The sequence below is a fragment of the Bos javanicus genome, chromosome 11 (assembly GCF_032452875.1).
Source record: "Bos javanicus breed banteng chromosome 11, ARS-OSU_banteng_1.0, whole genome shotgun sequence".
In the NCBI taxonomy this organism is placed as follows: Eukaryota; Metazoa; Chordata; class Mammalia; order Artiodactyla; family Bovidae; genus Bos; species Bos javanicus.
In genome coordinates, this window is record NC_083878.1 from 41,324,800 (window position 1) to 41,468,978 (window position 144,179).

The following is a 144,179-nucleotide window of genomic DNA, read 5'->3' on the forward strand; positions in this document are numbered from 1 at the left end:
GTAATATTACACGAGTGTATTACTTTTCAGTAATTATTCAATGGAGTTAATATGGCAGACTTCTTGAAGAAAAATTAGAACCGTGGCGTCTCATTTCTCTAAATCCCCAGCACTGTTCAGTAGGGTAACAATAATAATTATGTATAAATAAATAAATTTCCTTTATCAATGTTCACTTGGGCTGGAAAGAACGGGCAGCCTCATCCCCAATCAGAACACTAACGGTTGTACTTTTTAATTAGCACTGTTCCGAGGGGCAGAAATGATTTTACGTGCAGTTTCGTTATGCTGCAGTTTGAGACAGAGTGACACAGTGATTTGCTGTAACAAGGATCTTTGCCGTTTAATCATCGTGTGAAATTATGTGTGCTGTTTTGTCTTCTCTTTCCCCTGCACCTTTGGGTTTGAGCCACTCCAAAAGGGGAGAAGCGGCCAGGTTCGTGGTGGTCTCCTTTCCGAAAGCAATTTTGTCTCCTCGAGGTCTGATTTCACATAAGCATCATTTTAAACTCCGGCAAGATGTGGTTCTATTTAACTAGCCTTTGCTTACAGAGGTCCCATGCCTACTATTATATTTCCTTACCATGATACATACTTTGCAGTGCATTTTTCTCACTAATCATGGTTTAGCAAACAAGGAAGGAGAGGGCCCGTTTTATGAAACTTTCTGATGAGTGATGTTCAGTTTATTTCAGTCTTTAGTCTACCAGAATGTACAATTGCTCTGAAGATAAATAAAAGATTCAGCCGGGTGCCGCTGGAGAGCAGAGCAGCATGTCTTTGGCATTGCTTGAGACTTATCTGATTTGGATTTGTATACCTCATGGGGAATGGCAAAATATTGGAACAGACGGCTTGATATTTCCGAAGAATATAGTGGGCTTTATTAGCACCAGTTTCGCTCCCTGACTGACGGCTTTCTCAAATTTTTTATCTTATTAATCCGTGCTACTGTATGTAAATGTTATTCCTCTCTGCATAAGGGAGGCAACCAGCGATTTGTAATAAATGCTTATGAGTGCCTGAGGCTGCACTTAAACTTTAAAACATCTATTATTAAGTTGCAAAAAAACACTGTAATGGCCAATAGTGACCTCATAGGAATTTTAAACTGTGGTCTGCTCTTCTGCATTAAAAACAACAAAAAAAAATTTGCCTCAAGTTAGAATTATGAGCAATGCTATTTTAACAGCTGCATTTTGATTATTAAAGTGTGTTTTACAACTGAATTACAATGCTTTTATGGACTCTAGGTATAAGATTTAAAAAGGTCATTAAACACAGTCGGGTTTTGTCACAGTAGGTGTCATTGTATACAATGGACATAACGCAATCTAGTTTATGTCACCCCACTTAGGATTTAAAATGGCATGAAGGGGCGTGTAAGTTTGCTTAGCCACGAAGATGGCTATAGATCTCTCAAGGATTTCTGACAGTTTGCAGTCTGAGATGACCACTTTCATTATTATTTTATTAATTTGACAAGAAGCCCTACAGATTTTCTGTGTATCACAGATCCATTTGTCCCAGAAATAATTAAAAATGCCAGCCTGGAGCAACAGACAACAGATACACTTCTGGCAAATCAATGTTCAAAAATGCATGGCTTGTACTGTAGCCAACTCCTGAGTCCTGAAATGTTTTTACATTTTCTCAATCAGATCGTATATGGACTCATTGACTATAGGTATTGACCCTTGCCGTAGGTTTTCCAAATGCAGGACCTTTAAATTGATTTATCCATCATGTCATATGCTGAATACTATATGTAATGTTTACATCTCTTACTACACAAATCCAGGGTAAAGTTGCTTTTCCCAAGGCTTCTGCCATGCACAGCTCATCAAGGCGGTAAATGTGAACTTGAATTTGCCTCGCCCGTGCCCTGCCTGTTAGCCACTTCTGTGTAAATCTTTAATTTTCTTTTCATTAATTTGGCACGATGCTGTGTGTGTGACTAGCTCAAGTCCGTGCCATCCGTGGAACTGATTCCTGGGTGCCTGATTGTTGATGAGGACATGGGGATGGAGGTGTGATAAGGAGTATAGAATCCTCAAAATATTTGACAAAATGTCACAAAGGATTGTATTTGCATGTAGTACCGTGGGTAGGACATAATGATTAGTGTGCAGTGCGTGGCTGGCACTGCGTATCCCAGCTCCTGCAGATAACATGTCTGCTGTACAGCTTTGAATATTGTATATGTACTTTGAACATATCTGTGACTAGCAAAGCTGTCATTCTGTTGAAAAATGTAGCTGCACGAATGACAATACTGGTTTAATTTTTTTTTTAAAAAGAGGACACCTTCTAAATAATTATTATCATGCTAATAACATTTGTATTCTTTTGTGTATAATTAAGATCTGCCTGTCTAAGCATGAAATAGGGTTGAAATCGTGAATAAGTATGCTATCCTTAACCTATTTAGTAAATCAGTTTTAATTTGGCTTTCTTTAGGTTAAATCATAACAATAGCGTCCTGTATACAAAAACCCACAATTCCTGGCTGTAAACAATCTTGGAAAGATTTTACACTTAGCAAAGCTTCCCACAGAATTAGAGAAGCCCCTTTTATGAATGTTTAAAGTACCGAATCAAAAATAATGATTTCACAATTAAAGAAGTCATATATTTTTAAAAGTTAACTCTTTATCTCTCAGAGTGATAAATACCCAGGCAATTTTATATTTTGATTTCTTTGACTTTGGCTTGTGATTTCTTTTCTCATGTGATAAAGAATTTAATGAAAGATTCATATTCCACCTACTTCTGGGAGAACTCAAGGCAGCAAACAGGATAAAAAAACAATGAAAAATAAGCCATTTAGGGATAAAACATAACAGGTTATGTAATTTGATGATCACAAACTGTTTTGGAAGACATCATGCCTTTTTGTTCTCTTAAAATAGGAATATCTGTTGTTGGTGTTTGGGTTTTTTTTTTTTTTTTTTTTGCTTTTTCTTCTTCTGTAATTTCATGGCTAATACCTAGCCAGGCAATTATGCTAAAAGAAATTATGTTTGTCATTTTGCAAGGGTTATTCTTTATTTTCAAGGTACTTATGGCTTCTGTAACCCAGCAGAGTCCCTCTTCCCTATCCCGACTGTAACCATTTGCATGCTGTGATTTATAAGGTTATTGGAAAACACCTCCATTTATCAATTATGAGAGAGTGCAGACTGCTCAGGAGCAGTTGAAGCAGCATCCCTGGAAAGTGAAACGTTGAAAGGAGTGGGAGGGGAAAAGAAGGAAAAGAAAAGAAATTGGCAACAGGCAGAAAGGGGGAGTGCAGAGAACGGGTGGTCAGCTATGCTTCTGCTTTTGTTTCCCTGCTGAGGGCCGTTGCTCTACTTCCCACAACTTTCTGGCTTTATGCACACAGGCCCCTGCCCTTTGATTTCTCCATCCTTAGTTTTGGTCCTTACACTGTTTGTCTATTTACAGTCGTCAGCAAAATTGTTCTGAGTGTCTGTGTGTGCTGTGCATGAGGGCCTGGGGTGTGCAAAACCCCATGAGGAATAAGAAGGATGTGATGGTGGGACCTTCTGTGGACCACTCTCATAGGTCAAACAGGATTGGTCCAAAGTGCCAAATGAAGAGAAATAAAAGAGAACATGAAATGAATGCTAAGTGAATGAAATCGTATTTGTCAAATGTTTTCCATCATAGAGTCTGACACATTATAATTGCTTCATAAATGATAGCCAGTAATAATACTAATATCTCAGTGACGATTTTTATGATAACACTGGTGCCAATAAGGACTTTAGGAATTGTCACAGGGAAAGAGATTAGAGCAAGTGTTTCCACCACTTTCAAAACCCTCAGCATTTGAATGAGCTAGTCTACGCTGCTTTGATGTGACCGTCCCTACTCTAACGCGTGCTTCCTGCCTCTCAGCCCCCCATCACCCCTAGTCATTTTTCTCTCTTTGTAGCAATTACTATGGTCTGATCTAGTACCTAACTGGCTGCTTACTGTTTTTTTGTCTGTCTCCCCACACTTGAACGCAGGCTCCAGGAGGACAGGGATCTTTGTCCGTTGTCTTTGTTGCTGGGTCCCAAGCTCTGTAAGTGTGTTTGGCACAGGATAGGCTCCTAATAAACATTTCCTGAATGTCTGATTCATGACTGGTGGCACTCTAACTAGGCTGCTTCTGCTGTTTCCTGATCTCTTGAGTTAACCCATCTTGTCTATCCTAGAATAGCGCTCTTAGGGGCCATTGTGGTGGCTTTTGGTAGTGAGACCTTGGTGGGGAAGAAGAGAGGTGGAGGATTCCAGTGCTGGCTCTGTGACTCATGACAACTGTATGCCACCAGTGAGCTTCTGGGAATGTCTGGAAAATACAGTTATGGCCTACTGGTCTGTTTGCCCTCGAAAGCAGCTTCTCCAGACAGACTTTTCCCTGAGATACTGCCCTGAACGATTCTCTCAAGCAAACACAGCGGTTAGGAGGCTGTGGAGTCAGGCAGACCTGGGTTGATCCTTTCTCTCCACCTCCTAACCCCAGGCTCATTCTTAGCCTCCCTAAGCGCCACTTTCTCTTTTTATGGAACTGAGCTGCCTGCCTCCTAGGTATTTATGAGGAATTAAATAACATGCTATGTGAGCTTTGCACAAGGCTGGACAAGCCAGAGCTCAATAAATGGTAGCCAATGAAATCCTGTCATGACTAATTATTATTACTTTAGGATTATTGCTGTTGTTGTTTATTTGGACACTAATCCATTATGTTGCATTAAAGTGTATCTAATATATTGCAATCTGCATTTCACACAATTCTCTTGCTTTTTTTCTACTCACTTCTCCTTTTTAAAAAAAAAATATATATATATATTTTTTTTTGGGCCAAACCACTCAGCATATGGGATCTTAGTTCCCCGACCAAGGAACCAACCTGTACCCTCTGCAGTGGAAACATAGAGTCATAACCACTGGACCACCAGGGAAGTCCCTTAGTTCTCCTATAAGTTATTTTTTCTCCTATGTTTTTTTCAGGGATTTAAAATATAAGAGGGATTTATTAAAAAAAAAAACTTAATTAGTTTAGGTGAGTATGCTGAGATTTAAAATTGTACTTGCTTAGAATTAAGAAAGCATTATTTTTTCCCACAAGTCATGATTATTAATAGAAAGAGGAGTAAAGTTATGGGATTTGACTGAAGGTCAATGGAGAAAGGAAAGTAGAGGGAGAAGTAGTTCTAAACCATTCACCACCTTGATTGTATTTTTAATTTCCATACACATGAATCATTAAACATAACTGTGTGTGGGTTTTTAATGGAACCTCATTTTTTCATCTTACCTGTATTTTCTTGGAAGTAATTATTATTTGTTACATGATGAATTAATTAAAAAATATTGCCTGTGTTTATATCTATAGCTATAATATAGAGGATAAATATCTCAAAACTAGAAATTATTTTTCAGACAAAAAAACTTAAACATAAAAAGTTAATTTTGAAAAAGTGATATAGAGAAGTTGCACTGAACACATTATAAAACTGCAATAATTAAAATGAAAAAATAATTTAGAACTCTACTTCACACAATATATGAACATACATCTAGGATCAATTAAAAAGTTGAATGTAAAAAATAAATCCAGGAGAAACATCTAGCTGCAATATATGTTACCAGTTTATAATCTCAATGTAGAGAAAGTCATTTTAGCATGAAAACAAAGGAAAGAGATATAGATGATGATTAAATAGGTCTAATGACATGAAACGGAGAAGGCAATGGCACCCCACTCCAGTACTCTTGCTTGGAAAATCCTATGGATGGAGGAGCCTGTAGGCTACAGTCCATGGGGTCACTAAGAGTCTTACACGACTGAGCGACTTCACTTTCACTTTTCACTTTCATGCATTGGAGAAGGAAATGGCAACCCACTCCAGTGTTCTTGCCTGGAGAATCCCAGGGACGGGGGTGCCTGGTGGGCTGCCGTCTATGGGGTTGCACAGAGTCGGACACGACTGAAGCGACTTAGCAATGATATGAAAATTAAAATTTTATTTATGCAAAAAACTGGAAAGACTGAAAAATTTGGAGAGTTTATAAAAGACATCAGTACTCTTACATGAAAAAGAGTTCTTAAAAATCAGTAAGAGAAAAATTTTGCTAGAAATATGCCTGTGAACTCAACTTTCTTCCTTTGTCTTCTTAGAAACCTTGCAAAAAAAGTAACATGGAGAAAGGAAAGCAAAAAAATAGCTGGTATTTTCAGATGAACTGGAATACAAGCTCTAGAATGTGTGCAAGGCTGGCTGATAGGAAATGTGTTTGCAAGGAACTGTCAGGAGAAATGGAGGAGAGAGAACCAACAGTACCAGGCACCATAATTCTCCAATACAAATATACATCCTGTATTCATGGACACACCCTGAGGGACCGTGGCTAGAATCCTGTCTACAAAGATGGTTCGAAGATGGTATTGGTGGGATTGAATGGGGAGGGGACAGTCTTCCTCCCCCAAAGCTAAAGATGCCTGAGGATGCAGGGGCTCCATGAGTTATACCCAAAAGCTACATTGGCAGCAATTTGCCCGGCTTTATCCAAAAGGAGATTCTGTGAAAACTAGCAAGCCTGGGGTATACCTGATTTCTTCACATGTGCAACAACTTTTTACCAACAGCTCTTCCAGAAAACCCTTATTTGTACAATAGCTGCTACTGCCATGTCAGCCATGTCCGACTCTTTGCAACCCTGTGGACTATAGCCTGCCAGGCTCTTCTGTCCATGGCATTTTCCAGGCAAGAATACTGGAGTGGGTTGCTGTTTCTTCCCCCCAGGGGATCTTCCTAAACCAAGGGGAACCCTTATTTCTAGCACTGACAGGCAGATTCCTTACCACCAAGCTACCTGGGAAGCCTGTAACTCATATAATACACAGATACAAATGTAAGAACACAAAATGGATACAGCATCTATGAAAAGTAAAATTTTAAAAGGAAGAAAAGAACATCATCCTTTAGTGACCAAAAAAGAAAAAAAATAATAACTCAGAAAAAAAATTCACTAGAGCAATGTTACTGGGATAGATGAAAATAGTGAATAAATGTGATGCCATTCATTAGAAAAACAAAGTCATCCCTTTAGAGAACAATCACAATGCAGAACTGCAAGAATTCAGGAAAGAAATGGTGAGGTGGTAGGAAGAATAAAAAGTGAGCTGGAAGAGCTCAAGGAAGAAGTAAAAGAAAAATAATGAAATAGAGACAAGAAGGTGAGAAGGGAAGCCTCATAAAGCCAGGAGACACTGTGGCAGCCGTGATAGGACAGAGAGGGTAGAAATAAGGCAAGCAAATGAACTGGATATAAAGAAAGAGACAAAAATGGTCGGAAGGAGGACGGTAGTAATATGAGACATGAAAAGGACACCTACCCTATATTTATTTGGATTCCATATGAAAGAAAACAGAGTGCTAATGAAATGTAACAATTGTTTAGAGATACAATTTGAGAAAATTTTCCTAAAAGGATGACTTTACCTATTGAACCAGGACCAGGAAAATTGACCCGTTTCAGTCCACAAAACAATGAGCAGCCAGGCAAAAAAACCCCAAACAAAGCAAACACAAACAAACAGACAAAAAAACTGTTATTTTTAAGGGATTAAAAATCTGGCTGGCCTCAAATTTCTATGCAGCAGTCATCAATCCCCTAAGATAATATAATTAATTCTACAAGATACTTAAAGAAAGAAAATATAGGTGAGATGTTTTATAGCTTGTCACATTCTCCTCCTAGTATATAGACTATAAATCAACTCTTGAAAATTCAAGAAGTCTAAGTATATTCTTACAATGAACTCTTCTAGAGGAAATTACTAGAAAATGAACTTTAAGATAGCAGGAGATAATGTGGAGAGCACATCCAAAGGAATGGCAGTGAATATCCCACATATTTAATAGAACTAAGACTAAAACTGGCATGGAGAGTAGAGTGACAGCCAGAATGTAAATTTTTTAGGTTAGTGATTGTCAGACTTTAAGGTACATAAATATCACCTAGGAATAGGGTTAAAATACAAATTCTGAAAAATTAGGTCTGGATAAGGGCTGAGATTTTATCTTTCTAATTCCCCTCAACTGATTGATGCTGCTGGTCCCTGGACCATACTTTGAGTAGCAACTATGTCACAGTAAAAATAATACAGCGACTAAAATTAGAAGGGGAAAGCAGGTTGAAAATAAAATGTGTGATTATTTGTTCATCTGTAGTAGCTGTGAATTAGTGAATATCATCTACCACTGATAAATCAACTTGTAGAAATAATAATCGCTTACTAGTACAAAGGTAAAAATTAAATATAATACCATTGACCAAAATCAAATTCGGGAAGAAAAGGATGAGATTCCGAGGAAGAGAAAACATGATACTTTTTCATTGCTCATATTTGTTTTGTATTTGATTTGTATTTGATACATTGCTTTGTATTTGATACAGCCTCCTGAGTATAAAGATATAACTATAAAGGTAATCATTAAAAAAATTAAAAACCATATTCTTAAATATTAAAAGAACTACAAACATGTAAAAGAGAATAAACCACATGGTGAAAGATTTAAAGCAAACCAGTAACGACATAGAAACATAAAGTAATATGACAGAATCAAGACCAAATGTATTTATCATAGCAATAATGTAAGTCATCTAAAATCAACTATTTAAAGACTAATTATTGTCATTTGGATCACAGACCTAAATCATTTGTTCTGCCTATCAGTGTTTCTCAGCCTGATAACTGTTGACACTTTAAGCTGGGTAATTCTCTGGATGGGTGTGTAGGTGGAGGGCTGGCTTGTGCGCTGTAAGATGTAGAGCAACTCTGCTGGATTATGCCTGTTGGATGCCTGTAGTACCTCACCCCCACCTTCAGTTATAACAGCCAAAAATGTCCCTAGACATTGCCAAATAACCACGTGGGGGAGCAAAATCACCCCTGACTGGGGACCACAGATTGTATATAGCCCAGCGTCATGCTCTCTGAGAAGACATTAGAGGCATTCCTGCTTCTGTTAGAAATAAGAAAAGGATTCATATATCCAAATGATTTAGAAAAATTGAAAAGATGGGCAAAGACATGCCTTGCAAATATAAACAGGAAAGTTAGATGATAACATGGTATTAATATTTAACAAGAAAAAATTCAGGCCAAAGGCATTATATGAATAGGATGAGGTAAGGTCCTATGTAAGGATGAAATTACAATGAAGATATAATTGTTATAATTTTCTATACACCATAGCATCAATATATAAAAATATAGGACAACCAAAGAAAAATAGAAATACAATAATAGTTCACCTCTTCTAGTCTACGATTAGATGAAGTGAAAAAAATAGGTATACAGAAGACTGAAATAATAATGTAGATGTATTGTATATTAAGTTCTCTTCCATAAAAATATAAAATGTGTTTTTCCAATATTCATGGACCCCTACCCTGATCATGTCCTGTACAACCAAAGAAACCACAGTTTTCTCCAGATGTATAAATAGCAAAGCAAACATTTTCTGATAACAAAGCGACAACATTAAAATTGTGAACAAAATAAGAAAATAAAATTCTCTGCCTCCTGGAGGAAAATGTCTCAATTCTGGTGTCAGTGTGGAAATGAAAACAAATTTCAGAATACATAACAAGCTGATCACTACAGTACCTATGACCGCTGATAGGATATAACTAAAGCAATGTTCAAAGAAAATTCATAACCTTAAGTTCATATAAGTAAATAATAAAAGCTACAAAAATTATTTATCTGATGTAAAAAGGGACAATGAAATGAATGTAAGAGATAAGAAGGAACCATAGAAATTAAGTTAAAAAATTGAGAGACAAGGGACACAAAAAATAAGTAAGCTAGTAGCTGATTATTAAAGATAAAAGCCTATAAAATGATTTACAGATAAAAAGATAATCACAAAGTTGAGGAAAAGAAAATAGACTAAATGACTACTCAAATTATGCAAATAAATTATAAATTTAGGTGCAATAATTTAGTTAAATTGACTCTAAAAGAATTATAAAGCATAACACAAATATTTTTCCATAAAGAAATAGTTATCTAACCCTCCTCCTCCACCTCCCCTGCAAAAATACCCCAACCAACCAAGGTCTGATGATTTTTAACAGGAGGATTACCACAAGATAGTTCCAATGCTGTTTAAATTTTTCAGATCATAGGTTAAAAAAAAAAATTTAAGAAGCAAATGTAATACTGATTTTAACATAGCAACAATAACAACATTTGAATTTATACAAAAAGGGAATATATAACAATGTTTACAGACTTAGTTATAATACATTATCTTCCCAGGATACCCAGGCTGCCCCTTCATAGAGTCTGATGTAATTGGTTGGTGAGTGGTGGGAGTGGATCAGTATTGGTTTGCTAATGTTTTTGAAGCTCCCTATTTATTGTAGTATGTAGTCAGATTAAGTAATCACTGTTCTAGATCAGTGCCTCTCTAAAATATCAATACAGAAATTCTAAATAAATATTAGTATTTGGAAGACAGTGACACATTAAAAGAATTATACCATATGATCAGGATATTTAATATTAGGTTATCTAATAATATATTAAGAGATGAAAAATTTTACCATCATTTTCACAGACATTAAAAGTTACATTACAAAATTTAATGTTATATCTAAATTTTTAAAACTCAATTAAAAAATATGTCCATCTCAAACCAAAGCTCATCATCATGTTTTCAGAGAACATAAGAAGCTTTCCTACTTTTGTTAGAAATTAGGAAGGAATCTCCACCATCCATGTTTGTTATTGTACTTGATGAGCTGGGCAAATACAAACAGATGAGACAGAAATAAAAAGAATAAGAATTGAAAATGAGAAGGTAAAAGTATTATTAAGGGAATGATATAATTAAATGCTTTGAAACCAAGAAAATCAACCAAGATTACTACAACAATAAAATCATTCAGGTGTCAGGATACAAATTAATATACTAATGCCCATGGTTATCACATTAATAAGAAATTAGAAGGTACAATGGGAAAAGTCTCTTTTACAATAATAATAAAAATAAAGTTCATAGCATGAGCTTAACAAGAAATTCAAGACTTATATGAAGAAAATGTTAAAATAAGTTTGAAGGGCACAAAAGATTGCATGAACAAATGGAAAGGCATGTTCTTGGATAGAAAAACGGAACATCATTAAGATGCTAATCCTTCTTGAGTTTACTTATAAATTTAACATGATCCTGATAAAAATACCAGATCTTTTTTTCCCCCAAACTAGACAAGTTGATTGTATAATTCATATGAAAATCAACAAGAATATCCAGGAAATTTCTGAAAAAGAAAACCAATGAGAAGGAATTAGGCAGACATAAAAAATGTGTACAGTATGATATGATTTGTACAGAAGGTAAAGAAAAAGTATATGTATGTACAAAGACACACACACGTGCACACACATATGTGTGTGTTTGGCAGGCATGTCCATACTGTTGTCCCCAGGTTTCCCACATGGCTCGGATGGTAAAGAACCCTCCTACTAATGCCAGAGATGCGATGTAAGAGACACGAGTTTTATCCCTGGATTGGGAAGATCCCCTGGAGGAGGACATGGCAACCCACTCCAGTATTCTTGCCTGGAGAATCCCATGGACATAGGAACCTGGCGGGCTACAATCCATAGGGTCCCAAAGAGTTGGACACGACTGAAATGACTTATCATGCTCACACTGTTGTCCTCTGACAATATAAATACGGAATAAAGAAGGGTGATACCCTAATTGGGGATATAGTAACTCATCCAATTCTGGATAGAGATAGGAAGGAATTCCTTCACTGGGTACATTTTTTATAAATTTTGATGTGCAAATCATGTAATTGTATTTATGTATTTCAAAATAGGTAAATAAATAAGCAAATAGAAAATAGGCTAGTTAAAAGTTAAAACAAAGTTAAAACAAAGAAGTTTCAATATTACTGATCAAGAAATACAAATGAAAGCCTGACAATAGTGAAACTTCACTGATGCAATACATTAGCTACCGTGACAAGTATTTTACATGCAGTAATCCTCAAACATAATCTTGTAACATAGTACATGTATGATATAAGGAAATCTTTATTTTTTCTGTTCCTTTTCATTTCCTAATGTGTTAAAATCACCATTTTTCTCTTGTATTTTCAGTGGAGAAGTAATAAATATTTATAAAGAGATCTACTGTTCTTAACCACCTTGTCACTGAGTTGTACTACATTATTTGCCTGAATACTTCTGAATTTATCTATCGAGTCCCTTCATGTTGTGTGGTTTAAAAAGATTTAATGATTTTTTTTATCAGTTCATTATGTGTGTTGTCAAATGAATTCAGAAACATTATTTGCATGTACCAGACTTCATTATTTCAAAACCAGCATTAGAGCCATCCAGTATTTTTGGACTCATCCACTATATGCAAGACAATCTTCAAGGAGTAGAGGGTGGTGGATTCAAGGGGGTGACTAAAAATACAGATCTGGCTGCCGTCACGGGCAGGTGCATTGGTGGCTTGCTAAACTCATGACGTATACACTTTTAGAAATCCACCCAACTTAGCAAGAGTGATAGTTAAGATGATAATAGTGAGGATTGCTTACCTGGGAGAGTGATTATAAGTGGTGACACATTAGAAGCAGAAAAATCGTAAAGGACATGAGACTTACTTAACTCTATGTAACCACTTATTAGCTGGATGACTCAGAGAAAGTTAACTAATCAAACTAACTAGTCCATACTTCAGTGGCTTCATTGATATAGTGAGATAACCATGCACCTAACTCATAGTCTTATGGTGCAAATTAGTACGTATAAGCTCTTGGGATACTGCTGAGCTCATGGTAAGAGCTCAGTAAGTGAGAGCTATTACATTTTTTGTTAAATTAAAATCCAAGCTCTCCCTATAATTTTTGGAACAGCAGTGACTCGAAGCGCTTCCCTGGTGATTCAGTGGGTGATAAAGAACCTGCTTGCCAATGCAGGAGACACGGGTTCAAGCCCTGGGTCAGAGATCCCCTGGAGAAAGGAATGGCAACCTACTCCAGTATTCTTGCCTGGGAAGTCCCATGGACAGAGGAGCCTGGCAGGCCACGCTCCATGGGATCACAAAAGAATTGGACATGGCTTAGCAACTAAACCATAACAACAGTGACTCCAAAAATACTCCATGTAAGGAGAGAGGTGTTTACAGAAGGTCACCCATTTCCCAAAACAATTGACAAATGTGGTGCAGATAAAGGTAGATAGTAGAAAGGATAGAGGAAGAGAAGGGAGAATAGGATAAAAGCATGAAAATGTAATGGCTATCAGCAGTTGTTATTAAAGTCAACCATGAGTCAACCATGAGTCAACCATGAGCATAATACGGAGAAGGCAATGGCACCCCACTCCAGTACTCTTGCCTGGAAAATCCCATGGACGGAGGGGCCTGGTAGGCTGCAGTCCATGGGGTAGCTAAGAGTCGGATACGACTGAGCGACTTCACTTTCACTTTTCACTTTCACACATTGGCGAAGGAAATGGCAACCCGCTCCAGTGTTCTTGCCTGGAGAATCCCAGGGACGGGGGAGCCTGGTGGGCTTCCGTCTATGGGGTCGCACAGAGTCAGACACGACTGAAGTGACTTAGCAGTAGCAGTATGAGCATAATAACACAGAAGTTATGCAGGGAAGAAGATACCAAAGACGAGAACTTTGCTATACTATTGGGGTAAGCAGAATCTATCCACAGGAAACTGCAGAAGAAAGCACAGTGCATCTCTGGTGTGCATGTTTGTGCAAAGCCTGCTAAACAACCCTTTACACTTTTATACTATGCTTTTTCAAGGCAAGATGTCATTCACTATGTTATATTAAGCAGTAATATTTCCAACTGCTAATTTGTATAAAAATATATCATATCTGTGTCTATATCATAAGCCATTACATATTCCAGATTCCTGTTTTCCTCTCGTGAAAAGCAAAAGACTTAAGGAATATTAAAAGGTGTGCAAAGCGTAAAAGATAAAATGAGTATCTTCATATGACTTGAAAGGACTAACCCAGGCAAAATTTGATGAGACTCCCTTGACTCCTCTTGCTGCCTTCCAGCTTAGACACAGAAGGTCATGGTTAAAAGGCAAGATGGCATTTTGGGCTATTTTAAAAAGTGAGTTCCAGGATGACTGCTGTGATCAATAGCCATTCAAACTCCATTCCTATAGCATAAATAGGTACCTCTCCAACAGCATCTGTAGTCCTTCCAGTAACTAATGTCACTGAGATACACAGGCTTGACTCATGGTTTGTGGACAGCAAGTGGTTAGTATTATTATTCGTTAGCTCAAACATGTACTACAAAAATTGTATTATCTCTTTTACAGAGATGAATAAATTGAGCGTGACTAAATTTAAGCAAATCATCCAAAATCACATAGCTAGTAACTTAGGATTGGACTGCAGGCATATTTGACAACAAATCCCTTCTTTTTCACATATTGGTGCCCAGAAACTTTAGTGCATGAATTTGTAAAATCCATTTTGATTATCAGAGTCCTATATGTTGTTATCTAACATTTTTTACTGTGTTCCAGCTCTTTGAGCTTTCCAAAAACATAAGATGCTAATGTCTTTATAAATATAGATGTTTGCTACATATTGAGAGATTTTATAAATACACACACATACACACACATTTTTGTCTCAACCAAACTGAGTCCCATCAGCATTTCAGTATGCTCATCTCTCCCATCTTATATACACACAGAAACCAAACCAAAATACCCTCCTTTCATCCCATGTCTCCTTCAGCTTCTTCTCAATGTATCTACTACCTTCAGAACAAAAATTTTAAAGCCAGTTGTCTCTCACTGATCCAAGTATTTCCTTAACTATCACTTGCTCCTCAACCTACTCCAGTTTTTTTTTTTTTTAACCACCGCTAAAAATGATCTTGTCATGGCCACGTGTTCACTTCATTTTTATAACTCTAAAGGCCATTATAACCCCAGTGCTCTTTGCCTTCTCACAGTGATTTGATAGTTAGCTATTTCCTCTTTCTTAAAAGGCTCTCTTTACTCTTGAAATCTATGCCAACTTAGTTGTGACTTTTCTTTTCCGCTGTTTCTTCTCAGCTTCTTTGGTGGGCCCCTCTGCTTTGTGTCTGTCTTCCTGGCTCCCTTTCCGGCCCTTTCTTTTCTTTCTCTGCACACTTCCTGGCCTCATCTCAAACATTCCTGTGACTTTGCTACTGTCTGTGGCTCTGGTCCATACTCCTCTCCTGATTTCCAGGCCAACCTTTTCCAGCGGCATGATTTTCTGGCCCTCAGTCTCAGATTGCCAAAATTGAATTCGACATTTTTCCTACCCCCATCCTCTCAACCTGCACTTTTGCATTCCTCTTTGTGAGGGTGAAGTATATGGAGAACATAACTCAGGAAAGTTTTTTGAATGAATTCAAGAAACATTGAAGGGAGAGAATTCACCTTTATTTTCTTCGTAGTTCAGTAACGTATAGTATACATGCTTCCCTGGTGGCTCAGAAGGTAAAGAATCTGCCTGCAACATGGGAGACCTGGGTTTGATCCCTGGGTTGGAAAGATCCCCTGGAGGAGGACATGGCAACCCACTCCAGTTTCTTTCCTGGAGAATTCCCATGGAGGAGGAGCCTGGCGGGCTACAGTTCATGGGGTCACAAAGAGTCGGACATGACTGAGTGACTAAGCACAGCACACAGCACAATGTATACATAAGAATGATTGAAGAAATGGTTTTTAAAATAACATATAATAATTCTTTCTATAGTCTGTGTGGAGGCCCATTAGGAAAATCTCTAGATAAAAGTCCACATCTTGAGCTTGATTCATAATCCTCCGTACCCCCGGGTGACATTCATGGGTAGATGATCAGCCCTGTGAGCTCTGAGGTCTCTCTCTACAATGCTAGATCTCTCTCTACAATACTAACAGTTTGTTACTGGGCCTGAAATTCAGCAATCCCAAAGTGTCCTATCAATTTATAAAGTAGTTCATCAAAATATTTCTACTAAGAATTCAGTTCAGTTCAGTCACTCGGTGGTGTCCGACTCTTTGAGACCCTGTGAATCCTAGCACGCCAGGCCTTCCTGTCCATCACAACTCCCAGAGTTCACTCAAACTCATGTTCATCGAGTTGGTGATGCCATCCAGCCATCTCATCCTCTATTGTCCCCTTCTCCTCCTGCCCCCAATCCCTCCCAGCATCAGGGTCTTTTCCAATGAGTCAACTCTTCGCATGAGGTGGCCAAAATATTGGAGTTTCAGCTTCAGCATCAGTCCTTCCAATGAACACCCAGGACTGATCTCCTTTAGGATGGACTGGTTGGATCTCCTTGCAGTCCAAGGGACTCTCAAGAGTCTTCTCCAACACCACAGTTCAAAAGGATCAATTCTTTGGCACTCAGCTTTCTTCACAGTCCAACTCTCACATCCATACATGACCACTGGAAAAACCATAGCCTTGACTATACAGATCTTTGTTGGCAAAGTAATGTCTCTGATTTTTAATATGCTATCTAGATTGGTCATAACTTTCCTTCCAAGGAGTAAGCGTCTTTTAATTTCATGGCTGCAGTCACCATCTGCAGTGATTTTGGAGCCCCCAAAATAAAGTCTGACACTGTTTCCACTGTTTCCCCATCTATTTCCCATGAAGTGATGGGACCAGATGCCATGATCTTCGTTTTCTGGATGTTGAGCTTTAAGCCAACTTTTTCACTCTCCACTTTCACTTTCATCAAGAGGCTTTTTAGTTCCTCTTCACTTTCTGCCATAAGAGTAGTGTCATCTGCATATCTGAGCTGATTGATATTTCTCTCGGCAATCTTGATTCCAGCTTGTGCTTCTTCCAGCCCAGTGTTTCTCATGATGTACTCTGCATAGAAGTTAAGTAAGCAGGGTGAGAATATACAGCCTTGATGTATTCCTTTTCCTATTTGGAACAGTCTGTTGTTCCATGTCCAGTTCTAACTGTTGCTTCCTGACCTGCATACAGATTTCTCAAGAGGCAGGTCAGGTGTTCTGGTATTCCTGCCTTTTTCAGAATTTTCCACAATTTATTGTGATCCACATTGCCAAAGGCTTTGGCATAGTCAATAAAGCAGAAATAGATGTTTTTCTGGAACTCTCTTCCTTTTTCCATGATCCAGAGGATGTTGGCAATTTGATCTCTGGTTCCTCTGCCTTTTCTAAAACCAGCTTGAACATCTGGAAGTACACGGTTCTCATATTGCTGAAGCCTGGCTTGGAGAATTTTGAGCATTACTTTACTAGCGTGTGAGATGAGTACAATTGTGCGGTAGTTTGAGCATTCTTTGGCATTGCCTTTCTTTGGGATTGGAATGAAAACTGACCTTTTCCAGTCCTGTGGCCACTGCTGAGTTTTCCAAATTTGCTAGCATATTGAGTGCAGCACTTTCACAGCACCATCTTTCAGGATTTGAAATAGCTCAACTGGAATTCCATCACCTCCACTAGCTTTGTTCATAGTGATGCTTTCTAAGGCCCACTTGACTTCACATTCCAGGATGTCTGGCTCTAGGTGAGTGATCACACCATCGTGATTATCTTGGTTATGAAGATCAAGCAAAAAGATCCCATCTGGTACGTTAATGAATTGATGAATGAATAGAAAAACAAATGACTCTAATAAAGAGCAAAATGGAGAGTGGGGATATGCCTTTATAATATTGAATATTTTAGGGAAAATATAGTTTTTATTGAGGATTTATTTTGCACCAGAAAATGTGCAATGAATTTGGTATATAAATTGATCCACTTGATGTTCCCAACGTTATGAGATGATTATTCTCATTTTAGAGATTGGGAATCCAGTAAAAGAGGGCTGGGGCAACATCCAGGGTCATGCATTGTGACTGATAAAGCTTAGCAAACATGTTACAGATCAGGTCAGTAAAGAAGGCTTGATCCAATCAAATTATGAATGGGAAAGAGATGTAGGGCCATAAACCACAAAGAGGAAACACATTAGAAAGTAAGTGTGTATAACATTGTACATTCTTCTTAGTAAAAACAAATACCATACAAGAAAGCAACACTTTTGCTTCTCTTAAATTAGAAAAAGAAAGGAAGAATGGGAGAGAGAGAGCGCTAAAGATATCAGGCTCCCTGATTTAAAACTATGCTAACTAAAGCTATAGTAACCAAAACAGTAAGGTACTGGCACAAAAATAGACACACAGATAAATGGAATGGAATAGAGAGACCAGAATTGAAGCTACACTTATATGGACAGTTAGTCTATGACAAAGGAAGTAGAAACATGCAACAGGGGGAAAGCCTACCACTTAATAAATGTTGGAAAAACTATACAGCTACATGTGAAAAAATCAAACTGGGCTTCAAAATGGATTAAAGACTTAAATGTATGACCTGAAACCATAAAATTTCTGGAAGAAATGTAGGCCGTGCACTCTTTGAGATCAGTCTTAACAATATTTTCTTTTGGATATGTCTCCTCAGGCAAGGGAAACAAAAGCAAAAATAAACAACTGAGCCTCCTTAAACTAATAAGCTTTTGCATAATGAAGGAAACTATTAACAAAATGAAAAGACCACCTGCTGGGAGAAGATATTTGCAAACCATGTAACTAATAAGGGGTTAATATCAAAAATATGCAAAGAAGCCATACAACTCAACATCAAAAAACAAACAACTTAATTAAAAAATGGGTCAAGGAACTGAGTAGACATTTTCCCAAAGAGGCCAATGGGCACAGGAAAAGATGCTCAACATCACTAATCACTAATCATCAGGGAAATGCAAATAAAAACTAGAATCAAAATCACCTGTTACCTGTCAGAATGGCTATTATCAAAAAGACAACAAATAACAAGTGCTGACCAGGGTGAAGAAAAAAGGGAATCTTTGTGCAATGTTGGTGGGAATATAAATTGATACAGCTACTGTGCAAAACAGTATGGAGGTTCCTCAAAAACCAAAACTAGAACTATCATATAATCTAGCATTCCACTCCTGGGAATATGTCTGAAAAAAAAAAAACACTAGTTTGAAAAGATATATGCACCCCAGTATTCATAGCAATACTATTTATAATAGGAAAGATGTGAAATCTATATAAGCGTTCATCAACAGACAGATGGTACACACACACACACACACGCACATAGACACATACACACACAATGAAATATTATGTAACCATGAAAAAGAATGAACTTTTGCTATTTATGACACCATAAGTGGACTTAGATGGTATTATGCTAATTAATACAAGTCAGGTAGAGAAAAACTAATACCACATGGTTTCACTTATTCAGTAAATCTTCTACATACAAACCTTGAAGTTGCAAACTTTCAAAGATGTGAATGTGCCCAGACAAAGGATGAAGAGAGACAAGAGAAAGAAGTAACTGAAGAACCTAAGAGATTTATGACACAGGAAACATCAAGGAGATTTCCTTTGTTTGAGGAGGCACTATTAGTTTTGAGGCTCGGGACCCAAACAAAACAGTACACAAGGTCACAGCAACTGTTCAGAATGTAATCCAAGGCTACCATGTCATCTATGATGAGAAAACAAAGAACTACTACCCAGGCATCACTGCATAGTTTTTTCAGGAGAATAGATAGAATTGAATCCAGCAAGGAACCAGAACCTGTGCCATCAGTGTTAAGCATGAGTGAAATTGCTGACAGTCCTTCAGCTCTGCTGTCTCCCACCTTTTCTCCCTCCTACAGTCAGTAACTCTTCTTGCCAATGCCCTCGATGCCAGCCCCTGTATGTCACCTGTTTGTACAGTGCTAGTACTTGTCAAGGTGCTGTATTATAAGATTAAAAAATGTTTTTTGTGTGTTTGTTTTTTTTATGTATTGTGTGAAAATTATTATAAACCACTTATTGTTTGTGAAATCTAAAACAAAAAGCAAATGAACAAACATAACTAAACAGAAACAGACTCATCGATTCAAGGAACAAATAGCTGGTTGCCTAAGAGGGTGGGGGAAGGAGAAGAATAGGTGTGAGGGATTAAGAGGTACAAATTTTCAGTTACAGAATAAATGCCCCAGGGGTATGAAATGATATTGCAGATAATCAAAATGCCTAATGATAGGACAACCTTATAATTCATGAAATCTATAGATTATCCAAGCATTAAAATAGCTATTTTGAAGATATTATAGAAATACGGAGGGTGTATATGATGTAATATCAAGAAATCTGAATATAAACTTTATCTTTATGCTGTATATAGTTTATTTTATACTTATGATAAGAAAGAACATAGAAAAATAAAGAAAACAGTTACCCTGTTAATTTTGATATTGTGAGTTTCTTTATTAAATAGCATTCTTTTCTTTGTTGTTGTTATAGCATTGTTCATGCCATATGTGAAATTCAGAAGTAAACCAGTTAACTATATGTGATACAGGAAGCTTTGTAAATGCTCTGTAGCTTTAGTTTGAAATAAGCAAAAAAGTATCATTATATAGTGGGAAAAGCCTAGGGCTTTGAATACAAACAAACTTGGTTTCTGAATTCTGGAGGTAGCATGTGGTTTTAGATCAATCACAGCTGACTTGACCCTTAAGTTTTTCATTTGAAAAAAAAACCTAGATGCTTAGATTCAGTTCAGTTCAGTCGCTCAGTCGTGTCCGACTCTTTGCGACCCCATGAATCGCAGCACGGCAGGCCTCCCAGTCCATCACCAACTCCCGGAGTTCACCCAGACTCACGTCCATCGAGTCAGTGATGCCATCCAGCCATCTCATCCTCTGTCGTTCTCTTCTCCTCCCGCCCCCAATCCCTCCCAGCATCAGAGTCTTTTCCAATGAGTCAACTCTTCGCCTGAGGTGGCCAAAGTACTGGACTTTCAGCTTTAGCATCATTCCTTCCAAAGAAATCCCAGGGCTGATCTTCAGAATGGACTGGTTGGATCTCCTTGGAGTCCAAGGGGCTCTCAAGAGTCTTCTCCAACACCACAGTTCAAAAGCATCAATTCTTTGGTGCTCGGCCTTCTTCACAGTCCAACTCTCACATCCATACATGACCACAGGAAAAACCATAGCCTTGACTAAATGGACATTTGTTGGCAAAGTAATGTCTCTGCTTTTGAATATGCTATCTAGGTTGGTCATAACTTTCCTTCCAAGGAGTAAGCGTCTAGTCAGTAATATTTAGTTGTGTTTGAGGTGCTCCTGTCTGATTTTCAAGATGCAAAAAGCAAATAAAAACCAAACAAACCCCAAACCCCACAGCCTGTCAATTCTATCAGTTGAAAAAGACTTCATTTGGTAGATTATTCTTCAGATATCAGCATCAGTATCTTCTTTTTTGGTTTTTGAAGCACTAGAAATTATATCCTTTGGTGGAGTGGAACTTTTCCTTTATCCAAGTATTGAAAATAGACTCATTTCTGTTCAGCATAATGGTGATCACATCTATGTTTGTGACTGTCAGGATGAGCTATATGGAAGATGTAAGAACAGGATGAACATTCTTTCTGAAGACCTCTCTCCTCATTTGCTGATTTTTTTGAATTAGAACCTTTTGTTAGAAAGAGTCATCCGATAAGGCAAGGATTTGAAAATGGAAAGACTAATGTATTATTTGAGAATAGGGAGTGTTTCTCTTTGTTATGCTCTTTCCTCTGCAAGTAGAAAAGTGTGATATTCGTACCACTGATGGTACTCAACTTGATTGTGGGTAGTATATAGCTTTTAAAATTTTAATAGTTATGGTTTATTTTAATATATATTAGGAAAAAATTGCCACCAACATTTGACACATATACTCTAGGAATTATGCAAGATGATCTACTTTGGTACAAAATGAAAATATTTGAACTTCTATTTATATTCCTTTCTTAACTTATCCTTGACATTTTTCTGTTTGTCATAATGTGAATAATATATTTGTATAGTGATACAGGTACATTGTTATAAATAGAACAATACTGAATGGCTGAATGTCGAGGCTCAACATTTCTACTTATGGGATATGTAAACTAAAAAATTTAGAGACCCTCTATTAGAGACATATTGGTTTTCCATTTTTAATATAATATAGAGTTTTATTTAAGAGTTAAATCTTTAGGAAGAGCTAACATAGAGTAAATAATAGTATAGGAACACAGATATGTCACAAGCCAGGATAGTGAGACAAGAATTACTTAAGTTCAGACACTTCAGCAGAGAATATTGGATGACAGAAGGAGTATGGCAGCATTCAAATAAAAACACATCCATGTACTAGACTTGCCTGAGCTCATAGTTTTCTGGGAAAGCTGGTCTTCCTGGAATGGCAAAAGATCATAACCCTGATCAGAAAAAGAGCAAAGTAGACTCTGAGAGCTCTTGGTGGAGCAGAATCAAAAGACTAGCGCCAGGTCATGAGGTGGTCATTGCTTCAGGGCTTAAGCATCTTCTATGTAGTCTCTGTCTACTAGCTTCAGACCTTGCCTTATGTTTAAAGCTCTGTTTCATGGCTGATACGGAGTGGAGAAGAGGCTTGAAATTCCTACAACATAAGGAAAAGATGAGAATAATTCAGTCAAATACTCTACAGACATCTTTTTTTTTTTTTTGCAACCACTTACCCTTAGAAAAGTAAAGAGGCAGCAAGAAACTAAAACTGGAGTTGCTTACCAGGGCAAATTGTAAATAAATCCTAAATAATATAATTTTGACACGTTAAAGATGAAATAATGTATCCTTTCAAATGTCAATTTGAAATGTCAATTTCAATGTCAATTTATATGTTTGTATCTGCTTTGATTTTTTAAAGGAAATTTATTTTTTTAAGAGAACAAGCAGTGTATCTCCCTTAATACATTTGAAGACTAAAATACTATAAAAATGTCTTCAGATTTTGATCAAATAGTCTAGTTCTGAATTTATGTAATCTATCAGAGAAAAAAGTAGCCACTGCAATGTGAGAATCATTTTTTCTAAGCCACTTGAATTATGTGAGATTGAGGGAAAATAGGTTGTTGGTTGTTTTTGCCAAATAATTAGCTATTATTAACATGGGAACTATATGTCAACAAATGGACTGGAAGAACACCACAGTACTTAGGCCAAAGTAAGAAATTGTTGATTTCTGGTTTTTAAGCTCAGGAACATTTTTAAAAACAACAAGTGACAAAAGCCAGCCCATCTGCATGATTATGATTTTGGATCCAGTTTCACTTTTAGTTATCAAATTTGTAAGGAAGTCACTGACTCTGCGTTTGTACCTGCCTCCACTGACTTCCCTTGCAGTGCTATATAACTAAGTGTGTTTAGACATTTAACCACATTTTTTACCTAGAATTTACCTAAAACTGTCCCTGATGGGTATAAATACAGGATAAAAAGAAGGAGGACAAGGGTGATGTCTAGGAAACTCGAGGTGAACTTTTTCCTTCTTGAGCCCTAGAGAGTTTCTAACTACTTAGTAAGTATGACTTACTAAGGACTGACCTTTGATAAATATGCCTGGTCAGACACATTCTTTCACTTAGAGAAAAGAGGTCTGAAATGGATTTTGAGCTATCATAAAGCTCACCTATACTCATTTTGTTCAGGCTTAACCTCAGAAATGTTGGCCTAAACATGCTATTCTTATTCCAGTGGCTGACAACATTCATGCTGAACCTTCCCTCTGCTATGACTTATTTATTCTTATCTGTGTTTTTAGGATCAAAAACTACTATAGGCCTTTGAGGAATAATTTTTGTATATAGGGGAAAATATCTTGGGGCAGATCAGATCAGATCAGATCAGTCACTCAGTCGTGTCCGATTCTTTGCGACCCCATGAATCGCAGCACGCCAGGCCTCCCTGTCCATCACCAACTCCCGGAGTTCACTCAGACTCATGTCCATCGAGTAAGTGATGTCATCCAGCCATCTCATCCTCTGTCGTCCTCTTCTCCTCCTGCCCCCAATCCCTCCCAGCATCAGAGTCTTTTCCAATGAGTCAACTCTTCGCATGAGGTGGCCAAAGTACTGGAGTTTCAGCTTTAGCATCATTCCTTCCAAAGAAATCCCAGGGCTGATCTCCTTCAGAATGGACTGGTCAGATCTCCTTGCAGTCCAAGGGACTCTCAAGAGTCTTCTCCAACACCACAGTTCAAGAGCATCAATTCTTCGGCGCTCAGCCTTCTTCACAGTCCAACTCTCATATCCATACATGACCACAGGAAAAACCGTAGCCTTGACTAGACGGACCTTTGTTGGCAAAGTGATGTCTCTGCTTTTGAATATGCTATCTAGGTTGGTCATAACTTTCCTTCCAAGGAGTAAGCGTCTTTTAATTTCATGGCTGCAGTCACCATCTGTAGTGATTTTGGAGCCCAGAAAAATAAAGTCTGACACTGTTTCCCCATCTATTTCCCATGAAGTGATGGGACCGGGTGCCATGATCTTCGTTTTCTGAATGTTGAGCTTTAAGCCAACTTTTTCACTCTCCACTTTCACTTTTATCAAGAGGCTTTTTAGTTCCTCTTCACTTTCTGCCATAAGGGTGGTATCATCTGCATATCTAAGGTTATTGATATTTCTCCCAGCAATCTTGTTTCCAGCTTGTGTTTCTTCCAGTCCAGCATTTCTCATGATGTACTCTGCATAGAAGTTAAATAAACAGGGTGACAATATACAGCCTTGATGTACTCCTTTTCCTATTTGGAACCAGTCTGTTGTTCCATGTCCAGTTCTAACTGTTGCTTCCTGACCTGCATACAAATTTCTCAAGAGGCAAATCAGGTGTTCTGGTATTCCCATCTCTTTCAGAATTTTCCACAGTTTATTATGATCCACACAGTCAAAGGCTTTGGCATAGTCAATAAAGCAGAAATAGATGCTTTTCTGGAACTTTCTTGCTTTTTCCATGATCCAGCGGATGTTGGCAATTTGATCTCTGGTTCCTCTGCATTTTCTAAAAGGAGCTTGAACATCAGGAATTTCAGGGTTCACATATTGCTGAAGCCTGGCTTGGAGAATTTTGAGCATTACTTTACTAGCATGTGAGATGAGTGCAATTGTGCGGTAATTTGAGCATTCTTTGGCATTGCCTTTTTTGAGATTGGAATGAAAACTGACCTTTTCCAGTCCTGTGGCCACTGCTGAGTTTTCCAAATTTTCTGGCATATTGAGTGCAGCACTTTCACAGCATCATCTTTCAGGATTTGGAATAGCTCAACTGGAATTCCATCACCTCCACTAGCCTTGTTCGTAGTGATGCTTTCTAAGGCCCACTTGACTTCACATTCCAGGATGTCTGGCTCTAGGTCAGTGATCACACCATCGTGATTATCTGGGTCGTGAAGATCTTTTTTGCCTTCCTAATACTTGTATGTGTTAGCCTCTTAGTCATGTCTGATTCCTTGTGACCCCATGGACAGTAGCCTGCCAGGCTCCTCTGTTCATGGAATTCTCCAGGTAAGAATACTGGAGTGGGTAGCCATTCCCTTCTCCAGGGGATCTTCCCAACCCAGGGATTGAACCTGGGTCTCCTGCATTGCTGACAGATTCTTTACCATCTAAGCCACCAGGGGAGACCCCTTTACTAAGCACTCACTTAAAAATACCCTGATTTTTAAAATTCCATGGTGTTTGATTGTTAGACTTAAATGCCTTTTGTTCGGTTTGTTGTTGTTCAGTCACTAAATCATGTCTTACTCTTGCGACCCCATGGACTGTGGCATGCCAGGCTTCCCTGTCTTTCACTATGCCCTGGAGTTTTCTCAACCTCATGTCCATTGAATCATGGACATGAGTGATGCCATCCAACCATCTCATCCTCTGTCACCCCCTTCTCTTCCTTCTCTCAATCTTTCCTAGCTTCAGGGTCATTTCCAGTGAGTTGAGTCTTTGCATCAGGTGGCCAAAGTATTGGAGCTTCAGCATCAGTCCTTCCAATGAATATTCAGGGTTGATATCCTTTAGGATTGACCTGTTTGATCTTCTTACAGTCCAACAGACTCTCCAGAGTCTTCTCCAGCCCTGCAATTCAAAAGCGTCAGTCTTCAGCGCTCAGCCTTCTATATGTTCCAACTCTCATATCTGCAGGTGACTATACGGACCTTTGTTGGCAAAGTGATGTCTCTGCTTTTTAATACACTGTCCAAGGAGTAAATGTCTTTTAATTTCATGGCTGCAGTCACTGTCTGCAGTGATTTTGGAGCCCAAGAAAATAAAATCTTGTTTGGTTTACATTATGCCTTCAGTTTTTCTAATTGATCATCAATATCTTATAACCCAGTCCATCTTTTTCTTCTTTCTTCATTTCTATGTTAGAGAATCCTGTAGAAGCACACAAGCATAAAGATCCCTTTAAGCTGGGGATTTTTACAGATTTTTTTCCCCCTGAATCTCATATGAATTCAGCAAGTGAGATTGGAGGAAATAAACTGAACATAAGAAGAGTGAGCTGATGGGACAAGGACTTTATGGAATATTATTGTGTTTCTAATAGCTTCATGTGGGTTGAAGGCCATCTGGATGGCATTATGGGAAAAGGGCAGCCTGCTGGAATATTTGGAAGAGAATTAGGTTTATTAGATAATTTTTGCAATGAAATTCAGATTTTGGAACACCTGAAAGGAGCAGAGAAGTCAGAGAACTATAGAAAGTAATATTTGATTGTTCAATGGATTTTCCCGAAATAAATATGATATTACAGATAAGAAGAGTTGTTATTCTGGAGAGTAGAAAGGTACATTGTTAAAATGACTCCCCAAACCAGTATGGAGTTACTGAAAACAAAAAACATAGAATTAATGTTTATTTCAGGGAAAGTACAATGGCCTTCAAAACTGAAAGAAAAATATGCAGTTTACACCTCTTTTCAGAAACAGCATATTCATTTTCTTTCTAATATTCTTTTTACTTTTTTGAGTTTAGTTCATGTTAAGGATATATTCAGAGATGGCAATGGCAACCCACTCCAGTACTCTTGCCTGAAAAAATCCCATGGATGGAGAAGCCTGGAAGGCTGCAGTCCATGGGGTCGCTAGGAGTGGGACACGACTAAGCGACTTCCCTTTCACTTTTCACTTTCATGCATTGGAGAAGGAAATGACAACCCACTCCAGTGTTCTTGCCTGGAGAATCCCAGGGATGGGGGAGCCTGATGGGCTGCCGTCTATGAGGTCACACAGAGTCGGACATGACTGAAGCGACTTAGCAGCAAGGATATATTCTGGTTTGAGAATTCTTGAATCTTGTACATTGATTTAGGATAGAAACTTTTTATTTCTTAAAGATGGTCTTAAATATGGATTACCTAATAGGAATGCTATTAAGAAACCTGCTCAGGAATAAATACTAAATTTATATTATAGTTTTATTGTTTAGATGACATTAAGATATTACAGATCAGTGTTTATCCAACACAAGAATACAATTTCCAAGTTTAGTAGCATTAACTTTAGAAACTAAAGTAAAGGATATGATAGTAGCTTTCAAATCTGAATTTCTAGAAGTTTGGTTTATGTAACTGTTTAAAAGAATCCACATGAAAGTTTATGTGGCAATTGTCATTTTTACATTTAGAACATATTAAATTATGGGGCAGCAATTCATATTTACCAATAAAGTTGAAAGAATATGCTAAACCTTTAGGTAGTTACTTTTTCCCAATGGTATATAACAAAAACACAAATTCAGTGACTGTACTTAGCTACAAATGGTTATAGTAATAATAATAAATGGTATTTATCTGTAAACAACAGTCTATATTGTGTCACACACATCCGTTATCCTCTAGATGGTGGGTCTTTAAGAGGGCTTTTATAAATGTGGATTTTTCAAGAAGGGTCGATCAAGATGCCAGAGTAAGAGGTGGAGGTCACCTCCCCACATGAACATATTAAAATTATGTCTACATGTGGAACAATTCACACTGTAAACTAACTGGAAACTGGGAGAAAGAACATAAGAAACAGTCTTGGTCTTACAACCAAGGCTATAAGAAAGATACACATGTAATTGGATAGAAAGGGAAAAAAAATGGTGGGATAGAGACCTGTGCCCTTGAGAGGAAACTCAGAGGAAAAGGGCAAATACCCAGCTGGAAACCCACCCTGGGCAGTGAATGTTGAGAACCACAGATTGAGTTCCCTAGTTCTCTGGTTCTAGGTGGTGGAGATGAGCCTCCTTGGCTGGTTAGAGGACCAGGAGGGCTGTGAGAAGCATATATTTCTCTTGTGAGGAGCATTTGTTCATTGACCTGCGCCTGGTAGGATGGACAGAGGTCCACTTTAATAGTTTTTGGGTTTCATGCAACCTCCTCAGTGCACCCCAGCCCAAGCCAAGTGAATGCTCCAGCCCTGCTCATTCCACATCACAGTGTGGCACTGGACTTCTGGTGACTGAAACCAGGACGAGGACCCAGCCGTGGTCCATGGAGATGGCCCAGTCCTGGGCAGAGCCTCTGTGGCTGTCAGTGGTCATTGTTGGCACTTATTCAAGCAGCTCGTGAGAAGTAGTCCTGATCTCTGATGGTGGGAGGTCCACCACAGTTCACCTCCTGATACATGCTGAGAGTTTATGCAGGCCCCACCTATTCTGTAGTGTGACTCCTTAACAGTGGAAGAGGTGGCAGAGGCTGGGGGAAGTGATTGGTTCTGAGGGGCAAAGGGTACCTGAGGCAGTGTCTGGGCCAACTGAGGGAAACAATTGCAGGTACCTGAAGAGACAGCACATTGGAGACACTTTGGATCTCAGTCTCTAGCCCTCACGAGCTGAGATCCCCCACAGGAGAAACTGACAATAATACAATAATAATAGAGGACTTAAACCCATCACTTGCATCATGGGCAGATCATCCAGACAGAAAATCAATACAACAACAATAGTCTAAATGACACAATAGACCAGTTGAATACAATAAATATTTACAGGATATTACATCTAAAAATAACAGAATACATTTTCTTTTCAAGTGCACATGGAATGTTCTCCAGGATAGATCACAAGCTAGGCCACAAAATAAACCTCTACAAATTTAAGAGGATAGAGATTATATCTATATTATCTGTCTATCTCTCTATATATCTATTTCTCTCTCATATATATATATATATATATATATATATATATATATATATTTTTTTTTTTTTACCACAGTAGGGCTTCCAAGGTGGTAAAAATCCTGTCTGCCAATGCAGGAGACACAAGAGATGCAGGTTCAATCCCTGGATCAGGAAGATCCCCTGGAAGAGGAGATGGCAACCCACTCCAATATGCTTGCCTGGAAAAATTCATGGACAGAGGAGCCTGGATGACTGCAGTTCAGGGAAGAGTTGGACATGACTGGTCAACTGAGCATGGGAGCACCACAGTATGAAACTAGAAATCAAATGCAGAAAGAAAAGTGGAAAAAAACAACAACAAACAAACATGGAGACTAAATAAAAAAACAGGAAATAAAAAATCATGGGAGTAAAAAATCAGTGTGTCAATGAAAAAAAAAAATCATAGATTAAATCAGAAAATACCTTGAGACAAACGAAAGTGAAAACACAACTTTCCAAATCTATGGGATGCAGCAAAAGCAGTTCTAAGAAGGAAGTTTACAGGGATACTGACCTTCCTCAAGAAATGAGAAAAATCTCAAAAAACAACCTAACCTCTTGTTTAAAGAAATTAGAAAAAGAAGAACAAATAATGCTCAAAATCAGCAGAAGGAAGGAAATAATAAAGGTCAGAGAGAAAATACATAAAACAGAGATTGAAAAAAATAGAAAGATCAATGAAACCCAGAGCTAGTTTTTTTGAGACAATAAAAAAGTGATAAATTATTAGCCAGACTCATCAAGGATAGAGAGAGGAACCAAATAAACAGAAATGAAGAAGAAGAAATAACAACTGATATCACAGATATACCAAAAATCATAAGAGTATATTATGAACAGTTTAATTATATACCAACAGATTGGACAACCTAGTAGAAAATGGCCAAAGTCCTGGAAGAGTACAAACTGTCAGGACTTAACCAGGAAGAAATAGACAATTTGACAGATCAGTTTCTCTTTTGTAGTGAAGTTGATTTTGTGATTAAAAAGAATTCCCAGCAAAGAAAAGTCCAGCACTGGACAGTTTCACTGGGAGATTTTACCAAGCATATAAAGAAGTGCTAACACCTATCACTCTCAAAATACTCCCAAAAAATTAAAGAGGAAAGAACACCCCCAATATTGTTGATGAATATGCATGCAAAAATATCAACAGTGTATTAGCAAACTGAACCCAACAATGTATAATAAAAGATAACACACCATGATCCAGTGGAGTTTATTTCAGTGATGCAGGAATGGTTCAATATCAACAAGTCATTTAATATTGTACACAACATAACATAAAAAAAATCACATTGTCATCTCAGTAGATACAGAAAACGCATTTGCCAAAAATTGACATTCAGTCATGATAAAAACTCCCATCAAATTGTGTATAGAGGAATCACATCTTAATGTAACGAAGACCATTTCTGACCAACACACAGTTAATATCATACTCAACATTAAAAATCTGAAAGTTTTTCTTCTAAATTCAGGAACAAGACAAGGAGACCCAATCTCACCACTTTTTTTTACATAGTGTTGAATATCCTGGCCACAGTAATCGGAGAAGGAAAAGATACAAAAGTCTTCCAAAAATGGAAAGGAAGAAGTAAAACTGTCACTATTTGAAGATGACATGATGCTTTACATAAAAACCCCTAAAGTCTCCACCGGAAATATATTAGAAATAATAAATGAATTCAGCAAGCTTGCAGATGTAAGATTAGTATATACAGATATCTGTTGCTTTTTTACACAGTAATAATGAACTATTAGAATAGGAAATCAAAACAAAAGACCTCATTTAAAATTACACCAAAAAGAATAAAATAATTAGAAATAAACTTAACTAAGACTGTGAAAGACTTACAGTGTGAAAGCTTTGAAATACTGATGAAGGAAATTAAAGATGATACAAAGAAATTGAAAGACGCACCATGCTCTTGGAATGAAAAAAGCAATATTTTTAAATGGCCATACTACCCAAAGCAATCTATAGATTTCATATAATCTCTATCAAAATACCCATGACATTTTTCACAGAACTAGAACAAATAATCCTAAAATTCATGTAGAACCACAAGGGACCCTGGATTGCCAAAGCAGTCCTGAGGGAAAAAGACCAAAAGACTTCAGATTATGCATACTACAAGGTATAGTAATCAAAATAGCATGGTACCAGCACAAAAACAGATATACAGATCAATGGAAAAGAAGAGAGAGTACATGAATAAACGCATGTACCTATCGTCAATGAATCGATGACAAAAGAGGCGAGAATATACAATGAAGAAAAGTTGCTCTTCTCAATAAAAGGTGCTGGGAAAACTGTACAGCTACATATAGAAAAATGAGATTAGAACATTTCCTTACACCATATACAAAGATAAATTCAAAATGGATTAAATACCTAAATGTAAGACGTGAAACCATAAAACTCCTTGAAGAAAACATAGGCAGAACACTGTTTAACATAAACCACATTTTTTTTGGATTTATTCCCTAAGTCAGGGGTCCCCAACCTCTGGGATCTAATGATGTTGATTTGAGGTGGAGCTGATGTATTAATAATAGAAATAAAGTTCACAGTAAACCTAATGTGCCGGAATCATCCTGAAACCATCCCTCCCCAGCCCTGGTCTGTGGGAAAATCGTCTTCCACAAAACCAGTCCCTGGTGCCAAGAAGGCTGGGGACTGTTGCTAAGGCAAAAGACGTAAAAGCAAAAGAAACGAGTGGGATCTAATTAAACTTAAAAGTTGTTGCACAGCAAAGGAAACCATTGACAACATGAAAAGACAAGTTATGGAATGAGAGAAAATATTTGCAAATGATATGACTGAGAAGGGGTTAATATCCAAATATATAAACAGCTCATATCACTCAATATTAAATAAAGACCAAACAACCCAATAAAAAAATGGGCAGAAGATCTGAATAGACATTTTTCCAAAGACATACAGATGGCTAAAAAGTACAAGAAAAGATGTTCAGCATTGCTATTACAGAGATGCAAATCAAAACAACAGTGAGATAACACTTCACACTTGTCAGAATGGTTATCATCAAAAGAGAACAAATAACAAGTGTTGGGGAGGACGTGGAGAAAAGGGAACTTTTGTACACTGTTGATGGGAATATATAAGTTGGTGCAGTCACTATGGAATTCAGTATGGATGTTCCTCAAAATAAAAAAAATAAAGCTAAATATAGAACTGTCATTTAATCTAGCAATTCTACTCCTGGGTATGTATGTGAAAAAAATGGGAGCACTAATTTGAAAGGATATATGCACTTGATGCTTTTGAACTGTGGTATTGGAGAAGACTCTTGTGAGTCCCTTGGACTGCAAGGAGATCCAACCAGTCCATTCTAAAGGAGATCAGTCCTGGGTGTTCTTTGGAAGGACTGATGCTAAAGCTGAAACTCCAGTACTTTGGCCACCTCATGTGAAGAGTTGACTCCTTGGAAAAGACCCTGATGCTGGGAGGGATTGGGGGCAGGAGGAGAAGAGGACGACAGAGGATGAGATGGCTGGGTGGCATCACCAACTCGATGGACATGAGTTTGGGTGAACTCTGGGAGTTGGTGATGGACAGGGAGGCCTGGAGTGCTGCGATTCATGGGGTCACAAAGAGTCAGACACGACTGAGCGACTGAACTGAACTGAACTGATACACCTAGTATTTACAGCACTATTTACAATAGTCAATTATATGCACAACAAATATCTGTCAACACAAATGGATAAATTTGTGTTTTTCAGCAACAAAAATGTCCATCAACAGACAAATGGATAAAGATGTAGTACAATGGACTATTACTCAGCCATAAAAAGAATAATTTGTGATTTGCAGTACATGGATGGACCTCGAGATTATTATGTCTAATGAAATATATCAGATAGAGAAAAATAGTATATAATGTCACTTATATGTGGAATCTAAAGAAATGAAACAAAGAAGTTTTCATAAAGAAGTGAAACAAAGAAATGTATATAGCAAAACAGAAATAGACTCACAGATAAAGAAAAAAATACATAGTGGTTACCAGCGGTGAGAGGAAAGAGAGGAGGGGCAAGATAGGTGTAGGGGATTAGGAGATCCAAACTACTATTTATAAAATAAATAAGCAAAAAGTGACTAATGTATAGCACAGGGCATTATAGCCCATATCTTGTAATAACTTTTAGTGGAGTATAATTTGACAAAATACTAAATAAGTAGGGTATATATCTGAAACTGATAGAAAGTTGCAAATCCACTACACTTCAATAAAAAAATTTAATTAAAAATGAAAATATGGGATCTTATTTTATTATTTAAGCACTTAAATATATTTTTGTTTTGATATTGCATATAATTATATACATATCAAAATTATAAAAAAATTTTCACAAAAAATAATGTTACCATATGATGACAGATGCTAACTAGACTTATACTGGTGAACATTTCATAATATATCTAACCATTATGTTGTATAGCAGAAACATATAATGTTAATATGTCAAATGTATCTCAATAAATGTATATATGTAATTATATAATTAGAGCATATAATAATTAGTATAAAACATATTTTAAAAACTCTCCCCAAGACTTCTCTGACTGGAGAAGGCAATGGCACCCCACTCCAGTACTCTTGCCTGGAAAATCCCATGGATGGAGGAGCCTGGTAGGCTGCAGTCCATGGGGTCGCTAAGAGTTGGACATGACTGAGTGACTTCACTTTCACTTTTCACTTTCATGCATTGGAGAAGGAAATGGCAACCCACTCCAGTGTTCTTGCCTGGAGGATCCCAGGGATGGGGGAGCCTGGTGGGCTGCCATCTATGGGGTCGCACAGAGTCGAACACGACTGAGGCGACTTAGCACAGCATACATAATTGCTATTTTTTTAATCACAGTATTGGGAAGAAAATAGTATTAGGTTGATATGAATACAGATAAGAAATTGCATTATTTTTTATTTCTAAGATATCCTTTTTATTGGGCTACATTAATTAAAAGTAGATTTAATTTCCTTCCTTCCACTTTTCTTTGTCTTTCATTTTTTTGTCTTTCAAGTGCTATAATTCAAAATATTATGAAGGTGAGAAATCCTTTTCTCCAGTTGAAGAAAATATCTCATTTTATAGACTCATTTAAGATATGAATATTAGGAACTGCCAAACGAAGAGTGGATATTGCTATTTGGGGTGATGTGGAGTACAGTGGAAATGCTTTGGGGGTATCAAACCTGGAGCAGCAGCTTTGAAGGGAAATTAACCTTCTCTGTGATGTTCTGCTTCGTTTTATGCAATTTCATTCAACTTTTCACCCCTCACCAAGCTCTGCTTTACCCAATTGAACTGTATCATACATCAGCTTTTGGGGGCTTCGGTTTCCACCCACTCAAATGCCAGTCATCGGTGTCAGCCCATTGGTTTCCGTGTTACCTTTCACAGAACTCAGCTGCACATGTTCTTTCTATCAGAGGCTTTCTTTTTTCCCGAAGACAGAATTTCATGCTTAGTCAAAAGAGGTAATGAAAAATAAAATATCCATTTACCTTTCAGATATATTTCTGTGTTTGTACTCAAAATTGAATATTATTAAGGCATTGTATTTATTAGAGTAAAAATGATTTTTGACGCTCACACTCCTTCCTCTCTTGCTTCTTAACATGCTTATACATTGGAGTCTGTACAAAGGAGGCTGGCAGAGTGAGGGCATGACCGAGGTAAGGACATGAGCAAGAGAGAGAGGCCAAATCTGTCTTCATCACAAACTATCCTAGTATTTAGCAGATCACACAAGAAGGAGAGTGAATGCAGTTCTAGAAACAGAATGCATTGAACAGTTAATCCAATAAAGGTCGTGTGATGTGATAACCTTTTGTTTGAAAACTTTGAAATTGATTTAAATTAAATTTAAATTTAAAGTGTCTGCTATATAAATTTCAAAACTGTAAGCATTGACATTTAGAGATTTTATATATTTGTATGTGGTTCCTATACTTCAAGTTTTGAAGAAATAAAATAACAATTGCTACCTTTTACTGAACACTGAGCGTAGTAAAGCCAGCGCTTTACTAAAGCTCCCTAGATATCTAATTTTGTAGTTAGATAATGTCATCATTTTCATTCTATAGATGAAGACACCAAGTTTCAGATATGACAAGTGACTCTGCTGAGATTGCACCGCTGTTATATGGCAGAGCTGGGAAGTATCTGGGCTATGTAGCCATGATAGTCACTAAACCCCTCAACAGCTATGTAATGAAGCCACCCAAACATGGTCTCATGAAATCCATATCAGCCATAAAGGGCTCACTGATAGGACCCGTGGAAGCAGGACATATTTAAAAACCTTTGGGTTATACATTTTAGGGTCTGAATATATGGGAATATTATTATCCTAAAACCTAGAGAAATGTTACTGATCTTTTCTTATTCTGTTTCTTTCCTGTGCTAAGAATGCTTGCTTCTTTTTCCAGTTTTTAATGTTAAAAATATCCACCTTTCAAAGCCCAGTTTAAGGGGGCTCCTTGTATTAAGTTGTATGCGTGTATGCTAAATTGCTTCAGTCATGTCTGGCTCTTTGCCACCATAGGGACTGTAGCCCACGAGGCTCCTCTCTCCATGGAATTCTCCAGGCCAGAATGCTGGAGTGGGTTGGCGTGCTCTTCTCTAGGGAATGTTCCCAACTCAGGGATTGAACCCACGTCTCTTATGTCCCCTGCCTTGGCAGGCAGGTTCTTTACCACTAGTGCCACCTGGGAAGCCCATTTCAGTCAAAAGTGATTTATTCCCCCCGAGCTCTGGTCATTCAGTTACCATTGGGACTTTCATGTCTATATAGTGTTATGATGTCTGATTGCTCTTGTTAGAGATAATATCTATACAGTTATAGGTCTGTCTGATTAATCTTTATACTTTCTATTGCAAGTGGCTTGTTTCTAATGGAATATTACTACAAGCTTGTTGAATGAATGAATATATGAATGAATGAATAAAGGGAATGGAAAAGGAGATAGAAATTTCTGGAAGTTACTTAGCACTCTATAGATAATGATGAAGATGATGAATAAAACTCTATGGAAGCTGCTACATAATCACTTTTGTACCCTCACAAGAATCCTATTAAGAAGAGATTATTATCCCTACTTTACAGATAAGTAAATAGCCTCAAAGAATTAAAATAGTATGCCGAAATTCATAGAGCTAACAAGTATCAGGGAGAAGGCAATGGCACCCCACTCCAGGACTCTTGCCTGGAAAATCCCATGGACGGAGGAGCCTGGTAGACGGCAGTTCATGGGGTCACACAGAGTCGGACACGACTGAAGCGACTTAGCAGCAGCAGCAGCAACAAGTAGCAGAGTTAATACCATGTCCATCTATCTGACTTTTCAACTAAAGCCTCCATGCCATTAAAATGGATTTTTCCAACACCTCTGTTTGCTCCCAAACTTAAGGTTCTAGCAAAATTTCCTCACATAAATTCTTAGCCATCTAGAAGATGGTGTAGCAGAAGAGGTGAAAACCTAGGACCACTGAATGCCCTTGTACAGTATGTGCAGGTAGTACTCAGACCTACATGTGAATGGCACCCCATGGAGGTGTGCAGTGCAGTCTGTATAACATTCATGATAGCCTTGAAATCTGTGCCTTATTTGAAACAGTTTCCTTCTTCTCCAGTCTAAAGGAAGACAGTACGTTTCTCCTCTCCACCTTAGGGACTATTTTAGGCAAAAGATATATTCTGAGAGCTCTATGTCTTTCTTACCTTTAAATTCTGAAATAAGCACAAAAGGGAACATAACTTGTATATACTAAGAATCTCATTTACTAAAAAATATTAATAAGGAATCTCCATAAAAATATCTCAAGTAGTAATTATGTAATTATAATTCAAAAGAAATATTAAAAATATTGTGTGGCCTAAACCTTTAAATCACATTGGTGACCAGTATCTCTGGACATTTTACAATGTTATTCAGTAAGGATTCTCCTAAAGGTGATTTTGATTCATCATAGGGTAGGCACTGAAAAATAAATAACCTGGCAGATGTAATGCCACATGACAGATCTGAAAGCATGTTCACTTAATCTCTGCCTCACTGTTTCACTAATCTATCTTTTTAAATATTTCCAAAGGTCTCCTCAAAGTCTTAGCTTGAGTTAACACTCTAAGCTCTTGATATTCATTCCTTCATTTAGAAACCATTATCCAAGTCTTGAAAAGAGCCACTTAGCCATTCATCCTGGGAAAGTAAAGATTTATTCTGGTTAGCTTTCAAAAATCCTAACTTTCGTTTCATAATTCATTCACATATTGTCATAGTGGAACAAAATCAATAGCAATACACTTCCATTTTGTGGGCAAGTGTAGTTCTTATTTGCAAGACTGCATAGAGTATCTAGTGCTCACTCAGTAAGAGGTTTAGGTCATGGTCAAAATTAACCTAAGAATCTATCTTCACTATTTTTTTTTTATCAACAACTATTGCTGTTCTCCTGCCAAAGTAAAGTTCACCTTGACCAGCTGTTTCCAGTTGCCTGCCTCAGGTGCAGGCAATTTTTTTCCCTGCTTTTCTAATTTTTATACCCTTATTCTTTCAGCTTTCTTCTCACCCTCTGTCTCTCTGCTGCCATTTTCACTTCAGCCACGATGCCTTTTTGCAGTGTGGTACCTTGGTTTCCTAGCCTTTTGCTTGCATACTTTTTGATACCAGAATTGCCCTGCATAGCTGTTATCTTGCTGTTTCCCACTGCCGTCAATTCTTTTTTCTTGGTGTCTAAGTTTCTTGCCACCTACACAGTTCATTTTGTCAGTGCATTGCTCCTGCCTCTCCTGGAAATAACTCATCAGCCACTGAGCTACCACTTATAAGAAGATGCTCTTGATAAATTTAAGATATTGATGACCTTTGTAAAAGCTGATGAAGAGATCTTTATGTTGATTATGGCCAAGTCTTTATTCTAACCTTGAACTCTCCTCTAATTTTCAAAATAAAATAGCCAAATCATTTTGGTCAATAATTTCCTGCCAGGTGTCCCGTATTACACATGTGTAATATTGACTAGTCATCTCCCATAAGCCTTTTCTGTCTTCTCCATTCACTCTCTCCAGTGGTATAATCCTGGCTGGAAGTTTGATGATAATTCTTAACTTCTCCATTTCCCTTCATCTCTCCCCACATAAATAACTTGTGAAGTCCTGTTGTAAACAAAATCACGCTGTCCTCTATATTCTTCCTCTTATTGTGCTGGTTCAGGCCTTAGTGTCCATTTTTCAGCACAATTCATGTCATTTCTTTCAGGCTTGCCTTCTTCAGCATGGTTTTCTTGGTTTCCCCTCGTACTTGGGATAGAGCACATACTCCTGCAGTATTCTTGTTGTGAGAACCCTGTGAACACTATGAAAAAGAAAAGGTTATGACACCTAAAGTTGAACCCCTAGGTCAGTTGGTGTCCAACATGTTACTGGGGAAGAGCAGAGGGCAATTAATGATAGCTCTGGAAAGAATGAAGGAGCTGGACCAAGGCAGAAATGACTTTCAGTTGTGGATGTGTCTAGTGGTGAAAGTAAAGTCTGATCCTATAAAGAACAATATTGCATAGGAACTTTGAATGTTAGGTCCATGAATCAAGGTAAACTGGTCATGGTCAAGCAGGAGAACGCAAGATTGAACATTGACATCTTAGGAATCAGTGAACTAAAATGGACAGGAATGGCCATTATATCTATTACTACAGGTAAGAAACCCTTACAAGAAAGGAGTTGCCTTCTGAGTCAACAAAAGTGTCCAAAATGCAGTACTTATATGCAACCTCAGAAACAACAGAATGATCTCAATTCTTTTCCAAGGCAAAAAATTCAGTATCACAGTAATCCAAGTCAGTGCCCTAACCACTGATGCCAAAGAAGGTGAAGTTGACTGGTTCTATGAAGACCTACAACACCCTCTAGAACTAACACCAAAAAAAGCTATCCTTTTCATAGCACCATATTGAAATGAAAAAACAGGAAGTCAAGAGATAATCCAGCATAACAGGCAAGTTTGGCCTTGGAGTACAAAATGAAGCAGGGCAAAGGTTAACAGAGTTTTGTCAAAGAGAACAGACTGGGCATAGAAAACACCCTTTTCCAACAACCATGAGTTGACTCTACACATGGACATCAACAGATGGTCAATAGCGAAATCAGATTGATTTGTTTTCTTTGCAGCCAAAGATGGAGAAGCTCCATACACTCAGCAGAAACAAGACCTGGAGCTGAATGTGGCTCAGATCATCAGCTCCTTAGTGCAAAATTAGGGTTAAATTGAAGAAAGTAGGGAAAACCACTAGGTCACTCAGGCATGACCTAAATCAAATCCCTTATGATTATACAGTGAAGGTGACATAGATGCAAGGGATTACATCTGGTAGACAGGGTGCCTGAAGAACTATGGACAGAGCTGTATAGCATTGTACAGGAGGCAGTGACGAAAAACATCCCAAAGAAAAATAAATGCAAGAAAGCAAAATGACTGTCTGAGGAGGCCTTAAAACAAATAACTGAGAAAAGAAGAGAAGCAAAAGGCAAGGGAGAAAAGGAAAAATGTACCCAACTAAATACAGAGTTCCAGAGAATAACACAGAGAGATAAGAGGGCCTTCTTAAATGAACAATGCAAAGATATAGAGGAAAACAATAGGAAGTGAAAGACTAAAGATGTCTTCAAGAATATTGGTGATATCAAGGGAACATTTCATGCAAGAATGCGCAGGACAAAGGCGAGAAACAGTAAGGACCTAACAGAGGCCGAAGAGATTAAGAACAGATGGAAAGAATTCATGGAACTATACAAGAAAGGTGCCAATGACCCAGATAACCACAATGGTGTGGTCACTCACCTAGAGCCAGAAATTCTGGAGTGTGAAGGCAAGTGGGCCTTAGTTAGCCCGTTAGTTAGTTCAGTGGCTCAGTCATGTCTGACTCTGCAACCCCATGAACTGCAGCATGCCAGGCCTCCTTGTCCATCACTAATTCTAGAGCTTACCCAAACTCATACCACTGAGTCAGTGATACCATCTAACCATCTCATCCTCTGTCGTCCCATTCTCCTCCTGCCCCCAACCCCTCCCAGCATTAGAGTCTTTTCCAATGAGTCAACTCTTCGCATGAGGTGGCCAAAGAACTGGAGTTTCAGCTTCAGCATCATTCCTTCCAATGAACACCCAGGACTGATCTCCTTTAGAATGGACTGGTTGGATCTCCTTGCAGTCCAAGGGACTCTCAAGAGTCTTCTCCAACACCACAGTTCAAAAGCATCAATTCTTCGCTGCTCAGCTTTCTTTACAGTCTAACTCCCACATCCATACATGACCACTGGAAAAATCATAGCCTTGACTAGACGGACCTTTGTTGGCAAAGTAACGTCTCTGCTTTTTAATATGCTATCTAGATTGGTCATAACTTTCCTTCCAAGGAGTAAGCATCTTTTAATTTCATGGCTGCAATCACCATCTGCAGTGATTTTGGAGCCCAAAAAATAAAGTCAGGCACTGTTTCCACTGTTTCCCCATCTATTTCTCATGAAGTGATGGGACCAGATGCCATGATCTTCGTTTTCTGAATGTTGAGCTTTAAACCAACTTTTTCACACTTCTCTTTCACTTCCATCAACAGGCTTTTTAGTTCCTCTTCACTTTCTGCCATAAGGGTGGTGTCATCTATATATCTGAGGTTATTGATATTTCTCCTGGCGATCGATTCCAGCTTGTGCTTCTTCCAGCCCAGTGTTTCTCATGATGTACTCTGCATATAAGTTAAATAAGCAGGGTGACAATATATAGCCTTGACATACTCCTTTTCCTATTTGGAACCAGTCTGTTGTTCCATGTCCAGTTCTAACTGTTGCTTCCTGACCTACATACAGGTTTCTCAAGAGGCAGGTCAGGTGCTCTGGTATTCCCATCTTTTCAAAATTTTCCACAGTTTATTGTGATCCACACAGTCAAAGGCTTTGGCATAGTCAATAAAGCAGAAATAGATGTTTTTCTGGAACTCTCTTGCTTTATCGATAATCCAGTGAATGTTGGCAATATGATTTCTGGTGTCTCTGCCTTTTCTAAAACCAGCCTGGATATCTGGAAGTTCACGGTTCACATATTACTGAAGCCTGGCTTGGAGAATTTTGAGCATTACTTTACTAGCGTGTGAGATGAGTGCATTTGTGTGGTAGTTTGAGCATTCTTTGGCATTGCCTTTCTTTGGGATTGGAATGAAAACTGACCTTTTCCAGTCCTGTGGCCACTGCTGAGTTTTCTAAATTTGCTGACATACTGAGTGTAACACTTTCACAGCATCATCTTTCAGGATTTGAAATAGCTCAACTGGAATTACATCACCTGTACTAGCTTTGTTCATAGTGATACTTCCTAAGGCCCACTTAACTTCACATTCCAGTATGTCTGGCTCTAGGTGAGTGATCACACCATTGTGGTTATCTTGGTCATGAAGATCTTTTTTATATAGTTCTTCTGTGTATTCTTGCCACCTCTTCTTAATATCTTCTGCTTCTGTTAGGTCCCTACCATTTCTGTCCTTTATTGAGCCCATCTTTGCATGAAATGTTCCCATGGTAGCTCTAATTTTCTTGAAGAGATCTCTAGTCTTTCCTATTCTATTGCATTCCTATTCTATTATTTCTTTGCATTGATCGCTGAGGAAGGCTTTCTTATCTCTCCTTGCTATTGTTTGAAACTCTGCATTCAAATGGGTATATCTTTCCTTTTCTCCTTTGCTTTTTGCTTCTCTTCTTTTCACAGCTATTTGTAAGGCCTCCTCAAACAGCCATTTTGCTTTTTAGTGTTTCTTTTTCTTGGGGATGGTCTTGATCCCTGTCTCCTGTACAATGTCACAAACCTCTGTCCATAGTTTGTCAGGCATTCTGTCTATCAGATCTAATCCCTTAAATCTATTTCTCATTTCCACTGTATAATCATAAGGGATTTGATTTAGGTCATACCTAAATGGTCTAGTGGTTTTCCCCACTTTCTTCAATTTAAGTCTGAATTTGGAAATAAGGAGTTCATGCTCTGAGCCACAGTCAGCTCCCAGTCTTGCTTTTGCTGACTGTATAGAGCTTCTCCATCTTTGGCCGCAAAGAATATAATCAATCTGATTTCGGTGTTGACCATCTGGTGATATCCATGTGTAGAGTCTTCTCTTGTGTTGTTGAAAGAGGGTGTTTGCTATGACCAGTGCATTCTCTTGGCAAAACACTATTAGCCTTTGCCCTGCTTCATTCCATACTCCAAGGCCAAATTTGCCTGTTACTCCAGGTGTTTCTTGACTTCCTACTTTTACATTCAAGTCCCCTATATTGAAAAGGACATCTGTTTTGGATGTTAGTTCTAAAAGGTCTTGTAGGTCTTCCTAGAACCATTCAACTTTAGCTTCTTCAGTGTTACTGAACGGGGCATAGGCTTGGATTACCGTGATATTGAATGGTTTGCCTTGGAAATGAACAGAGATCATTCTTTCATTTTTGAGACTGCATCCAAGTACTGCATTTCGGACTCTTTTGTTCACCATGATGGCTACTCCATTTCTTCTAAGGGATTCCTGCCCACAGTAGTAGATATAATGGTCTGCTGTTGCTACAAAGTTGCTTCAGTCATGTCTGACTCTGTGCGACCCCATAGATGGCAACCTACCAGGCTCCTCCGTCCCTGGGATTCTCCAGGTAAGAACAGTGGAGTTGGTTGTCATTTCCTTCTCCAATGCATGAAAGTGAAAAGTGAAAGTGAAGTCACTCATTCATGTCTGACTCTTTGCGACCCCATGGACTACAGCCTACCAGGCACCTCTGTCCATTGTATTTTCCAGGCAAGAGTACTGGAGTGGGTTGCCATTGCCTTCTCCAGATATAATGGTCATCTGAGTTAAATTCACCCTTTCCAGTCCATCTTAGTTTGCTGATTCCTAGAATGTCGATGTTCACTCTTGCCATCTCCTGTTTGATCACTTCCAATTTGCCTTGATTCATGGACCTAATATTCCAGGTTCCTATGCAATATTGCTCTTTACAGCATTGGACCTTGCTTCTATCACCTGCTGCTGCTAAGTCTCTTCAGTCGTGTCCGACTCTGTGTGACCCCATAGATGGTAGCCCACCAGGCTCCCCCGTCCCTGGGATTCTCCAGGCAAGAACACTGGAGTGGGTTGCCATTTCCTTCTCCAATGCATGAAAGTGAAAAGTGAAAGTGAAGTCGCTGAGTCACGTCCAACCCTCAGCTACCCCATGGACTGCAGCCTACCAGGCTCCTCCATCCATGGGATTTTCCAGGCAAGAGTACTGGAGTGGGGTGCCATTGCCTTCTCCAGCTTCCATCACCAGTCGCATCCAAAAGTGGGCCTTAGGAAGTATTACTATGAACAAAGCTAGTGGAGGTGATGGCATTCCAGCTGAGCTATTTCAAATCCTAAAAAAATGATGCTGTTAAAGTGCTGCACTGAGTATCTCAGCAAACTTGGAAAACTCAGCAGCGGTCACAGGACTGGAAAAGGTCAATTTTCATTCTAATCCCAAAGAAGGGTAAACCTAGGAAGTATTACTATGAATAAAGCTAGTGGAGGTGATGGAATTACAGCTGAGCTATTTCAAATCCTAAAAAAATTATGCTGTTAAGGTGCTGCACTCAATATCTCAGCAAAGTTGGAAAACTCAGCAGTGGCCACAGGACTGGAAAAGGTCAATATTCATTCTAATCCCAAAGAAGGGTAATGCCAAAGAATGTTCAAACTACCATAAATTTGCACTCATTTCACATGCTAGCAAAACGATGCTCAAAATCCTTCAAGCTAGGCTTCAGCAGTATGTGAACCTAGAACTTCCAGGTGTACAAACTGGATTTAGAAAAGACAGAGACATCACTTTGCCAACAGAAGTCCATATAGTCAAAACTATGGTTTTTCCTTTAGTGATGTATAGATGTGAGAGTTGGATCATAAAAAAAGGCTGAGCAGTGAAGCATTGATGCTTTCAAATTGTGGTGCTGGAGAAGACTCTTGAGAGTCCCTTGGACCACAAGAAGATCAGACCAGTATATCCTAAAGGAATTGAATCCTGAATATTTATTGGAAGGACAGTGCCAGAGCTTCAATATTTTGGCCCCCTGATGCAAAATGTTGACTCACTGGAATTGACCCCAATGCTGGCAAATACTGAAAACAAAAGGAGAAGATTGCTAAAGAGGATGAGATGGGTAGCATCACTGACTCAATGGACATGAATTTGAACACACTCCAGGAGATAGTGGAGGACAGAGAAGCCTGTTGTGCTGCACTCTGTGGGGTCACAAGGAGTCGGACATGACTTAGTGACTGAACAACAACAGCAACTTGTGACTCTTCATTGATATGATCCCTGGCTCTGCTTTCATATTTTGTCAATCAACATCTTAATCTTTATGCTCCATGAGCACTAAAACCCTAAGTTTACCATATCATGCCAGCTCTCTCCTTGGTGACATTATGATGTTCCTCAGTACAGAATTAGTTTTCTACTCTTTTGCTTGGCACTTGTTATGTGCCTTCAGTTTGAGAAGATGGGATCTTTATTCAATTTGGGAAAATCCTCCGCTATCATCATTCCCATTACTGCTTGTCTGCCAGTCTCCCAATTCTTTTCTATTTGGATGCCCGTGACTCTGCAGTAAGGACCTCAACCGTCTATGCCTCAGAGCTGCCCTTTCCAATTTTTATCTTTTTGTGCTGCGTTACTGGTTGAGGCCTCAGTTGTATTTTCCATTTCACCGATTCTTTCTGCAGCTAGTATTTGTCTGGAGCTTATCAAATTTATTGTTTTTCATTTCTTTAAAATACTGTTTCACATTTCTAAAATTGTGATTAAATCTCTTTGCAAACAGATCCCTGGTGGCTCAGACGGTAAAGAATCTGCCTGCAATGCAGGAGACCTGGGTTCAGTCCCTGGGTCAGGAAGATCCCCTGGAGAGGGGAAGGGCTACCCACTCCAGTATTCTTGACTGGAGAATCCCAGGGACAGAGGAGCCTGGCAGGCTATAGTCCATGGGGTTGCAACGAGTTGAACACCACTGAAGTGACTGAGCACACCAAAAGATACCCATTTTCATTTCTATTCAATCCGTCTCTTTAAAATTTCCTATTCCCTGTTTCAGTTGTTATTTATATATTTTTTATTACTTTTGTGATATCACATATAATTTTAAACCTATTTACCAATTGTCCCATTATTTTCATTTTCTTCAGGGTGTGCTCTTCCAAATATTGACTTTATTGGTTTGTTCTTCTAGCTTTTCTCTCGTATGTTCTGGAACTGGAGTTTTGAGGCCGATCTTGAAATCAGATCGGTGGGGTTTTCTGTCCCTCTCTTCTCATCCCTCCTTAGTTAGGCCTTTGAGGTCGCCTCTGTCCAGTCACCCAGATTCTCCAGTCCATAACTAGGTGTTCAATGGGTGCTGTGGCACTTTAGTCTCCTGATGAAAATAAGGATGAAAACAGATGCTGCCACTGAGTCAGTGAGGGTTTAAGGCCGTGTTGGTCATTTCCAGCCTCTTAGGAACCAAATTTTATGCAAATGATAGCCCTAGATAGAGGACACCGTTGAGAAAAGAGGACTGTGACAGGGGATTCCACTCAAGTAATACTTCTGGCTGCTCTCCCATCCTGTCACTCACTCCTCCCCAGGAGAGGAGTGGCTTATTTGTTTAGAGAGTTTCTGTGACGGAATGAGTATCTGCACTGTATGTTCTCCTGGGCATTTGGGAGGACTGCCTGCACACAGGAGTGAGAGAATTTTCATCAGCCCTCTGTGCCAAGATACAATCTCTGCTCTGCCTTTGCAGAGGAGCCAGCAGTTTTGCATTACTCTCTGTTATTGGGTGGGTAAATCTATCGAATTTGGGGAACTGTTACCAAGTCCAATGGGCTCTACAGCTAACCTACATCACTTTAGCTTTATCTGTAAATAAGCATGCGTTTTGATCTGTCTTCCTAACTATTCTTCCTCTCTTTGTCTCTCAATTGGTTCTGAACTCGAAGAGGAAATGGGATGCTATCTGCTGAGCTTTCTTGCAGCCCAGCAGCTGGTTGTGGCCTTTTTCACTGGCAGGCCCCTGTTTCAAGGCTGGCTTTCATGATCAGTCTTGTATGAGTCATTCTTAATCTCTGTTTACTCACAGAAGTAGGAATTCCTAGACTCCTCTGCTGGCATCCACAGCCCATGAGCACCCAGACCCATAGCTTCTGGATGAGACCTGAAAGACTGATGTTGCTTGTTTGCTTTTAGGCCACAGAAATATCTGATTTGTATTTGAGAGCTGCTATGACCTTTGAACTTTGTCTATTCACATTTGTATTTTGTTATTTATTGCTATGGTTTAATAGTGGGGTAGCTGGCTAGTGGGTGGCCATGGGGTCTTACAATTCCACCTCAGCAGCTCATCCCTCCATGTGACATGCCTTTGCCTCCCCTGTCTCTTTGTGACCTAACTGTCTTTTGACACTCAGCTCTGGTGCCCACCCCCCTTTTCTGTTAGGAAACTTGCACTGCAAACTTCACTTACCACCTGGAAATGATCTTGTTATGTGTCTTCCTCATTAGACTGTAAGCTCCTCCAGAACTAACATGATATCCTATACATCCCATACATCCTATACATACATCCTTTTCTGACTTCAGCATGGGTCTGGTGCCTGGCACAAAACCATCTTTAAAAAATGCTTGTTGACTTATCACTGCAGTAAAGGTGCAATTGTGTGTTTGCACAGACAGATCATACATAGTATTCATGCGCTCATTTTTTCATTTTCACTGGACTGTTACTTTCATTCCATCCTCTCCATTCCCACCAATGCTGCCTTAATTCAAGGATTTATCCTATTTGAAAAGAAGCTTCATAAGATGGAAAAAACCCATGGATTTTGGAGCCAAATTGTGTGACTTTGTTCATTTTATTAACTTCTATGACTGTGTGGATCACAATAAACTGTGGAAAATTCTGAAAGAGATGGGAATACCAGAACACCTGACCTGCCTCTTGAGAAACCTATATGCAGGTCAGGAAGCAACAGTTAGAACTGGACATGGAACAACAGACTGGTTCCAAATAGGAAAAGGAGTGCGTCAAGGCTGTATATTGTCACCCTGCTTATTTAACGTCTATGCAGAGTACATCATTAGAAACGCTGGGCTGGAAGAAGCACAAGCTGGAATCAAGATTGCTGGGAGAAATATCAATAACTTCAGATATGCAGATGACACCACCCTTATGGCAGAAAGTGAAGAACAACTAAAAAGCGTCTTGATGAAAGTGAAAGAGGAGAGAAAAAGTTGGCTTAAAGCTCAACATTCAGAAAACAAAGATCATGGCATCTGGTCCCATCACTTCATGGGAAATAGATGGGGAAACAGTGTCAGACTTTATTTTTTTGGGCTCCAAAATCACTGCAGATGGTGATTGCAGCCATAAAATTAAAAGACGCTTACTCCTTGGAAGCAAAGTTATGACCAATCTAGATAACATATTGAAAAGCACAGACATTACTTTCCCAACAAAGGTCCATCTAGTCATGGCTATGGTTTTTCCTGTGGTCATGTATGGATGTGAGAGTTGGACTGTGAAGAAAGCTGAGCACTGAAGAATTGATGCTTTTGACCTGTGGTCTTGGAGAAGACTCTTGAGAGTCCCTTGGACTGCAAGGAGATCCAACCAGTCCATTCTGAAGGAGATCAGCCCTGGGATTTCTTTGGAAGGAATGATGCTAAAGCTGAAAGTCCAGTATTTTGGCCACCTCATGTGAAGAGTTGACTCATTGGGAAAGACTCTGATGCTGGGAGGGGTTGGGGGCAGGAGGAGAAGGGGACAACAGAGGATGAGATGGCTGGATGGCATCACTGACTTGATGGACATGAGTCTGAGTGAACTCCGGGAGTTGGTGATGGAAGGGAGGCCTGGCGTGCTGCGATTCATGGGGTCACAGAGTCGGACACAACTGAGTGAATGATCTGATCTGATGGTTTTTCCAGTGGTCATGTATGGATGTAAGAGTTGGACTGTGAAGAAAGCTGAGCACCGAAGAATTGATGCTTTTGAACTGTGGTGTTGGAGAAGAGTCTTGAGAGTCCCTTGGACTGCAAGGACATCCAACCAGTTCATTCTGAAGGAGATCAGCCCTGGGATTTCTTTGGAAGGAATGATGCTAAAGCTGAAGCTCCAGTACTTTGGCCACCTCAGTGTGAAGAGTTGACTCATTGGAAAAGATTCTGATGCTGGGAGGGATTGGGGGCAGGAGGAGAAGGAGACGACAGAGGATGAGATGGCTGGATGGCATCACTGACTCGATGGATGTGAGTCTGCGTGAACTCTGGGAGTTGGTGAGGGAGGCCTGGTGTGCTGCGATTTATGGGGTTGCAGAGTCAGACATGACTGAGCAACTGAACTGAACTGAACTGATGGATATCTATTTTCTTGTCTGCAAAATGGGGCTAACAGGATATATTTTGGGTGATTTGACAAGTTTTAATGGCTGAATCACAGAATAGGCAATGAACCTGTGCTTCTTGCTCCTGTGTCCCTCCCCAGTCTTCATGTATCGATTGATGTAATGATCTTCTAACAGAAGTACACTTTGTATGAGTTCAGAAATTCCCTATGATCTTGATCTTTCCCCATAAACATGATCAGAGGTGGCTGCTCTGAGTCTATCTTGTCATGTTGATTAGTCTCCATTAGGTGCTAGTGGTAAAGACAGTGCAGGAGACACAAGAGACGTGGGTTCAATCCCTGGGTCAGGAAGATCCCCTGAAGCAGGAGATGGCGACCCACTGCAGAATTTTTGCCTGGAGAATCCCATGGACAGAGGAGCCTGGCAGGCTACAGTCCATGGGGTCACAAAGATTTGGACACAAGTGAGCACACACGTTCACACACATGATGCGGGCTTTTTCCTAGTGAAAGATACAGCATACTTCCAACAGAATTCTAATATACAATGCATAGTGGAATCTTAAGACTTGGAAGCTTGAGAATATAACACTTTACCACTACTTCAAATAAGGAACCATGATAGAAGAATCCTTGTTATAGAGTTATTTCCATATGGGCAAGTCATGCTATAAGAAAAATAGGCAAGTTGTATGTACTTGAGGAAGGGCTGAAGTAAACTTTTTCAAATCCAGGAGCTGGATATCTTCCCCCAGTTTCCTGCTACGTAATAGACATGTCAGGGATGGTTTTATTTAATTCTTTAATCTTCTTCATGTCGTTGTTTGCTCTCTCTGAGTAGAAAGAGGGAATGAAATTCATTTGCTTAATTCTCATTAATGTGTTAGAGGAGTGGAATGGGATGAGGTTTGTTCATCCTCATTGCTTCCTTTTTCTGGGCTGGAGGCCATAAGGCACTTGGCTTCTAGAGCTCAAGCTGTTCTGTTCTTCAAATATCCCCTGACAATCAATTTATTGAGTGATCCTGATGTTGCTCCAGGGATGAGTTGACAATTACAGACCCACCAGGAAGCAAAAAGGTGGCAAGAACAGCAGTTACTCTACAATGGTGAGGAATCAGGGATTTGTCAGAATATGGGTGTGAGGCGAGAGTGAGAAAGAACAGGGTGTGTGTGTGTGTGTGTGTGTGTGTGTGTGTGTGTGTGTGTAGTTTCAGCAGTGAGGATAGGCTAACTTTGATGTTTAGATGTACTTAAAATATGATTCTTCTCCATAATAAGCATAGTTTTAGAAATTGGAGAAAGAGGGGAGAAAATGTACAAAGAAAGAAAGAACACTGGGACAATGGCCTTTGAATGAGGCCCCTTCTACTAAGGTTAAAAGCATGAGACACTCCTCTTTCTGCAGACACCACATGTGAGTGTGAATATCAGAGCGGACGAGACAGAACATATTTTACTTTGAACGCTGAGTTGAAGCCAAACTTACTTCAAGACTGGCTGAAGATTGTTCAGTTTTTAGAATTTCTGTTTCTCATGCAGTATGTATCTCCTTTGGATTCTCTAAGTGATGATAATTGGGAGGAGGTCAGGGAAGGGGGCCTTTAGTTTTGAAGTGATTTGACTTTCTGCTGTTTTCCATAACTGATTGGATCGGATTTGCACTAAACAGCAACTTTCAGGCAAATGATATTTTGCTAGTAGTTCTACAGGGCATTTAAGAATAGTAAGGGAAGAAAATATGGTTATGTTTCTCTCCTCAATTAACATATTAGTGAATCTTTTCTGTGTGTCCATCAAGAAAGCAATTTTAAAAACACATAAACAAGCATAGCAGGTGGATATGGGATGTAACCCATCTAAGCTTGAGCAGTTTGTTTATTTCTTATTTGTGATCCAATCATATCATATGTGATTTAAAAAATAAGGAGGAGCTATGACACCTCCAACATGTTGCTCAGCAAGAAACACTTCCCCAGATTCTTTGAGTTAAAACTAAAGGTAAAATAAGTATATTAGGATCCATCTTTTGGAGTGAAATTCCAATGAGTGGTTTGTTTCTTTCTGTATTTCATCTCCTCTTATTTGAGTAGGCCAAGGAAATTAGGTAGTTGTTATTTTTTTCTCTTTTAAGAAGACCACCTAATAACACACCATCAAGGTGATGTAGAGAAAGCTACTTAATGCTATTGTATGTGTTTTTAAACAGATTATTACATTTGAAAGTGGAATTTAAAATATACTCACACTTTCTTCTTTTGATTTCATTTTAATAATTGTGTTTTTCTGAGAACTAAGAACAATGTCTAATTTTATGAGAACATTTTGTTTAAAATCAGATCTACATCCCAGACATACTAATAGCAACTGCACACAGCCTTTTACATAGCTCCTGAGAATATTAAGGCATTCCACTCCAAATTTCTATGTTAAAGGCTTGTCAATAGGATTAAATTCAACTCAGAGCAAGGTGGCAAAAATATGTCATCTAGTAGTTATAAAACAGCATGAGTGCAAATGGACTCCGTCCAGTTCTGATGTAAATTATAAACAATTAAAAGTACATGAGTTACAATGCCCAGAGCTGAGAGCTGAGGACATTACTACACACTTGAGATAACTTTGGGAGCTGAAGAAGCAATTGTTTCACAGTATGACATGAAAATAACAGACAATATTTGAGTCTGCAGAGTCAAGTGCAATCTTGTGTGTGGCTTTATCATGTAGAGGATTTTTTTTTTCTTAGCAAGCTTCTAGGAACATGAATGATGCATAATGGCAGTGGTGAATAGTTTTTGGAATAGATTAGTAGGTGACGTCACAGATAAAGGACTATTTATCACCATAATTTAACACGAGATGCAACACAATGTCTTGATGGATGCATTTTATGGTTTTCAGCCAATCACAATAATGGGCCTATTGACTAAAGTTTTATGTGTCCTTTATACATCCTTCATATTTTAGAAAAAAAAAAAAAAACGGGGACCATGCTGGGGAAGGATGAGTGATAATTCAGAAAGGGCCAGCCCTTTGTGGAATATGTTTTTACCACCTCAAGCCTCAGCCTCTGAGGCTCTGTACTCAAACTGCCAAAGGCCAAGGGCAGAGCCAATGCTACATTAAAGAAAGCATCTGAGGTGAGAGAGAACGCTGCTCTCTCCCCAAATGAGGTCAATCAGCAGGGAGCAGAGTCATTTGGGGAGTTGAATCACTATCACTTCTCTGATATTTTTCCCTAAACAAGGGGAAGGGTGCAGGTTGGGGAGAACGATACCTCTTAGATCTTTCAGAGTGTATCTTAGCTAGTAGGGTCTCAAAAGATGACAAAGGAGGTCAGAAAATACACCTTTAGAGAAAACAGAAGTAGTCATGTCAAATCAGAGGATTTGCTTAAAGATGGGGAATATCTGTTTTCTTTGCCACCCACCCTGCCACAAAACACACTTAGAGATAGATTTTCTTACACTGATTTTCATGGACTTTTTGGCTATTGTAAGGGAGGGGTAATCTTTTTTTTATTATTTTTAAAATGATTCACTTGAGGGTAGCTGGAAAGCCACATACTCCAACATTCTTTCCTGTACAAAGAGGAACACAGGGAGTAGAGAGGTTGTGTATTATGTAATTAATGTTTAATCATTTCTTTCACAGAGAACCAGGGTAATTTGTTTTTTACTTAAATACAGCAAGCAAGCAACAGGATTACATGATGTGATGATGACAATTACCCTGACAATGGGTAGGGTCCTCAGTCTCAAAACATGTACCTATCTCTTGCTGCTTGTTTTCTCCCTTGTCTGCAAAGTGAGGGTGATAATATTATTACCACATAGGAAGGTTGAGAGGGTCAAAAAGGGTGAAATAGCATAAACAATGAATATATTTCACATACCTTTTATGTTGATTGTCCAAGTTTTACCACAGTTCCCAACAACTTCTATGCTGTAGTACATGGGTGGAGAGAGAAACAGATGGAACAGGGCAGCTGGGTACCAACCCTGGATCCCAATTATGAGATTTGAAATATCGGGCAAGGTTTAACCTCTGTCAATCTGAGTTTCCACTTTTGTAAAATGGAGTTGACATTAGTAATTGCCTCATTTGACTACTCTGGAAATTAAATATGTTAATGAATGTCAAGGAATTGGCTATAATAAGTAATAAATAAGTAGAAGGCATTATTACAATGACTCTTGCTCTTAGATTCTTTTAGGAGGTAGCTTCTTGGTTCAGATCTCCTAGTAAATATATTTTTTTCCAGCTTTATTGAGATAGGACTGACACATCACATTGTGTTAAGGATGTACAATGTGTTGGTTTGACTGACTTATTTACTGCAAAATGATTATCACCATAGCTAACACCACCATCATGTCATACAGTAACCAGTTTTTGTGGTAAGAACATTTAAGATCTACTCTTTTAGCAACTGGAGAAGGAAATGGCAACCCACTCCAGTACTCTTGCCTGGAAAATCCCATGGACGGAGGAGCCTCGTGGGCTGCAGTCCATGGGGTCACTAAGGGTCGGACGCAACTGAGTGACTTCACTTTCACTTTTCACTTTCATGCATTGGAGAAGGAAATGGCAACCCACTCCAGTGTTCTTGCCTGGAGAATCCCAGGGACGGGGGAGCCTGGTGGGCTACTGTCTATGGGGTCACACAGAGTCGGACACGACTGAAGTGACTTAGCAGCAGCAGCAGCATTATGCCATATGTTAGATCCTCAGAACTTACCATTATGAATATTTTTTAACAGTGTAAGTTATATATTTGTACATGTTATTTGTTTTTACTTTTCACTTGCACAGTCTGAACTGTGAGTGGAATAACATCTGTCTAAATGGACGTGAGTGAAGATGGAAACTTTTCTTTATGAGTAGTAGGCAGAGGAATAAATACCTTATTTTTCTATCTATCTATCCATTCGGAAGGAAAGTTATGACCAACCTAGATAGCATATTCAAAAGCAGAGACATTAATTACTTTGCCAACAAAGGTCCATCTAGTCAAGGCTATGGTTTTTCCAGTAGTCATGAATGAATGTGAGAGTTGGACTGTGAAGAAAGCTGAGTGCTGAAGAATTGATGCTTTTGAACCCTGGTGTTGAAGAAGACTCTTGAGAGTCCCTTGGACTGCAAGGAGATCCAACCAGTCCATCCTAAAGGAGATCAGTCCTGGGTGTTCTTTGGAAGGACTGATGCTGAAGCTGAAACTCCACTACTTTGGCCACCTGATGAGAAGAGTTGACTCATTGGAAAAGACCCTGATGCTGGGTGGGATTGGGGGCAGGAGGAGAAGGGGATGACAGAGGACGAGATGGCTGGATAGCTTCACCAACTCAATGGACATGAGTTTGGGTAAACTCTAGGAGTTGGTGATGGACAGGGAGGCCTGGCGTGCTGCGATTCATGGGGTCGCAAAGAATTGGACACAACTGAGTGACTGAACTGAAATGATCCATTCATTCCCCATCTAAACTTTTTTAAATCATTACATTATGTAGGGGACCAGATGGCTCAGGAAATTTGTAACCCTTATACTTTCATTGGTAAAGTGCTTTTAAATTAAAAATCTCAAGCATCTTACCAAAATTAGGTCATAGCTCATTGGAATTAACCTGAGATCCTTGGTTCAATTCAACACTCTGAGGCTAATTAGCAAAAGCACTCCTCACTCTTGTCCTTTTGGTGACTTGTAGAAATGGTTACCCTTTGTTTCCAAAGAGTTTGTGCATTTGCACCATAACCAGTTTGTGTTCTGGAGTAGGAAATGGCAACCCACTCCAGTATTCTTGCAAGGAAAATCCTGTTGACAGAGGAGCCTGGCCAGCTACAGTCCGGGGGTCACAAAATGTTGGACGTGACTGAGAGCCTGAGCATGCACTTTGTATCTGAACTTTTGTTTCACCAGGAAATGTAGAATAGAAGTAGAGAAAAGTTGAAAGGTAGAAAGAAAAAAGAAACATAAAATAGGTGTTCAATATGTTGAAGAAGAAAATTCCTGGGCAGGAAATGAGAAATAATGCATGTGTCATCATATAGATGCCAGGGTTTTATTGATTATATTGAGTGTGAAATAAAGTTTAAAGCAAATTTGAGATTTTAACCCAAGGAGGCATACGTAACTCCTCAGACTTAGTGGAATGAAATTTCATGGTACCAGTTCCTGGTAAGGGAAAGCAGTACCAGTTTTTGAAGAGAAATTGCATGAAAAAAGGGAGGCACAATGCCAAAAGATGTTCTAGGAAATCAGTGAAACTGTTTTATATTAAAAGTAAAAAAGGGAGAGAGAGAAATAAAAATAGTTCAACGGGAAAATGTAGATGCAGCATTCAGGTGCAGCATTCAGATGCGGCATTCAGCGACTGGATCAGAAACAAGTTGTTTTTGGTGATAGCGGAAGTTGACTCTTTCTCACTCAGTGCTCACTCATCTCCGAGTGGAACAGGTGAAACATTCTCGACTTACCCTACATTTCATTTCGCTGCTTGCGGTTACGTCTTGCTGAATGTGTGCTTAGTTGCTCAGTCATGTCCTACTCTTTGTGACCCCATAGACTGTAGCCCGTGAGGTTCCTCTGTCCATAGAATTCTCCAAGCAAGAATACTGGAGTGGGTTGCTATGCCCTCCTCCAGGGGATCTTCCCAACCCAGGGATCAAACCCAGGTTGCAGGTGGATTCCTTACCATCTGAACCACCAGGGAAGTCTGTTAAGTCTTGCTAGGCTAAACCATTTTCATTTTGGGATAGACCAGGGAAAGATCTGGTGAACCTGGGTTTCAGCAACACTTTTGGTAAAATCTATGGTTAGCTTTGTGAACCAAAGTGCTAAATGTGGGTAGGATAATAAATTAATATGTTTGTAACCATTTAATCACATGCCAAAGAGTGCTACCTAATGAAGCATGGTTTGTCTCCAGAGAATTAACTGGGTTTGTGCTTCTGCCAGTAATCTTATTTTGTTCCATATTTTGAATAATGGCTTTGGTGATGACATAGATGGCTTCTTGTTTGATTGGTAGATGACAGGAAAAAGGCAGGGAACTCATTTATTTGCTTATTGATCAGAAAGGTCTGGAACTGTTGCAACCATGGGTCAGATACAGTGAAGTAGAATCCAAAATAGATAAATATAAAGTTATACATATAGGACCTCCAGATCTCTCTGCTGTAGTACATAAGACACAAAATGAAGCCAGACCCTAGGGGTACACTTTTAAAGACTCAATACTCAACTGATTCTGAAAACCCACCATATGTCAATGCTGTGATGCAACTACTAGAAAAAACTGTGTGATTCATAGACATTTAAGAAGTATCAGTACCAGAGAGATGACAGATTCACAGTGCACTGTGATGGTCAGATCAGACTCAGAGAATTTTGAATGGTTCATTTTAGAACCCTTGGTTCATTTTAGAATCCATATTTTTAAAAGGCAATGACGAACTGATATATATCCAGAATTACTGTGTGTGACTCTAGGAGGAAGAATGTAAAGTGGGAGGTGACGTGTAGTATGATGGAGTTTTGTAGCAACATCAGGAAGATGCTGCTAAAGCTGGTTAGGGCTAGAAGAGTGGAGAGGGGCTGTACCTCTTGTTAGAAGCGCTGTGAAGAATTTATTATTATGAATCCATTTAGGTGCTAGACTAGCAACTTCTGATGTTCTCACAACTCCAAGATTCAGAAATCTCACAAAACACAGCATTGAATGAGTCATGGATTTGCAATTTGATATGAAGGTATGAAATATCTTAGGGCTTCCCTGGTGGCTCAGATGGTAAAGTATCTGCCTGCAATGCAGGAGACCCAGGTTTGATCTCTGGATCTGGAAGATCCCCTAGAGAAAGGAATGACTACATACTCCAGTATTCTTGCCTGGAGAATTCCATGGACAGAGAAGCCTGGCGGGCTACAGTCCATGGGATTTCAAAGAGTTGAAGATGACTGAGCGACTAACACACAGAGACCATTTGGCTTGCCAAAAATCCTTGAGTCCAAATCTCTGCCTCTCTGCCAAGTGTTTTACAGTGCTTTTCTACACATCCTGTTTCAAAGCTGTACAAGAAGAAAAAGGTTCTCAGATGGTAATTAGCTTCTGAAGTTTAGTTTGGAGTTTGAATGAGTTTCCTCACTGTCAGGAGGGGCTTTCAGGCTGATACCTGGTTCTATCCTGAATATTCCAAATCCTCTGGATGGTTTCAGAGATGACCCAACTCCCCACTTCATTTGGCTCTTACTGAGCCCATTCTGTTGACCAAGCTTTATTAGGTGCGAGGAATACAAACGCTGACCATGCAGACAGTGCGGTAGCTCACAGTTATATGCAATTTCTCTGTTGCTTTCAGCCATGAACAATCATTTTTTGTAAGCAAGAATCTTTTGGATTGAGATCGTCTTCATTCATGATATCTCTTTTTTCAAATTTAAATAATGTTGTTTTGTTTATTTTTTTCTAAAAGAAGCAATACTTCAGTATATTTTTCTATGTCTGGCTTTTGAATGAGTTGTCTAGCTTTTAGTTTGATTTCCACAATCAAGTGTTAGTATGTCAAAGGCCAGAACTGTTTTTGAATCCTCAGAGCTTGCCACAATATTGGCACAGCTTCGATACTTAATGAACGCTTGTTGGATTTAAATATTTATTGATGATCAGATCAAAGGACATTAAGGAAATATGGCAAATAAATACCACAAGTGATCCTGTATTGGATCCTGGGCCAATAACAGTGCATTAGAGGGACAGTTGGTGAAGTCTGAAGATGATCTGTCCATTAGATAGTGGTTTAGAATTTTAATATTAATTTCCTGATTTTAATAGTTAGACTTTGACTATTAGCATTTATTAATATTGTAAATCTATTTCTATTTGGAGGCTCTGGATGAAGGGTATAGGGGATCCTTTGTGTTGTTTTTGCAAATGGTTTGTACAATTGAAAAAATGAAATAATAAAAATAAAAGATAAAAATGTTTTTGATGATGTCTTAGTGGTCATTAACAATAGAACAGGGCAGTATAAGTTGTGATTTTTCTAAGGTCTGTGTATTTAGAGAATAGGAAGTGGTCCTGCATCATGCATAAAGCATGATCAGGTTCTAAGGTGCTGTTGGTGAGCATCACTTGAGATGAACAGTATCAGATCACAGGAAAGTGATGGCTGGGGAGAAGGCCATTTGTCCATCTGAACTTCAAAGCTCTACCAGCCAAACTGATGTGGGATGAATTCTCTGCTTAATTCTAGAGAAGGTAGCCTAAAAGATGACTTCAAGCTGACTAGGATTTAATTTTCAATGCTAACCTTCAATTAATTTGTAACTTTTTTGGCATTCAGTTTGCTGGAATGGCTGTAATTATGTTGTTTTCTGAACGGTGAATTCATTCAGGGCATACTCTTCAGACTGTTTATACAGCTGGAAAATAGCAATGGTAATAGATGAGGGGAAAGAAGTTAATAAGGAACTTACTTTAAAAATTCAGTTATCTGTGTGTGTATTTTTAAGTGTCTCATGAGCTATCATTGGTTAGCTTAAACTAAATTTTTCATGGTCGCCATTTTAAATGAGTTAGTAATAAAATTGCTAGATGTTTTAATATTTTAAATGCTATCTTGAGTTTGAATGCATACTTGACATGGCAAAGGAGGCAGCTTAATGCCTTTTTAATACTCAGTTCACCATTTGCTGAAGAAAGCCATGCTGTTTTTCCATTAAGGAAACCAAGCCTGTCATCTACAAATTTCTCTGTGACCAGAGCTGCTCTTAGTGTTTTCTGAAATTCTTTCCATGATCAATTCAAATCCAGAAAGGGTATTTTAGCTGATGAGTCACAAAAGTTGGCTATTGAATGAATGAGAAAACTTGCAGAGGATCTTTTGAATTTTGCAAGACATCTTCTCAGAGGAGCACTTTTTAACAGTGCAGATTTCCTTTTGATCATGAACGTGAACGGTGTGGTTTGAAACTTTGTCTTTGCCAAATTACCGACACCAGCGTCACCATTTAGAGTAAGGTTGATTCTTTCACTGCCAGTAAAATACAGACTGCTGGACCCGAGACCACGAGTATCTGATTCGGAAAGTCTGGGGTGGGGCTGAGAATTAGAATTTTAGTCAGTTCCTGAGTGATGCTATACTGATGCTGCTGGTCCCAGGACCACACTTCAAGAACCACTGCTCTAAGACAGAGATCAGCAAACTATGGCTCAAGCGCACCTGCCTTACAATGTAGTTTTGGAAGTAAGAGTTTTATGGGAACACAGCTATGCCCATTTGTACGTGGTGTCTGCGGTTGCTTTTGAGCTGCAATAGCAGAGTTGAGTGATTCTAACAGAGACCCGATGGTCTACAAAGCCTGAAAGCTTTATTACCCAGTGCTTGACAGGAGAACTTGGCTGAATCTCATCCTGTGGTATTTCTCCCAATTCTGTTATCAAATGTGACCCAGGTACGAGGTTATAGATCGGGCCAGCTCTGGACAATAGAACAGCTCCCATTCCCTCCCTGTCTCTCCCTTCCTGCCCCCTGCTTCCTCTTCACTTGCAAAGATGGCTCTCCCCAGTGACTATTAGCTTATTCACTTGTTTCCTCCCTAGAGGGTATTTGCATCTTTATGATTCTCTGTCATTACAGGATTAAAAAACCTTCTCCCCAGTGAAATACATTTGCCATATCACAAACAAAGGGTGAGTTCATCTTGCCCCGGGGAACAGGATTCAGAGCAGGGAGGTATGCCCTCTTGTCCGTCCCACTGTGAGGTGGGCCCCTTGCATGGGCACCTTCCTCTGCCAAAGCTCACTTAGAAGAGAAAGGAGAACGTCTCTTGTTTGTAGCAGCGATTTCTCACTGTGGCCTTCGCAGCTGGATCTGAGGCCTTTGCCTCAATGCATGAAATCTGTTTTTGACACTGGTACAGGTTTGAAGGTCTGTGTCACAGATGCCTAAATGTTTCTTCCTAACCAAACCAGTCATCAGTCCTCCCATAAACCCGAGGAAGCGTTTATTTCCTGAGGCTGACAACTGAACTGCAGGATGTCTTGACATCCAACATTTCTGTGTGTTTCTTGCTTTGTAGTCTACCCACCCAAAGGATTTGCACTGCGCAGATGTTTTATCTCTTGTGCTGTGCCTTTGTTCCTGAGTCTCTTTTGCCTCATTTGATTGTCTTCTATTCATGTGGTAATTTCTCTGCATCCTTCATTTAAGTGCTTGCTCCTCCAGGAAGCCTTCCCTGCTTCCCTTAGGAATGTCCATTTGACCTTATTTGTGTTCCCATGATTCCCCAGCCCCTCAGCATCATCAAACTTCCCCATTATTGTGGGTTTTTAAAAATTTTTACTGGAGTATAGTTGCTTTACAATGTTATGTTAGTTTCTACAGTACAGCAAAGTGAATCAGCCATATGTCTACAAATATCCCGGCGATTTTGCATTTCCCTTCCATAGGTCACCACAGAGCGTTGAGTAGCATTCACTATGCCATACAGTAGGTTCTCATGAGTTATCTACTTTACGTATAGTATCAGTAGTGATATATGTCAGTCCCAACCTCCCAATTCATCACCCACTACGCTCCCTCTAGGTATCCATACGTTTGTTCTCTGCATCTGTGTTGCTAGTTCTGCTTTGTAAATAAGATTGCTTATACCAATATTTCTCAGATTCCACATATGTACATGACTAGATGATATTTACTTTTCTCTTTCTGACTTACTTCACTCTGTATGACAGTCGCTAAGCCTATCCACATCTCTACAGTGACCCCATTGTTTTGTAATCTCTCATCTGTTTCTGTGAATACACTCATAGCTGGGTCATTACTTATTTCTTTATGCTTCATCCCTGGCACAATGCTAAATGTAGTAGATATTTGAAGTTTTGTGTTGAATGACTAAATAATTTAGAGACACATTCACATTATCCATGTACCCAGAGAAGTACCTTGATAATAAACATGCTGATATGATGCCCTCCAAATAGAATTAGCAATCTATTATAGTCCCTTCTTCTTCTTCTTTGCCTTGGGAAAACTTCACCTTTTTATCAACATTTAGGAATGTCCTATCTTTGCTGGTGATGAGTTTCCCCATCTGTCAGATGGGTCTAAGCCAACCTATTCTTTTATGGTCCCAAAAGATTAGTTAAGGATCCCATGAGAATTGTGAGAAGACTTAGAAAATCAGAAGCACTGTACAAACCTATGTCATGATTACACACACAGTGTAAATGGTGCCATTTAACATTTTCTTGACCTTAGGAATTTGTTCTTCAATCTTAAATTTCATAAACAAAGGTGAAGACTCATTCAATATCCTTTCTTTAGTCTTGGAGAGGAAACAGGGGGAATGATACATATTTGAATTCTTTGCTTCTTAGAATTGTTAGCAAGTGTGTCTGAAGAGAAGGCAGCTCTCAAGGCCCTGTATTTTAAACATCTGTTTTTAACGTAGCTTTCTACTTAGAAACACTCATTGCTTTGACATTTGCAGATTTGCTACAATGGAAGGTCAATAACTGTGCTGTGTTAGAAAGTACATCCCTCTCTGTGTGGTCCCTCTGGAGAGAGGTGATTCATACATCTTTTAAAGCTTGGGACTGTTGCATTATCCAGGTGGAAGGGTGACTTTTAGGGCCAGTGAGCATGGAATTTTCTCACTTCATCCCAATTACGGAAACACCAGCACTAAGTAGCACTTCGAAAATTACAGCACTAGGTCCTGTGTAGACATGTGGGTGTATATCCCTAAATGAGTAGTATCTGCTCTCATAAAGTTGTCATTTTCCCTCCCTTTCTAACTTTGGGGTCACCTGTACCTTAACCTCATTAGAAAATCCTAAAATTCCCTTTAGACCATAGGTTTCCTCCTTAGTCATTCATTTACTCATTCATGCAACCATAGTTTATTAAATTCTGCCATGTGCCAGGGACTGAACCACATACTGAGGATAAAGCTCTGGTCTCCCTCATGGATGAGGTTAAAGGTCTAACAGGAAGGAGATTGCGCCTATAAGCAAGATGATATATGATATAATTGAAATAAGCACAAAAAGAAATGGGACAAAATGGCAGAACCTGTTTTTAGCTAGGACCTATTATAAGGGAGGCATGCTTTTTGGAGAGAGGTGATTTTTGAACATCGACTTGAAGAATGAGTTCGCTGGTTGCATAAGAAAAAGAAGAGAGAGCATTTTATGTTGAGGATAGAGTGTATGGTCAAAAGGTAGACAGTGTATCTACTCAGGGAAGAAAAAGTTTGGGGAAGCAGAGTGGAAAGAATAAGATGCAGGAAAATTAAACAGAAGCTGGATTTTGGAGGACCTTGAATGCTAATGTTCAATGTTCTTTAGACAACAGGAAAACCACTGAGGAATTTTGAGCTTCATTACAAAACAAAAGTGGGTATTTCATGTGGGATTAGGACATCCAAATACCTCTGAATCCTTCTGATCATAGACTTGTTCTAGTAACTCCAGGAATTGGTCTCTTAATCTTTCCTCTTATTGCTAAATATCTCCAGATGAGTTTTATTGCTTAAAATCTATTTTTTCTGATGTTGGCATTGCCAATCATTCCTTAGGACATGAATACCTTAATGCTCTTGCGCTCTACCTGTTCACTTTAAATACATTTCCTTGTGAAACAAAATCAGAGGGTCTCTGGGGGTAAAGATTAATAGTGCTCACTACATTCAGTTACCCTCTTTGTCCTGGGCACTCAGGGAATTTTCCCACCTTCGCTTGGCACTAAATTTGATCCATATACTAGTTCTGGTCAATGGATTATGATGACAAGTGATTAAGTATAAATTTTAAGCTGGTATGTTTTCCATGTTTGTCCCCTTGCTGACACAACACTGTTAGACCCATGTTGACACAGTAGTGTCAAAAGATGGCAAGAGCCTTGACCGGCTAATCCTTGAGGAACAGAGGATCCGTTCCATATGGAACCATATGGAACGGCACTGCCTGCTTTCTTGTGGAAGCAGGAACCTCGAATAGACCTTTGTTGTGTTATACCACTGAAATTTTAAAATAAATTTACTCCACAACCAGTGGAGATGCAGGATTTGTGGGGTCTGAAACTTGTACAGTTTGAGGGGGTGGGTGTTTTCTTTACAAAAACAGAAAACAAAAATACCTTACTGTTGGAAATTCAACAAAAGTGATGAAAAGTCATTGTCAGGGTCCTCCCAGGACCTTGGGAGAGGTCTGGATAGCTGAGGGGCCCTGAAACTTAAGCCTCTTTAGCTTCACAGCAAATCACCTCTTCCCCACAGTCCAGCCTACCCTGGTATACTTTCCTAGAGACATTTCCATCTAGTCTTTATGTTACATCATAGAAAGAAAAGCTTTTTTCCTTGATGGGAAAATTTATTCATCTCTGTAAAGGATAAGGGAGGTTGTGGAGGAGTACTGATGAGTACTCCTGTTCCCCTGAAGTCATCTCTATGGTAGCATCAGTTCAGTTCAGTCTCTCAGTCGTGTCCGACTCTTTGCGACCCTATGAATCGCAGCGTGCCAGGCCTCCCTGTCCATCACCAACTCTCAGAGTCCACCTAGACTCACGTCCATCGAGTCAGTAAGGCCATCCAGCCATCTCATCCTCTGTCGTCCCCTTCTCCCGCCCCCAATCCCTCCCAGCATCAGAGTCTTTTCCAATGAGTCAACTCTTTGCCTGAGGTGGCCAAAGGACTGGAGTTTCAGCTTTAGCATCATTCCTTCCAAAGAACACCCAGGGCTGATCTCCTTCAGAATGGACTGGTCGGATCTCCTTGCAGTCCAAGGGACTCTCAAGAGTCTTCTCCAACACCACAGTTCAAAAGCATCAATTCTTCGGCACTCAGCCTTCTTCACAGCCCAACTCTCACATCCATACATGACCACTGGAAAAACCATAGCCTTGACTAGATGGACCTTTGTTGGCAAAGTAATATCTCTGCTTTTGAATATACTATTTAGGTTGGTCATAACTTTCCTTCCAAGGAGTAAACATCTTTTAATTTCATGGCTGCAGTCACCATCTGCAGTGATTTTGGAGCCCCCAAACATAAAATCTGACACTGTTTCCAATGTTTCCCCATCTATTTCCCATGAAGTGATGGGACCGGATCCCATGATCTTCATTTTCTAAATGTTGAGCTTTAAGCCAAATTTTTCACTCTCTACTTTCACTTTCATCAAGACGCTTTTTAGTTGTTCTTCACTTTCTGCCATAAGGGTGGTGTCATCTGCATATCTGAGGTTATTGGTATTTCTCCCAGCAATCTTGATTCCAGCTTGTGTTTCTTCCAGCCCAGTTTTTCTCATGATGTACTCTGCATAGAAGTTAAATAAGCAGGGTGACAATATACAGCCTTGACGTACTCCTTTTCCTATTTGGAACTAGTCTATTGTTCCATGTCCAGTTCTAACTGTTGCTTCCTGACCTGCATACAGATTTCTCAAGAGGCAGGTCAGGTAGTCTGGTATGCCCATCTCTTTCAGAATTTTCCACAGTTTATTGTGATCCACACAGTCAAAGGCTTTGGCATAGTCAGTAAAGCAGAAATAGATGCTTTTCTGGAACTCTCTTGCTTTTTCCATGATCCAGCGGATGTTGGCAATTTGATCTCTGGTTCCTCTGCCTTTTCTAAAAGCAGCTTGAACATCAAGAATTTCACGGTTCACCAATTGCTGAATCCTGGCTTACAGAATTTTGAGCATTACTTTACTAGCATGTGAGATGAGTGCAATTGTGCGGTGGTTTGAGCATTCTTTGGAATTGCCATTCTTTGGGATTGGAATGAAAACTGACCTTTGCCGGTCCTGTGGCCACTGCTGAGTTTTTCAAATTTGCTGGCATATTGAGTGTAGCACTTTCACAGCATCATCTTTCAGGATTTGAAATAGCTCAACTGGAATTCCATCACCTCCACTAGCCTTGTTCGTAGTGATGCTTTCTAAGGCCCACTTGACTTCACATTCAGGATGTCTGGCTCTAGGTCAGTGATCACACCATCGTGATTATCTGGGTCATGAAGATCTTTTTGTACAGTTCTTCTGTGTATTCTTGCCACCTCTTCTTAATATCTTCTGCTTCTGTTAGGTCCATTCCATTTCTGTCCTTTATCGAGCCCATCTTTGCATGAAATGTTCCCTTGGTATCTCTAATTTTCTTGAAGAGATCTCTTCTTTACCATTCTGTTGTTTTCCTCTATTTCTTTGCATTGATCGCTGAGGAAAGCTTTCTTATCTCTTCTTGCTATTCTTTGGAACTCTGCATTCAAATGGGTATATCTTTCCTTTTCTCCTTTGCTTTTCTCTTCTCTTCTTTTCACAGCTATTTGTAAGGCCTCCCCAGACAGCTTTTTGCTTTTATGCATTTCTTTTCCATGGGGATGGTCTTGATCCCTGTCTCCTGTACAATGTCACGAACCTCCGTCCATAGTTCATCAGGCACTCTATCTATCAGATCTAGGCCCTTAAATCTATTTCTCACTTCCACTGTATAATCATAAGCAATTTGATTTAGGTTATACCAGAATGGTCTAGTGGTTTTCCCTACTTTCTTCAACTTAAATCTGAATTTGGTAATAAGGAGTTCATGATCTGAGCCACAGTCAGCTCCCGGTCTTGTTTTTGCTGACTGTATAGAGCTTCTCCATCTTTGGCTGCAAAGAACATAATCAATCTGATTTCGGTATTGACCATCTGGAGATGTCCATGTGTAGAGTCTTCTCTTGTGTTGTTGTAAGAGGGTGTTTGCTATGACCAGTGCATTTTCTTGGCAAAACTCTATTAGTCTTTGCCCTGCTTCATTCTGTATTCCAAGGCCAAATTTGCCTGTTACTCCAGGTGTTTCTTGACTTCCTACTTTTGCATTCCAGTCCCCTAGAATGAAAAGGACATTTTTTTTGGGTGTTAGTTCTAAAAGGTCTTGTAGGTCTTCATAGAACCGTTCAACTTCAGCTTCTTCAGCATTACTGGTTGGGCCATAGACTTGGATTACTGTGATATCAAATGTTGCCTTGGAAATGAACAGAGATCATTCTGTCATTTTTGAGATTGCATCCAAGTACTGCATTACGGACTCCTTTGTTGACCATGATGGCTACTCCATTTCTTCTGAGGGATTTCTGCCTGCAGTAGTAGATATAATGGTCATCTGAGTTAAATTCACCCATTTCAGTCCATTTTAATTCGCTGATTCCTAGAATGTCGACATTCACTCTTGTCATCTCTTGTTTGATCACTTCCAATTTGCCTTGATTCGTGGACCTGACATTTCAGGTTCCTATGCAATATTGCTCTTTACAGCATTGGACCTTGCTTCTATCACAAGTCACATCCACAGCTGGGTATTGTTTTTGCTTTGGCTCCATCCCTTCATTCTTTCTGGAGTTATTTCTCCACTGATCTCCAGTAGCATATTGGGCACCTACTGACCTGGGGAGTTCCTCTTTCAGTATCCTATCATTTTGCCTTTTCATACTGTTCATGGGGTTCTCAAGGCAAGAATACTGAAGTGGTTTGCCATTCCCTTCTCCAGTGGACCACATTCTGTCAGATCTCTCCACCATGACCCAACCGTCTTGGGTTGCCCCACGGGCATGGCTTAGTTTCACTGAGTTAGACAAGGCTGTGGTCCTAGTGTGATTAGATTGACTAGTTTCCTGTGAGTATGGTTTCAGTGTGTCTGCCCTCTGATTCCCTCTTGCAACACCTACCGTCTTACTTGGGTTTCTGTTACCTTGGGCGTGGGTTATCTCTTCACGGCTGCTCCAGCGCAGTGCAGCCGCTGCTCCTTACCTTGGATGAGGGTTATCTCCTCACCGCCACCCTTCCTGACCTTCAACGTGGGATAGCTCCTCTAGGCCTCCTCTGGCCGCGCAGCCACCACTCCTTGGACATGGGGTTGGTCCTCCCGGCCGCCGCCCCTGGCCTCGGGTGTGGGGTAGTAGCATAGACGCATCCTTTCTATGCATCAGCCCAATAACATCCTTTGCCTCTTTTTAAAATGAACACATACACTTTACCAATTGGAGGGGTAGTCTACAAAACAGCCCAGCTTTACTTCTACTAGCTTCGAGAATTTGCAGACTTCTATCTGAAACTCTCTATGATTGACTGATCAGTTGATATATCAATTCAGTATTACTTTTTTAACAAATATTTCTTGCTTTTGATACTATGCTATTTGCTGGAGATATGAATAATATAAATACGTTATCATATATTTAATGATATATATTATTAAATATATTAACATATATTTATAATATTAAATATATAATATATTTACAAATATATGTGGTGACTGCACTCTTTGCAGTTAAAAAATCTGGCCAAATCTTTGATCCATTACTAACAGAATTTGTGGAGCCTTAGTTAATACTTTTTGGTTTGGGGGATAAGATTGTCTTAAGCCAAATGGGTTGAATGACCTTTGGCCCTGCCTTACCTCCCATTTGAGGCACACAGAGAGAGTAAATTAGGTCATTCACGAAAAATTGTTATAGCCTCAGGAAGAAAAGTGCTATTTAAATCCAAATCATTAGCACCAATAAATCTAATAATAGACATCTAAATTCATAATGCATTTGAATAACTCTAAAATAAATATGTGTGGTGATTAAGCGATGCCATAATTGGAACTCTGTAGGTGGAAGTGGGATGAGGGGGAAAAAAAAACATCACTTTTCTTCTTGTCTTTATTAACCGCCCAAATTTGGGAAGTGTTACTTGGAAGTGGAATTCTAAGAGTGTCTCTGATTGCAAAGGGCAGGCTAATGAGATTAGCTTCTGTTGGGACATTTTTCCAAGGTGTATGTGCCTATCCTTTGAATCTACTTCTCATTGTTACTATTATAATTTTTGTCAAATTGCCAAAATCTCATAACCATCAAGTAGCTTTATATGGAATAAAGTGCAGAGTTGGGGAGTTTCAGGTAAGCACTGAAATATGAATGGCGGTCATGGATTAGCATTCACTTTTTCTCAAATTTCACGCAGTTTGTAGGCTTCAGTGCTTCATTCTTATGGTGTGATACATAAATGCTTGATTCTAACAGATTTTTTGTTTTTAGTGCCAGCCTTTTTCTCCCCCACCCCAATAAGAGCTATCTTTATGACACCCACATATTTTAAATGAAAGAAAACATAAATACATGCAAAACTGTCATTGGCTTTCAAGGTATTATATAAGTGATTAAATTTTATTATGAGGAGACAACCAGCTAATGGTTTTAGTGGAACACATAAAACCTCATAAAATACAAAAGTTAAATTTTGTCATATAATGGGAATCGGTTAGAGAAACCAACAGTTTCCTTTTCCCCCTGAATAAATTCTAAACAGTCCTTAGAAAATGAATTACCAGACTGCAAATCAAGATGAACTATTTTACAGCCATAAAACTGAAGCTACTTTCAGACCACTTAGTTGGAGGGAGGGAAAAAAGGGAGAGTAACTTGTCAACTTGATTCTTGCGGTGTCATTGCCAATGGCATCGATGCTGGGCTCTGCCTCGATTTTAACAGCCTGACCTTGTTTAGAACAACTGAATCCAATCGACAGGCCTCCCTCACAATACCGACCCATAATAGAAGGTACAGCCCCTCCGAGAGGCTGTTCAGCTGGAGCGTTGCCAATTGAAGTAATTACGTGATGAAACTATTTAATTTTGACTAAAATACTCTCACCAGGTTCTTGCAAACGGTGTGTCTTATATCTTGTTGAAGCAATTTTATATCATGCCTTTAAAGTACAGTAATGGCCCCTTGCATTGACAGAATCCCCGTAAAGGGAGAAGACCAAGACCTGGCTCATGAAGTAGTATTGATTTTCTGAGTTCCTGCTCTAGTTGCCAAAGATACAGCACTGTTGTTAGGGAGAGGAGATGCCTGGGCCTTCAATATCACAGGAGGGTTCCTGGGTAAGCACAGGCATCAGGAGTCCCCGGTGATAAGTAATGTATTTGGGTGATAACTCCCTCTATTACTTGGTTAGTTTTAAAGTGACTCAGCGCTTATTCGTCCCAAATGCTCCTCCCTGTGGCCAGCGGCTCTGGCAGACTGTTCTATTTACAAACAGTGCCCCAACTCCAAGAGAGCGCCCCTTGAGGGTTCATTTACATGACTGATTTATTTGAGGCAGATTTTTCTAAATTTTAATCACTAAGGACAATGAACAGATTCAGTGTCTAGCTAGAGTGATGGCTTCAATTTGTTGCTTAAAGAGAGCTTAAACGTATCTGCAGATCCGTAACTATATCTAATACAGGCTAAGTTGGTTTTGAGTCGCTTCTAGTAAGTCCACGTGAAAAAGATTTATAACCTTGAGCAGAGCACTACAGATGTCATTACAGACAGCAGGAGAAGGAAGCTGAGCATCCTCATCAGGTGCTTGCAAGATACGCATTTCCACTGAACGCCCTCAATGCAGATGACTTCATCAGTGCTGTTTTTTCAATCGTACGTTGATATACTGCACAATGTCTAATGCTGAATAAAGATGGATCTTTGGTGATTTTCAAGGAAAATCGCAAGTTATGTTTTTTAATCTGTTGAGAATATGAATATCGATATTCAACATCTTTTTTTTTTTCTTTTTGGTAGTAGTGGTGGGAGGGAACGTGTTATAAAGATGGAAGTAAAAGGAATGTTGTTATATTGACCTGGGTTTTGATTGAAATATGTTTTGGAGGAAGCTGAAAATGATGATGAGCGGTTTGGAACAGTGGAGCCAGAATAAAGTCTCTTTAGCAGAAAACCATGCAGTATGCACCCTGATTCCAATCCCCAGAGGCCCCAACATGAATTACTTATGAGAGAGAGAAAGAGGGAGGGAGAAGCACATGTGGTCACTCCTCACTCAGAAAGCAGAGAAAACCAATCAGAAGAGTGGGGCAACCAATTTCAACCTTTCCCAGTTAATTAAGAAGACATCAACCCATTAGCTTCTCTTTCCACTTCATTCCAACAAACAGGAAGAGCTGGCAAGTTGGCCATGAGCAGATGTACATGTTGTACACTGTTCGTTTTTAGAGATGTCGCTACAGGAACAGGGCTCTTTGTGGGAATAACTGTGTTTACTAAAGGGGGTACTGTCTGCCTCATCTCTGTGAGCAGCACCACTGGACTAATGCAGTGTCAGCCAGCTGGGCAGAGTGCAGCGGCCTCAGAGAAGAGAAGCCATGTCGTGAGAAGATGGTCCTACCTCGACCTCCCCATCCTCACTTCAGATGTTACAGAGAACAGTCTGGGGAGAGAGCAACTTGAAATCCTGTTTGAGATGAATTCTTTAAATAGGAGTGAGTTTTAAATGAGACAGTTCTAACTACGAAAGGAGACTGGAGACTTATGAAAGAGCGAGATATTAATTATGAGAAGCAGGGGAAAGGAAGTTGAACATATTCAAGTTGGGGAGCAGCTGTAGAAAAAAATTAAACGGTTTTATGTTTACACTGCAATGACTTGCCATTCTTCGATAAACTCGGTACATATAAAATGAAAAGCTTACTGCTCTCCTTCCCTGCAGTCTTAGAATGTTTTCTTGCAGGTAAAAATACATATTGATTTTCTCAAGAGTCTAAAAAAAAGTTACTTGCCTAGAAATCAGTTTTAGTCAACTTTGTGCTCCGTTTCCAGTCAAGAGGCTTCTGCTAGTCCTAAGCCAGCTGTGTGCCCCGTTTCCAGGGATGGGCTCTCACCTTCTCTTGTGTCTGATATGCTTTTCTACAACTTAAGAACTGTACAACCATGACCCTAGTTTACCCTCAGTAATTGTCTTAGCATCCATCTCTTCCCTGAGTTTTATTTAATCTGATGCCAATAATTTAAGGGTTTGTTGAGGTTCATGTAGAAAGGCCCTCAATCTAATTGGCTTAGGGAATGTGCTGGTGCGGGACCACTGAGAGCATCATTGCTTGGTCAGCAGCAGCCCCCCCACCCACCCCAGGACACTGTGTACTCTTATTTCAAGAGGATGGAGCCTCTTTGAAAAGCCCACACCACCCAACCCTTACCAGTCAGTTACCTGAAAAGCCCACACCATTCAACCCTTACCAATCAGTTATGCTGTCGTTCGTGAGTACAATTCTGTTCTGGTTCTAAATGTTCTGTCATCTTAGATGGACGATCTAAGGATAGTTAAGGGTCCATTAGCCTGGGGCGGATGAGGAGGTGGTGCCCTCTGGAACTTGATGGAGGTCAGCTAAGGACAAATGAAAGATAACGCTAATTCACATAGTGGGTAATAAAATGAGGGACCTCATTATCCTAAAAGGTGATACTGGTAGGAAATATAAATGGATTTTAAAAGGGTTTGGACAAATTTATGAATGATAGATTTGTAAATGGTTCTAAAGAAAAGTGGGATGTAGTCAGTCTTTGAGGTGGATGTCAGAGAGGATATGCATGCCTTCTTGGGCCCTGCCCCTTAGAGCTTCTTTGGGCAATAGGACCCTGAGTTGACGGGGACAAAGGCATGGGTGGTCAGTTTATTCCCAGCTCAGAAACACACAGGCATAAGAATGGTCTGGGGGGAAGGTTGGAGCCACACCACTCTCCAACTAGTGGCCTTGGGAAAAGTATCTGAGAATATGGAATGCACTCAAAAATTACAAGTAATATTATTATAAGTAAATCAGTAGAAATTGAAATGATGCACTTTGCTACTTTCTGAGCACTGCCCTGGTGTTGGGCAAGTGGCTTCATTGCATCACTGGATATTTTTTTGAATATAGAGCTGCATAGTTGTAGAACATTACCCATGGAATCTGGATGAATAGACATTATTTTAAAGAGGTTAATTCTAAGAGCAGTCATAGGTATTGTGATTTCTTGATATAATTTAGGGACTATGAAAAGTTTTAGGTGCCTACACCCCAGCCTCATACCTCTTATCTTTTTAAAATATTTATTTTTATTTATGTATTTTATTTGGTTGCACTGGGTCTTAGTTGCAGCAGATAGGATCTTTGATCTTCATTGCAGCAGCATGCAAGGTCTTTCTTTAAAATTTATTTTTTAATTGGAGGAGAGTTGCTTTAAAATGTTGTCTTGGTTTCCACCATACAACAACATGAATTAGCCATAAATATACATATATGGATGTGAGAGTTGGACTGTGAAGAAGGCTGAGCGCCGAAGAATTGATGCTTTTGAACTGTGGTGTTGGAAAAGACTCTTGAGAGTCCCTTGGACTGCAAGGAGATCCAACCAGTCCATTCTGAAGGAGATCAGCCCTGGGATTTCTTTGGAAGGAATGATGCTGAAGCTGAAACTCCAGTACTTTGGCCACCTCATGCGAAGAGTTGACTCATTGGAAAAGACTCTGATGCTGGGAGGGATTGGGGGCAGGAGGAGAAGGGGATGAGAGAGGATGAGATGGCTGGATGGCATCACTGACTCGATGGACGTGAGTCTGAGTGAACTCCGGGAGTTGGTGATGGACAGGGAGGCCTGGCTTGCTGCAATTCATGGGGTTGCAAAGAGTCGGACATGACTGAGCGATTGATCTGATCTGATCCGATACATATATCACCCTCCTCTTGAACCTCCCTCCCCTCCCCTCCATCCCACCCCTCTAGGTCATCACAGAGCACCGAATTGAGCTCCCTATGTCATATAGCACCTTCCCACTAGCTATCTATTTTACATATAATAATGTGTATGTTTAAATTCTACTCTCTCAACTTTTCCCACCCTGTCCTTCCCGTGTTATGTCTGCAAGTCTGTTCTCTATGTGGGATTTGTAGTTGTGGCATACAAGCACTTAGTGGTGGCATGTGGGATCTGGTACCCTAGCCAGAGATCTAACTTGGGTCCCTGCACTTGGGAGTGTGGAGTCTTGGCCACTGGACCAGCAGATAAGTGTCCTCCCTCTCTCTTATCTTTTTGCTTAACTTCAATTCTGGAGGGCAAGACTCCCTACAGCTCTGAAAGTTTTCCAATCTCCTCTTTGAGGCAAGAAAAGGTGTATTTAATAATAGTCTGTCTATACCATCATGACTTCCCAGGTGGCAGAATGGTAAAGAATCCACCTGCCAATGCAGGAGATGCAAGAGACATAGGTTTGATCCCTGGGTTGGAAAGATTCCCTGGAGGAGGAAATGGCAACCCACTCCAGTATGCTTGCCTGGAAAATTCCATGGACAGAGGAGGAGCCTGGCGGGCTGCAGTCCGTGGGGTCTCCAAGAGTTGGACACGACTGAACACGCATGCACTACAGGGCTACACCATCACATCCACCACCACTTTGCCTAAGAGTTTGAACTTTGAGAAGTTTACCAAGAAAATAGTCTTTGTGTTTCTAAGAATGGTGAGATTTAGGGTTAGGTGATGCTTGTAGACAGGAAAATATTTTGAGGAACCCTGTTTCTGGAAAAGGCAAACTCCTTTGTATCTATTATTGAAAAAAATTGAGAGAAAATAGTCACAAGTTCCGCATAATGAAAAACACATAAAATTAGAGTTTTACCATGAGAGCCAAAGAATGAAAGGGGCAGGGGACTTTTGCCTGGATGACTAATGAAAGAAATGACTGGTGAGAAATTTCCTGGAACAAGGATGGCCAAGGTACTTGAAGATAAATGATATTTGATTTTTAATTTTAGTTTGTTTCTATTTTGTGCTGATGATTGATTGTCTGTTATAATCTACCCAAACTATGAATTAAAGTTAGTTACATGCAATAGCTTTGTCCTGGTGGTGCTTTGGGGAGGCAAAGAGGGAAGGGGCAATGATGCCCATGGATAAAGTGACCAAGGGAAGCTGAGTTACTTGGAGACAGGTCCCTAAGAGGGAAGAACCCAGTGGGAGTGACCAGAAAAGGAAGATCTCCTTCCTTTCCTGGAAATTTTCAAATGTATCAGGGACTGCATTACCTCTGCCATGTGTGGGACTGGGCTTGAGTCATTTCTTCAGGAAATGTAAAGAAAGTGTGGCCCTAGAAGATAGGAGGGCTTGGGACAGTTGGATTATATGGTTGTTATCAATCAAACTCTATTTAAATGAACATGAGTGGAAGATCCCAAAGATGGCTATTTGTGATACTTTTGTTGCTCTCAATTATGGAGACTCAGACCAAAGGCAGCGGGGAAACACTAGTCAAATGAATACACCCTTATATGTGCACAGTGCTTGAAACTTCGCAAAACATTTTCACTTCTGTTATTCACTTGACTCGCCATCATTCAGTGAACTAGGTAGCAAATTATGGACACTATTTTTCTCCAAATTTAAGTACCCAGACATCTCATCCTTCATGATTTTATGCATTACTGTGTACAGGTAATTCCTTGGATATTGTTAAGGGTTAAACACCTGACTCAGAGTTGGCGAGAAAACCCACACAGACTGAAATGTGGGTTTTGTTACAATTTATGAACCCTGGTATTCAACATTAATATAGAAAATGTTGAGGGGACATTTACTGAACTGAATGCTCAGGTCTCTGGTATCTTGAACACACAGAACAATATGTAAAGTAATAGCAAGAACAAACAGCTTAGAAAAAGCAAAGCAAGGTACCTTTGTAATTCCTGAAAAGGATTTACAACCTATATAAACATGAATCATAAACCTATTGGCAAATAGTTACAAGCTCTTTCAGGTAGATGTTTTGTTTATATGTGAGAAGTAAAAACTCAGGATAAGACAGATGGTCAACAACAAAAAAGAAGATTCACGTTACTCAGAACACATAATACCATGGTCAGTGATGATCCTGACATTTTAGTTATAGACATTTGATTTTCATTTCCTCAGCACCTGTGTGCTCACTTTTGAGGGGCAGGGTGTGCCAATAATCCTCTCAGAAGTTTTTAGGTATATGTCCTGATAGGAGGCCTTCTTCATAAAATAGTGGACACATTCCTCTGTTAAATTTCCACTTTAGGCCCTCTGGAAAGTCAGCTTCTATCCGTCCAGAGGAACATGAAGTTATAACTGAAGATGTCTAACCCAAGCTTTGCTGCTTACTAGTTGAGTGGACTTGAGTAAGTTGTTTATGTTGATTATTCACTTAATCAGTAGATATTTATTGATTTCCTATCACATTAAAAATGCTCTATCTGCCACAATGACCTGTATGAAGATGAGAAAGTGAAACCACTTGCCCTCAAGTAGCTTACCATTTAGCAGTGTGTTCAGTCACTTCTGTCATGTCCGAGTCTTTGTGACCCCATGGACCGTAGCCGGCCAGTCTCCTCTGTCCATGGTATTTTCCTGGCAAAAATACTGGAGTGGGTTGCCATTTCCTTCTCCAGGGGATATTGCCAACCCAGGGATCAAACCCAAGTCTCCCTGCATCTCCAGTATTGCAGACAGATTCTTTACTGCTGAGCCACTGGGGAAGCCCATTTAGCAGACTTGAACTCAAACAGGAAGTCAAAACGGGGAAAAAGAGCTTAGAACAGCATCTGGCATTCAGAAAGTCCTCTAAATAATACATCTAATGAATAAAAGGAAACAAAAATGCAAGAAGGCAATAATAAAGAACGCACATTTGCACATCTTTTATGTTGATGTATATCCATTCAAACTATTTTCCATGTACAAAGAAGCATATATATAGATGGGCTTATACTATGCATACTATTTTACAACATGTGTTTTTTCTTCTTAATAATATACATAGTAAACATTATTTGACACTAGCATTAATTAATACTTTCTTGTAAGTTAATCATATTAGGATTTCCAAAAATTTCCTATAGTAAGGCAAATTGCAGAATCTGTAATAAACATCCTGTTATTTTCCTGTCCTCTACACTTTCACAGGTCACATTTCACATTAGCTATCTATGCACGTTTTATTTAGTTATATATGTCTTTTATTTTTATCTTACATAAATAGGTTATAAATGTATTATATATAATGCACATTATGTATGTGTGTTATATAATAACAGTATATGTGTGTGTATATATATATACATATATATATATATATATATATGAAATGTGCTTTTTAAGCATTATGTTATTGACCCCTTCAGGTCAATAGGACTTGAGTATTATTAATTATATACCATGTCATGACATAGTGATACAAGTTTATTCAGTCACCCCACTCTCAACCCACCGTAAAGATTCAGATTCCATCCACTTTCTTAAGAATGAGTTTAAAACAGTTTTCAAAAAAAAAAAAATGTTATTGAAATGTATCTATCTCTGTAGACTGAAGTTTCTATAGAACAGATTTCCAGGAGAACAATTGTTGAGACAGAGTCTGTTTATTTTTAATAAATATTGACAGAGCATTTTCCCCCAAAGCAAAGCAATTCGTATTTCATCAGCCACATAGAAGAGGGCACTCTTGGGACTTCCCTGGTTAGTCCAGTGGTTAGGACTTCCCACTTCTTCTGCAGGGGCATGGGTTCAGTCCCTGGTTGAGGAGCATGCCATGCAGTGTGGCCAAAATAAATTTTAAAAATATATTTAAAAAAGAGGTCACTCTCACCTGTATCCATAGCAGCATGATGCTCTGAGCGAGTGTGAACTTTCAGGCACCCTCTTGCCCTCTCTGTTAGGCAAAGAGATGATGCCTTCACCTGGCATTGAAGACCCTCCATAATATGCATTCAGCTCAACTTTGGGATATTATTCCTCATTACTGTTCTGTCCTGCAGAGACCCTTACTTTAGTTAATGTGGCTGCGTGGTTTCTGAAATGAAATGTGTCTTTTCTTATTCCTTCACCTTTGCTCCAATCTACTCTGCCATCTCTATGTGGGTTTTCCTTCCATCCCACCACCTACCTTTCTCTTGCTGATAAATTTCTCCCTGTTTTTCATGCTCTGCATTCATTCTTCCTCAATCCTTGAACCTTCAACTAGCTACATTCCTCTCCATTCTTTAGCAGACATCATGTTTTATTCATGTCTGTTTTGTTACAATTCTGTACAATGTATTGTATCATATATAATTCCTTATGTAGTTTCTTGTACTCAATAGTAAGATTTTGAAGACAGATGATCTGTCTCTTTATTAATGTTTTTCTTAGTGATACTTAAATTTGTCATCAGTTGAATTAAGTGGATTAATGAAAGAGGTATCACAGTATACTTGGTGAATGTAGGGAACAAGGCAGAGGAAGCATTCAAAAATAATATGCTACCTGAGCATGGGGGTTCCTTTCTCTAGAAATCAATGTCAAGGGGAGAATCTAGTTTGGTGAAGATAATGCAGTTGAACAGGATTCATTGTAGGTCAGTATGATTGGTATATCTGTATGCAGTTTAAAATAAGGAGGTGACTGCATGCAGTTAGGACTTTAATGAAAGTTGGAACTGGGAATACAGATGTAGACTTTCTTCAATTTATTTCATATGCTTTTATTTTGAGGTTGAAGTGAGGTAACACATGGATAACGAATAGGAGAAATTTGTTCTTTTCTATGTGGGAACATTAGCCACAGTGGAATTGACTGTTAAAAAATTGGCCAAAAGGTTTCAACTGCTTTGTATAGAGGTCACAGATTTCAGAAGCCTAATTTTGTCAAGTAAGGCAAATTGGGGATGGCCACACTTCTGGTGTGTGTGTGTGTGTGTGTGTGTGTGTGATATTACTCTTAGTTCTGTCCAGAGCTAGAGAACATTCAGCAGCTGGCCTATACCAGTCTTTCTAGTTATCAAAATAATGAAATCACCCCTATTGAATAGTCAATAATTTCTGCCCCATATCCCATAAGTACCCTCTTGCCATCATTCTGGTGGTTCTAACCCTTCTCTTAAAACACTTTTTTTCTCCTACCAGCCCCTCTCCCCTAACCCCCAATTTTCTGAAGACCTGGCAAATACAGTGTTAACAACTGACAAGGTGGAGCCCTCTGGGACTCTGCTGTAGCTCTGGGGCTGGTGACATCTATGCACAACTGTGTCACCCTCAGAAATCCATGCAAAGCGTGGTCCTCCTTCCTTATTTGAACAAGGAATTATTCATTTGTTCATCTGAATATGAACTTTCTTCATCCATGGAGCACCACTCAGTCTTGACAGATCATTAATACCTTTAACCAGAGCTGCAAAAACTAGGGATTTTGGAGAACAGGGTCATTGGGCATATTGTGAAGAGAATTCGTCTCAGAGCAGACAGATACTAGCAAGCATGTTTGTTTCAATATTTGCATTTAAAAGTGTTGAAGGCAACTTAATGACAGATCAGATAATGCTGCAATCCCACTCATGAGTTTACATCTGGTTTGTTTTAATATAATTTTTACCAAGGAAAGCACTGAGGGAGGCTCTGTGCCACTGCTATTGCTGGTGTTATTTAACTCATCTATTCTTTCTAATAAAAAAGCTGAAGAAATAAAAAACTATTGATCTTTATTTATTGACTTCCTTTTGAGTATAGTGAAAGTTGACACAAATCAATCACAATACAGTTAAATGGATGATACAGTGTGACATGACCTGGGATTGCAAGTGGAGTTTTAATTACGAGAAAGTTAATATTTTCCCATATGCAAGTTGGGTTGGGATGGGGATTTTCTGATTATTTAAGGACACTGGCAGTTCAGGTAACAGACTTCTTGCCATCATGGCACATTCTTCAGCAAAGTTTCCAGCCGCCTTTAGAAGGTCAGGGAAAGGAGAGGAAAGAGATGTTACTTGAGCCATTTCTCAAATTTCTCATTAAATCTGGGCCCTGTTTCTCTTTGGAGATCTTAAGTGAGAATAATATTCTACATTGTTAAGAGGGAGAGAAGGGAGACACATCAGAGGTGGTGGGAAGCAGCCTGGACAAAGCAGTGGTTCAGCCTTAAGCTCTACTGTACATGTCTACCCCTTAGGGTAGGTCACAGAGTAATTTTCCAGCTTCTTCTCCCATCACTTTCCTATTTCTGACTCATAAAGAAAAAAAAAAATCCCCTTTGGAGAAAGATGAAGTTTCCAATGGAAGAGTTCTCTCTTCTTATTTCACACCAGTCAGAATGGCTGCGATCCAAAAGTCTACAAGCAATAAATGCTGGAGAGGGTGTGGAGAAAAGGGAACCCTCTTACACTGTTGGTGGGAATGCAAACTAGTACAGCCACTATGGAGAACAGTGTGGAGATTCCTTAAAAAACTGGAAATAGAACTGCCTTATGACACAGCAATCCCACTGCTGGGCATTCACACTGAGGAAACCAGAATTGAAAGAGACACATGTACCCCAATGTTCATCGCAGCACTGTTTATAATAGCCAGGACATGGAAGCAACCTAGATGTCCATCAGCAGAAGAATGGATAAGAAAGCTGTGGTACATATACACAATGGAGTATTACTCAGCCATTAAAAAGAATATATTTGAATCAGTTCTAATGAGGTGGATGAAACTGGAGCCTATTATACAGAGTGAAGTAAGCCAGAAAGAAAAACACCAATACAGTATACTAATGCATATTTATGGAATTTAGAAAGATGGTAACAATAACCCTGTGTACGAGACAGCAAAAGAGACACTGATGTATAGAACAGTCTTATGGACTCTGTTGCAGAGGGAGAGGGTGGGGAGATTTGGGAGAATGGCATTGAAACATGTATAATATCATGTATGAAACAAGTTGCCAGTCCAGATTTGATGCACGATACTGGATGCTTGGGGCTAGTGCACTGGGACGACCCAGAGGGATGGTAATGGGGAGGGAGGAGGGAGGAGGGTTCAGGATGGGAAACACACATATACCTGTGGTGGATTCATTTTGATATTAGGCAAAACTAATATAATTTGTAAAGTTTAAAAATAAAATAAAATTAAAAAAAAGTTAACTCAGGACCAAAATGCTCACATAGGAAAGTCATCTGGCTGTTAACAGTTGTCTCTGTTATGCAAATGAAGATGACATTCAGTTCAGTTCAGTTCATGCACTCAGTCATGTCCTACTCTTTGTGACCCAATGGACTGCAGCATGCCAGGCTTCCCTGTATATCACCAACTCCCAGAGCTTGCTCAAACTCATGTCCATTGAGTCAGTGATGCCATCCAACCATCTCATCCTGTGTAGTCCCCTTCTCTACCTGACCTCAATCTTTCCCAGCATCAGGGTCTTTTCCAAGGAGTCAGTTCTTTGCATCAGGTGACCAAAATATTGGAGCTTCAGCTTCAGCATCAGTCCTTCCAATGAGTATTTAGGGTTGATTTCCTTTAGGATTCACTGGTTTGATCTCCTTGCAGTCCAAGGGACTCTCAAGAGTCTTCTCCAACACCACAGTTCAAAAGTATCAATTTTTCAGTGCTTAGCTTTCTCTAATTAGCAGTTCAGATGCTGTGCCTTATTGCTCTAACAATGGGAATGTCTTTGCTCTGAATCACCCACACGTTCTCATATCAGGCCACACTCTGTGTGTGTGTGTGTGTGTGTGTGTGTGACAGTAACTCAGTCATGTCCAACTGTTTGCAACCCTATGGACTATAGCTTGCCAGGCTCCTCTGTCCATGGGATTCTCCAGACAAGAATACTGGGATAGGTAGAGCCATTCCCTTCTCCGGGGATTTTTCCTGACCCAGGGTTCGAACTCATATTGATTGCAGGTAGATTCTGTATTGTGTGAGCCACCAGGGAAGCCTAATATCAAATCTCAGCTGGGATTTAGCAGTTAGTGGAAAGCAGTAGCTATAGATCAACAAATGGGCTCTTTGTGGAGACTGACGCATAGATGCCATTGCCTACTTAGACTAGTGTTCTAAAGTAGACCCGCTAAGCACCTTGGTCCTCCTATGGATGCCTGTTTCAGTGATTGCAGTCCCTATGGCTACTCCTATTAGTTCTATGTACAGGTAGATTGGAATTGAAGTATTTATAGCCTCACAGGAGAGAATTATGAATCCCTTGTTGTTCATGCATAAAATAGTAACATGTATGTCTTTTGTATTTGATTTTAATCCCTCAGATTTCATGTTTTAAAGTCAATAGCAGACTTTGAGAAATGTATATGGCCCTGCTTTAATGAGATTTAAAAGCATGCAATATTTTTGCTGATGCCTAGAAACAAGTTTTCTAACCTGTGTATGGGCTTTTCTCTACCCCAGTGCCTCCACAAAAACCAGAGCTGACAGAAACTGTGTGCTTATGTAAAGGTGATAGGAATAGGGCTGTGTCTCAGGGAATAAATGTTTCTTTGATTTCTTTTTCTTTTTCAATTGGTCGTCATTAATTTTAAACTTTCCTAGCATTTTCTAGGCAAGGGAAGGGAGGGGCCACTGGAAGGGAATTCTGGTCATTTTACAAAGTGTTCTCAACTGGTTGTCCATTTTGAACGCAGCCTGCCTGCATAAAAAGAGATCACCACCATCTTTCAAATTCAAAGACAATTGATGGTTGGTCCAAACGGAGGAAATAAGGGTCACAGCAATTGCCCTTATTTCAGTAAGAGTTAATGGGATTCCGGCACTCCTAATACTGCATAAAAATACTAAATTTTGTGCAACAGTAAGTTTAAGGTGCACACCTATATCGTCAGGGAAAAAAAAAGAACCAATCTCTTTGGGGAGACTAGAAATCTAGGATGGCTAACTTCTTTTTCATGGATGGTAACTTCAAGCTTCTCAGTGTCGTCCACTTAAAAGGTTTACTGTGAAGCTCACAGTACTCCTGGGTAAGGAGTGAGAGTGAGGAGAATGTTTGGAGCAAGAGAAAATTGTTTCTTAGGAAATACCAATGCTTAGAGATGTTTGGGGATTCCTGCTTCGTGTAGATATAAAAGGAAATCATGGAACTCTTCTGCTTGTTGACTTGTTATTTTTCTTCAGATTCTTTTTTTTTTTTTTTGAGCATACATGAGCTAGTATTTGCTGTGCATTCATCAAATGTTGATGAATAGTGTATTAATTAGAATTAGGTTCAGCTGCTAGTAACAGAAAAAAAAAGTGGTAGTGGCTTAGGGGAAATACATGCTTATTTCTCTTTGACATGGTACTCTAGAGGAATGAAGTTTAGGGCTATATGACTGTTCTGTTCTTTCCTGGTCCTTCCAATTCCCCACGTCACCACACCTAGGCTAGAGTTCTCAACTTATGCTCTCCTGTGGCATTGGCAGTGCAGGCAGCAAGAGAGAGGATAAAACAAAGGGAAGCGCTCTCTCTCTCTCTCTCTCTCTCTGGGTGCAGGATTCTTCAATATGGCAGAGAGATATTTTCACTTCTATTCCAATGACTGGAACTTCGTCAGCTGGCCAGCTTTATTGCTGAGACACTTTGAAATGTAAGCTTACTTTTCTGTGGAGTCCTGGATGACCACTCTACTACTGTGCAAACATGGGAGAACAGATATTGGGGTACAACTAGCATTCTCTTTCACATGTCATTTCCCTGATTGAGACACAAAAACATAGCTGAGGGCATGTAGGGAAGTCCCACTCTGTATTTCTTCAAAGAATACTTAGGAAAACATGGTAGAACTACCAAACATACATATCATTAGCTACCTGAAATGCAAAGTAAGTAACCATTCTATTTGTTCCATGACAATGTAAAATTGTAAATGTCATCAAGAGGGAAAATACTAAATCAAAGAAAGCTGTAAGCCTTTGGTGCTTAAGCAATGAATTTTATCGTAGCAGATAAATGTTCTGCACCCCTCCCCTGAATGTGTTTATTTATATCAAAATTTCCCCTGATTATGTCACTTTGGGCACAGGTATTGTATTCTCTTTCAGTAGTTCCAAATTTTGGCCATTGTTATTTGTGGTTTTATTCATGCTACCTGTGATTATTTGAAAAATATCAACATATTTTTGTTTAGTTCTCCCTTGTAATCTTTCAGCGCCAATGTCTCTCAGTCAGTGTTTATCTACTCCTTTTGATCCTGTCTCTTTCACAACTAAATCAGAAATCCTTGTACCGCGTTGAATAAACTGGATAAATATCATCTGTGGTGTTCCATAGTCAGGAGAAATAGCCAAAACAGAGGTAGATCAGAACCATGGACAGCAGCAAACCGCGACCCCCCCCACCCCCGCACCCCTGCAACCATGCTTCATTCCCAGTCTAATCCCACATTCCCACAAGAGCTTTGTTTATGTCTATAAATGTTGCCCTAACCCCGAGGCCACAGAAATTCAAAAGAGAGAATTTGGAAGGGAGAACCCTGGAGGAAAAGTCAAGGGTGGCCTACATACTTTTGTACCCACGCTCCTTTCCCCTCTCACACACTTCACCAACCAGAGTAGTTTCTTTCCTAAACTCTTTCAACCCGTAACTAATTTTTAACATCTACCTCTATTACCACAGAATGTATAGGTTGTGGAAAGTATAATAAACATAAGATGGTATCTCATAATTCGTCCAGGCTAAATTTATTTTTAACATCTTGATGGTTTTAGCTTTGTTTTCAATTCAAGTGAAAGAGCAAAACATAATTCAAAATATTTGACATATTAGCAAGATTAATTAAGAGGAATGCCTGGACTCTCGAGTCACTGGGGCCTCTCTGAGGCTACTCACCTCAGATGCGACTTTTCCTAATGATTCTGACTCATTCCTTCTTCCTTACATTCATTCTTTATGTAGTGATGCTATAGGGCAAGTCCTTTATTTTGTAGATAATTAATTTGAAGCTTAGAAAAATCATGAGGTAAAGGTCAAATGGGAGACTAGTGACACATTTAGGCATGAATTGCTTGTTTTCTGACCCCAAAGCCACCGTTACTCTAACCTAGTTAACACATCACTTCTTTGGGACATGAACATTAATCGGGTATAAGTGAAGTGAAGTCACTCAGTCCTGTCCGACTCTTTGCGACCCCATGGACTATAGCCTACCATGCTCCTCTGTCCATAGGATTTTCCAGGCAATAGTACTGGAGTGGATTGTCATTTCCTTCTCCAGGGGATCTTCCCATCTCAGGGATCGAACCCGGGTCTCCCACATTGTAGACAGATGCTCTACTGTCTGAGCCATAGAAGAAGTCTATGTATAAGTCTATGTATGTATAAATCAGGTATACTGCTAAGTCGCTTCAGTCGTGTCCGACTCTGTGCGACCCCATAGACGGCAGCCCACCAGGCTCCCCCATCCCTGGGATTCTCCAGGCAAGAATACTGGAGTGGTTTGCCATTTTCTTCTCGAATGCGTGAAAGATAAGGTGGCTATAAAACATGTAATTTATGGTCACTTTGAAAAAGTGCCTAGCTCAACTACCTCTCTGACAAACTTTGCAAACACATGATTGCTTTAACTCTATTATTTCTTACATAATCTATTTCGTACATAATCCTTTGAAAGTAGAACTCTTTAGTATCACATTCTGTTTATGCTTAGAAGTGGGATGCCGATGAACCATGAACCAAATGTATCCCTGGAACTGGGAGCTCTCATTAGGGTGTCACGAGTCAGAGCACAGTGTATAAGAGCCCCTCCCTGGGCTCTCCCAGTGGCTGTTTGCCTAGCTAATGGTAATCTGTGGCAATGTGCGACTGTAGCAACATACAACTGTAGCACTATGCTCATCTCTACTCTGAAACTGACCTAATAGAGTCTTTTTGTAAATTTTCCAATTTGGAAAATTCCCACATGGGGGACTCCGGTAGGCATGTTTTCAAGAGTAAAATTTAAGATCTTTGAAAACATAACACAGTCATTTTATTCTTTTTTTTTTTTTTTAATTCAATGCAGTGCTCTGAGTCTCTGGTTTGTTTTCTTATTTGAGACTCATTTTTGTTTTTTTTCTCCTATCTCACTGAGGGCCATATCTAACCACATCCACCAGACTTCATAAGAATGCTGAGTTGTCATGCAGGAGTTTTACCTCACACTGGGGAGATATTAGTTGATAAGATCCACCTTGTTCAGATTTATTGCTTTAGCATATTTCATGCTAAAAATATTTTTCTACCATCTGCTAAGATTAGCACTCTAGTGGTATAATAAATTTACTCACCCTGTTTCTGTGATGTAGTTTGGAACCAACTTTATACTTTATTTGGCCTAATTGAAAATAGGATAAGATAAATGATGCACTTTGAATTTCTCTCTCAGACATACCATTGTTCATTATTTCAACAGAAAATGAGCACATCTGATTGTAATTTTAGTGGTTCAGTGAAACAAAAGTTCCCATGGCAAAAATACAGCATTAGCTATTGTCATCATTCAGTAGAATCTTGGAAAAAATATTCAATGTTGTTTTGCCCTCTAATGAAATATTGTTTTTCACTTAAATACAAAACTGGTGGCCATCTTTCTAAAATATTATGAAGAGAAATATATTTCAGTGAAGATATGGGACTTCGTATTCATTTACATCTGAGGTTCAAACTTAACACCAAATTTAGAATTTGATATATTCTGGGCTTAGTTGGACATTTGGATTGCCTTCTTTTATTCAGTCGTCTCAAGTTGTTTTGACCATTTTGAAAGATAAAAAGAATATGGAAGGTGTTTATTATGTGTTAGACTGTTATGGATCCCTTTCCTCCAACTTTGATCCTGAACTTGACCATGAGAATTGCTTTGGCCAAGAGGACATCAATAAATGTGATACAAGCAGAGATTTTTAAAAGTGCTTTCAGATTGGGATTTAGAATGCAGTTGCCATGATAAGGATCTGTGGCCAGCCTACTCAACAGAGGTGACTCAGATGACAGGCAGCATCAGCCTGTAGACAAGTGACTGAGGACATCCCAGATCATCCTTTACTGAGTCACCAGACAACTATAGTCATGTGAGTGACCCCTCGTAAGACCAGTGGAAGAACTGTCTAGTTGAGTTTAGTCTTTATTGTTGACCCAGGGAATCATAAAGAAATAAAGTTGTTTTTACTTTTTCTATTTTTGACTTGATTTTTTTCAGTTTTTGACATTGTGGTAAAATACACATAAAATGTTTTAAAATTTTAATTCACAACTTTATGAGATGTTTTTCTATGCACAAATAAATGCTAGGATACATGAAACATAAATCCTCCTTTACTGCCAATAAATGCAGAACTTTGTGATTAGCATCAGGAATGATGGATAGACTAAAGCCTTGATTAAGGGAAAGTGATGGCTGGATGGAGGTTGCTAAGGAGACTATGAGATGTCTAATTGGGAACCATGTTATTGTTTGTTACTGTTGAAAGCAATATGTGCCTTAGTCACCTGTCTGTGAAAATGGCTGTAGTAAGCGTGCCTATATGATGAAGACTGAATAATCTATATAAAGCACTCAAACAGGGCTTGGTGTGGAGTAAGCATGCGATACATAAAAACTGTTATCATCCTATGTATGTTGTTCATTTGTTAAGTATTGTCTGACTCTGCGACCCCACGGACTATACAGTCCATAGAATTCTCCAGGCCAGAATACTGGAGTGGGTAGCCTTTCCCTTTTCTAGGGGATCTTCCCAGCCCTGGGATCAAACCATGGTCTTCTGCCTTGCAGGCAGATTCTTTACCAGCTGAGCCATAAGGGAAGCCCAAGAATCCTGGAGTGGGTAGCCTATCCCTTCTCCAGGAGATCTTCCTGACCCAGGGATCTAACACTAGTTCTCCCATTTTGCAGGCAGATTCTTCACCAGCTGACCCACAAGGGAAGCCCAATTTGAGCATGAGTGTCTGAGCATCGGCATATTCAATGTGTAAAGGAGCCTTCCTCTGCATTTCAGCAGGAATGATGCATTTATTTGCCAAAAGGTGTACTGTGGTGTGAGTATGAATCATGAATGGGCAGCCCATGTTTAAGAGAGGGAAAATGTGGCCTTGATTCTTTGACCAGAGCCTTGAGTCTCTCCTGAAATGCCTCAATACTTGGCAGCTCTCCTCCTCCCTCCCTCTCTTCCTTCCTTCCTTTTTTGTTTTTGTTAAATTTCTTCCTTTGTTCCTTCATTACTTCCTTCCCTTCTTTCTTCCTTCTTTCCTGCCTACCTTCGCTCTTTTCTTACTTCTTTCTTCCTTTATTTGCAAGTATGCTTAACTGAAAGAAAAGAGGTGTTTATGTTTATTAGAATGTTGTCTTCTGTAACATTCATATAAACTCATGTTTGTTAGTTTCTCAGTCATTAGAAAGTGAAAGCAACATCTTTAACCTTTGTATCCCTTTTCTTCACTCAGTACAATTTGGGAAACCCTCATAGGAGTGAGGTAGAATACCAAAAGCGATTATTTGTTTGTAAAGCAGTATATTGTGGTAGTTGAGAGATGGGTTTCTGCGTCTGCAAAAGCTGGATTAAAATACACATTGGTGACTCAGATGGTAAAGCACGTGTCTGCAATGCAGGAGACCCGAGTTTGATGCCTGGGTTGGGAAGATCCCCTGGAGAAAGAAATGGCAGCCCACTCCAGTAGTCTTGCCTGGAAAATCCCATGGATGGAGGAACCTGGTAGGCTACAGTCCATGGGGTCATTAAGAGTCGGACACGACTGAGCAACTTCACTTTGACTTTTCACTTTTCTATACTTCTAGGAGTCTGACATTGGGCATAATAGTTTGTCTCTTTCAGGATTAGCCCCCCACCTACTAAATAAAGTTGATAATTCCCACCTCAGCGGGTGGTTAAGAAGATTATATCACTTTAAATACAATACAGTTGTTCCATAAATCAGTTCAGTTCAGTTCAGTCACTCAGTCGTGTCCGACTCTTTGCGACCCCATGAATCGCAGCACTCCAGGCCTCCCTGTCCATCACCAACTCCCAGAGTTCACTCAGACTCACGTCCATAGAGTCAGTGATGCCATCCAGCCATCTCATCCTCTGTCGTCCCCTTCTCCTCTTGCCTCCAATCCCTCCCAGCATCAGAGTCTTTTCCAATGAGTCAACTCTTCTCATGAGGTGGCCAAACTACTGGAGTTTCAGCTTTAGCATCATTCCTTCCAAAGAAATCCCAGGGCTGATCTCCTTCAGAATGGATCTCCTTGCAGTCCAAGGAACTCTCAAGAGAGTCTTCTCCAACACCACAGTTCAAAAGCATCAATTCTTCGGAGCTCAGCTTTCTTCACAGTTCAACTCTCACATCCATACATGACCACAGGAAAAACCATAGCCTTGACTAGACGAACCTTTATTGGCAAAGTAATGTCTCTGCTTTTGAATATGCTATCTAGGTTGGTCATAACTTTCCTTCCAAGGAGTAAGCATCTTTTAATTTCATGGCTGCAGTCACCATCTGCAGTGATTTTGGAACCCCAAAAAATAAAGTCTGACACTGTTTACAATGTTTCCCCATCTATTTCCCATGAAGTGATGGGACCAGATGCCATGATCTTCATTTCCTGAATGTTGAGCTTTAAGCCAACTTTTTCACTCTCCACTTTCACCTTCATCAAGAGGCTTTTTAGTTCCTCTTCACTTTCTGCCATAAGGGTGGTGTCATCTGCATATCTGAGGTTATTGATATTTCTCCCGGCAATCTTGATTCCAGCTTGTGCTTCTTCCAGTCCAGCGTTTCTCATGATGTACTCTGCAAATAAGTTAAATAAGCAGGGTGACAATATACAGCCTTGACATACTCCTTTTCCTATTTGGAACCAGTCTGTTGTTCCATGTCCAGTTCTAACTGTTGCTTCCTGACCTGCATACAAATTTCTCAAGAGGCAGATCAGGTGGTCTGGTATTCCCATCTCTTTCAGAATTTTCCACAGTTTATTGTGATCCACACAGTCAAAGGCTAGTGCTCAATAAATGACAAGGATGATGTTTATTGTTTTATTTAATAGAATCCTCTGGGCTATATCATGGAAATATGTGCACCCACCCACTCTGTTCACCCACCTTATACCACTTATTACCACTTGATGTAACACAGCTGCTCAAGGGTGGGGCTAAAGACCATGTCCACACATCAGTGCAAACCTTACTGAGGGCTAAGCTCTAACTTTTAGCCACAGTGGCAATCGCTCTCACATCCTGAGCCCACCAGCCACATTTGCACTTTCAAACTGTAGCTGATTTACAATGAAGAGCTGCAGAAGCAACACAGAATCATGACATGTTACAGGGAAAACTCGAGAGATATTTAGTCCCACCTACTCATTTTTCAAACTTCTACTGTCCAATACAGTAGTGCCTAGCCACATGTGAGCACTTGGAATGTGGCTAATCGAATTAAAATGTGCCATAAGTATAAAATATACACTGGATTTTGAAGACAGTACAAAAACAAATGTAAAATAGTGCATTAACAATTTTTTATGGATGCCATGTTGAAATGATTGTATTTTAAATATACTAAATAAGATATTGAAGGGTTCCCTAGGTGGTGCTAGTGGTAAAGAATCCACCTGCCAAGGCAGGAAACGTGGGTTCAATCCCTGGGTTGGGAAGATCACCTGGAAAAGGAAATGGCAACCCACTCCAGTACTCTTGCCTGGAATATTCCACGGATAGAGGAGCCTGGCAGGCCCCTCGTCCATGGGGTCGCAAAGAGTCAGATATGACTGAGCACACACAGAGGATATTGAAATCAAAATGCCTTTTTAAAACTATTTTTAATGTGGCTGATAGATAATTTTTAATTCCACATGGGTTCACATTTGTGGCCCACTAATGTTTTTATTGGTCTGTACTGTTTCAGACAAAGCAAGTTAGACACAGAGATGTGAAATGACTTGCCCAAGATAGCTCAGCTTTCATCAGCAGAGCACAGATGTGATTCCAAATTGCCTGGCTTATGGAAATTTCTCTCTCAACATGCAATCATCTTTGGCTAAGAATTGTTTTTAGACTGTAGAATTAGGTCCCTGATGACGTCTGGGTCCCTGGAAACTGAGGATCCTTTGAAAAACACTATCAGCACCTCCTCTGTGAGTGGCTGTGCTTTTCTTCCCCCCTTTTCTTCTTCTTCTTTTTTTTTTCCTCTTTTTTTGTTATTACTCTGCCTAAGAGACTGTGCTGCTGTTATCCATTTCTTACGTTGGTTACAGAAATTGGTATTGTATCTAAAACAATTGCTGTTATTAACAGGTTAAGCTGCTGGGATGTTAAAATAAAGGCTGTCCGGCTTTAGTGCATTTTGTTGTAATCATCTCCCAGATGCCTTGTCGGAAATCAATTCGAGTTCAAAACTGGCTGGAATTGGGAGGTCAAGGCTTTGGCAGACTAAATATTTTATCTTCTGCTCATGTCTGGAGCTTTTAAAGATGTGGACTTCGGGCTCTTTTCTCATCCTCCATCTGGACAAAGATGATTGGCTTTGCCATTTTGCCCAGGTTAGGACAAGGTTAAAATCAATTATAATCAATTATTAAGAGTCTTCTGTGGCCACACTGCTTAAAAGGGGATTTTAAAAGTTTCTCAGTTCTGAAACATGCATATCTTAGTTGCTGCTGGAGATGTTGTTATTCCAGAATGTCAAATATAGATGTTATCAGCATCAGGAGTAAATACGCAGAATTTCTACATCCTATTTCCTTGATACCTATGTTTCAGGACAATGAGAAAAACCTAAAAAGGCTGAGATAATCATCATTGCTGTACCAAGTTGAAAAATCTTGTTACCTTCTTGTATGCATTAGACAACTAGAGCTATTTATAATTTGGTCACATTGTCAAATTATTTCTTAGGAATTTATAGAGAGGCTCTTTGCAGTTCTTATGTGATCATTTGCAGTGTAAATGCACAGGTAAGTGTTCAGTCTAAGGTAGACTGAAAGAATCATAGATTTCTAATTCCATAGTAGTTTTAAAACCACCTCGATCCAGTACTGCATTTAATGATAAGGAAACTGAGGCTCAGAGAATTTAAATGATGTCCCCAATTCTCACAGCTATGCAAAAAGAGAACTGTATGTCCTAGTTCCTAAATGCATAAGTGAAGTGAATTGAAAGTCACTTAGTCGTGCCCGACTCTTTGCAAGCCTGGCAGGCTCCTCTGTCTGTGGAATTCTCCAGGCAAGAATACTGGGGTGGGTTGCTGTTCCCTTCTCTAGGGGATCGTCCCAACCCAGGGATCAAATCCAGGTCTCCCACATTGCAGGTGGATTCTTTACCATCTGAGCCACCGGGGAAACGCATATGTGGTCCCTAAATATCCAAATGAATCTTTTCTTTTTACACAGTATTTTCATACACTAAAAATGTTCTTTGTGATGCTTTAAGAAAAAGACCAGTTCATACAAAATGAATATCATCCTGAACCTTGGACCAAGACATGAACTCAATAAACAGAATATAATTTTAAAGTGTTCTCAAAAGGTCACTTAGCTTTATTCTTCATTTCATTTTCCATGAATGGAAATCCATTATATTTTCAGATTTCATCCAGAGCCAGTAGCTGAGGGTTCAAAATGCTGCCAGAAAAATATTCCACTTATTCACTCTATTTAAAAGAAGAACTCTAGAAAACATATCAGATTTTCTCCAAAGACCTCCAGTCCCAGCTATTGAATGGACAGCATGGACCACACGCTGAGTTCGCCTAGGACAAGCCCACCATTAGCAAGCACTGCCATGCATTTTCGTAACAAGCTCCTCATCTTGTAAAACACTTTTAAAAAAAGAAGAAAAAAACCTTAATATCCCTAATCTGAGAAAGCAGAGCATATGACATTTAGGCGTGTGGCGGGGCATACCTTTAAATTTTAATACTTGCTCATCTTTTCACCAGCAAAATGACGATCCTATAATGTACGTTTACTGTCTCTGAGTTCATGCTGGCAGTAGAACCAGGATATGATATATGTAAAGCTTTTTTACAAAATTAAAATTATAGGGCCACATGCATAAGTAACTGTGCAGAAATCAATGAAATGTAGGATAGTATTGGATAAGATTACAGCTTGGGCCCAGACAGACCTAGTTTTGTGCCTGGTTCCACCATTACTAGAGGCTTAGCCATAGACATGCTGCATACCTTCTTTAACTTCACACTTTTCACATGGAAAATGCAAGTTCTAATTATGCCTACCTCAGGGAGTTTTTGAAGATTAAATGAGAAAATGTCTGTAAAGCATGTGTCACAAACTTTGGTGTAAAGCAAGCTCTCAATACATCTGAATTAGAATAATGATAACGAATAAAATTATTCATAACAGTACCAGCCACAGCAGCACCCACATTAATAATATATTTATTCTCTCTTTCTAACACGTGATTTTCTTTTGGATCTGTGTGTACACATATGGAATAGAATTGCTTCAATGTCTGTTCAGATCAAACGTTCTGGATGAATTTTTCACCTTGGTTTATTTCACAGCGACATAATTCATATGGTTGAACCCTTCAAACTTTCCTCTGTGTTGAAAGTCCACATTGCTCGTTTGGATCATCAGTTCATTCTAAGAACAGCTGATTCACTGCCTATGCAAGGACAACCTGATTCTGGTATTCCAAGGGCTAATTAATTGGTGGCTCTTTTTACTCTTTCTTTCTATGTTCAATCTACATTGGTATCACATTGTATTAGGACAAGCTTTCAAAACTTTTGACTTCCAGTGGGCAGCATAATGCAGTGGTCACGGAATATGTAAGGGGTATGGAGTAAGTCAGCCTAGAGTGTTGCCACTTACTGGCTGCATCTTAGGCAAGTCAGTTTGCCTACCTGACCCTCTGGTTTATTATATATAAAATGCAAAGACTCATACTTTACTTTTGTTATTATCTGAAGTGTTAAAATTAATACAAATAAAAACCCTTTAGCATAATACTTGATGTGCTAAGTGATTCTTAAGTGGCAGCTGCTATTTTGTGTGGGAGAAGGAAAGACTCCAGTATTCTTGCCTGGAAAACCCCAGGGACAGAAGAGTCTGGCAGGCTACAGTCCATGGGGTTGCAAGAGTAGAACACAACTTAGTGACTAAACCACCACCACCATTATTTTATGTATTCATATAGCTCACAAACTGTGGGGATTTCAGGGTAGTGATTAAACATTTAAATTATATCCACCCTTGTGTCAGTCCACAAATGTTGATTGATTGATAACTGATCTGTGCCAGGCACTGTGCTAGACTTGGCGCCTAAAGAATGAATGGTGAGCTGTATGGGGTACAGTCTATAAAAATATCAAATCACTATATTCTATACCTGAAATGAATACAATATTGGTCAAGTATAAGTCAATAAAAAATGAATGAAAAAGAATGAATGTGGTTATGGGGGGTGATGAGAGGGAGCAAGTAAACAAGTATTTCAGTAAATAACATTATAGTTTCACTGCCCACCAGTTCTTTAAGGGGAAGGTTTGGTAGTTGATTCAGCTTGTCTCACCACAACTGTCAGCTCAGAAGATCAAATTTTGGGACCTGTGAGTATACATGTGCTTTGCTTTGAAGTTGTGCAAGCCTTTGCCCTGTATTTACACAGTTCCTCCATCCAAACACCTCAAGTACTTAACATTGGCTCAGGAAATGAGTGTGTAACTTGCCAGTTAAGAAGAGAAACTGAAAATGTACTCTACCTACAAGAGTGTTGACACAGCAACAGAGAAAGAAGCTGGAGAAAACTCCTATTTCCCAAAAGTGCCCTGTTATATTGTGTCCTTTATTTTCCCTGGTCTGTGTATAGTTTCTGCTTAATTGGTTTTGCATCTGACACATTGAGCACATGTGATATGTCTGTCGTCTGTTGCTAATTACAAGCTACCAATCACTAGCTGAAGTGGCCATCCCCACATTCAGTACCAGTATTCCCTTATCCTGGGCTTCCTTGATGGCTCAGCAGTAAAGGATCAGCCTGCAGTGCAAGAGACCCAAGAGACACAGATTTGATCCCTTGGTCAGGAAAATCCCCTGGAGAAGGGAATGGCAATCCATTCCAGTATTCTTGCCTGGAAAACCCCATGGACAGAGGAGTCTGGTGGGCTATAGCCCATGGGGTCGCAAAGAGTCAGATACAACTGAGCACACGTGTTCCCTTATTCTGTTGAGACCTACTGGCTTAGACCAGGCTTGGAAGCTGAAGAAGGAGTGATGAAGAATGAATAACCCTGTTGAATTTTCTTGGAGTAGAAAGTGTTTGGAAGGAATGACTACTCCAGAAGACCCCTATTTCCTGTTACCTTTGTGAAAGGAACACCCTGTGTTTTAAATAATGATTCAAGTGGTTTGCACCATATCCAAAGAGTAAATGCAGAGATGAAAGCTTCTATTTATTCTGTACAGTGAAAATAGAAATCTGGAAACAGCATCTGCTTCTCATTTAAATGTATTTTTTTTCTAATTATTTAGATGTATAGAGGCATCAAGCCAGGTTTCAATCAACAGCAAAAGTCTTATGTGATCTAAACAAAACCTCAGTCTTGGAGTCACTGGTCATAACACTTAAAATAGTTTAAAGACTTGAATGTGGGTTTTAATACAGAGGAGTTGTAAAGCCTGAGCATAAGCAATATTATTTGTTTCAGATTTTCAAGTCTGAAAGTGTGGAGAAATATTGGTTTCCAGATAATTCCAGATAACAAAGTACCAGATAATTTAATCTTGGTTCTGAGTCATCTTACCTTTTGAAGAATAAACCTTGGGAAAGTGACTTATGTCTCTTATTTTTAGTGGGGAAGAATAAAGACCCTTTGGTGTCTTTGGATGATATGACTATATGGGTTAGTTATTGGAAATACAGGCAAGAATGCAGCACCTCAAACATGAACTGGTATAATAATGATAACTGATACAATGGTTCCCTCAGTTCCATGACTCACAAATGGAAGTCTACAATGAAGAAACTTCGGATTTTCAGAAGCTCTGTAGCTGTTCACACTTACACACAGGTGAATAGATATATCTTCACTTAGGAGAGGATGGAATTAGACATTTGGAGGGAAAGGGCCCTCGAACCAGTAATATCTCTCAACAGTGGATATGAATATGGGAGCCCAGCCAGTGTGGTTCTGTTTGTTGCTGCTGGACAGATTCTAGCTGCATAAATGACCCCACAGTCAAAATGCAGAGGGCTGAATGAAGAAAGAGGGGGCTGGACCTGAATGCCTTAGAAGTGGTATTTGCAAGACAGTGTTAGAAAACTAATCCTAGTTTGCAAGACAGTGTTAGAAAAGCCACCCCTAATTCTGTTAATCCCTTCCCTCCACAAGGACAAGGCTTCTCGGCACTCCTCCGCTCAGCTCTGACCCAGACGGACTTCTAAGAGGCATTAATCACCTATCTTCTGAAACAGTGGGTAATGAGTCAAATCCATTTCACCTGCCTTCACTAATCACGGTCATTTTAAAACTTGCATGTTCTCCAAGCAGCACGTAGCCTGAACAAGCTATTTGCCCAAGTTGTTTTACGGAAACTTAAGTCACATTCAAGCCAAGCTGGTTGAGACTGGATGGGACCACTGATCTGCTAGCTTGTCATGTGTAAGTGTCCACACAGTGACCTTTCGAAGCCACTACCCTCAGACTGTGCCCAAGTCTCCATTTTTGAATGCGGAGAGGCCCGTACCTTAGTTCACTTGCACAGCATGAAGATCGCAGCCCTTTTTTCCAGTCGTCTGTCCCCTTGCTCCCCACGCCCCTAAGCCTCAGATCACCCTGCTTCTTTATTCTTCATACCATACGTATCCTGGGCCCCTTGCCTTTGCGGAGCCTGAGACTCCTGTCTCCTTGCTCACCTGCCTTGCTTACCTAACCCGCTCTGACTACAAACCTCAGCATCACAGGCTTGCTGTGCATCAGACAACAGGAACCTGCTTCGGTAGCACTCCCCAAACCAAATTCCAAATATTTAGGACCAGAGGCTGAAGAGATGTTGATTTTGAGGAAATCGAATTTTCAGTTAATTTTCAGTCTATTCTATGGACACGAATGGAAAATCTTCAAAAAAGCTTCTCTCTACCTGTCTCCCTCTTGCCCACTAGACTTATTTCAGTCTGCTTTTACCCACTCTCCAGTCTACTGCACTCATGACCCCCTCTGGTATATGATAATTGAATTTAGGGCAAGAGTTTACATTTTTGTATCTTCTTATGATATATAACCTGCCTAATTTCATAAAGGATTTGAGGCAGCAAGAGTAAATGGCACTGAGAGTTTCACTGATATTTTTACTCTGCATTTGGCCCATTTTCTTTTAGACTGCATACATTTCCATAACTCTGAGCAAGGATCATATTTGGATGACCTTTTGTCCAGAGTAGAATTCACAGAATTGCAGGAGGTAGAAAATGAATTCCTCAGTATTTACAAAATCACCCCAGGCACATCTGAATGAATTAAATATTCTTCCCAGGCTTGGGAATGTTTCTACTAATTATATTGTTTTGTACTTAAAGATATGTGTCCTGTTTGGAGGAGGAGAGAAGGGACCAAGAAGATTTAAAGTACCTTTTGGATTGCTGTGTGACTTTGAGCAAATCACTGACCTCTCTGAGCTCTAAATTCTACATCTGTTAAGTGGGGATAATGAACCAACAGCAGCACTATTATAGGGTCACTGTGAGGATCAAATGAGATGATGTACATGTAAGAGCTTAGTAAACAATAAGTCAATATGTATTATGCAGTCAGTGTGGGTGAATGTTTTATTTACTTCAATCTCAGCTTCAGATGGTGAGAGAGACCAGGCCCTAGCTCTCCGGGATGCTCTATGGAAAGTGCCTCATTGTGTTTGGGCTTTATTTATTGAATGCATTTGAATGAGCGATCATTCTAAGAGCAGAGAGTCATTCAATTTGAATTCACAATGGGGTGATGGGTGAAGCTGGAAACTACATTCTCAAATGCATTATCCAGAACACAGGAAACAAAACCACTTTTTAAAAGTGACTCATCCTTAATATCTCATAGCAGTTTTGAAATACTTCATTCATTCATTTTTATAGCAAACTCTTAATTGAGAATGTCATAAACTGCTTTGCAGAGAGAGGCAATCACGACCTGGGAAATTAAGTGGAGTAATTTACAAATAGGTTTTCGTCTGGCTGGAGGTTTTAGCTTATACACGATTTGCCTTTATCTTAGCAATACTTGCTCCCTTTTCCCCATTCTTTTGGCAGTATGAATTTTGGGTGCCCAATATCTGCTGAAGATGTTCCCCATATGTTGCTTTCTTCTGGTCTGCATTACAAAGTTCTTCTGATCCTTTTATTTTAAAAAAACAAGCACTGATCACTTTCACCATTCTTCAGGACCCTTCATTTTCTCATCTCATCTGTCTACTGTCTGTCCAAATTTCTCTCTCCATGGGCCTTACAAATAGGTTGTGACTGAATGAACTTCAGGCCCACATCTAGCTCTTTTGCCTGAAACCACCCTGACCCAAATCCAGAGAGACCTCCTTCTTCTCTTGATGTCTTACAATTTATATTCTCCACAATTTAGCACTTTGGAAAATACATTATTTTTCCCTTGCTTTTAAACATATCTTATTCCTCCTCCTCCTCACCCCAACCAACTACATTACAGGTTATGTGAAGAGTACAGACTTCTGAATCAGAATCTGTATTTTTAACAATAGTCGGGTGATTTGTTAGAGTTTTTGAACTCTCATTCACCTTTGTAAGAGATGAGAAAGTTTAAACGCAGTGTTAGTGCAGAGCTAAGGCCAGACTAACTCTCTGATGCCAAATTCACCATTCTCTTTTGTACTCAGGCTGTATCAGTAGCTCCCTGAATCATAGGTTGGGAGTAAATAGCTGTTGTCCTAATGGTCTACTCCAGGTATGACCTTATGTTGCCTTTCTTTGCCGGATGATGTCTGGTGGTCTAGAAAAGTAGACTTCAAGATTAGAAAAGGACTTTCTTGTTCACCCTCATTCCTGTAGTGTGGGAAGCCAGTTGGTTTATCATCCTATATTACATAAAGCCTCTTAAATAAGAATGAACTCTTGTTGAGACCAGAACCCTTTTTTTCTATCATTAACATGTGTTAGTGTCTATGATAGGAATTTTGCCATCTGACATTCTTTCCCCAACTCACAACTCACAGTGGTGTAGTACATCTCCACTCACACAAGGAGTATCGGAAAGACTGAGCCAAACCCCGTGAACAAAACAGTTCCCTGAAGGGCAATAATATTGCTCAGTGGTAATATCATCCCAATGCATTTTATCTTGTACATGAAATCTGGGCTAATTATCATTTTCTCATACAGTACATTTTAGACCATTGTGTTTTTGTGTCCCTTCCTAGTTCATTAAGCAAGGTTTTACAGCTCCTTCAGTAACAGGATTGCTATTGACACTTTCATTAGACCCATAATTCAAGTGCTTGTCTGCCTTCCAAATGGAAGCCTCTCAGTCCAGAACCACAATCTGGCCACCAACCGTATGTTGGCTTTTAGAACTGTCATAAATTCATCATCACGTTGAAGTTCTTGAAGGGTCAAAATCTGCTTTCTTGGTGAACTGTCTCCATCCAACAAACAGTCAGTGTTTTCTCCAAGAATAGTCAGCCAAGCTTCTCTGTCACTCTCCGAAAACTCCTCCAGACAGTTCTCAGTATACTGCGATTACAACACAAATACTAACCATTGTTCATATTTAAATATTAATTCCCTGTTTCATTCATTCATTCTGTTATTTCACCATTTAAGACCAATGTAGCCAGTATTATGGCAGATGCTGCAATGATTTAAAGATGTGTAAGCTGATTTTTGCCTTGGAGTATCTTACAGTCTAATAAATGTATGTATGTATGATTTATAATGTATAAATCATTATACAATTAAGTGGAATGTGAAAAATTTCACCACTATGTTGCTAGAAATTTGGTTGGCTGTACTTGTGGATAGCTGTGCTAAATAATGGCTTTTTTTTTCCTCACAAATATTTAAATGGAAATAGCCAAAATTAGCCTAAGTAAAACTACAGATATATATGCAATACACCACAGAATATAACTTGGGAACAGATGAACTTGGAAACAGTTGAAGTCCCCAGAAATGATTCCGATGGAATTTAGAGACAAAATGAGGCTGGACCAGAGACAGCCATTGCACTAGTGATCATGAAAATAGTCTTTGTGTTTGTAATAGTGTTTTGTTTTTCTCTCTGACAAGGTTCAATAAAAGATTTAATGTGAATATTGTATTTAATTTACAATAAAGTTTTTCGGAGTGCCTCAGTTCAGTTCAGTTTAGTTGCTCAGTCATGTCCAACTCATTGCGACCCTATGAATCACAGCACATCAGGCCTCCCTGTCCATCACCAACTCCAGGAGTTCACTCAGATTCACGTCCATCGAGTCAGTGATGCCATCCAGCCATCTCATCCTCTGTCGTTCCCTTCTCCTCCTGGCCCCAAACCCTCCCAGCATCAGAGTCTTTCCATGAGTCAACTCTTCGCATGAGGTGGCCAAAGTATTGGAGTTTCACTAGACAACAAAAATGTCTGCTTTTCATTTTTGAGGAAGTTACTATCTTGGATCTTCATGGAGAAGTAGGAAATCTGAGCCAACCTATGCAGCTTGTAGTCTGCAATGGAAGCTTTCAATGGCGTCTTACTCTTTAACTGAACTTGCAATTGTAGACCGTATATTTCAATGTGTATTTAATTGTGTTTGATTTAAAAGGCTGCTAATTGGGTGCTTTGCTTTTGCTTTCTGGTCAATCATATCACAGGGGGAATCTTCGGGTAGTTTTTACCTTCCTGATATCTTTGTCTTTAAGAAAAAAGGAGAGTAAGAAATGGAAAAACAAAAATATAGTATTTTCTTCAAGTCCTTTATTCAAGTACCTTTCTTCAACTCCTTTCTTGGTTTACTTAACCTTACTGAGCACATATATTAGATTACTTACCTTATTTGGTTTCTTCCAACCAAACTCATAGCTGGATTTCTGAAACAGAAAGTTCCTCTGCTAGAATGAACTCAATCCCGAAAGCAAAAGAAGGGTGCACAGGTGAATTCTATTGGTGATTGGGGTAAGGTGACTTCATGTTGTAGTAATGCTGCTGTGGTGTTGGAAAATGACTTCAGTATCTTTCCCAGTGAATTTCACTCTGCTGTGTGTGTCTTCATAAACATGTCCACTCCTGTGATGGAGGTCAACGACAGTGTAGGGTTTAGAAATTGTTGCTTGGAAATCACATCACTTAAATACCTGAATGTGTCCATCAGCCGTGCCATAGCTTATTCCAAGCCTGTGCAGAAGAGTGATTTGCAATCTCCTCGCTTTTCATTTCAAGTAGCATCACTCTCTATAAGCCAGATATTTAGACCTCTTCAGAAGCCTCCAGGGTGAAGGACAAGTAAGAAGAAGCTTATCGCATCTTTCACAACTGTGGCTGGCTACACTGACTACATCGAACTTGTTCAACATCTTTCTCTCCTATTTTATTTTAAAATCACCCAGTCTTCTTTTCAAGTTATAAGTAATGGGAATTTTGCCACATAATTTCACAATCTCAATGGCTCTTTTGTGGTTCTATACATTGAATTGGTCACTGTGCAGGTTGAAAGCCTGGCCGGAATGACTGGGGTTGGTGGAGAGGACATAACACTGTTTTTTGCAGGTCTTTCCACTTTGAGTTATCTTCTCTCATCGTCTATATGCTCAGGTTGCATAATTAAATTCTGTTTTTTTCTTCTTTTTCGCTCCCAGGGACCTATCAATTTGGGCTCCTTCCAGAACTGAAAACTGGTTACAAATATGAAACAGATTTAACTACTGGACTTGAACTCCACATAAGGAAAAAAAAAAAGAAGATCCTCAAAGATCCTCATCAAAGAATAGATGCAGTGTGACTGGCAGGGATATCAAAGAGGTAAGAGGTGAATTTCTAATGAAAACATATTTGCTCTGCAGTCAGGTAAATAGAAAATATGCTTCCAGGCTAAAGGTAGTGTTCTTCCTCAGCTAAGGGTCAAGGCAGGAAGGACCATTTCTAATTAGAAAAACACTAGATGATTCAGTCTCCCTTCCTTTGGATCTGTCTGTCTAACTCTTAATTATGGATATATTGCAGAATGCTAGATTCTTTCTAAGAATATATTTTGGGCGGGGAGGGGTATGCTTCATAAATGAAACATCCTCCACAAAAACACTCCCTGGGATATCTGACAATTTCTTGTGCTTCAGAAATCATGGAGCACCATCTTGAAAACCTGTGTCTGGGATGCTGCTGCTAAGTCGCTTCAGTTGTGTCCGTCCGACTCTGTGCAACCCCATGGACTGCAGCCTATCAGGCTTCTCTGTCCATGGGCTTCTCCAGGGAAGAACACTGAAGTGGGTTGCCATTTCCCTTTCCAGTGTCTGGGATGACAAGGAATCAAATCAGGGACAAGGGGCACTAAAGCTCTCAGTCCCTGTTTATCTTGATGTTGAGAAGGAGAGGAAGGAAGGAAAGGGAGAAAGGAAGAGGGAAGGAGGAATAGAAGGAAGGAGGGCAAAGAAGGAAGAGGGAAGGAGGGAGGAAGGGAGGAAGGCAAAGAAGGAAGGAAGAGGGGTAAAGGGATGGAGGAAGGGAGGAGGAAAGAAGAGTTGGAATTTCCAGAATATATTAATATAAAAATCATCTGGGGTACATATTTGCATTTTAGCTTTTCCTGGCATGAAAAAGGAGGGAAGGAAAACATATATGAATGAAGCAGTCTCTATCTTTTCTCTCTTCTGGCCTAAAACATAGTTTAGTGGCTTCATCTGTTCTGTCCGGAAGCATCTGTGAGTCACCAGATTCCTTTCTTAGGAATCTGAAGAATGGGGAAAGGACAGAAAGAAAAAAGAAAAAAAGTAATGGTGACCTATTCTCAAGAGGAAAGCAGTCAGCTTGGAACACAGCTCTGAAAGGAATTCAATCCCCCCAGAGGAAGAGAATAGAAGTGGGCGGGGCAGCATCTGAGGTGTGACTCTGAAAGGGAATACTTGGGCAGAATAGACCCAGAGGGTTGGACTGGGTGGTGGGAGTGACTTGGAGAGAGATGATGGGATGGAACAGTGAGCATGTGCACTCCTCAAGTGGGCTGTTCAAGGGAATGAGCGGGGGTGGAGGGGGGGAGTGGGGGGGTTGACAGGGGGAGGGTGTTAGAAAATAAGAGAAGTGGGAGGTGTTAGTAATAAGTAGCATGAACGGTATTCTTGAATGTCCATTTCCTTAATGAATGAGTAAAAGATGTGATCCCAAATTTTAGATGAAATGTTATTATGGGTCTGAATACATGGATGTAACCATTGATAAGGTTTCATCTTATCACACAAATATTCTATCAGCACCTTGGCAGTGGGATTGCTTTTAACATAAATCATCATGCCTGCTAAATGTGCATGTGTCAGCCCGAGCACCAGATTTCCAGTCCTGTTTCTATGGCCTAGTTTGTAAAGAGCAGAGCTGGGAGGCAGGTGTCTTGAGCTTTAACCCTAGGTATGCATGCTCAGTCGCTCAGTCATGTTTGACTCACCAACCCCAAGGACTGTAGCCCACCAGGCTCCATTGTCCATGGATTCTCCAGGCAAAAATACCGGAGTGGGTTGCCATTTCCTTATCCAGGGGATGTTCCCAACCCAGGGATCAAACCCACAACTCTTGCATTGGCAGGCAGGTTCTTTATCACTAGCGCCACCCGGCATGCCTCTCGGGATAGCACTAACTAGTCATTCATCTAAGGAAATGATGGGTACTAGTTAACTACATGGGGGTCATAGATTTTGCACAAGTTACTTAATCTTTGCTAGGCATTATTTTTCATATCCATGATGTTGGAGCATTCAAAGAGTTCCCCTCATAGGGAATTTTAATGAAATTTTATATGTGATGCTTCACAGTGTTGAACTCAGTTAGTATTAGCCACCTTTGTTAGAGTTGCTATTATTATTATGGATTTCCCTGATAGCTCAGCTGCTGAAGAATCCATCTGCAATGCGGGAGACCTGGGTTCGATCCCTGAGTTGGGAAGATCCCCTGGAGGAGGACATGGCAATCTACTCTAGTATTCTTGCCTGGCGAATCCCCACGGACAGAGGAGCCCGGCAGGCTACAGTCCATGGGGTCGCAAAGAGTCAGACGTGACTGAGCCACTAAGCACATTATTATTATTGGTAGTGGTTGTATTACTCATTTCTGACCCTTAGTTTCCTTATCTTCAACATAGGAGAATAAGATAACATTTTCTCAATGTTCCCTTCCAGTTCTAAGAATAATTTCTATAATTGCAGAGTTTAAGAACACCAGCCACAAGGAGCAGGTAGTGGTCAGTGAGACAACTCTTTTGCCCTAAATCTCTTAGAAATATTTGAGTTCTTTTAAAATAACACTCCCTGAAGAGGGTCCAAGATTTTATTTAACGTGTCTTCACCGCCTTCAGTGTCTTGCTTAGTAATACTTCTACAGTTACTAAGTAAGAAAAAAAAGAGTTTGAGCTTTTCTATTTTCATTTATGAACTAAATTCTACTCCAGCTATTTATGATTTAACCTGAATGTATGGTGACAGTAGTTAGCAGTTATGTTTCCCCGCTAAGAACATAGATAACCTAAAAAGTGTATTTTCATCTTTCTTTTCCTCTCCCCCTCCTTCACTTCCACCTTCTCTTCAAGATATTAAAATCCTTTCTGTCATATGAAACAGATCATCTCTTTCAGACTTCGGAGATATTTTTTTTTTCTTTTTACTTGATTTCCTTGGTAGCATCTTGCCCACAGAAATGTAGTGCTGACAGAGTTGTTGATTGGTCCTAGAATATACCACAGTCCCTAAATACATGAAATTAGAAAAAAGAAATCAACATTGTTCTGAAAGGAAGGTAGTTAAAATTCAGAAAGAGAGATTCTTTAATTAACTTAATAAAATTACTAATGGAAGCATTTTAACTGCTAAATTTAATTTACTTGTCAAGATATCAGGCTACAAAGAGGAGGGAAGAGTAGGAACTCTGCTTTCCATTATGATGTACTCTATTATAGAATAAATTTGCTTAAAATGAAATATATCACCAAAAGCCATCAATGACATCTTAATTTGGAACAGCCAGTTGAAAAGTAATTAGACTATGAAGCAATCAGTTCTAGTAAATCAGTGTTTCCCTTTACATAAACATACTTTTTTTTTTTTCTATTTATATACAGGAAAGACTTTCAGGTAGTAAGCAGGCAATGATGCTGATTCTTTTGGCTGTCGGTGTTTTTACTTTATATTACCAAGCTGTCAAAACAAAATGTTCTATGATGGGATTAAAAAGTGTATAAGCATCTGATTTGATTTAGTGTTTATATTTATATGTTGAACTGAGGAGAGTTTGCTTATCACAGGGGTTTAAAAGATTTACATTTGTCTGCTTCTTACTTCCAAAATGCTTTCCAGATCCACAGGCAGCCCTGACACCTTACTTCACTGAATGAGACTCAGTCAAAAAAGGTCAAACAAGAGTCCTGGTTCTCCCCACAGGTGCCTCATAAGTTATATAAAAAAAAGGTGGAGAGTGTGGTTGCTAATGAGACGTGGAGGAAGATAGAGGTGGGAGTGGCTAAGAGGACCCTTTTGTTCAGTACCTGTCCATCCCTCATTTAGAATCTCTCAAAATGTAACCAACTTGCCTGGAAGTGTGTTTTATTTGTTTATTAGTATGAAAAGCTAATGAGGGGGATGGGTAAAACAAATAATTTATATTTCATCTGCTTTTGAAAAGCCTACATGATTTAGCTAAGAGTTATTGAAATTCCAAGTATCAAACAACTTATATTAGGAAGCATTTTTCTAAATATATCTGTTCTGATCACCTTAGTTTGCCTCTGAAGAAGGCATCTTCATCTTTAATTTATGGACATGGAAATGGAGGCCCAAGGAGGTAAAGTGACTGATGGAGATGGCAGACGTAGTTAAAAGCGGGGCTGAGGCTGGAACAAGGGCTTCTGGGCTCCTGGTACTTTTTCTACAACATCTGCTTTTGATGATGGAATCCCATCTGTTACACACTGAGGGGAAGAGGTGTGAGAAAAATAACTAGAGAAGATATCAATCACGCAGCAAAATATTTATGAAGGACTTCATTCAGATATTAGGGGAGTCACCATTGTCACCATCCTTGAAAAATCAGAGGGGATGATGGATTATGTCAAAGAGAACATTAGCTCAGAAGGCAGAGACTACCTTGCAATGTCATGCTGGTGTTAGTGGGTGTTATTCTCCAGGGGGAGAGGATGGAGTGAGAGAGAAAAATAAAGGACAGTTCTATAGTGAGAAAAATAAGCTACACCTTGTTAGGAAGGCAGAAATGTGAGGAAGCTGCTGAAACACAGTTCTGGGATCTCAGTTCAGTTCAGTCACTCAGTTGTGTCCGACTCTTTGTGACCCCGTGGACTGCAGCATGCCAGGCTTGCCTGTCCATCTAGGATCTGCCAGCATGTAAATCACTCAACAGTATGCAAATGACCTCACCCTAATAGAGGAAATCATTTTCATTCTCTCCACTGCCTATTTAGAAATGTGATCATTGATAACAACCCTACAAGGCACTATTCCTAGTTAAAAAATACACTAGGAGGCAATCTGATATGTATGATACAATGGGAGTAAGTATTACAATTCATAATTGGAGATAGGTGTGAAGTACCCCAAGACAATATCATAAAAGTGCAGAAGTTTTGATTACTCTGTGGCAGCAAGAGAACTGGGCATTGTGGGGGCTATCGTGCCCCTCTGCCTCTAGAATTCGAGTTAAAATGCAGTCTGTCATCCCCAGTGACTGCTCAAATCCATGTATAACAGGACAATTGCCCTGGGAGTGGAGAAGGCAGGAACTATATAAAAATAGAGCAACTTAAAGTTAGCAAAGAAAAGATAAGGAGCACAAAAGTGCGAAATGAGATACTGCTAGTAAAAGAGGTTAGATGGAGTAAGGAGGCCTTTTATAAATGTATCAAGGGGGAGAAAAGGAATCCTCAAGAGAAAAAAGACCAGTGAATAAATGAGAAGAGGAGGGCGTGAAATTAATGATGGCTGAGATATTGACCTCCTGCTTTAAGTCAGTTTTTAAGAGAAAAATGAGAAGAAAATTTGGACAGCTGGAAGGCAATAATGACTTTTAAAAATAGGTATTGACAAAGAGGATGAGGGGAAACTTAGAAAAAATTAAACATTGTGGCATATACACATTGTAAGTCTCAGATAATATGATTCCTAGGGAGTTTAGATTCCCTGCCTACTAAACTAGGCACAGATATGGAAGAAGAACAATACAAATAACAAAAATGTCAGAAATCTCTCAAAACAAATGTGTTTCATACCACGATAGAAAAATGGTGGGGGTAGTTTGGGTGAGTAAATACAGAACAGGATCTCTTAGCTGTGTAAATTTTGGACTTATTTGGTTTCCCAATTTTTAGAAAATTGGGAAAATTTTTCTCTTTTATTCAGTGAGAAAGGAAATAAATTAAATAACCCATATAGCGTATGTGTATTGGGGATAAATTAAAAGTTCAAGAAAGACTCTCATTGTCCTCTGAGAGAAGATCAGAAAAATGATGCAGTCTTCCAAACATTATGTAAGTATTGTTAGCATAATATATTTAATAAAATTAAATATTTAAACAAATTGAAATATTGATTTAAATATGCACATAAAATTAGAAAATTCAGAGTACAGTTAAAAAAAAAAAAAAAGCATCTGAAAGGAAGTTTCAGATCCTATTATAGTTCTCATTTTAAATCCTCAAAATCCACCTACTATTGGGAAAGTACTAGATACTGAGAACAATCATTTAGAGATGTTTTGTTGACATTGTGCTCAGTGTTCAGTCGCATCTCAGTTGTGCCCGACTCTTCATTACCTCATGGACTGTAGCCCGCCAGGCTCCTCTGTCCATGGAATTTATCAGGCAAGAACACCGGAGTGGGTTGTCATTTCCTCCTCTAGGGGATCTTCCGATCCAGGGATCGAACTTGAGTCTCTTGGGTCTCCTGCACTGGCAGACAGATTCTTTACCACTGTGCCACCTGAGAAACCCTTTGTTGACATTAGCCAATGCATTGATGTGCGATAAAGATACAATGCTAAGTATTGTCATTTTATATGAAGAGTGCGTTATTGGAAGTGAATTCTTAAGGGAAGATACTGTCTTGGAATATTTGCCCCTGAACAGTTGCCTAGGCATTCCTACCTGATGGCCTATCTTGGTTGACAGATGTTGGTTTCCTTCATTTTCAGTGTTCGCTTTTTTCCTCCTGTGTTGCTCTGCACCTAAAACCCCCTGGGATGTGTACCATACCACTGCTGCACTGCATTCACTGCTCCCGCTTTGCAGGAACCCAGCAGCAGCTGCCCTCCAGCCACTTACGAGCATGAACCAAAGTGTGGTTCCTTTCCAAGTTAGCGCCACAGTGAGGGAAGATGGAGGAGGCAGAAGTCATATGGAAAGACATGTGGCAGGGATGAGACTTACCCTCCTCCGTGAAGAATGTGTGCAATTTAGGCACATGGCACAAAGTGGGGGTAGAGAACATTCCAGCATCTGCAGCTAGAGCAGAGGTCTAGACACAGTGTGTCTGCACAGGGAGCCAGGAAATAGATCTTTTCTGGTGAAGCAGATTCTCAAAAGGTGGCAGGTGTGCCTGAGACCTGATAGACATGTTTGTGATCTGAAAACCTGGACACAAATCACAGCTCTGACTTTCAGGAAGGTCATTTTGTATGTGTTATGATCACAGTCTTTGTAAAATTGGATTCATTACTTGCCGGCAAGGCTGCCTTGTTGGCTAGTGATTCAGGGGTTGAAGAGACTGTAGGATCAGCTTCCTGTTTCTCAGCCAATCCTCAGCTTTGCCTTCACTGAAGTTCTGACCCTCAGCAGCTACTTTTGTTTCTAAGAGGGATTTGACTTCCGGGCATACTGCAATTAAACCATTTCCTTTCACTAACTTATCATTTACTGTCCCTTCCAAGATTTTTTTTAAAGCAAGTTTAATGTTTTATACTTACTTTCAGTATTTTATAACAATTGTTCCTACATGGGGTGGGGGAGATTGTCTGCTTCCTAGTTGGACTTTGTGTTGTTAGGACAGGGAATTTATGCTGAGAAAAGGAGAGACTCCATTCCATATAGGGAATGATGGAGACTATTTCTGATGACTAGAATAGTGACAGATTGCAAGTGGGAAGTGGGTGGACACAACTGATTCTTTTACATAAATCAGACCCCAAATCCGATAAACGATGTCAGCCCTCCTCACTGAGAGTGGTTTTTAGGAATGCTATTGAAGAAGGGAGGGAAGAAGGGAGGGTTAAAAAGGAAGGAAGAAAGGAAGTGAAAAAGGAGGGAGGAAGGCAGAAAATACCAAAGAGAAACAGACAGCAGCTACATGTATTTTAGGGACCCATTTTGAAGCTTTGTTGTATTACTTGGGCATAAATGCCCACATAGGAAAGAGACCTTCATTTCATTTTTCCTTTCTTTTTTCTGTTGCTCTTCTCTACATTCATGTATTTAAAACAACCTTCTTTACTTTACTTTTTTTTTTTACCCTTCTTTATTGTAAGAACATCTGAAAAAAATTCTTTTTGGTTTGTTTGTTTTCACTGGAAGTTTTAGTGACCTGATTGTACATAGAAAATTTTCTTTGAAGTCTTTTGTTTCTCAGTTCCTGTATTCTAGAACTTAGTCCCAAACTTGCCAGGAATCAAATTTGGATAATGTATCAATGTGCATAGAGACAGAACTGAAAACTACCTGATTGAAAACTGAGATGCTGATAAGTAACAGATAATGGTAAAAAAATATCTTCCTCTTTGGAAGTTGGAACTAGTGTTATTTAGAATGAACAGTTACTTTCTCTTCTGGCTATTATATAGTGTTAAAAAAAAGATTATTTCTGTATTTTCAGACAATTGAACCTTACTTATGGTTCACATGACTTGAAAAATAAAACTGTATTATTATTTAGTAAACAATAATTATGAGAATGCTACCTATCAATACTCATATGAATCAGCCAAAGTTATACACAGAGGTGAAGTAATAGCTTTGAATATTTCATTTCATTGGGGAGGTAAAGAAAAAATAATTAGAAATGAATTGAAAGTAAAAATTCTAGAAATTAAATAATAAACAATGAGAAAGCAAGTAATAAAGATAAAAGCAAAGAAAGAATCAGAAACCTTAAAATAGTAAAAGTGATTCATTTTCTCTAGGTATTAGAAAAAATGGCTATATTTTATTTATGTAATATAATATTGATATGTATCATAAATTATATTTATGTGTTATATGTAACATATTTACATATATAACAATACATTATTTACTAACTTATTTTCAAATTATTTTGTTGTTGTTCAGTCACTAAGTCATGTCCAATTCTTTGTTACCTCTTGAACTGTAGCATGCTGGGCTTCTCTGTCCTCTACTATTTTACTGATTGATCAAACCTTGTCAGTTTTTAATACAGTTTCAATAAAAAAAATTAGAAATGGAAGCATGAATTTTAGAATATATTCAGGAACAATAAAAATCATGAGAGAACTGTGCAAAGTTATGCTCCTGTATGTTTGAAAACCTCAGTGAAATGAAAGTATTTTGGAAAAAAAATTACCAAAATTGTTTGAGAAAAAATGCTGAGAAAGTAAAAAAAAAAAAAAGAAAAAAAGATAATATGTGAGGTGATGAATGTGTTAAATAACTAGATGATGGAAAAGAAATGCTCTCACAATACATATGTGTGTTAGATCACCACAATGTATAGTTTTAAATGTCTTATGATTGTTTTCAGTGAAGCTGAAAAAAAGGAAAAAATGGGATGTGTAACAACCGGTGTATTCTTTCTCTATGTTTATCATTACATTGACTGCTAGATGAGTTACACATTTATGATGTGACCTTGGGTTATTTCAAATTATCTATAAAGTTACTTACAATAAAATTCATTATACATAAAAGAAGAGAATAATTAGAAAAATACAATTAAAGCAGGAGATGAAACTTAGTAACTGAATACAGTTTTTAAAAGTGATTAACGTATCAAAAGTATTAGTACTAAAACAAGTCCTAGGAACTTCAAAGGCCAGTTAATTTAAAATGGCTCCCAAATATAGAAAAATATTAAAAACTACTTACTTTTATGATGCTAGCATTAGTCTGATGCCACAAATAGAGAAAAATAGTACTATAATACAACAAAAAATCTTCAGACCGTCTCTACTTATAAATACAAAAATATTCCTAATATTAATCACCTTCTCATCATGGTTGATTGCTCAATGTGCATTTGAGAAGGAGGTGAAAAGGTCATTGCATTTTTTATTATTTATCAGAAGGATCCTCACTCCTGAAGAAGTGTCAGGCAGGTGGAATAGCTTCATCAATTCTGTGGCAGGACAGAGGATCAGAGAAATGATTAGACAGAATAGGTTTGCTGGGAATGATTTGATTCTGGATCTATTTGTTTGAATATAGGGAGTGGGGTTAAAGTCATGAAATGGTCAAGCTTAATTTTTTATTTTTTTGCTTATACTATTTTTAAACAACATTTATGTCAGGGAATGATTATAAATTGGTGTTCTGTATTAAATCTCCAATATAAAAAGTTCAGGTGCCAAGCACTGAGCATGATTCAAAGAGGTGAAATTAATTGCTACTTGCCAGAAGCCTCATGCACAGTGGGCATCGCCACTGTAGTCGTTAGTGATCTGGCCAATCTTTCTACTCTGTGGCATTCTGACTTCACAGCTGTCACTCTTCCCCCTACACCCCAACACCCACTTCTCTCTTCATCCCTTTCTCCTGTCCCATCTCTCTTATTCTTTGTATTTTGGGAGGAGTTTGGTCAGCCAGCCCTTTGTCAAGAGAAACCTTAATGGCACCCTCTTAAAGAGGAGAAACTGCCTTTAAGTGCCAGTCTTAATTTATGGGTAAGACCCACTGCTGTACCTGTGTGAGGATCCCTCGAGAGTTTCACTAAATGTGTCTCTGCCGATACCAATGACCGAAAGAGACCTTCCATTAACTTCTGAATTAGCCAAATGGGACAGAGCTTAATCTAATCTGTGTTATTTCATTTTCTAGGTTACTTGTTTTAAAGGAAATAAAGTATACTCGTAGGCTGTCTAAAACCATCCTGGGAGATGTACATGGAAGGACTCCATTTAAACAGTATCAGCTTCTGAGAAAGCTGGGTGCATATGCCTGAGGGCCCAGTTTAACTTGGCAGATGCCTTTCTCACAGTAGGCAAAGCAAATCCCTCACTCCAAAGAGCTTGGAGAGAAATTGCATATTAGTGAAAAGGATGCGTGCTCGCACTGGAGTTTTAAGATGCTGTGGGTAAGGGCATCTTAGATGTCTCCTCTACTGACATCTCCACCAGTGCCTACTTGTGCTCTCCTTTGAGGTGGTGGGCTTCACAGTGACTGTGATCCCTTCCCTTTGGTCTGGTATGACCAGTGCTATGAGCGGTGTAGCCATTTTCAGAAGCAGATTGGAAACTGACAGGCTGGAGCCAAAGGCTTCTCAGGAGGCAGCCTGGTGCAGTGGAGAAAGAACCAAAGCAGCTGTCTGGAGATTGAGTTTCCTTCTCAGCTCAGGCATTAGCTAGCTGGGTAACCTTGAACATAACTCCTTCTGAGTGGAGTATCTTTATCTATCAAATGGGGGTAATAATATTTGCTCTGCATGTTTTCCAGGTTGTACTGATCAAATAAGATAATGAATATGAAAGCATTCACAAACGATCAGCCCTGCTTTCATTGTTTCAAGTTTGATGGCACGTGGAACGGTCCAGCAGGTTAGGGAGATCTTGTAGGTATCTTGGCAAAGCCTTTTTGACTCTCTAGGATTTTCATGAAAGCAAAATTTGCTAAACAGAGCTAGATACAATCAGCTCTCTCTTTTTATAGCCATCCTTCCCAACTGCCAACCCTATTCCTGGGACTGAGAAGTGTGCCAAGGTTAGAAGACTCAGACGTGGGGTGCGAGCCATAACTTCTAAATCAGTTCTGGCAGGGTGCCAGACCATCAGTTTGGAAAAGTGATTTGAGTGTTTTCCTGAGGACAAAGAATTACTTAGTACATCTTTCAAGAACACGTTATTGAAACTTGGGGGAAAAAAAAAGAGTTTTAAAATGTGAGAACACTAGTATTAAAGGCACTCTAAACCAATTATAGCATATTTACTTGGATTTCAATGGGGGATACCCTTTTCATTATTTGCAAGCTTCAGGAACATTAGAAACACTTCGCTGAAGACAATGTAATAGCCAAATCTGAAGTAGGATGTTGTTTGTCCATTTAATCCACTTTCTTGCTTTTACCTCCTTTGCGAAACCAGAAGAGCACTCAGGCATTTTCAGAATGCACAGTGTGTCCTGGGTAGGCAGTGTGCCTTTGGGGACTTAGCACCCCTCATCCCCTGAAGAAACATATGCTATTGCACTCACCTAACCTGTGCTTCCATGGAGATGCTGTGTGAGGAGCCACGCTAGGGTCAGGGTTACACACCTGAGCCCCTAGGCCAGAAGGGCCCAGTGTTTATGCGTTATTCTACGTACTTAAAGTAGAGTTCTCTCAATGCCATGGATGAAGGATGGGGATGAAATACATAGAGGGGAAGGAGACTTCTGGTCAGAGGTGCCCAGTATTCTGAAAATCTATTGTCCAGAAGGCATTGACTACCTTTAGCTTACACAGAGCTTTGAGTTTTAGTGCCCTTTAATCAGAGGATGCGGAGAAGGCAATGGCACCCCACTCCAGTACTCTTGCCTGGAAAATCCCATGGACGGAGGAGCCTGGTAGGCTGCAGTCCATGGGATTGCGAAGAGTCGGACATGACTGAGCGACTTCACTTTCACTTTTCACTTTCATGCACTGGAGAAGGAAATGGCAACCCACTCCAGTGTTCTTGCCTGGAGAATCCCAGGGATGGGGGAGCCTGGTGGGCTGCAGTCTCTGGGGTCACACAGAGTCAGACACAACTGAAGCAACTTAGCAGCAGCAGCAGCAGCAGTCAGAGGATGGCCATCAGGGACAGAATATCCTCTTTTTCTGGTAGCTTCACTGTATGGGTTTGAAATGACTCTGAAGACCATACAGTATGCTATTGAGTCCCTGAATGTCTGTATACTTACTACTGAACATAAAATGAAGCTGTCTGCAGCTTTCCTTACTCAAATCACAAGAAACCCTTTCTTCAGTTTATATAATTTTACCCTGATGCTGGGAAAGATTAAAGACAAAAGGAGAAGGGGGCGGCAGAAGATGAGATGGTTAGATGACATCACTGACTCAATGGACATGAATTTGAGCAAACTCCAGGGAACAGTGGAGGACAGGGAAGCCTGATGTGCTGCGGTACATGGGGTCTCAGAAAGCCTGACATAACTTAGAGACTGAACTACTCAGTGTAAAGCTTGTGCCAACATGACATTTCATTTATGTTGACAGTGGCTGGTTTTCTATCACACTTAGTGCTACCTTCTTCAGAGTATAGCCTATAAAACAGGGGTGAAAGAGATGGGAAAACCTGTCTACTGCTGGACTCCATGCTTTCGGAGCATAATACTTGTCAGCTTGGGTCAGATGGTGCCTCCAACAGGACAAAAATGGGGTGCAATGGAGGCCACCTGCTGGCTCCTCTGAGGCAGCAAGGTCTGAGCAATGACATATGAGTGCCTGCCTGGCACTGTGACAGGTGGGACAAAATGAACTAAGCCCCCCTCCCTGCCTTTACAGCACTCAGGCTGCCTGGGGATGGACACTTAAAAGAGGTGGTTACAATTTCTCTCAATGGTTGCTAGGGAAGAGTAACTTCTTGGGGTGAGGAAGTGTAGGAGGAAGCATGTTAAAAGTCATCCAGCAAGGGTGACTTAGGGAAGATGAGAGTTGGACTGTGTTTCAGAAGTAAATTCAGAGTTGCCCAGGGACTGTAAGGAGGAAAAAAATCACTCCAGACAAAAACGCAGTGGGCGTGTGGGCGTGAAAGTGTGACCAAATTGGGGAAGTCCAGTCATCTCCAAGTAAAGAAGCCGCCTGCAATGCGGGAGACCTGGGTTCAGTCCCTGGTTCAGGAAGACCCCCTGGAGAAGGGAATAGCTACCCACTCCAGTATTCTTACCTGGAGAGTTCCATGGAGAGAGGAGCCTGGCAGGTTACAGCCCGTGCACATGTGCATGCTAAGTCGCTTCAGTCGTGTCCAACTCTTTGCGACGCCTTGGACTATAGCCGGCCAGGCTCCTCTGTCCATGGGGATTCTCCAGGCAAGAATACTGGAGTGGGTTGCCATGCCCTCCTCAAGGGGATCTTCCCAACCCAGGGATCAAACCTGCGACTCTTACGTCTCCTCAATTGGCAGGTGGGTTCTTTATCACTAGCGCCACCTGGGTAGCCTGGGCTACATTCCATGGGATCGTAGAGTCCGACATGACTGAGCAACTAACATTTTCTTTCAGTCATCTCTCCCTCACCCCAGTGCAGGCCTCAAAGGTGGACAGGAGCCTGCTTTAGTGCCTCACGAGAGAGAACCGTAAAAACTGCTATAACATGGTGGGATTGATGCTATCATAGGGCCTTGAAGAGCATAAGATTATTGTCATGAGAAGGACAAAGACTATTGTCATGAGAGGTGTGCTCTAAGCATCTGGCAAGTCTCATAAAACCTCAAAATTAGCAACGGCTTACTAAACATTATAAAAATGGGGAAATATTAAAAATACAGTTTTCAGCCTTCAATTAGCTCCTCCTGGTGACTCAGTTTGCTGCTTTCTGTGAGAAGTAGTATTTCCTTATATTTATCCTAATAAATACATTCATTCAGCTTCAAGGGAGGGAACAGAGTACAGGCAATGTGGGCAGACACATAGGAAGAATCCTGGACTTTGAATAATTTCCTACACAACCAGTCCTATAACAAATTATGAATTTAGTGCTGTGTCCTTTGGCCTTTGCCATTATAGACTGAAGACTCCTGTTTCCTTATCTCCTGCTCTTCCTTTTCACCTTTTTCAGCTTATCTCCTTCCTACTTAGTTGGCCTTCCCCTACTCCATCCAGTTCAACTTTCATGTGCCCTGAGGATGTGAGAGGCGTGTTGCTCTGTCAAAGCTTCCCTCTTGCCAGCTGAGGGACCTCATTTGGCCACCACCTTCTGAACCCTTGCCTTTCCATGGAACGTGGGCTCTGTGGAAACATAATCCAGAACAACATCCCATCCTGCAGTGTGAACACAATACCCCTCCCTCTCTCATGTCATCTCATGACAGTCAGCCCCTATCCCAGTTCTAGAAAATGTCCCAGTTGCCTGTGCCTATGTGGTGGGATTGGGGGCTTCTCTGCCTCCTTCCTCTCATGACCTTTTTGGATAAGCTGAGCCAGAAGAGCTTTGAAAGTGCCCCTGTGGGAACTTGGTTCTGTGAGAATTCCTTAAATCCCTCAGATTAAATCAACTTCATTAGGCAAACACAGAAGTATCAAAAGCTCAAAAACTGAGTTTTTACTGACTTGCTTTAAAAAGGGCGTGGACCTCATATATAAAAATACTGTTTTTCTTCTCAGCTTTCCCAGGAATGTATGTATTATGCAAAATACAACACACCTGTGTAGTTTCCCAAGGCACCAGCTTCTGTGACTTCTACTGAAAATAAACATGGGAAAGATTTACCACACATGGGGATTTTTTAAGCTAATTGGACACAAATAATTTTAATCTGGGGTATGATCCAAGTGAAGCTGTAAGTGAACTCTTATTTTAAGCCAAATCTCCCTCAAAGTGGCCCCACCAATTTTTTTTTTTCTCCCTGCCACTGAAGAGCGTGCTCCTTCTCACCCTGTTAGATTCTACTAGCACGGATATTCTTTAAAAAACAGGTAGGCTTCTCCCGGCTATGTGGTTCTTCTTTGTCTGCCTGGTGCTGTTGAGGGGCAAAGGGCATTTGAAAGCATTGGTCTTCACATAATGCTACCACCTTGCTCTGAGCTTCTTCCGTCACCACATGAAAGTTGCAGTTAAAAAACACACATCAAAGTGGGAGTCTCATTGAAAAGGCGAGCGCTGCCTGCTGGGATGGCATTCAGAGCCCAGGCTTTTGTTTCAGTGGCGACTCTCACTCTCCTCCACCAAGTTTCCTGTTAACTCGGGTGTGGGTTCTGACTCGCTGTTGATGATATTGGAGTGTGTGTTTGTGGCACTCACTTTTAATCAGTGCATTTGAGTTTCTAAAGTAAGAACTTCTTTCTCCGGCTAGTTGAAACTTTCCCATGGAAGGAAGCATCGTGTTTGGCCAGATTTGAACTTAGCCTGGGGATGCAGTCTTAAATCTTGGCCCCCAAATTTACAATACACTTCAGGAAGGGAGTTTCCTTTCTCCCCTCCCTGCCTTTTTTGATGGTTTGATAAGTATGATAAGGATGTACATCCTTTGGAGGGAGAGATGCTTGAAGAGGACTTTGGAAAGAGGCAAGTCTTTGCACCCACCCTGGTTCTCTCTGTCTTGAGCCTACACACTTCACGCTGACCCTTGCCATCATGTGAGAGATTAACTAAGCCAGCTGAGCTGCTGCTCTGCAGTCAGTGGGCAAGGTCAGAAGTTTGGGCTGGAGCAGTCTATATGACATACAGAGATTTACAAGTCTCTGAAAATGTCATGCCTGCGTGCTCAGCCGCTTCAGTCGTGTCTGACTCTTTGTGACCCTATGAACTGTAGTCCTCCAGACTCCTCTGTCCATGGGATTCTCCAGGCAAGAATACTGGAGTGGGTTGCCATGCCCTCCTCCAGGGGATCTTCCCAGCCCAGGGATCGAACCCGGGTCTCCTGCATTGCAGGCGGATTCTTTACTGCTGAGCCACTGGGTGATATTTCTTATAAGGGTGCCCAGCCAGCCACAGGTAGTTATCAGAACCCCCACCTGCAAATCCTTGCAGATAGCCCAACATTTGTCCGTCTTCAGTGTCCAGGATTCCAACCCACCATTTGCTTAAGTGTCAGCCAGAGCCCACGTTAGGTGCAGTTGAGAACGAGACTCAGCCTGCTTTCCCCGCTCTTGCCACTTGTCCTCTTGTGCTCTCCTCATTCACCTTCAGTCCCTTCTCACTCTGCAAACAAGACAAGTTCTCAGTCTTAGAGGTGAACCTGCTGCTGTGAGAGGACCCCAGACAGTAGGCACTCAGGTTACCCAAGCGGCTCAGGTCCCTCAGGTTAGATCAACCTCATTAGGCAAATCCAGAAGTTTCAGAAGTTCTGTTTACTCATCAAAAGACAGAGTTTTCAGCAACATGGTTTAACAAGGACTTTGAGTGCTGAGCTTAACTTGTCCACTGCTGTCCACAGTTCCTATCCTGAGCTCCCAGCAGAATGGTACTTCCAGTCTTACACATTTTATCTACTGAACATTTATAAAGAATTAATGGTTGACAAAGAATTAAAGAAGTCTACTGCTAGAAAGTCTTTGAAATCTACCCATTCTATTCCAACACTGTTATTTTACAAATGAAGAAAATGACTTCCAGGCTGCTTATGACTTTTAACCAAGTTGGTTTGGTGACAGAGCCAGAATTAGATTTCCCAGAGTCATCTTGTGAATTTCTTTTTTTTTTTTCTTAAGCACAAAATATTTTATACCCTGGGGTTTTTACATTTTAAGGGAGTCAAAATTTAAGTTCGTGTTGTGTGTATGCATGTATACTCATTTGCTCAGTCATGTCTGATTCTTTGTGACCCTATGGACTGTAGCCTGCCAGGCTCCTCTGTTCATGGAATTCTCCAGGCAAGAATATGGAAGTGGGTTGCTATTTCTTCCTCCAGGGTATCTTCCCGACCCAGTGACTGAACTCTAGTCTCCTGTGTATCCTGCTTTGGCAGGCTAATTCTTTACCCCTGAGCCATCTGGGAAGCTCATGTTCAATGACAGAGTTTAACAAATCCTATTGAGGCATGAGCCATCAGATGGAGAGTTAATGTGCTGGTAGATGCAACAGCAGCTTCAAAATCCTCCCCGGAGACGGAAGTTGGAAAGTATAGACTGACTGCTCTTTTGCTCCGTCCCTAAGAAGTGTCATCCCTAGTACTTACTCTCCCCTTCTGTGATGGGATTGCCAGGGTTTGCCATGCTGGCTAAAGTCTCTGTTGTCTTCCATGAGAACTTTAAATCAAAAGTAGCTCCTATCTGCAGTGGTTATTCTGCCTCATTAGAAAATTCATGGGTGTGTGCTGAATGAAGAAAGTAAGGGAGCATGAAGTTCTCCAGGAAAACCTGACTCTAGCTCCACCATATGCCAAAGTATGAACAAAGCCTGTCTGGCCTCATTTGGATTCCTTTCCTCATTGATTTTGCACAGACTTCTTTCTCTTAGTGATAACTCCATGAATGACTTATTTCCACTCTTGGGTAGCAGTTCCAACAAGAACAGATGATTTCTACATATGGAAGAAAATGGCCTATTATAAAGTAAACTGGATTTGCAGTCTACCTTCTAGGAAGGCATGCTGCTTTCTTGAGAGATGGAAGTGTTCCTTTAAGATTTTTGTTGCTATTCCCAAGGCGAATTGTGCATGTAATGATCTTTCCATACACAGGCATTATAAAATGCCCTGTTTGTTGGATTCTTGAAACGTCTGCCAGGTGGTTGAAGCAGGTGGAGCAAGGATGCTGAGTTAAAGAGGTGGGATCACTGCTCAGCATAGGAACCTATGTTTTCTGACTTGCCGTTATTCAGTTTTCACATTTTCAGAAGCAATCATGGGACAGAGAACTTGGGGAGGAGAAATACTTGCCACCCGTGTAGTGAGAGCTGTAGTTATTGTACTACTTTTCCTGTCCAGCAGGAGGCAATAGAGCTAAAGTCTTCCACACAACCTTGAATCAGCACTGCCTCCTCCTAGTAAATTTCTCCTTTTACATTTCTCTCTGGCATCATGCAGGTGTCAGTTCCCCTCCACTTCAACCCAACCTTCTTTGTACTACTAACCTCCCACTTTATTAAATCTTGATTTTAGAGTGAAAGGATGGTCCCTTGCAGACCAGTGCTGATCTGTGTGAATTTTGCCTGATAGTCTTCATTCATTCATCCAAAAATATGTAGTCAACTGCTCTGTGTACCCAGGTGGCGCTAGTGGTAAAGGACCCATCTGCCAATGCAGGTTCAGTCCCTGGGTGGGGAAGATCCCCTGGAGGAGGGCATGGCGACTCACACCAGTATTCTTGCCTGGAGAATCCCATGGACAGAGGAGCCTGGCAGACTATACAGTCCATTGCAGTCTGGTTGCAAAGAGTCAGACACGAGGACTGAAGTGACTTAGCTTGTAGCATGCAAATAGACACTCTGTAGCAAAGCAGAGATATGATGTTTAAGAAAACACTTTTCCTGCCCTCATGGAACTTATGGTCCTGGAGTGAGGGCAGATATTCTGTCACTCAAGGGTTTTGCCTATAAGCAATAAATTCTAAAATTAGTTAACTAAAGCAGAAAAGAAATGTATAATTGCTCACTTAATAACCAAGGTCAAGTTCAGAAGTGGGAATGATCTACAAGAGATTAGGCATCTGGTTACTACAGATGAGTCCCCATTGAACACCTGCATTGACACTGTCTTGGACATTTGGTGTCATTGCAGCCCTATTCTCAAGGCTGTTTTCCTTAAGACATAAAATATTAAGTAGGTGTGTTTGATTGAGCCTACATGCCAGCTGCTAGTAGTATGGAAGGGGGTACTTGGGCTCTACGCTCCTGTAATGGGATGCAAAGTTCTTCCTTTCATCAACACACCCCTGTAGTGTTGTCCACAAACACTATGTTCTTACTCAATTGTAAAGGGCCGTATGAATCATGATAAGAATCTTAAAATACACCAAGTGCAGCAGGAAACCACTGAAATGCTATAAGGTAGAAAATGATATAGTTCAGTTTACCTTAGAAAAAGAACTTCCAGGGGCATTATAGAAAATCTAGAACAGACACTTGAAAGCCATTTGCTTTCTACCAAAAAATAAAATTTCATTATGTATATTTGAATTATAATTTTTAAATTAAAATGATGCATGCATATTATAGGCTGAGTGATGCTAGATGTAACAGTCCCCAACTCTCAGTGGCTTATTTTATTTCTGATTCACTTAAAGTCCAATACAAGTTTTGCTGGTTAACAAGTGGTCTTCAATATGGTCCATCAGGGATCAAGGCTCCTTCCGTCTGCAGGATCCACCATCACTTCTGGCCTTGGATTCTTTTGCTACAAACTTGGTGTATGGCCAGGAGTCAGGGAAAGAGAGAAGGTAAAGGATCATGTGATAGCCAGACTTAGAAATGCTTCTATTACTTCCTCTCACTTTTTTTTTTTTTTTGACTAAGAAAAAATTTTCTTAGGGTTGGAAAAATCCCCTGCAGAAGGGAAAGGCTATCCACTCCAGTATTCTGGCCTAGAGAATTCCAAGGACTGTATAGTCCATGGGGTCGCAAAGAGTCAGACACACTGAGCTACATTCACTTTCACTTTCAGTCACATGGCCATCCAACTGCAAAGGAGCCTGGGAAATGTAGTCTACATATCCAGGAAATAGAGGAGACAGATTTTTAACAAACACTTAGCCTTTGTCATACAAATAATTTAAAACGTATAGGCGAAGAAGGCTTATAACAACCACAAAAAAAAAAAATAAATAAACTTTGCACCCTCCTAGGTCTTTCCTCAGTCTCCTGGATCAACTACTTTCAACACTTTTTGAGAAAATGTGACCCAGAGCCTGGCCCTATACTTAGATCTCTGCAGCAGTCACATCATGAAGCAAGAGGAGTTCTTCTTGAGTCAAGGATCCAGACTTCAGTGAGCTCAGGTGGAAGCATCAGGGTGTGCCCATCACTGTAGACCAGGGCTTCTTGGTGTTGGCACTGTCCACATTTAAGCTTGTTAATTATTTGCTGCGGGAGAGGGGAGGCTGTCCTGGGCACTGTATGATGTGTAGCAGCATCCCAGGCCTCTATCCACTAGATGCCAGTAGTACTCCTCCCCCTAGTGGTGACAGTGGCAGTGTCTCCTGACATCGTACATGTGCCTTCAAGGGCAAAATCACCCCTGGCTGAGACCCACTTCCAGAGATGGTGAACCTAGGAGACCTGGAGAGAGGAAGATGGAGCTTGCTACTCTGAGCCTCAGATGGAGTTATCACTGAGGTTTATGGACGAAATCCCCTTAGCGTGAGTTGTAGAGAAGGGTAAGGATGCGGAGGAATAACATCAGTGAAAGATACCTTCCCTTCCCATTCCATGAACTGAAAAATAGAATGGATGCCGATTAAAGTCGTTTGCTTTAAAGTCAGGTGCTTTACACCATCACTTCATTTTAAGATCAAGGACTGACTTTCTCCAGGACCCGCTCTGTCCTCCATGTCTCGCCACTGGCACATTTGTTGGCCAGAACCATGACAACACTTGAACAAAAATCAGGAGTCTAAGGAGAGAGTGAACTGGTTGTCAACTCAATTTATCTGCTATGGTCCAAACCATCTTTGTTTTTTGGGAGCAGGAGGGTTCCCCCCCACCCCCACCAGTGTGCAGCCCCCTGGTGGATAAAGATTGACTCTACCTCTGTGATTCAGCTGCCCTGTGGAGACTGAGACATTAAAGAAGAATTAAGAATGAAGACAAGTATATTGATCTCCCTCACCAATTTCCTCCAACCAATACCTCTTAATCACAGGACAAATTGGAGTCCTGGTAAACGACTTTAATGAGCATCCATTCTATTTTTCAGTTCGCATGAAGGGAAGGGAGGCTATCTTCCAGCCTCCCTCCCCATTTCCTCTTTGTGTTTGTGATTTCGCTCTCACGTCGCATCTATATTTCATTTTATGTATACATGCATATATATTTTCACATTTTTATTTGTGTTTTGCTATCGCACTGGAGGTTTATTATTATAGATCGTCACGAGGCACCTGAATATTTTGCAAGACAATGAACCTCTAGAATCTGGGTATCGGAGGAACTAATTTTGTGCAGCAAGAGAAAAAAGAGAGAGAGAGAAAGGAAACAGTAACTATACATCTGGTTTCTAGACAGTATTAGGATGGCATAACTTGTTCTTGTCTGAGTGAATTCAGTGGATTTGTATTATACAGTGCCTGCTTAAAATGTGTATCTGAATCAGAACCGTTCTTTAAATTAAAAACAAACCCCACGGCTTTCTCAGCCCTGAGCATACGCCGCATATTTGCAACTCTGTTCAGGTGAAACCAACTCTTATCCCAAGAGGGTGGGCAGACAGGAGCACTCTTAGTGCGTGAACATAAATTTCTTCCTCCTTCCAAATGATATTTTATAAAATTGTAAAGGAAATTGACACTCTAAAGTGCCTGGGTAATGCCATGTCATAAACTTCATACTGTAAAGTGGAGAGTGGAGTTGGGGTAGGCTTGTGTTTTGAGCAGCAGGCTGCATGCCCTACAACTGGGTCCGTGTTCCCAGGTCTGTTTCCGGCTTTGTGTAACCCAGGGGAAATCAAGACTTTTGTCAGGGCTTGAATTGCGCATCTCGGAAGTATGGATGTATTCTTCCCTCCCTCCTTTTCTCTGTCCCCAGCTGTACTTTGCATTATTGGTATTCAGAAAATAGATGAGCCAATGTTTATGAAACACTGAAACTCTAAGGAAAATAAACTTATGTAAGCCTAGGTTGTTATCAACTGTATTGTTACCCTTATTGTTACAATGGACATGGCACTGCATATTTGTAAATTACATGCAGTAATTACCTGAGTACGTACAGTAATTCAAGTGCCATAACTAGTACTTGACATTAGTATTTCACAGTAACTTGCTAGGGCAATAAATAGAGCTGGGGTTCTTTCCCTTGACATCTGATTATTTGTTGGGGGCTCAAGATTTGTTAGACACTGTACTAAGAGAACTTAGAGCCATATCTTCCAGGGACTTCATCATCTCTTACATGCTCTGTCTGGCATAGTTCTGTGCTATAAGAAGTTCCCAGAATACTACAGCTGCCAGAAACATTTGAGCTGATCTTTAGTGATTCCATTTTGCAGATGAGGAAGCCAAGGCTCAGAAAGAGCAAATGACTCTCTCAAAGCCAAGTTATTATTTAAGGTGTCAGAACTAGAATCCAAGTCTCTGAATTTCCTGTCTCGCACTACTTTCATTGCCCTGCACTGTTTGGGAAAGGAAAAATAGATAAAAATGGAGTATAAGGCAGATTTGGCTTGGTTATGAGATTCCTCAAGAGTGATAGAGCCTTGGTTTGTTAGGGGTTTAGAAGCCTTCCCCAAATGCACCCTGCAAGAGTCATTAGATTGACAAAAAAGATGGAGATCAAAATGTAGCCCCTGGGTTAGAGATACTGATGGAATGATCAGAAGAATATGGGCTGAGTTTCCCTAGATATACCATGGCATCATCTTCTAATAAGAAGTAGCACTTCTTGAGGGGCTTTCCAGGTGGTGCTAGTGGTAAAGAACCCACCTGCCGATGCAGGAGACCTCAGAGACACCGGTTTGATCCCTGGGTGGGGAAGATCCCGTGGAGAAGGAAATGGCAACTCACTCCAGTATTCTTGCCTACAGAATGCCTTGGACAGAGGAGTCTGGCGGGTTACTGTCCATAGGGTTGCAAAGGATCAGACATGACTGAAGTGACACAGCACAATAGTATTCCTTGAAGTCATTCTCTTCTCTTTCTGGGAAGAAGGTGGGTAAGGTCCATTTTAGAGCTGGGCTGTCAATGAAGACTGTCAGTTCCTGACACTTCACTGATGCTGCCTATAGGAGATACGGTGATTATCTGGGTGGATCCCAGTGGAGGAGTATGGCAGGCACATCACTGCCTGTGAGGCAGTGATTCTTGTTACTGTGTAGAAACATTTACGGATGACAGATATTCTCCAGGTAGTTCATAGACTAGGCTTTCATCATATTAATATTTTTTTCATAGTACAGGACTGTTCTGGCATGAATTAGTAATGTGTTTATGATATTTAATGCAATTCGAACTATCCAGGTTTTATATTTTTTTCTTTTCTTTATTGGAGGATAATAGCTTTACAATATTGTTTTGGCCTCTGCTATATATCAACATGAATTAGCCACAGGTATACATATGTCCCCTCCCTCTTGAACAGATTCCCACATCTATCTGTTTACAGATGATAATGTTTTGATTTTTTTCATTAGCAGTTTAGCATCTTCACTTCTTTTTTCTGGTAAGAAAATTCTATTTTTTTTTTTCTGAGGTCATTGAAAATCACCCTTACTTTAATAGACTAAAATTTAAACAGAAAGATTGATTGTTGGTTTGGAGATCCATATGATTCCTAGGAACATAGAAGAGTTAATCATAGAATGATACTAAAGTTCCATGTAGTATTAAGAAGACTAGACCAGAAGGACCACAAAACTCATACTGACTTACCTACTGAGTAGCTTTGCACTCTAACAACTCACTTAACATTTCAGGGCCTCACCTTTCTTTTCTGTGAAATGACAGAATTTGATTAAATCAGTTCTAAAGTCCCCTCTAGTCATAAAATTATAGGAATCTAAGTGAATTGAAAATTGATGGTACAATTTAGGAGGAAGCTTTCTGGAATATGGAACTTCTAGAAGATATGATTGCAGTTCTTCTGAAATTCATAAATTATAGTAAATGACTCAAGAGTCAGAGCCCTGCAGTATCAAAGCTCCGAAGGTGTATAAGACTAGCTAACTACCCTTGCCTCAGAAATGACCAGATTATTTTCAACCGTAGGTATGGAGTGATGACATAGCAAAACATTGGCCGTCGTGGACCCTGTCCATGTTTCTTACACAATGCTGTGGAAGGGTGTGCTATCTGTGTTCTTTCCTGGGCGCCCAGAGGAAGGGAAGGAAAAGAGAGGCTGGAGGGAGGCAAAGAGAGGAACTGAGGCACAGACTTGTTGAGATGGATGTTTGTTGATAAAAAGTGAGTTAGAAATGTCTACTTGGTGGGATTGAAAATTAATAAAGCTGGTTCTGTTGTGGCTAATGGGATCCGTCTTATTTTTCCATCATCACATTCCACATACATGAAATACGCACACACACAGTGAAAGAGTGGAGTTGCTCTTTAATCTTCCATGGACTTGACAAACAAAGAATTTGCCCCTCACGAACTGGGGCCAAACAAGGTAATTTTTCCTTGGGACGTAGATATTCTGTGACCAGGGGGTCCCCTTACTGCCGGTACAATTGCTCGAAAGGCCCCACTGTGTGTGTTTGCTTAGCCCTGAGGTGTGGGAAATTAGAGCAGTTTAGGGAGGAGATGTTGAGAAACCTCTCTTGTTTCTGTAAAGCCATCTTAATCACGCCTGCCTCTTTTCTTTGAGTTGATTTACATAGCGGTGTGACATTTCATCATTAAGGAAGCAGGTCCCAATCTTCTGTGTCTTTTTCTTGGCTTGTCTGGCAAGCAGTTCTCTTTTGCAAGCTATGAAATCCTTAAGGAGAACTTCCTGGCAAGGGAAAAATCCTCAGTCATCCAACAGTCTCTCACTTTTCTATTTTAAATCTTGGCCATGCACATATGGTTGGGCATGTGTGTCTAAAAATTTCTTCCACATTGACTAACTTGAGCTATTTAATAGATTGTGCTGGCTGTGGGCCTCTGCAGCAAATCCTGCGATGCTCATCTCCTCCCTGGGGAGGCAGGAGACAGCCTCCTGCATTTGCCTTTGTACTTCCCTTGTAATCTCCCTCTCTGGCCCTGTTAGAGCATGAAAGTTAAAACCCGCTTCTTTGCTCATTTTCTTGCAATTAACATTGTCTCGGCTCTCTTACTTCCAGCAGAAAAGAGAGATCTCCGAATATCTTGGTTAATGTCCCAGCAAATGTGTTTTCCCTAGGGCTTTGCTAGGGATATTCCAACCCACATCTAAGGACAGGAGAGTTTGAGGACATTTTTACCCCATGCTCTTAACGGTCTGATGGTGTGTGTGTGTGTGTGTGTGTGTGTGTGTGCGTGTGTGTGAGTGAGTGAGTTTAACGCATCTCAACCATAACTTTGTTCTAAAACTTGGACTCTCTTATCTCCAGCTGTCCCAAGTACAGACTTGGGTCCTATTAGGTCCTCGGAAGCGATGGTCAAAGTGAATTTGAAAACAAAGCTGAGTTCTGGCAACTTTGCTTCTTCTTCCAGGTTGTAGGGAACAAAGCCAAAGGGACAGGGGAAGATAGGGGGAGGCAAGCACCCAGAGCTGATCCCCAGCTGTGCCTTCTCCAGGCACGAAGCCCAAACTCCCACGGTTTTCTCAGCAATTTAGCAACTAGGAAAAGCTGGCAAAAAACGATACCCTGTGATCCAAAAGAATGACTGCCCTGCCAGAAGGTGAGTGGTTCTGTCTTCCCAGAGGAAATTGTTCCTAAGAAGACAAAGAGCAATGATTAACATAACAACAACAAATAATAATGATAATAGCATGGAAGTGTGCTGTAGATTAACACCAAGTGCTTGAGAAGCTTACAGAGTTTCCCATCCCTCCAGGAGTGATAGATATTGGCCCACCCTATGCCTGGGCTGTTTGGCAGTATCTTAAAGCGCAGTGCTGCTTTAAAAGTGGTGATATTATCCTCCTGCTGGGGTGGCCCCAGAAATTTCATTTTTTGTGGAATGTTAAATATGTCCCCTGAAGTTTATCACAAACAGCATGAAGGAATAAAGCTCCACGTGGCTGGTATTCGGTAGCTCTTCCTCCCCACTGGAATGACAAGCCCTTAAGTAAGAAAAGTCCGAAGGGTGTGTGATACATGGGAAGCGTGGGCTTACCTTCTTTGAAGGGGGCCTCGGCAGTGCACGCGGTCTCAAACTTTATGTAAAAATAATGCTGCCACAGTGAATGAGACGAACACACTGTCGTTTTTGGATGCCAGACAAAGGCGAGAGTAAACATGCGTTAAAATGGAATCTCTATTTTTAATTTACCTTTCTCTTTCTAGAAATCGCATCAAAATCAGATGACACATAATACTGCATTTCTTTTAAGGCTGTAGCAGCCTTCTAGTATAACACAAGATCATTACTTTCCCCATTGTTAGTCAGATGTATAATGTCTGAAGGCACCCCCAACATTTCCTTTTGATTCAAGAGCCCAGATTTGTTAGAAAACATTCGTTTCAAAGTCATAATGCATTTAACAGCGCTTGCTTTGTGCTGATCTCTGGAATGAAGCTATCTAATATTTCAGTGGCCCCCTTTTCTCCTGGATCTCATTAAGTTTCCTCACCCTTTGGGAAGGGTGTTTATTTCACATCTCTTGTTTTGCTTTTAGTTGAGTACTTTCTAAATCCAGATGCGCCACTAAGGGCGTAGGCTCTGAGAGTCTCAGAACACAGGGTGTCTTGGAAACAGGACACGCACATACGCTGATTGGCTTTTACAAGTGTAAGAGTGATTGTGGGAAGGACCTGGGGTGTTTCTTCTGTGGCTCTTCTGTTACTCCACTACCGAGAGGGAGAAACACCCCTGTTGTGAGATTCAGGATTCCTCTCCGTGCTCTGTGGGGTCTGCTCCTTGTGAAGGAGGAGAGTTGAATAGAAGAATGGGCACAACTACAGAATCCCTGTTGAGTATTGCAGATCCTGAAGCTTCACACCTAATCCTTGCCTGGCCCTCACTCTCCACGCGGCCCTGCTGCAAGGGCTTTCCGTGGGTTCCCTCTTTGTGCCTGGAGACGGCACCCTGAAGCAGGAACTCTAATTCTCCTCTCAGTTTTACTGAGAGGAGGCACAGGGTGCCATGAAACTTGCCTGGGTCACAGAGCAGTCAAGCCATCTGACACCTAGAGGTCAAACTTATAACAGCTCTTCTCAGCTCCCTTTGTTGACCACACCCCATTTTGTCACTGCAGGCAGCTTATCAATGAGATGCTAAGTGCTAAAATGTACTGTCCTTTGATTTCCAAGACCACAAGGCCGTCTTTCCATCAGTAGCATCTAAGACTTAAGTTTAATTTTTTTCCTTGTTTGTGTTGCTCCTCACTGCTCATTTCCCAAGACCATCTTGAGGCCAGTAGTATTCTTTATTTTTAAACACTTGCCTATAAAGATATATTCCCTATGCATGGAAAAGTTCTGTGTATAAAATAAACACACCCACTTTAGGGTTAAATGCATGATTGTACTTTGTTAGTACCACCTATTACTGTAGGGAGCTGTCCAGCTCTGGTGAAATGAGATGAAATCACAACATGAAATCAGACGTGATGCTCTCTCTCCACTGTGTGTAAATTCAGTCATATACAGTGAACCAGGGGGTGTAAAGATGGAATATGAGTGTTGCCAATTGGGGCTTTCATTTTTATGGAAATTAAAAAGTTCCCCCAGACATTAGAGAAAGTTACTAATATCCACTCTTCCAATAACTATTTATTGACCCTAACCTTGTATATTGAACTGTACCAAATGAGGCAGAAAATATGGTGATACATAAATAAAGGTCCCTTTCTTGGAGGGATCACAGACTAATGGAAGAAGGTGATAGAGAATGACAGCCCACAAAACAGGAAGAATTGAAAGATATAAGACAGTAAATATAACAAGTTACTATATCTGAATGCCTTAGCCACTAATTTTCTGTATTTGAAAGAGAGAAAGAACTAATATTTATGAAGACTATTTATTTTATTATGGATGTTTTTTATGCATTTTTCATGTAATTATCACAAGAGACTACTAAGGCAGATACAATTATTTCCTTATTTTACAGACAAAGAAACCAACTGATCCAAAAGAATACCTGCCCTGCCGGAGGTAAATAACTCTGTCTTCCCTATGACTCTCACTCTAGTTGGCCTAAGCATTTGGTGGTAGATTTAGATATTTGAAGCCAGACCTTAGGCTAAAGTAGTCAGGGAAGGCTTCATGGAGGAGGTGGACTTAAATGGCTCAAGACAGAAAACATATGGGCAGAGAGAAGTCAGAGTGATTCTTGGTAGGAATCAGCATGAATAATGTGATGGAGGGAAGGCTGCACTCACAGGCGAAGACCTAATGGTAATAGAACATTTCTTTAGGGGAAGAATTGGAGATAATATCAGAAGGAGGTGTGAAGCTGGGGTAGTATCAGTATGACTTACATGGTAAAGGGAGCACACCACCCACGAAATCTCCAATCTCAATCATATTTCTCCCTTCAGTCTGGTATGTGACACCAGTGACATTTCAACTCTACATTAAATTTATCTTTAAAAGTTTTTTTTTGGATCAAGATATATAGGTTTCATGGGCTTCTCTGGGAGCTCAGCTGGTAAAGAATCTGCCTGCAGTGCAAGAGACCCTGGTTCAATTCCTGGGTCAGGAAGATCCCCTGGAGAAGGGATAGGCTACCCACTCAGGTATTCTTGCCTGGAAAATCCCCATGGACAGAGGAACCTGGAGGGGCTACAGTCCATGGGGCCACAAAGAGTAGAACATGACTGAGCAAATAAGCACAGCATAGCACATATAGGTTAAATAGGGAAATCAGCTCTACTTCTCCCTGCCATCATTCACTGAATTGCTCTTTGGAGTAAATAAACTGTGTAAACCCCAGTGTTTGCCTTACCCTCTCATCATCCCCGTCGTCACTTGCTTTTACCTGAACAGGTCAAGTAAAGAAATCCTTGTGGATCCCAATGTGTCAGTTGCATCTGGTTGGGGTTTCCAAGGGGACTAGAAATGCAGAGCCACAACCATACAGTCTTCTCTCTGGGACATGCATATCTTTCCACAAATCCCCTCTGCCTGACTTTATAATGTCACATTCTAAAATATTCAGGTTGCTTTTGTTGTTCTCTCCATAAAAAATTAATGATCATGAAAGTATTATCATGTTTATTTTAAAGCAACCATTTTCTACATTTTAATTAAAAGTTGTAATTCACCATCTTTTGACCAAGTTATCTTAAATCTTCATCTTATTGGTAATGGGTATTGGGCTGGATTCAGAGAGAAATACAAGCGTTACTTAATGCAAACAGTAAAATCTCGGCATTTCTAGAGATATGGTTCTGTTCATTTTGTGCACTGCGCTTGCTAACTCTGCCTTTTTAATTAGAAATATCCTCCTGCTTATGCAAGAATCCTGGGAAAGGAGCATTGTCTTATTCATTATGTATTCTATGAGAATCACAAGTGGACAAAACCAGGCATAATACTATGCCTGTTGTGTTATTAAAGCACTTTAATAAAGGTTACTCCCTTAGTAGAGTGAGCATCTCAAATACCCATTTCTTTTTCAAGAGGTGGGCTGCTTGGAGCAAGATGCTGGGTCTCCTCTGGGTACGGGTGAGGCCCCTTTTTGTACATTTTGCAGCTCCCCGTGAGTGTAGCAGAACTAGTCCTCTTCCATTTTAGTCACCTGTCCTACCTTAGGGAGTGATGTCCTAGAAAGTATTGGGTTTTCTATTTTAGGCCTATAAGATATATATATAAGGAAATAGTTTAAAATAATGATATATGGGGAAAGATCTGTAAACAAAGATTCATGACATTTGGGGCATTTTTGTACCATGCTGTTCTGTTTTATTTATATCCTTCTGTTCTCTATCCCCACCGACTAAAAGACATATTAGTTAAGAATTTGATCTCTAATAGTTTTCTTTAAAAGAAAATCTTTAATGGTACTAAAAATGTCTTTTAAGAAAGAAAATACAAGTGGTGAAGAAGGGTGGGAAGCAGGGAATAAGGCAGAGAAGAAAGGGAGGGAGGGTGAAAGGGAGAGAGAAGAAAGAAGGAAGGGAGGGAGGGACGGAAGGAGGAGGGAAGAAGAAGGTGAGAGGGAGGGAGGAGGAGGGGAAGAAGGAAGGAAAGAAGGAGGAAAGGAGAAAAGGAAGATTTAAAAAATGGGCCCACCCAGTTGCAGCACAGCAAAGACTTATCTCTATGCAGTACTTTGATTTCAAATTATTTTTAGCATGGTTTTTATTGTACTCATTGTTACATACATAAATCTTTAAAGTAATACGTTTTGTAAGAAATGGTCATAAAAATTTACAGCCAGTAACTTTTCCCCTGTCCCTTACAATGATATTCTACTAAAACCATTAAATGGTTCTCATTAATGCCCTTTAAATGATTGTGTAATGACCCACAATCGCTTGTAAGTGAACAACCATTAAAGAATTACCAGTTCTTAGCATGCTTTTAAGTACAGCTTAAATACATGGGAGGTAACATATAATATATTAGAAAAAGTATTAAATTTGAAATAGTAAAAACATGATCGTCACAAAAGAATGAGTAGGTGTGCAACCCTACTCTGCAATGACCACGGTTCCCACTGAACACATTATTATACCAGATTTTATTGCATTTGTCTTTTTTCTGTATTGAATCTTTTCCTTTTTCCTGGGATTAATAATAATAATAATAATAATAAACCCTGCCACCACAGGAGTGAAAGTGCATATAAAAGCAAATGGTGAAAATAATTAAACCCATGTATAACAAGACAGCCACCTATCTAAACAAAAGGAGAACAATTCTTCCCCCAATATTTTCTACACGACAACACATGTTCATTTTCTTTTTTTAAACATACAGATATTTGTTATGAGATTGTCTAAGCACTTGAATGATTGCATTTTTTACATTTCAAAGTGTTCTGCATCATGGGAAGATGGTCAAAGATAGTAAAAGGTAATAACTTTTACCAAAGACATGAGGTCAGAGGAATCCCCTGTTACTTCCAGCGTGTTTTATGGTAAGCTTACCCACTCATGTAGAGTTGGGCAGTTGTTTTACTCGAAAGTGTCCGATGAAGAGTTTAGTGGCAGCTGGTTTTGAAGTTCTTTCACTCCTGACCTTGTTTTGTCCTCAAGTGATGCTCATGGTGATGTGCTAACACAACTAGGGCCCCAGATAGAGCAAGGCACAGAGAGAGCATAAAGCCAGATTCCACAGGGACCAGAGAAAATCAGACTTATTAACTGCCACTCACATCTACTTACTTTGAGGGCATTTAATCTATGAAGGTAGTTGAGGGACAGGGCAGCCACAGAAGTGTGAGGCCAGAAAGCACAGCTATGTATTTTCCCTGTGTCATCTTATAAACTCAGGATCAAGGTCGAATCCCCCAACTGGTGTCTTCTTAGCCTCCCAGGACTGGTGGAGTGGAGCCTCCCACTCCATTTTCTTCCCTCCAGCAAATTCTTGCTTATCCCCGCAGGTGTAACCAGGTTCTCTGAGTTGCCTCCTTCTGGTGCACTAAGCAAGTGGCAGAGGGAAGAGTCCTGATTTTACAAATGATGAGATGAGACTCATAAACATGATCAGAGTTGTTTCTCTATGTTGTGAAAGTCTCACCTTCGCTCTTACTCCCTCTGGAGTACCCTCCCTAAGCCCAAACAGCTGGCCTCCTATTGTGCAGCAACTGTTAGTATGGTGACAGAAGATCTGCTGGGGCAGGGACCCTGTCAGTCCTGATCAAGGCCAGATCCCTCGTGCCTAACACAGTGCCAGGTAATGCTGGGCTCAGTCAGTAAAGAATCTGCCTCCAATGCAGGAGACATGAGTTTGATCCCTGAAATATCCCCTGGAGAAGGAAACATCAACCCACTCCAGTATTCTTGCTTGGGAAATCCCATGGATAGAGGAGCCTGGCAGGCTACAGTCCATGAAGTCGCAAGAGTTGGACAAGACTTAGCAACGAAACCAACCAAACTTTTCCAGAAAGGTTGCAAGATAAGTTTAGTTGGTCAACTCAAGCCAGACAATTTTAAGTAGATTGCTGTTCAAAATCAAAACAGTTACAAAACTGCCATTAGAAAGTAAAAATCTGGGCCTGTCGAGAATAAAATAAATCTCAGGTAATCCCCAGGTTTCCCCCCTCTCCCCGCCTCCCCCCTTTTTCCTGTTGGTCCCTCTCAGCCTTCATCCTCTTTCAAGAAACTATGCTGCTTTTATTCTCATCTCTTCCATTCTTCTCCCTGGATATAAAGCCTCATCCCCTCTAAAAGCTGTTTTTCAAAAAGTGCTTCCACTTTCCCCAGCCCAGGAGTGTCTTTGATTTTGAAACCTGGTCATATCCTGAAGAAAATAAAGTTTCCCTTCCTGTGACTGAAGTTCCAGGTGTTGGTGGGCTTGTGGACATCGCTTCCTGGGTACCCTGGAATCCTGACAGTGTGGTGGGAGAGAGTAAAGGGGAAGAAGAGGGCTTCGGTTAACTTGAAGTCTGACCTGTAAAGAGCATGTCCCATAACTGATTTGTAAAATAAATCAAGCGTAGAAACAAAGATGAAGACAGAACACAAAAACAGACCCTTTATTCTCCTGATATTTTCTTAGCTTCATGTCAGCTAGTGTTCTGTCTTCAAGTCGGAGACCTTTCCCATCTCTGACTGTGGGAACAGATCCAACTGTAAGCTGCTTCCTGTCGTGCCTGGCAGTAGCTGCCACACTGTGTGTTATTTAAGAAGCTCCATTTGGCTCCCTGCTCCGTAGAGGAGGGGAACATATGGCCTTGACTGTTAAAAATATTCATGAGTCATGTTGCCCAGTACTGAAGTACAGCCACCTCAAGGGCAATTTTCCAACAGCTCATATTGGTTTATATAACATGGAATGAAGACCAGATGAAGTTCCAGGAGGTATTCAGAGGAGACAGAATGCAGTGAGGCAAGTTAGAATTTGGTCAGTATGCTGGGTTGCATGTCCCTTCTGGAAGGAGGCATGGAGTGTTGGTAAAATCTCAGAGTGAGGGACCTCACTCTTTGGTTCCGTTTAGAGACTCGGTGTCCTGCTACAACCTTCTGTAGAAAGAACCTGAGAAGACTTGGAAGTGAGAGTGACTCCATTCATTGGTTCCCCAGTGACTTTCTTCTGTCCCTGACCACCACGAACTTACCATGCCTCATGGCGTGAGCTTGGTCCAGAGTACCCCTTCCCCTAACCCCTATGCTCCTAGCAGAAGATCCTTCCAGGGACAAATATTCATGATTTTTAAAAAAATGCTCATGGCTTTTAGGCAACTTCTGAAAAAGTGGAGATTGCAGATTGTAGTTACTGTTTTATTTTCACATTTCTGAAAGTTTCTATGGAAGTGGTCCTGAGTGGGTTTGGCTTCCCAGGGACGTTTTATGTGATTTGTCAAATGCCAATATTACCAATATTAAGTAAGCCCAGTTAAAACAACCAAGGCTGTAAGATAAAATGACTTAGCTCTCAGATGGTCTAAGAGCAGACAGGCTGGATGTCTGTAATAGTTTCATGATTTAGAATACAAGGTACTATTTGCCCTTTCTCCTTCTTTCTATTGTAAATTAATCATTAGAGGGCTGTCTCTGAAGCACTTTTCTCACTGTATCCTGTTTCCACCTGCCCCATGCGGGTGACTGCACCTGACTGTAATTTGGGGAACACAAATTGCAGTGATTCAGCACTTTGTGCCTCTAATAAGTTAATGTCACTCCCATCTTCTGGCACAATTCAATTCAGAAGGGCCACAGTGTATCATTAATGCATTAAAAAATGCTGTGTTTTTAGACTGAATACCTGGAATTAGTTGGGAGACTGACTATCCAAAACAGACTCTTTACCGTGCTTGGGAGCCCTGAGGAAGCAATTCTTGTTTAAGCATCTGCGTTATCAGAGCAGCCCCAGTACTTCAAAGGTCTGTACAGAATGCTCAAAATAGGCACCCTGCCAAACAGAAATGGAAACACATATACGTACTACACTATTTGCCTTACAGAAATTAATTTTCGTCCAGCAGCACCTAGGATTATTTAATATTTATCTTTAGCTGCAGGAAGATGAATCTATTATTTTATGAGTTGATTTTGTTATTTTACCTGAATGTTTCAGTCCGTCTTTCCAGTAGGAGACACTTATAGTCTCTTCTATCCCTTGCCTTTCACCCTCTTTTTATTATTACTCTTATTTTTTAAGTATCTGGAAGCAATGGTAAGATTCATTTTTTTTTAATCACCTGATGCCCCTAGTTGGTTTCCTGGGAAGAAATGATCACTGAACAGATTTTAAGGTCAAGGTTCATATCCATCACATTGACTCAGTGGTAGAAATAGGTATTGAAGAAGCAGTTTTGGATTGAAAGTAAAGAAGCCAAGTTCTAGAGCTTGTTGCCACCTTTGTGACCCAGGAGAGATCCCTAAATTGTTTCAGAGCCTCCCCTTCGTTATCTGCACCTGAGTAGTGTAGAGTCAGTCCCTACAGAGCTCTTTCCCCTAGTGATTTGTCATTCTGAAAGGCCACCAGCGTCCTACAGCTCCTCCTTCTGTTGCTGAGATTCCAAGGGGTCTGTGCTGTGTTGACTGTTTGCACCTGTGAAATTAAAGCACCAAGAAAGGCAAGTGTCACCGTGTGGAATCACAAAATGACGGATAGAGTTTCGGGGGGACTTGAGTGTATAAAGAGCCACAATATTGCGGAGCCCCTTGAAGATGGGAACTGTTAAATATCAATGGAGCATTGCTGTGTCTGCACCGTCAGCACGTCCCTGTGACCAGTGAGAGAGATGCGAAAATGTCATTTCATGGACCACATGTGTGCTGCTTACGATGAATATTCTGACCATGGTTTATTACATTTTTGATAAATTGTAACTTCTTGGACCCAAATTTTGTTAGCTTATCTCTAGTGCCATTTAAATATCTGAAAAGACTGAATTTGCCCCAAAGATTTAATCATCATTCAGCAGCGGTCTGTAACCATGTGGTACTAATTTAAATTACTGTAGCAATGGACAAGTCTCTATCCAGAAATTAATAAATGCAATTTATAAGGAATGTTAAGTAACAACTAACAATTTAATGCTTTGTGAGTTTCAGCCAAACTGATTAAATAATTAAAACAGATTTCTAGGGGTAGGGAAAGAGATTTTACCATAAAAGAGATAAACAGTTTGGGAATTGTATGCATTCTTTTAGACATTTAAGATAATTAAATCCAAAACCTATGTTAAAATAACACTAAAGGTCTGGTTTAAATCAGTAGTGGGAATTGCCAAGTTAAGAGATGAACATCATCCTAAATGTCTGCTCCATTGTTTTAAATAAGGCATTTGGGGACTCTTGGAGCACTGGGTCAGTTTACAGAGCCTGCTATTGGTGGCACAATATTGGTCTCAGGAATAAATAAATGTATCCAATGGAACCTTCTTCTTGCCATGATGTTTCCAGGCTTTTATTAAGTAAAACTGGATGTTTAGATTCCTCAGTGTTGCTGGACAAATCTAAAACTTCTTTGTAAATGGTTTTCAAATGCTTATTCGTTAAAAAAGGTGAAGGAGTTTAGAGTTCATAGCTGTTTTGATTATATATATATATGTGTGTGTAATGAGTGTAATATATATACATCTATGCTGCTAAGTCACATCAGTCGTGTCTGACCCTGTGCGACCCCATAGACAGCAGTCCACCAGGCTCCCCCATCCCTGGGATTCTCCAGGCAAGAACACTGGAGTGGGTTGCTATTTCTTTCTCCAATGCACGAAGGGTGAAAAGTGAAAGTGAAGTCACTCAGTCGTGTCCGACTCTTAGCGATCCCACGGACTGCAGCCTACCAGGCTCCTCCGTCCATGAAAGTTTCCAGACAAGAGTACTGGAGTGGGTCACCAGTGCCTTCTCCAATATACATCTATAGGCTCAAAATAATTCATTTTTGCCACCAATTATTGAGTACTTGTATATGTACAATACATGGGTATCTCTGTGATATGAAGATAAATAAGATATGGAAGCTGTAGTCTTCCATGGAGGCAAGAATGAATACTCTCTTTTTTGATGAATAGTAACTTTGTAGGCAGCAAATACAGATGAGTAGCCCCCCTTGAGACAAATGACCATGGGTTACAATAGGATATATTTCTTTTAAGACATTTTTAAAAGTGATTTGCTCAAATGACTCCACAGGTGTCCATCAGTCATCCTTTACATTGTATCTGTAGCTCACCAACCCTCGTGGGAAAACTACTCAATTGTAGAGCTCTTACCTTAACTGTGGGAAAGCTGGATGGTGGTATCTACAGGATGGAGTGTAATGTGGAAATTGTTGGAAAGCCATCTTTTGGGTGGGGACCTAGTTAGTGAATGTTGGCAAGGTTGAATTTTCACTGACCTGGCCAGCTGTTTGGGAGTTAAGTAGATGCAAATTGCATGTTCTATTGCCCACTAGATTTGGAATTCATTATCTTCCAAATTGAACGTATCATGCTTTCCTTAAAATATGCTTTTCCTTATTTGATAGCCAACTATCCTGGTTTGCCTGGGACTGAGTAATTATGACAGGGAGGCCTGGTGTGCTGCGATTCACGGGGTCACAAAGAGTCAGACATGACTGAGCGACTGAACTGAACTGAGCCGACTGAGTGGTTATGTAGAACGTAGATCCTTTTGTGCTAGAACAGGGAGAGTCCTGGGTAAACCAGATGAGTTGTCCATCCTACCCTTTAACTTCTCCTCCTGTCTTCTCTGTCCTAATGAATCATATTTTCACCTATCCAATTATCCTGGACTTTTCTGTTTCTTTTTCCACATCTACGTTGTCACTGAATTTTATCGAGTGTTGTATTCTTCCCTCTTCTCCAGACTGTCAGTTGTTGGTTTGGCTCAAGCAAGGTCATGCTTTTGCCTGAACTGCTGAAGTAGCTACTAAACTGAAAGCCCTGTTGCCAGGCTTGCTCTCACCCCAATCTTCTCTGGACTCAGCCGCCAGTGATATTTAAAATGCCTATACACATGGTAAAGTCTTCAGTGTTACTTATTACCCAAACCCTCAATTTATGTCCATGTGGAGAAAAAAGGCCCTCTCTCATCTGGTTCCTGTCAAAATCTCCAGGCTCACCCCCAATCACACTCCTTCCTCAACTCCTTTCTCTAGCCATTTGAACCTGGTTGGTATTTCATGGGGGCAGAATTCACACGTGTATTGTACACCTTTAGCTAAAGTATTTCCTATTTTCGGAATGCCCCCAAAAGCAACGAATCACTTTTCTAGATCCAGTTCAAACATCACATTCCTGTATGAAAATTCTTCCTATCTCCAAATAAGACTGACCATTGCTAATTTGGGACTAGACTGCGCCTTGTATACTCATCCTGCATCTAAAAACACACTCGTTACAGTTACTTATGTAGTTGTTAGTCTTCTGTTCTAGATTATATGCTCTTCTAGTAAAGGAAACCTGTTTTATTAATATTTATTTCCAGATTTGGGTATGAGCTGTGACACACAGCAGACAATGGAATGATGTTGATGGAGGGAGAGAGGAATCTGTCCCGCTGCATCATGGGAACTATTCTGAGACCTCAGGGCACTTCGTGTATGGTGACTCTTTCCCACTTTGATAATGTCCTTCTTGCATCGCCTGCTTGAAACTTGAAGTAGTTATGTACTTGTTCATCATTTTACTACTAGATCTTCTATATCCTCATAGAGTAACTTCCAGAAGGAAACTTTATGTCCACATATTAGGAGATGTGCATTTTTATATCAACTGTTTTTTCTTATGCCATATAAGTCTTGGGGCTTTCCTGGTGGCCCAGCAGTAAAGAATCCACCTGCAGTCCATGGGATCACAGAGTTGGACATGACTGAGCAACTAAATTTTTGTTTATTTATTTTAAAACTAAGACCAGCATAGTAACAAAATAGAAGGACCCCGATCTCTGATGCCATTATGGAGTCTCTGATCCTGTCCCTATTACAGCCCCCAGTCTCCTTCTTCTAGACTTGTAATTATGTTCCATGTGGCTGAAAGTCTCATAACTGATGCAGACAAGTTTAGCATTGCAGTCTGAGAGGGCCAGAGCCATTTGTTTAATACATACCACATGGTACTTCAAAGGTAAGGATAAAAATGCTTAAAGTATACTTAGAATAAAGGAAGAAACCCAAATGACCATCAGAGAAGATTCAAATGCCACCATTTGTTCAATAGCTATGTTGAATGAATCAATCAATGGGTAAGGATTCCATTGGAGGAATTGTATTAAGTGCTTATAAGGAACACAAACTCCAAATGCTGGAAACCGTTCTCTGTATGAGCTAATGGTCTCATTACTGAGCAGGGCAGTGACCCAAATGACTATACAATAAAGAAGAAAGTAATGGATATTATAGTAATGATAACAATCTAACATTTACTGAGCAATTACTATGCACCTGGTGCAATTCTAAGTCCTTCCCAAGGATTTTTATTTGCATCAGCTATGTCTTCTCTCTCAAACATATTCCTCACAAACCACTTCAAAGCCTAAAAATACTTATCTTCCCATATATGTCTTTCTCCTTCTAAAAAGAGAGAGAAAGAAAATCACTAATTTTCCTGAGTTTGCTTTTATGTCAAGATACCACCTTATTTCCCTTTCAAACTTCACTAATTGTTTTTACTGATAAAATTCATTTTTAGGTTCACAAACTACTGAGTGGAAAGTCCAGAGATTTCTCATATACCTCCTGTTCTCATACAAGCACAACCTTCCTTACGATCTACACCCTCCCTCACAGGGGTACATTTGTTACAATCAACAAACCTACATTGACATGCCATCATCAGCCGAAGTCCGTAGTTTACATCAGGGCTCACTCTCGGGGTTGGATGTTTTATAGGTTTTGACAAATGCAGAATGGCACACACCCACCGCTGTTGTATCAGACAGAAGAGTTTGACTGCTCTAAAAATCTGCTGTGCTCTGTCTATTCATCTCCCCTTTGCCAAGTTTTTTGAAAAAATAAATAAATCACTCCTTCTATGAGCCTTTATTGTTCACATCATTTTTATTCTTTGACCCACGGCACTTCTTTTCATTCCCCTCATTTTTCTGAAGCTGCCCTGGGAAAGGTCACCATGGAGCATGACATGGACAATTCAGTGACGACACTCCTGCCAGTTCTTTCTTTTTTCTACCCCTCCATTGCAGCACAATCTGCCCAGTTTATCCAAGCCAGAAACTACAGGCCCATACTTGACTCTCACCTCTTTTCTTCTCCAAGTTGCTCATTCTGTCTCCAGAATTTCTATTGCATGAATTTCTTCCAAGAGAAACACAGCTTGTCTCACCCTCCTCTAGGCTTCCTTCATCTCTCCTAGAGACCTCTGTAATAATCTCCTAACTACTCGCAGGCCAACCCAAGCCCTGTGGTGACGTGAGAATAATTTTCACCAATACCATTCTCTTCTCGCCACTCCCTGGTTGGAATACTTTCATAGTATCTCTTTCCAGCAGAATAGCCTGTAAATTCCTCGGCACAGCCTTGGAGGCCTTCACAATCCTGCAAAGGCACTACTACTTCCCTGCTGTTACCTCTAGCCCTCCTCCGCCACACTCTCTGACCTCGACTGCAGTGGTTTGGGCCCCGAACACGCATGCTTCCACTGCTCTGTGACTTTGCCGGGTCTATGCTGTCTGTGTGGCATGCCCTCTCTCCCTCGTCCGGGTCGTGAACTTCTACTCACAGGGAGGAACATTGCAAGCGCTTTCTGCTTTCCTATCCATCTTTCCTAACATAGCTCCCTCATCAAAGCTATTGTGCTGTGTTATTACATGTGTTTGTCTGTGTGCCTGACCCTTTCCCTGAAATATGAGCTTTTGAGACAAGGCATTCTGAATCATTCATCTCAGAATCTCTAGTACCTGGTACAATTTAAATAGTCCATGGAATTCTCCAGGCCAGAATACAGGAGTGGGTAGCTGTTCCTTTCTCCAGGGGATCTTCCCAACCCAGGCATCGAACCCAGGTCTCCTGCATTGCAGGCAGATTCTTTACCAGCTGAGCCACCAGGGAAGCCCAGGGATACTGGAGTGGGTAGCCTATCCCTTCTCCAGCAGATCTTTCTGACCCAGGAATCAAACTGAGTCTCCTGCATTGGAGGCAGATTCTTTACCAGCTGAGCTATCTGGGAAGCCCCTAGTACAATGTCCAGTACTTAACAAATATTTGTTGAAATAAGACTGTTGTGATGGTGTAAATAGAGTATGTTGGGAGCTCTGAAATGGAGCAGTTGGAGGGGAGTTTAATTCATTCATCCATCCATTCGTTTTTTTTCCCCCAACAAATAGATACAGAATACTTACATGAGCCAGGCACTCTTCAAAGAGCTGGATATAACCATGAACAGGCAGAGGACCATCTTACACTCAGAGATCACAGCATTCTATTCCAGTGAGAGAAGACAAATACAGTGAGTTTAGCAAAAGGCCAGTACCATGAATGAATGAAAAACTTAAGACATAGATAGAAGACATAGGGAGTGGTAGAGGCCATTGTTAAACTGGGCAGTCCATGATCCACCCAAAGGTATTTATTTATTTATTTTGGGCTACCCTGAGTCTTCACTGCTGTGTGTAGTCTTTCTCTAGTTGCGGTAAGCAGGGGCTACTCTAGTTGCAGTGCACGGGCTTCTCATTGCAGAGACTTCTCTTGTTACCGAACACAGGCTCTAGGGCATGGGGTCTTCAGCAGTTGCAGCTTGCAGGCTGTGGCTCCCCGGCTCAGTAGTTTTGGATCTTGGAGTTAACTGCCCCATATCATCTGGGATCTTCCTGGACCAGGGATCAAACCTGTGTCCCCTGCATTGGCAGGCAGATTCTTAACCACTGGATTACCAGGCAAGTCCTAAAGGCATTTATTTAAATTCACATCAAAACATCAGTAACAGCATCTGTGCACAACCTGGCCCATGAAACATAGTTTGGGGCCAGATTTGGTCAGTGGACTACCTCTTTAAGGTCTCTGTTGCATGGGCATCTCTGCTATGTATCCAGTTCCTTGAAAAAGTAGAGAGAGACCATAGATCCTTGAATCCTGGCAGTATTTCCTCATTAGTTTGACTCCAGTCTATCTTGTTAACAGCATTTTGCTTTGTCTTATCCTCTTTATCCTGTGCTTGTAGTTTTATGATGGTTTTTTAGCAGCCACAAAATTGTCCTGAGAAAATGGTCCTTTTGTATTCCTTGGAAAGAATACTCCAGTCCAGGTTTAATGCACGATACTGGATGCTTGGGGCTAGTGCACTGGGACGACCCAGAGGGATGGTATGGGGAGGGAGGAGGGAGGAGGGTTCAGGATGGGGAGCACATGTATACCTGTGATGGATTCATTTTGATATTTGGCAAAACTAATACAATTATGTAAAGTTTAAAAATAAAATTAAAAAAAAAAGAAAATAAATATTTAGAAGTAAAAAAAAAAAAAAAAGAATACTCCGGTACTTGGGAATCAAAGGCCCAGCAATGAGAGCGCAAGGCAGCAAATGAGTATGGGCTCTCTCATAGCAGATTCAGAAGTTTTGGTGTCTTAAAAATAGTTCTGCAGTCATCCATGTTAGGGGATGTGATAACAAAGAAATATGACATTCACATGTGCAGGTAAAACTAGAGGACAGAAAAGTTGAAAAGGCACCTAAAGATGATTCAAGATTAGCCCCTTTGTTTTACAGACAAGGCAAATGAATTGAGAATCAGTAACTTAGTAAAGTCATGGACCTTAATATATTCAAGTGGAAATATAGTTGACCATCTACTTCTCCCCCTATTAATAGCTAAGGGTTTCAAACAATAGAAATGAATGAAGGCTCTAATCAGCAAATTGTAGATGTTTTCCAAATTTTTGTGATGTAAAAATCAGCTGTTAATGAGAAGAGGGGCTTCCCAGGTGGAGCTGGTGGTAAAGAACCTGCCTACCAATGCAGGAGACATAAGAGACCTGGGTTCAATCTCTGGGTGGGGAAGATCCCCTGGAGGAGGGCATGGCAACACACTCCGGCATTCTTGCCTGGAGAATCCCATGGACAGAGGAGCCTAGCAGGCTATGGTCCATAGAGTTGTAAAGAGTAGAACACAGCTGAAGTGACTTACTTCAGTTCAGTTCAGTCACTCAGTCTTGTCCGACTCTGTGACCCCATGCACTGCAGCACGCCAGGCCTCCCTGTCCATCACCAACTCCTGAAGTTTACTCAAACTCATGTCCATTGAGTCGGTGATGCCATCCAACCATCTCATCCTCTGTCGACCCCTTCTCCTCCTGCCTTCAATCTTTCCCAACATCAAGATCTTTTCAAATGAGTCAGCTCTTCGCATCAGGTGGCCAAAGTATTGGAGTTTCAGCTTTGACAACAATCCTTCCAAAGAATATTCAGGACTGATTTCCTTTAGGATGGACTGGTTGGATCTCCTTGCAGTCCAAGGGACTCTCAAGAGTCTTCTCCAACACCACAGTTGAAAAGCATCAATTCGTGGGCTCTCAGCTTTCTTTATAGTCCAACTCTCACATACATAAATGACTACTGGAAAAACCATAGCCTTGACTAGATGGACCTTTGTTGGCAAAGTAACACATGCAATGGGCAAAAGACTCATAGCAGAGGTAAATGGAGCTTCATTATAGCTGACAGGAAGGTATGAGGATGAATTGTCTTTAACTCCAGCCTGTAATTTAAACCAAAAGCCTTGCAAAATTAGCAGTTCAATGGTATGTGTGAGAATGGTACTGCTATTGAATTATTCATTCATTTGTTCACGCATTCACTTACTCATTTCCTCATTCACAATTGCTGAACCCTCACTGCTACATACTTGTGAACTTAGTGCTGCAGGGACCACGGAGTTATAGAGTGCTCCTCCCTCCTTGGGCTCAAAGAGCTCCCAGTCCCACAGAGGAGCTAGATGTGCAGTTAGATCATCACAGTGCTCTGGGCCGAGTGATCATGTATGTTCTTCCTGAATAAAGGAGAAGCTTGGACCAGACTCTGCAGGCAGTGTGCCCTAAGTTGGGTGATATAAGTACTTCACTGTACCCTTCCTAGTCATTCCAACAGCGCTTCCTGTACAGCCATTATCCTCTGAAAAGCCTTTCCCCCTCAGGCAAAAATAACCTGCTTGGAAGAAATTATGAGGAGCTTTTCGGCTTCTTTTGAAGTTACAGTACCTGCCAAGTGACATCCCCCGTGTTTCTGTCACACTCTTCCCGGAAGGACCAAGTCTCCTGAGTCATAAGATGGCAGCCATCCTTTGCAGCCATTGGCTTCCGAGGAGCAGGCATTTCCATCCATCTGCAAAGGGAAGAATTAGCCGCCTGCTTGAATCAACCGTATGTGTGTTGGTTGGGGGCTGTTAGGAGACGTACCCCTGACGAGAGTCTAGTTGCCCAGCCAGCTTCCCTTTATCAGATGGGCCGGTGCCCGTTATCATTGTTCTCACAAGGTGATAGCAGGAGTTGTTCCCTGTAAGAAGACGGTGGCATTCTGGCAGGGTCATCGTGGTGTTAAGATGCATAGCATTTGTCAGGTTTGCCTAGGACTTCTGGAGGTTTAGTTATGAAACTTGTTAATTGAGCTATAAATATAGCTGCAGCCTTTGCCTTCCAGTAAGGCAGTGTGTTAATTTGGGTTTGGCAGGGGGATGGTACAAGCTGCCAATGTTATGTTAGGATTAGTAACGTGCGGTACATTTTAACTCCACTTCCCCATGTGCCACGCTTTCCTCCTCTGTTTGATATCTTTGTGAGGGAAGAGAGAAGAGAGGAGAAAGCAAGCTCATTGTTATGGGCATCTCATGTTAGGAGTGTTTATCCGTGGACCTGCTTTGCACCCTACAAGTCTCCAAGTGGATGGAGTTAGGTACATGGAGAGAGCCACGTGCGCCACTCCAGAGAGGGCTCAGCCACAACCTTCTGCCCCGAGATTAGCGTAACCGTGGTTGCCAAGAGCAGGGTAGTTGCCCTTGCTCCCTCCCAGGAATCCTCCCTATATTTAGAGCATCTCTCTTTGTTAAAGTGATCATCATAAATATGTGTTTTCCATAATAAAAAATACATCCTCCCCTTCTTTCACACAGAAGGAATCACATGGGGAATGGAGTGGGTTTGTTTGCTTATTTCTTCCTCAAATACTTATTAAGGGGTAAACATGTCACTTGCTCATCTCACTGAGGAAAAGGAAATGTTACGTTTTAAAGCTTCACATACAGATAACTTTGGCTGTGTCGTCTGTGGTCCTAGGGGGAAGGAAAGGGCACTGTTGAAGCA